Genomic DNA, 102376 nt, shown 5'->3' with positions numbered 1-102376 from the left:
AAACCCGCTAAAAATCTGACACGCACATCAGAATGGTTTCAAGCAGTTCTCAGAATAGCTTCCACCACCTTCAAAAAGCTGTGTACATTCATTATCAACGTACAGGAAACAACCTTTATATTTATTACTCAACCAAATCTACCGACACCCCTAAATTCATTTACATGCACGTCCTGAACTGGGGTTCTGCCAGCGAGATGTTTCCTGAGACGCCCGGGCAGAAAGGGGGCGCTTCACGCAAAAATTAGAGTTTCTGACATTGAGACAGTCTGTGAAGCCGATCTATTGACTTACATCCTGACCTTGGCAAAGTTGGATGCCAAAGTTCATCGTTGGTTCGTCGCGTTGTCTGCCTATGATTTCAGCCTGAAGTACCGGCCGGGCGGCCGGAACATTGATCCAGTTGTTTTCTCCCATGTGTGCATGAAGGTCTGGAAATGGACTGAGAGTGGATGGGCGTTCCCGTGCCTGGATTCATCACGGGGCTGGTTTGAGCGGTGGGTCATTTGGGAACTTCTGGTTGCGCCATTCCACAAGCCTGACCACTCTGGATGCAAAGCAGTTCTCTGAGCTGCTTCCAGAGGGAGTGACCTCCGCTCAGCGAGATGACCCTTGTGTAATCACTGTTTGCTCGGCTGCTGCGGAAGCGGAAATGGCCCAAGCTGAAATGAAGAAACACCCTGCCGTATCTCTACTGCGGAGAGACTGGCCGAAACGGCAGTTGAGGAACCAGATTCTGTGCCGGGTCACGTCTGCTCCAGAAAGTTCTCCGCGTTCCCAGTTGCTTCAGTCTGGGAAGTATCGAGGATTGTGTTGAAGTCATTTGATGATAATTCAGGTTAATTGGGGGTTGAAAAGATCTAGGGATTGGATCGTTTCTACTGACCCCGAATGAAAACTATGGTCGAAGAGTACTGTAAACCGAGACTGCGTAAAGACTGTGTAAACCGCGCATTCGATGTGTTCGGAGGAAGACGCTGCCTACAAGGCCCATTCCGTTATCTCATTTGCAGAGAGTGGGGCCACTTGTTCTGGTGTGTATGGATTTCCTATCAATAGAGTCTGGTTCCAGCAACACGGCGATCTTGGTTATTACTGAACACCACACCGGATGTGCTCAAACCTTCCATACAAAAGATCAGAGGGCATCGACCGTGGTCAGTGTTATGCTCATTCTGGCCGCCCCAGACGGATACATAGCGATCAGGCCCAATTAAGGAGGTAGTAGCAAGATGGGGAATTACCCGAAGGAACAATGACAGTACCCTTCCCCTCAACGGAAGCCTCCAGGCAAGTTCCTCCATGATTGTCCTGATGGTCCCGGTGGAAGTGTTGGATGAGGGAAGTGTCCAGGATAATGGAACTGGCAACCTAGGAACACTGGGCCCAGTCGACCCCTGTCCCGACGTTTCACATCTAGTAGCCGCCGGATGGTTGGCAATGATCCGGGATCGTGTAGGGGTTTCAGTCGGAATACAAAAGGGGCTGACGGAAAGTGGATTTAACTGGGAAACGTGCATAGATCTTGGTAGTTTAAGTAGGACCGCTGTGAGGTTGATGATACTTTAGACTCCTAAAGGTTCCAGGAAGCGAGGGGCGAGTTTCTTAGCCTCGTTTTTGAGAGGGATGTCTTTGGATGAAAGCCACACCATCTGCCCAGGTCGATACTCAGGCGCAGGAGTCCGGTATCGATCGACAATCCTCCTCTTGCGATCGGCTGATCTGAACAGGGTCGTGCGTGTGTCCTCCCAAAGTCGCGGCACCTACAGATATGGGCCGGAACAGACGGCACCACGATCTTGCTCGGGGAACAGCGGGGGTTGTTTCCCAAAGGAGCACGCGAAGGGAGATCTTCCGAAGGCAGCATTAACCAGAGAGTTGTGGGCGTACTCAACCCACGCGAGGTGGTCACTGCTGGTAGATGGGTTGTTGGTTTTTATACAACGTAGCGTCGCCTCCAAGTTTGACATGACCATGGTTCCTGCCTTGGCCCAGCTTGTCATTGCACTCTTTCCTCCCACTTTGCCCAGAAAAGACCCAAGGCTTGAGCTTCAACCCTCCGGCCTTTGGGATCTGCTCCACATTCGCCGTAATGGATTTTAGCTGGTCAAGGTTGTTGTGGGAGGTGAGAATGTCATTGACGATTCTGTCGTGTTGCAGCACCTGCCGCTCCTCCTTGAGGTGGGTGAAAGTAGGGAGGTTAGCAGTTTCGCGCATTGCTAGCTGCGCAATGCCCCCTGCTGGTTTGTCTCAGATGCTCACTCTTGTGATTGCATATTCTCCCAGCTCCTCGTCCTCGGAGTCTCGCCAGAGGAATCTATGCAGGTGCACTTCCCGGTCTTCCAACCAAACCGAATTGTACATCTTTTTAATGTCACCCAGAGCAGCGTATATTCCTACCCCTAAATCCGAGTAGGACAGATCGAATCTGGTTGAGGACATCTGGACCTTTCATTAGCAGGTCGTTCAAGCTCACGCCTCTGAACGTTTGGCTGCTGTTCCACACGAGTCTTACTGGGGTCGTGACAGAGGGCGGGTTCGGAGCAATAATGTGACTGGAACTGGCCCGTTCCAGTTGAACACCGTGTCCTCGGACAATTTCATTTCAACCCTTCGATCAACCATGTCGCGCACCTGAGCAGTGCACGCAGGTTTCCACTCGGTTCTTTGGCTAGTTGCTTTTCCGTCCTGAGAAACGTAGCCTCGACTGTTCTTTTATTGTTTGGCAAGGAAGCTGGATCTTCTAACCAAGGATACCTGGCGTGGCAATGTGGTTCCTTGCTGTGGCGGTCACCTGTGACATGGGTGAGGCCTCTTTTTACAACTTCAGGATCCCTCTCTTCAGCAAGAGTCATTCATTCTTTTGCCGCCCGGCTGGCGGTTTCCGCAGCGGCAACCCCGGCATTTTGGCTCGCATGCTGCGCCAATACGATCCCACTTCCTCCACTCCAGGAAGTCTCGTTTGGTGGTTGAAGTACCTGACTCCTGGAGCTTGATGCCATCCTGTCTGTTTTGTGGAAGTTGCTCCGGGACTCTCCTGGTGAGCTCCTCGTACTGGACAGCTGCCGCTCTCATTGACCTTGCAAACTGTGACTTGGACATGGGGACCGACACAGACAGCTCCTCAAAGAGGGCAGGATGTGCTCCTCTGGCCATCTTCCCCAGGGGTCCGTCCCACAGCACGAGGTCCCCAACAGCTCTGACTCTCTGAGACGCCAGCTGTCCTTCTCTATGGCTTATTAGTAAATCTATTTCTCTGGGTCGCACAAGTTCATCAGGCGGTATGTCTGGGAAGAATGTCTGCAGTTGCTTCGGAGTCACATGTTTGTGGATATTTGTGGAGTCTAGACAATAACAAACCGATTGCTGTGATTTGAGAGTGACCTTGGGAGTGACGTTTAGAAGGTACCGCTTTGTCTCGACCTGAAACTTCATCCCCGCAACCCCATGGACGACGAGAGTGATTTCCTCACTCCTGAGGTTCAGTCTACTTGCAGCCTTCTGGGTTGTATAATTGCTGTCTGAAGCCAAGTCAATTAAAGTCCCGATTTTTTTTCCAGCATTAGCTGTGACTTCGAGAAGCATCATATTCACTGGCATCTCTTACAATCCACTTTCCACCGGAAAGCCCGGCTTATCTTTCACAGTGCTGAAGGCTCAGGATGCAGTGTTTGAAAATACATCACAACACTGTTTGGCCAATTCCGGTGCAAGTTTGCTGAAGAACTCCTCTTGATCCTCTCTATATTTCTTCCTGCCTTTATCTTCCTCTGGACCGAATCTGCTCTTTTTATGACCTGCGCTGCTTTTCTTCATTTCAGCATTGGTAATGATGCTCGGGAGTACGCTCATCCTTGCAGTCTTGGTCTTTACACAGACAGGCGGGTTTGCAGTATGAACAGTCATCATGAACCTCGAGACACCTCTTGCATGCCGCCACCTTTCTTACTGCAGCCTTTTTCTCTCGTAGCTTTGGCGCTCGAAACCGTTTGCAAAAGTGGAGCTTCCTTTTGTGCTTTCCATCACCGCAGACGACACACCGTGCATGGTCGTCGCCCGACTTGGTAGACTTGGCTCTGGCATGTCTTGGCTCAGCCCTGGTTCCTCTTCTACACGGCTCTTCAACCCTCAGTTGCTCGAGCTGCTCATATACGCTCTCTTGCTCTTTGAGGAATCCCAAGAGACTGTTAAACCGATTATCTGGTGCCACAGCATTCCCCCTGTCAGCGACATAGACCAGCCATTCCTTTTTGAGAGTTTCTGTAAGTTTACTTTCAATTGAACTTGTCACCAGCGGATTTTTGATAGCACCCGTGTCTCCAAGGCCACTCAAGTCTTGACGTGCCTTCTCCACTGTTTGAATTAATTCCAATATTTTCCGTGGCTGACGATTTCTGGCATTTTCTGTATCTCCTCCACAATTTCAACAGCAATGCTCGTTCGATTCCCATAGCGGTTTTCGAGAACACGGAAGATGTCATCTGCAGTGTGAGAAGTAGAGAAGCGAAGGTCTCTTCTGATTTTGTGGTCAAGACTGTCCGGTGGTTGAATCTCTATCACCTCTCTTGGACAGGTCGGCTCTCCCTGCCTCTGGAGTGCTTCCCAGCCCTTTCTCCATCTGTGAAAATCATGTTTTCTCCCAGTAAACTTGGAAAGGGCCGTCGGTTTCAGTCTGATGGCTGGCGTGGGAAAATAGGAGGAAAGGCCCAACGCCGTTGGGGTTAGTCTTTCAGCATACTCCTTTCTTTCTTGGAAAACTCCTTGGGGATGTGGAGTTCGAGCCCCTTTAGGCGACTCAGAAGGTGCTTCCGATCACCTGGCGGGATCCATCATTTCCACCGACCATGCACCTCTTTCGCTGTCTGTACCAGTCCTTGCAGGTGGTTAAGCATGAAGTCATACGCCTCCTGGTGGACATCGGGTTGTACAACAGCGACGTTTTCAGATTCATCCTCTCCAGCTCAACATTTCCAAAGTTGTTCCAAAGAGTCTCCTGGATTAGGCTTCTGATCTCCTTCAGTTTCAACTCACACTCATTTGCCGTCTTTGCCAGGTCGGCTTTTTGCTGTTCAGTGAACACGGTTACTTTCTCTGCGTTCAGCTCCGCCTCCCGTTCCGCAATGAATCCGGCCTCCACATCATCATTGGGTTCCATGACTTTCTCGGCTTCTGTTGTGAGTTTATTGAAACTGACTCTGAGATCCTCTTCAGACATGTTTTGATCGACCCTGGTAATACTGTTGGCCAGACGAGAAAGTAATCATTTTGCTGTCGTTCGCTTTACCTCGAGTTGTTCAACTGATTTCCCAATAGCCTGATCAGCCATGTTTGATTCCGCCTACAGGCTGTTCACAGGTGAAAGGGCAAGTACAACTTTTTAATGGTGCTTTGATGTTGTTTTATCTTAATATATATTTCTTCCTTTTTAAGGATTCCAAGTTATTGCTCCTACTGCTCCAGCTCAAGGCTCCCAGATTTCTGTTTCCTGGTCCTCCAGTTTCCCGGTCAAAAAGGTTTTTTTCCGCCACTGTCAAGCAGCATTTTCACTGTAAAGCAGTGTTTTCACCGTCAACACACACAAAACGCTGGTGGAACGCAGCAGGCCTGGCAGCAACTATAAGGAGAAGCGTTGTGTGTGTTGCTTAAATTTCCAGCATCTGGGGATTTCCTCGAGTTTGCCTTTTCACTGTCAACCAGTTTTTCACTGTCAAGTCGGAGTTCTTGTTCTGTTGTTTGAACATGTGCAGCCTCCCCACTTGAAAGAGATTGAATGCGCCTACCTAAAGGTTTTTAACCGGATTCCACTCAATGACCAAACAACTTTTCCTTATATTTTTCGCAACTGCGGCAGTTTTATAGTTCCGTTTGTACTTAGTCATAAGTCATAAAAAATATCATAAGTAATCAGTCATAAGTTGTAATTAGGTTAAGGTTAAGGTGAAGGTGAAAAACTGGCTGCCTCTCGGATTTTGAAGACGAATTCGGACCTGCACCTCGGTTTCTCTACTGAACCGTTATGGATGGCCTCCGACCGGGCGAACTCTCTCGAAGGTTCGCGAGCTCTTAAGCCCCACGTCATCTCCAAGAAGCGCCTGCGCGCGGTGGGCCCCGTATCGGAGTTACCTCAAACGCAGTGACAGCGGTGCTCTTCTCCATGAAACGGGCTCAAGTTATTTAAAGTTCGGCATCTTACCGCAGATTCCAACGCTGCTCTCGGACTGCCGGCGTGATGATGCAGGGTCCGCCAAACTGTTTCAGGCAGTAGGTTATGTCTGGTCTATCAGTAAATTCTTGTTCTTGCTTTTAACCATATAAATATTATTTTCTTTTGCCTCTGGGTCCCAATGCTTTCTAGCAACTCAAGTTTGACTTGACACTCACCTTACTCCCCACCGCTTCGCCATCTCACCACAATACCACAAGTCATAGGAACTGAAATACTCATTCCGTCCATTGAGTCTTCTCCACCATTCGATCACGACTGTTGGATTATCCCTCTAAACCCCATTCTGCTGCCTTTGCCCCGTCACCTTTGACACTCTTATTAATCAACAACCCACCATTTATTTACTTAAAGCCCATTACTCCGCTGGGTTTAGGACAGCAATGAAGAGGTTCACCAGGATGTTGTCTGGATTAGAGACATGAGCTGCTGTGTAAGGAGAGTTCGGACAAACTTGGGCTGCTTCTCTGACGTGGAGGAGGCTCAGGGTGACCTGATACGGCTTGATAAGATTAAAAGAGATATAGATAGAGTAGATAGCTGCCATTTTAAATATTCGGGTCAAAATACCCGATACCAGACAGCATGCATTTAAGTAGATGAGGGGCCTGTGGAATTTTTTGCCAGTGACGGCACAGATGCCAAGTCATTATTTAAAGCAGAGGTTGATCGGTGCTTGATTAGTAAAGGCATCAAAGGTCATGGGGAGAGGGCAGGGAATGGGGTTGAGAAGGGAAATAAAAGACATTCGGACAGACTCATTTAGGGGCTCTTGTCTGGCACGGAGCAGTGGGGCTGAACACCGGTTCGTTTTCCACTCTCGGACCTTCACTGAGACCATTTCCCATCAGTACATGTTTTACCAACAGTACATTTCAATGTTCAAGTTCAATGTAAATTCGTTATCAAAACGTGTTAAGCAGAAGTTATCGAACAATTCCTTTTCTTGTTGGCAAGGTAACTCAATGCTCACCCCCAGCCTGGGGGAGGGAATGGGACCAATTCCAGAGGGGGAGGGTTGGGTGAGTGTGAGACTTTGTGAAGGAGTCCTAACTCCATCCTCCTCATTCCCCTTCCCCTTCTCACTCCCCTCCCTCCCACTCCACTGATGTGTTTGTGAGAGACAGAGAGACCTGTGTGCCCAGTCACATTCCGTTAGTGATGTGCTGTCCCTACTCACACTCCTCACTCCTCTGTACACAGCAATCCTCACAAGCTCAAATGATCCAAAAATCTTATCCCCTCCCTCCTGAACCAACTCTTTAGCAACGTGTTAAACTGTATAATCTTCTGATCCCTGCCACATCACACTGATGGCAGTCCTGAAATCACTGGCCTGGAGGAGCTGCCCTTTCAATTAGCAACTCACTCCCTCAACTCCCTTTACAGAACCTCGTTACTCTACCAGACCATATCATTGTTACCCACATGGACCACGACCTTCACTGTCCACCCTCCTGAGGAATGCTGAGCACTCAACCTGAGATGACCCAGATGTCAGCATGCAGGAGGGAACACACCATCCTGGAATTTCATTCTCACCTACAGTACATCCTGTCAGTTCCCTGAGCTAACAAGCCACGTATCAACACAGCTCGCCTCTTCTCCTCCCTTCCCTTCTCAGTCTCAGAGCCATGCTCAGTGCCAGAGACCCTATTGCTGTGACTTTTCTTTGCCAGGTCATCCCACCATCCCCGACTGTACCTAAAGTGATACCTGTGTTGTTCAGAGGGATGGGCACAGGGGGAAACAGAGAGTCCAGTTTCTTCCTCACTGTCACCCAGTTCCCTGTGCCGTGCACCTTGGGTGCAAATACCTCTCAAATGTCCTACCTATCACCCCTTCAGCCTCCTGAATGATCTGGAGTTCATCCAGTTCCAGCTGCAACTCCGTAATGTGGATTGTTCGGAGCTGAAGCTGGATGCCCTTCTCACAGGTGTAGTTATCAGGGACACAGGAGGGTCCCCGGCCTTCCCACATCCCACAAAGCAGCTTTCCAGCACCCTGCCTGTCATCTCCACTGTTTCAACTAAGAAAATGTAAAGGGGCAAAAATAATTCTACCTCCATCATGATTTTGCCTTCTCTGACTGACTGCTCTCCCCACTGAATTAAAGAATTAAAGCCTCAAAGTCTCCGCTCCAACTCTGTCCACTCCATCAGTGACCGCTCCACTTGCTCCTGCTAATAAAGGTTTCCTTGATAATCCATCCTGACTGTGGAGTGGCCACTGTTGAAAGCTCAAAAATAACCTGCCCTGAACCACTGCCTTTAATACACCATTGGTGAACCTGAGTGAATTGCGTCCTCTCAAGCTTCTGATCTCTCCAATTCACGTTGGGTCAAAGCTCGGTACGGGGACACAAGGATGAATGACTGATTGAAACCCATCCCAGTCAGAGCAGGTGACCACCCTCACCACAGTGTGAACCCACCACTGTCTCTGCAGTGTGGATCAGTGTGTGAATGCCTTCCCACAGTCTGAGCAGGTGACCACCCTCCCCACAGTGTGAACCCACCACTGTCTCTGCAGTGTGGATCAGTGTGTGAATGCCTTCCCACAGTCTGAGCAGGTGAATACCCTCACCACATTGTGAACCCACCACTGTCTCTGCAGTGTGGATCAGTGTGTGAATGCCTTCCCACAGTCTGAGCAGTTCATGTTCAGTCAGTTGAGATGTCTGAGCGAATTCATTCCCACAATCAGAACAGGTGACTGGCATCGCCCAGTGTGAACTCGCTGATGGACTTTGAAGCCTGATGACCGAGTGAATCCCTTTCCACAATCTGAGCAGGTGAACGGTTTCTCCCCAGTGTGAGTTCGGCAGTGCCTCACCAGGTTGGATGACGCAGTGAACCCCTTCCCACATTCACAGCACGTGAACGGCTTCTCCCCAGTGTGAATTCGGCAGTGCTTCACAAGGTGGGATGAGTCAGTGAATCCCTTCCCACATTCACAGCACGTGAATGGCTTCTCCCCAGTGTGAATTCAGCAGTGCTTCACAAGGGAGTATGAATCAGCGAATCCCTTCCTACATTCAGAGCAGCTGAACGGTTTCTCCCCAGTGTGAATTCGCTGATGTACATTCAGATGAGACGACTGAGTGAATCCCTTCCCACATTCAGAGCATGTGAATGGCTTCTCCCCAGTGTAAATTCGGCAGTGCTTCACAAGGTGGGATGAGTCAGTGAATCCCTTCCCACATTCAGAGCATGTGAATGGCTTCTCCCCAGTGTGAATTCGGCAGTGCTTCACAAGGTGGGATGAGTCAGTGAATCCCTTCCCACATTCACAGCACGTGAATGGCTTCTCCCCAGTGTGAATACGGCAGTGCTTCACAAGGGAGAATGAATCAGTGAATCCCTTCCCACATTCAGAGCATGTGAATGGCTTCTCCCCAGTGTGAATTCGGCAGTGCTTCACAAGGTGGGATGAATCAGTGAATCCCTTCCCACATTCAGAGCAGCTGAACGGTTTCTCCCCAGTGTGAATTCGCTGATGTACTTTCAGATGAGTTGATTGGGTGAACCCCTTGCCACATTGAAAGCAGCTGAACGGTTTCTCCCCAGTGTGAACTCGCTGATGTTCAGTCAGTTGAGATGACCGAGCAAATCCTTTCCCACATTCAGAGCAAGTGAACGGCCTCTCCCCAGTGTGAACTCGGTAGTGTCTCACAAGTTTGGATGAGTCACTGAATCCCTTCCCACATTCAGAGCAAGTGAATGGCCTCTCCCCGGTGTGAACTCGCTGGTGTCTCTGTAGTGTGGATGAACGAGTGAATCCCTTCCCACAGTCTAAGCAGGTGAACAACATCTTTTCAGTGTGAACTCACTGGTGTTCATTCAGTTGAGATGATTCAGTGAATCCTTTCGCACACAGAGCAGGTGATTGGCCTCTCCCCGTTATGAACTTGCTGGTGTCACTGTGGCATGGTTTAGTGTGTGAATACCTTCCCACCATGTAAACAGGTTACTGTCTTCTCACTGGGGAATTTTCAGATGTATATTTAGCACCGACGACAGAATGAATTGCTTCCTGCTGTCAGAACAGGTGGAGCATCTCACTGTGGTGTGAACTTGCTGATGTATCTTCAGGCTGGTTGACTGAGTAGTTCCCCTCCCTCACACAGAGCAGGTGAATGGCCTCTCCCCACTGTGAACTCACTGGCGTGTCTGTGGGTAGGCTGTGAGTGAATCCCCTCCCTCACACAGAGCAGGTGAATGGCCTCTCCCCACTGTGAACTCACTGGCGTGTCTGTGGGTAGGCTGTGAGTGAATCCCCTCCCTCACACAGAGCAGGTGAATGGCCTCTCCCCACTGTGAACTCACTGGCGTGTCTGTGGGTAGGCTGTGAGTGAATCCCCTCCCTCACACAGAGCAGGTGAATGGCCTCTCCCCACTGTGAACTCACTGGCGTGTCTGTGGGTAGGCTGTGAGTGAATCCCCTCCCACACTGAGAGAAGGAGAATGGCCTCTCCCCACTGTGAACTCACTGGTGTGTCTGTGGGTAGGCTGTGAGTGAATCCCCTCCCTCACACAGAGCAGGTGAATGGCCTCTCCTCACAGTGAACTCACTGGCGTGTGTGTGGGTAGGCTGTGAGTGAATCCCCTCCCTCACACAGAGCAGGTGAATGGCCTCTCCTCACTGTGAACTCACTGGCGTGTCTGTGGGTAGGCTGTGAGTGAATCCCCTCCCTCACACAGAGCAGGTGAATGGCCTCTCCCCACTGTGAACTCACTGGCGTGTCTGCGGGTAGGCTGTGAGTGAATCCCTTCCCACACTGAGAGAAGGAGAACGATATCTCACTGCGATCAATCATCTGGCAATTCAGACAGTCAGATGTTTGAATCCCTTCTACAATCAATGGGTTGAAGAACTGATCTCCAGTGAGCAAATGCTGGTGTGTTCTCAGCACCCCGGTTCCTGTGGATAACACTGAGTTACAACAGAAAACTTCATTTCAGACACAAAACACATTTCCAGCTGGGATGAGATAATTCTTCATCTCCAAGGATTGACAATAGATGTGTCCGTCTTGCAAAGAAAATATTTGGCCAATCCTTATATATCCGTAAATAGACAGCCCATGCACAAGTGTTCTGCCATTTCAAACCTGTAAAAATATTTGAAAGGACATCAATAGGTGAAGGACAGTTTTTCAGGTGAGATTTTGGTCTGTGGTGAGAACATAAGAAAAAGGAGCAGGAGAACATCATCTGGCCCGTCTCCACCAACCTGCCTTTTCCCCATCGCCCTTCATTCCCCTTCTTTGCAAACATCTATCCAACCTCGTCTCAAATGCATTTACTGAGGTAGCCTCCACTGCTTCATTGGGCGGAGAAATCTATAGATTCCCAACTCTTGGGGGAAATCTTCATCTCCATCCCAAATGCCCCGAAAGTTAAAGTGATGTCCTCTAGTTCTACTCTCAACTACCAGTGGAAACAACTTTTCTACCTCTACCTTAACTATCTGAATCATAATTTTGCATGTTTCTATAAGATCATCTCTCAATGTGAGCTCTGGCATCAGAATATCACCCAGTTCATCTCATGTTGAGATATACCACAGGTGACTGTGGGAAGCAAATGGAGTTCAACCTGGTGGTTCATTTCGGTAGGTCCAATTTGAAGACAGAATACAATATTAATGATAGGACTCTTGGCAGTTTCGAGGAGCAGCTAGATCGTGGGATCTGTGTCAATAGTTCATGCAAAGCTGCTACGCAGCTGGACAATGTTTTTAAGAAGGCCTTCATCAGCCATGGGACTGAATTCAAAAGTGGTGAGGTACTACTACAGATATAAAAGGCCTTCGTTAGGCCCTACTTTTAGCACTGTGTTCAATTCTGATTACCTCACTACAGGAAAAAACACTCTAAATAGGGTGCAGAGGAGTTTGACAAGGATGTTGCTTGAATTGGAGAGCATGCCTTACAGGAGTAGGCTGAGTAAACTTTGGAGCGATGGAAGATGAGAGGGGACCTGAGAGAGTTGTATAAGATGATGAGAGGCATTGATCGTGTGGATAGCCAGAGGTTTCTCCCCAGGGCTGAACGAGCCAACATGAGGGGGCATAGTTTTAAGGTGCTTGGAAGTAGGTACAAGGGGGATACCAGAGGTAAGCTTTTTTTTCACTCTCTTTTCACACAGAGAGTGTCAGGTACATGGAATGCACTGCCAGCGACGGTGGAAAAGGTGGATACAATAAGGGTCTTTTCAGAGACTGTTCAGTAGGTACGTGGAGCTGGGAATAATAGAGGGATATTTGGTAGTGAAACTCTAGGCAGATTCTAGATGTTGGTTATATCGTCGGCATGAGGTTGTCATCCGAAGGGCCTGTAATGAATTGCAGACTTATGTTTCTGTGTTTCTATGTGAACTCCCCATCTTCTAACAAGGCATGGATCAAGTATCTTGACTGACCAACAAAATCTCTGATTGTATTCCTGTCTGTATGAGAAAGGGCTCTACTTCTGCCTTCAATCAACCTATGACTTGGCTCAGTCTGTCTCTGTCCTTTGGTATTATTTCAAGTTCATGTTCCACAACACGACAAAGTGAACTTGTTACTACATTTCTGATCCTGGAGATTTTCTAATTACTGGGATCCCCTCCCCCCAGCTGAGTGACAGTGATGAACCCATCGATGGCAATGCCAATGACTATGAAGGGGTGGGCAGTAGTTACTCTCATTGGACTGTGGCACTTTTGTGATGTGAAAGCTACAAGTCACCTGTCATCGAGGACAAAGGTGTTTCATATCGTTATTTACCCAGAGAGAACTAAAGCTGACCGGTGGATTTTTTATGCTATACAATAGTAATTGACATTCTCACTGACTGGGAGGTAGACTCTTTATCTGAGAGTAACTGGACACTATATTTTTGTTCCGAGGTTCTGATCCTCGGATTTGCATGGCTGGAAGTCGCTGCGTTAGGGACAATCTCTATGGGGACAACGCTGGCCTGTCAACCATGGCTGCCTCCTTACCCAGAAGACACCACGGCGGAGAAACCTGTCCATCAGCCATCGAAGGACCCAGCGATGCGCATGCGCCGGAGAAATGGCGGCGCCGCCAGCTCTCAACCGCCGTAAACTCCCCGTGGCTCGGGTAAATCGTGGGGCTGAGAGAGACGGAAAGGACCGGGATTGTCCTGAGGTGCGGGACCAGTGTGGACGGAGCTCATGGTAATTTTTCTTCAATCGCGGTTCAGACGCCGGTGATTAAGTTCCCACCCGCGGCCCCGCTCCTACCTGCGTCCGATCCCCGAGAGCCTCGCGTCTGCTGAGCGCATGCGCAATGTTCACGACGGGCTGTGCCGCCCACGCATGCGCATTGGTTTAAACAGGATAAAAAATCTGCAGACGCGGAAATCCAAAGCAACACCTGGAGGAACTCAGGGGGGCAGAAAGCAACTATGGAGAGGAGAGAACAGTAGGCGTTTCAGACCCACACCCTTCTTCAGGACTGGAAAGGAAGGTAGGGAGTCAGTATGTGGGGGGAGATGAAGTGATAGGGTAAACCGGGAGACGGGAAGAGTAAAGAGCTGAGAAGTTAATGAGTGAGAGAGATAAAGGGCTGGAGAACAATAATATTTTATTGATCCTGAGTGGGAAATTCATTCCGTTACAGCAGCGACATTTAGAAACACACTTAACAGTGTGCAGAGTTTACTAATAAGAAAGTAGAAAATAATAATATACACAGTAATACTGTACCAATGTGCAATAATATTGCATAAAATAATAATGCAGGGATTATTGAACTAAGATGTGTGTTCACCTATCGCAGAAAGATGAACTCTTGCATTTGGTAAGAAACAATTTCTGTAACTATGCTTGAGAGGGCGGGGTTGAGTGAGTCTGTTAGAAAGAGGGATGGGGAATCTGCTGCCTGTCGGGTAGGTGATGGAGAGGATATGACAGATTGTCCATAATCGGTAAGTTTATCAAAGAATGGATCCATGTCTCCTGATGAGTTTATTTTGTCATTTTGCACCGATGCTGCTCCCCCAACAGAAAGCAGCAAAGAAGACTGCACTCGCTACAACAGACTGGTAAAAGATCTGCACCAACCTGCCTCACACATTAAAGCGTCTCGGCTTCATAGAAGACAAAGTCTACTCATCCCCTTCTTCAAAACAACCTTTCTGTTGGTTTTTCAGTCATGTCTTTACCCGAGGTGAACACCCAACTAATTGTCCTCCAACACAGTGACCTCTTCTCCCAGAATGTGTACAGGACTCGTCACTGTCCTCTTCCCCCTAAAATCAATCACCATTTCCCTGGTTTCGGCCACATTCAGGAGCAGGTGATTCCTCCCTCATTATTCCACAATCCTGTCCACCAGTCCTCTGTTCTCCGACTCCTGCCCATCTCTGATGCACCCAACTACCGCAGAGTCATCAGAGAACTTCTGCAACTGGCCAGACTCAGAGTTGGACTGAAAGTCTGAGGAGTGCAGTGTGTACAGAAAAGGAGACAGGACAGTCCCTTGTGGGGCTCCAGTGACACTCACCTCCACCTCAGGCACAGAACACCCAGCGGTACAAACTGGGGTCTGTCTGCCAGGAAGGCAGTGATCCAGGAGAGAGTGGATTTGTGTACACCCATTCTTTGCAATTTCTTGCTCAGAAGACTGGATGGATTACACTGAAGGCACTAGAGCGATTTAAAATTATGATTCTCACAATGCCACCAGCATCATTCCGGTGGGAGTAAGCTCACAGCAACAGGTGGATGACAGAACACAGAACCAAAGAGAATCTGCAGCACAACACAGGCCCTCCGGCCCACAAAGCTGAGCCCAACATGTCCTTATCGTAGAACTGCCTAGGCTTGCCCATAGCTCCATGTACCGGTCCAGGAGTCTCTGAAAAGACCCTACCGTTTCCACCTCCACCACGGTCGCCGGTAGCCCATTCCACGCACTCACCACTCTCTGCGTAAAAAAACACAGGTCCCTGACATCTCCTCTGTATCTACTTCCAAGCACCTTCAGAATACCTCCATTCGTGCTCGCCAGTTCAGCCCTGGGGAAAAGCCTCTGACTATCCACATGATCAATGCCTCTCATTATCTTGTACACCTCCATCAGGTCACCTCTCATCCTCCGTCGCTCCAAGGAGAAAAGCCAGGTTCACTCAACCGATTCTCATAAGGCATGCTCCCCAATCCAGGCAACATCCTTGTAAATCTCCTCTGCACCCTTTCTATGGTTTTCACATCCTTCCTGTAGTGAGGCGACCAGAAATGAGCAGAGTAATCAGAGTGAGGTCTGACCAGGGTCATATATAGGTGCAACATTACCTCTCAGCTCTTAAACTCATGCACCGCGTGCCTTCTTTACCACAAATTCAACTTGTGTAGCAGCTTTGAGTGTCCCGTGGACCCGGATCCCAAGATCCCTCTGATCCTCCACACTGCCTAGAGTCTTACCATTGATTCTACGTTCTGCCATCATATTTGACCTACCAGATGAACTACCTCACACTTCTCTGGGTTGAACTGCATCTGCCTCTTCTCAGCCCAGTTTTGCATCCGATCAATGTCCCATTGTAAGCTGTGACATTCCTGGGCGATCTCTACTCTCTTTCTTGGAAAAGGGAACAGCATCTGCATCCCTCCAATCGTCTGAAACGTCTCCCGTCCTCATTGATGATGTAAAGATCATCGCCAGAGGCTCAGCAATCTCCTCCCTCACTTCCCACAGTGTCCTGGGGTACATCCCATTGGGTGCCGGTGACTTATCCAACAGATGCTTTCCAAAAGCTCCAGCACATGGGATTGTCCACTCCTGACACACAGTAATCCAGAATGACTCACAGAACACAGAAAAAAACGGCGAAACGTAGGAGCTGCAGCAACGAGCTGTCACAAGCGCAGCACCATCTTAGAGTGTGAGTAGCCTGGAGTGTCCCGTCTGACAGTGACTGGTCAGGGTAGGAGACAGCCGGAGAGACTATATCTGCTGACCCGTCTGACAGTGACTGGTCAGGGTAGGAGACAGCCGGAGAGACTACACCTGCTGACCCGTCTGACAGTGACTGGTCAGGGTAGGGGACAGCCGGAGAGACTACATCTGCTGACCCGTCTGACAGTGACTGCAGGTCAGGGTAGGAGACATCCGGAGAGACTACATCTGCTGACCCGTCTGACAGTGACTGGTCAGGGTAGGAGATAGCCGGAGAGACTACATCTGCTGTCCCGTCTGACAGTGACCGCAGGTCAGGGTAGGAGACAGCCGGAGAGACTACATCTGCTGACCCGTCTGACAGTGACTGGTCAGGGTAGGGGACAGCCGGAGAGACTACATCTGCTGACCCGTCTGACAGTGACTGGTCAGGGTAGGAGACATCCGGAGAGGCTACATCTGCTGACCCGTCTGACAGTGACTGGTCAGGGTAGGAGACAGCCGGAGAGACTACATCTGCTGACCCGTCTGACAGTGACTGGTCAGGGTAGGAGACAGCCGGAGAGACTACATCTGCTGACCCGTCTGACAGTGACTGGTCAGGGTAGGAGACAGCCGGGGAGACTGCATCTGCTGACACGTCTGACAGTGACTGGTCAGGGTAGGAGACAGCCGGAGAGACTACATCTGCTGACCCGTCTGACAGTGACTGGTCAGGGTAGGAGACAGCCGGAGAGACCACATCTGCTGACCCGTCTGACAGTGACCGCAGGTCAGGGTAGGAGACAGCCGGAGAGACTACATCTACTGACCCATCTGACAGTGACCGCAGCTCAGGGTAGGAGATTTCGTGGTTTCTCCTGCCCCAGAAATGACCAAGAGACGCAGAAGATTCTTCAAGAAGAGTTAAACTTTAATTTGCAAATCAAAGCTGAGACAGTCATTGAGCTAGTCGCTGATTGCCCACCGATCCTTGTACATAACATTTTTATAGCAATCTCTTGGTTTAGTTGCATTAGCATATCCGATCGGTCTACAGTTGCGTATCACAAGTACGTCCACCACTATTGTTTCTACCCATTGATTTAATCATGTTCTAAGCTACATCTCTTAGCTCGCCTCTCATTAACACACCATTGTCTTCTACATTCTTAAGATTTCATTCTCCTACTAAATTGGGTACATGTACTCAGCTCCGATGTCACTATTGGAGTATAAAAGTATAAATTTTGCTGTGTAACCAAAACTATGAAGTCAGTTTTGAAACTTGCTATTTGCTATTCTCCTAGTAGAATGAAATCTTAAGTATGTAGAAGACAATGGTGTGTTAATGAGAAGTAGCTAAAGAGATGTAGATTCGAACATAATTAAGTCACATAATCCTAGGACGACTATTTGCTATGCATGTATCCTAAAAATGCAGAAGACAATGGTGTGTTAATGAGAGGTAGCTAAAGAGATGTAGATTAGAACATTGGTCCGTTCTGAGTTTGCTATTTGCTATACATGTACCCAATTTAGTAGGAGAATGAAATCTTAAGAATGTAGAAGACAATGGTGTGTTAACGAGAGGCAGCTAAGAGATGTAGATTAGAACACGATTGGGTCAATGGGACGTACGTTTAGTACGTGTGAAACTGGACCAGGGGATTGATATAAAAATGCTGTGTCCGGGTATCGGTGGGCAATCAGCGACTAGCTCAATGACTGTCTCAGTTTTGATTTGCAAATTAAAGTTTAACCCTTCTTGAAGAATCTTCTGCGTCTCCTGGTCACTTGTGAGGCACGAAAAACCACGACATCACAAGGATTGTTACAGAAACTCTTTCCCACCAAATGTAATCAGAATACAACCGTTCATTTACTGCAACAGGAGAACACACATCGTAGTTCAATAGTCTCTGCGTTATTATTTAATATATAATTATTGTGTATATTGTAAATCTTTATTTTTAGTAAAGTCTGCACAGTGCTAAGTATGTTTTTAAATGTTGCTGCTGTAACGAAAGAATTCCCCACTCTGGATTAATAGTATTTAATAATAATAATTCTCCACCCCTTTATCACTCTCACCAATCAACTTCTCAGCTCTTCACTCCTCCCCGTCTCCCTGTTTACCCTATCACCTCACCTTCCCCCAGATTCTTACTCCCTCCCTTCCTTTCCAGTCCTGAAGAAGGGTCTCGGTCTGAAACGCCGACTGTTCTCTCCTCTCCATAGTTGCTGCCGGCCCCTTTGAATTTCCTCCAGTATTTCCCCTCTTTTGCTTTGGATTTCCGCATCTGCAGATTTTCTCGTTTGCTCAAATGCGCATGCGCAGAGGTCTGAGGCGGTACGACCTATCGCGCATGCGCTCAGTCGGCGTGAGGCTCACAAGGACCGGCTGCAGGTAGGAGGGTCTCCGGGAGGGAATTAATCTCCGGTGTCTGAAACGCGATTGAAGGGCTATTACTGTGAGCTCTTGCCGCACTGGTCCTGCACCCCAGGACAGCCCCGGTCCGGTCCCTCTTCCTCAGCCCCACGATCCGTACCCGGGCCTCGGGGAGCTGACGAGCGCTGGAGCCGCCGCCATCTCTGCGGCGCATGCGCATCGCGAGAACGTTCGGTGGCTGACAGACCGGTTTCTCGTTCGTGCGGCCTTCTGGGTAAAGCGGCAGCCATGCGTGACTCTGCCAGCGTTGTCCCTACAGTCGGAGGAAATGAGAGCGAATGTCTCTCTCAAACTCTGCCGAGGTCCAGCTGTATACATGCAAGGATTAGTAATTCGGAACAAAAATATGTTTTCTAGTTAATCTTGGATGAAAAGCCTGCCTTCCAATCAATTAAATTGTCAATTAGTGCTGTATGGCAAAAAAAAATCCTTCCGTCAGATTTAGTTCCCTCTGGGTAAGTAACCCCTTTGTCCTCGAGGACAAGTGACTTGTGGCTTTCACATCACAAAAGTGCCACACTCCAATGAGAATAACTGCTGCCCTCCCATTCAGGATTGCTGGCATTGACATTAATGGATTCATCACTATCAATCAGCTGGGGTGGGGATCTGAGTAATTAGGTAATCTCTGGGATTCTATATGTTGTGACAAGTGATCTTGGTAGTGTTGTGGAGCATGGCCAGAACTTGAAATAATCCCAAAGGACAGAGACAAATTGAGCCAAGTCATAGGTTGATTGAACGCAGAAACATCCTCGTACAGACAGGAATACAGAGAATTTAATGGTCAGCCAGGATAACTGATCCGTGCCTTGTTAGAAGATGAGGAGTTCATATAGAGACAGAAATCCACAGTGTAATTACAATTTCCCTACCACATCGCCCATGTACCTATCTAAAAGTCTCTGAAAAGTTCCTATTGTACCCACCCTTTGTGTGAAAAACATACCTCTGACATCACCCTTGTACCTACTTCCAAGCACCATAAAACTATGCCCCCCACCCATGTCAGCCATTTCACTCTTGGGAAAAAGCTTCTTGCTATCCACACGATCAATGCCCCTCATCATCTTATTCACCTCTATCAGGTCACCTCTCATCTTCCTTCGCTCCGAAGTTCACTCAACCTATTCACATGAGGCATATTCTCCAATCCATGCAACATCCTTGTAAATCTCCTCTGCCCTCTGTCTATAGTATCCACGTCCTTCCTGTATTGAGGGACCAGAACTGAACACAGCAGCAAAAGTGAGGTCTAACTAAGTCCTTATATCTGTAAATCTCCTCTGTCTGTAGTATCCACATCCTTCCTGTATTGAGGGGACCAGAACTGAACACAGTACCAAAAGTGAGGTCTAACTAAGGCCTTATATCTGTAAATCTCCTCTGCCCTCTGTCTATAGTATCCACGTCCTTCCTGTATTGAGGGGACCAGAACTGAACACAGTATCAAAAGTGAGGTCTAACTAAGGCCTTATATCTGTAAATCTCCTCTGCCCTCTGTCTATAGTATCCACTTCCTTCCTGTATTGAGGGGACCAGAACTGAACACTGTACCAAAAGTGAGGTCCAACTATGTCCTTATATCTGTAAAGTTACCTCTGGCATTTGAACTCGGTCTCATTGTTGATGAAGGCCTTCTTAGCAACACTGTCAACCTACCCAGCAGCTTTGTGTGCACGATTGACACAGACCCCAAGATCTCACTGATCCTCCACCCTGTCAAGAGTCCTAACATTATTGTTGTATTCTGTCTTCAAATGTTACCTACTGAAAGGAGCCACTGGGTTGAACTCGATCTGTCACTTCTCAGCCCAGTTCTGCATCCTATTGATGTCCGGCGGTAACCTCCAGACTATCCACAACAACCTCAACATTTGTGTAATCGACAAACTTACAAACCCACCCTTCTAGAAACGTAGGAAACCTACAGCACGATACAGGCATTCGGCCCACTTAGCCCTCTATTTTACTAAGCTCCATGTACCTATCCAAAAGTCTCTTAAAAGACCCTATCATATCTGCCTCCACCACCGGCGCCAGCAGCCCATTCCACACACTCACTACTCTCTGAGTAAAAGACTTTACGACTGACAACTCCTCTGTACCTACTCCCCAGCACCTTAGACCTGTGTCCTCTTGTGGCAACCATTTCCGACCTGGGAAAAAGCCTCTGACTATCCACACTATCATGCCTCTCATCATCTTATACACTACTTCCTCATCAAGGTCATTTGTAAAAGTTACAAAGAGGAGGGGTCCCGGAAAAGATCCCTGCTGAACTGCACTGGTCACCGTCCTTCATACAGCATCTACATCCACCCTTTGCCTTCTGTGGGCAAGCCAATTCTGGATCCACAAAGCAAGGTCACCTTGGATCCTTGCCTCATTAATTTCTCAATGAGCTTTGCTTGAGGAACCTTATTGAAAGTCTTACTGAAAGCCACGTCCACTGCATCCAATGCTCTACCTTCATCACTCCCTCTCTCTCCCCTTTCCCCCTCTCTCTCCCCCTCACTCCCTCTCCCTCTACTTGCACTGTACTTCTCTCTCTCTCTCTTACAGGCGTGATTCTTAAAGGCACAGTCCATAATGAATAAAACTTAAGATTTCATCGCAATAACCATTTCATACCTGGGATCATTCTCGTGAATCTTCGTTGAGCATTCACCAATGTCAATATATCCTTCCCAAAGTGAGGAGCCCAATCCTGTACACAATACTCCAAGTGTGGTCTCCCGAGTGCCTTATAAAGCCACAACATCACATCACTGCTCTTATATCCTATACCTCTAGAATTTTCCCTTATTCACAACCGGCTCAACCTGGAGGTTCACCTTTAGTGCATCTAGCACAAGGATTCCCAAGTCTCTTTGCATTTCTGCATTTTGAATTCTCTCCCCATTGAAATCATAGTCTGTCCACTTATTTCTTCCACCAGATTGCATCACCACACACTTTCCAACATTGTATTACATTTACCACTTCTTTGCTATTCCCCTAAACTATCTATGTCTCTTTGCAGGCTCTCTGTTTCCTCAACACTACCCGCTCCTCCACCTATTTTTTTATCATCGGCAAATTTAGCCATAAATCCTTTCATATCATAGTCAAAATCATTGACATGTATCGTAAAAAGCAGTGGTCCCAACTCTGACCCCTGTGGAACTCCACTGGTAACAGGAAGCCAGCCAGAATAGGATCCCTTTATTCCCACTCTCTGTTTTCTGCCGACCAGCCAATGCTCCACCCACTTTAATAACTTCCCTGTCATACCATGGGCTTTTATCTTGCTAAGCAGCCTCATGTGCAGCACATTGTCAAAGGCCTTCTGAACATCCAAGTACACCACGTCTACTGCATCTCCTTTGTCTACCCTGCTTGTAATTTCCTCAAAGAATTGCAGTAGTTTTGTCAGGCAGGATTTTCCTTTCAAGAAACCATGCTGGCTTTGGCCTATCTTGTCATGCGCCTCCAGGTACTCCATAATCTCATCCCTAACAATCGATTCCATCAACCGCCAACCATTGATGTCATGCTAACAGGTCTATAGTTCCCTTTCTGTTGCCTCTGACCCTTCTTAAATAGCGGAGTAACATTTGCTATTTTCCAGTCATCTGGTACAATGCCAGAATTTATTGATTCTTCAAAGATCATTGTTAATGCCTCCACAATCTTTCCAGCTATTTTCTTCAGAACCGGAGGGTGCATTGCATCAGGTCCTGGAGATTTATCCACCCTCAGACCATTAAACTTCCAGAGCACCTTCTGAGTCGTAATTGTCAGTGCACAAACTTCACTTCCCTGAATGTCTGGTACGCATTCAGTTCCTCTTACTTCTCAGCAACTCTCATTACAATAAGTCCAGCGATATTTTGAATTGGTCCTAAATCTACCCTCGACTCTTTTTACCCTTTATATATATATATATTTAAAAAAGCTTTCAGTATCTTCTTTGATATTAGTCACCAGCTTCCTCTCATAATTCATCTTTTCCTTCCGAATGACCTTCTGAGTTTTCTTTTGCAAGTTTTAAAAAGCTGGTGAAGCTGTCTTCCCACTAGCTCCAACTTCCTTGTTTGCCCTCTCTTTTGCTTTTACTTTGGCTCTGACTTCACTTGTCAGCCACAGTAGTGTCCTTCTTCCCTTTGAACATCTCTTCTTATTTGGAATATATCTGTCTTGTATTTCCCTCATTATTTGCAGAAAATCCACCCATTCTGCTCTGCTGTCCTTCCTGCAAATGTCCCTTTTCAGTCGACTTCAGCCAGTTCCCCTCTCATCCATTGCAATTTCCTTTATTCCACTGAAATACTGACACATTGGTTTTATTTTTTCCCTCTCAAATTTCAATGTGAATTTGATCATATTGGGATCACCCAGTCCAGCATAGCCGATCCCCTCGTGGGCTCAACAACCAGCTGTTCTAAAAAGCAATCCCTTAGATATTCTACAAATTCTTTCTCTCGAGGTCCTCCCAATTCACTTTCATGTTAAAATTGCCAATGATTATCAATGTTATCATTGCCTTTCTGACAGGCCTTTTCTATCTCCTGCTGTAATTTGTAATCCACATCCCGACTGCTGTATGGAGATCTGTATACAACTGCCACTCCCCTCCCCATTTCGTAACTCAACCCGTAGAGACCCATGACCCCATCATGTGGATAGGGTGGTGAAGAAAGCTTTTGTTATGCTGGCCTTTATAAATCAGAGCATTGAGTATAGGAGTTGGGATGTAATGGTAAAACTGTACATGGCATTCGTAAGGCTGAATTTGGAGTATTGTGTACAGTTCCGGTCACTGATTTATAGGAACGATATCAACAAAATAGAGAGCGTACAGAGAAGATTTACTAGAATGTTACCTGGGTTTCAGCACCTAAGTCATAGGGAAAGGCTGAACAAGTTAGGTCTTTATTCTTTGGAGCATTGAAGGTTGAGGGGGGACTTGATAGAGGTATTTAAAATAATGAGGGGGATATATTGAGTTGACGTGGATAGGCTTTTTCCATTGTGAATAGGGGAGATTCAAACAAGTGGACATGATTTGAGAGTTGGGGGCAAAAGCTTAAGGAGGGAAATTCTTTACTCAGAGAGTGGTAGCTGTGTGGAATGAGCTTCCAGTAGAAGTGGTAGAGGTAGGTTCGGTATTGTCATTTAAAGTAAAATTGGATAGGTATATGGACAGGAAAGGAATGGAGGGTTATGGGCTGAGTGCGGGCCAGTGGGACTAGGTGAGTGTAAGCGTTCGCATGGACTAGAAGGGCCGAGATGGCCTGTTTCCATGCTGTAATTGTTATATGGTTAGACGGTCACACCTTACAATCCTATGTCATCTCTTTCCAATGATTTAATATTTTTTTATCCAGAGAGCCACACCACCCTCTCTGCCCAGTCACCTATCATTCTGATACACCGTGTATTCTTGGACATTCAACTCCCATCGGCAGCCACCTTTTATCCAAGTTTCAGAGATTGACCAATTTGCCAATTTGCAGCTGAATTTCAGGATCGTCCATTTTAATCCTCATGCTCTGTACATTCAAATAACTCTCTCAGCCCAGGATTTGTTGCTTTCTATTTTCACTGCCCCACATCTCTGTTGCCCTGTTGCACACTATCTTCGATTTATTTCTGTTTCCCGTTTCCTCAGCCCCATCACTCTGATTCCCATCCCCACGCCAAATCAGTTTAAACCCTCCCTAACAGCTCTATTAAATGTGCTGGCTAGGATATTGGACCCCTTTGGGTTCAGGTGTAACCCGTCCTTTTTGTACAGGTCATACCTCCCCCAGAGGAGATCCCAATGATCCAGGAATCTAAAGCCCTGCCCCCTACACCAGTCCCTCAGCCACACATTAATATACCTAATCATGCTAGTATTGCTCTCACCAGCACGTGGCACAGGCAGCAATCCTGAGGTTACTACCCTAGATGTCCTGCCTTTCAGCTTCCTACCGAACTCCCTGAATTCTCTCCTCACGCCCTCCTCTCTTTGTCTACCTGTGTCATATATACCAACGTGTACCAAGACTTCTGGCTGGTCACCCGCTCCCTTCAGAATACCTTGCACCCGATCTGAGAGATCCCGTACCCTGGCACCTGGGAGGCAACACACCACACACGTATCTCTATCAGGCGTGCAGAACCTCCTGTCCATTCCCCTCACTATTGAATCCTATGACTACTGCATTCCTCAACTTCCTCTTTCCCTTCTGCACCACGGAACCAGGGTCAGTGCCAGAGACCCGATCGTCGTGGTCGTCCTCTGTCAGGTCATCCCCCCTCAACCACATCCAAAGTGAGGTAACGATTACTGAGGGAGATGGCCACTGGGGCACTCTCCACTCACTGGTCTATAATTCCTGGGTTCCCTCAACTCCATTCCCTAACAAGGGGACAATGTCTTCCAATTCTCTGGTACATCTCCTGTCCTGAGTGGTAATACAAAGGTCATCGCCAGAGGCTCAGCAATCTCCTCCCTCGCTTCCCACTGTATATCTCAGGTTGTGTTGCTCCAGCTTGAGTTGAATTGGGTAAAATTGTGATTCCAGCGCTCACATTGAGAGGAGATCTTACAGAAACATGTAAAGTTATGAAAGGGGTAGATAAGCCAGAGGCGGGAAAGTTGCTTCCACTGGTAGGTGAGGCTTAGTACGAGAGGACATTGCCTCAAGATTGGGGGATGTGGGACGGAGATGAGGAGGAACTGCTTTTCCCTGAGGGTGGTGAATCTGTGGATTTCTCTGCCTAATGAAGCAGTGAAGGCGACCTCAGTAAATCTGTTTGAGATAAGGTCGGATGGATATTGTCCTTCTCCCATTGATGTATTTTGCATTGTTGTTGATCCAGTTGGAGTTGTATCTGTGTCTGAAGGGAAATTTTCTTTTGTAACTCCGTGTTATCCACAGGAACCGGGGTGCTGAGAACACACCAGCATTTGTTCACTGGAGATCAGTTCTTCAACTCATTGATTGTACAAGGGATTCAAACATCTGACTGTCTGAATTGCCAGATGATTGATCGCAGTGAGATATCATTCTCCTTCTCTCAGTATGGGAAGGGATTCACTCACAGCCTACCCGCAGACACGCCAGTGAGTTCACAGTGGGGAGAGGCCATTCACCTGCTCTGTGTGAGGGAGGGGAACTACTCAGTCAACCAGCCTGAAGATACATCAGCAAGTTCACACCACAGTGAGATGCTCCACCTGTTCTGACAGCGGGAAGCAATTCATTCTGTCATTGATGCTGAAGATATATCCAAAAATTCACCAGTGAGGAGACGTTTCTCAGAGTGCAGGAAGGCACTGACACAATCAACCACACTACAGAGACACCAGCAAATTCACATGGTGCCATGGCCTTTCCCCACCTCTGAATGTCGAAACAGATTCATTTAGTCATCTCAAATGAACGAACGTCACCAGTTCACACTGAGAAGATGCCGCTCACCTGCTCAGACTGTGGGAAGGAGTTCACTTCATTATCTCAATTGAAGGTACATCGGCGAGTTCACACTGGGGAGAGGCCGTTCACCTGCTCAGACTGTGGGAAGGAGTTCACTTCATTATCTCAATTGAAGGTACATCGGCGAGTTCACACTGGGGAGAGGCTGTTCACCTGCTCAGAATGTGGAGAGGCATTCACTCGGTCATCTCACCTACTGAGACACCAGCTGGTTCACACTGGGGAGAAACCGTTCACCTGCTCAGACTGTGGGAAGCGATTCACTTGGTCATCTCACCTACTGAGACACCAGCTGGTTCACACTGGGGAGAAACCGTTCAGCTGCTCAGAATGTGGGAAGCGATTCACTCGGTCATCTCACCTACTGAGACACCAGCTGGTTCACACTGGGGAGAAACCGTTCAGCTGCTCAGAATGTGGGAAGGCATTCACTCGGTCATCTCAACTACAGGAACATCAGCAAACTCACACTGGGGAGAAACCGTTCAGCTGCTCAGAATGTGGGAAGGGATTCACTCGGTCAACTGACCTGAAGGTACATCAGCAAGTTCATTCTGGGGTGAGTCCGTTCACCTGCTCTGAATGTGGGAAAGGTTTCATGCACTCATCCAAACTACGGAGACACTTGCTGGTTCACACTGAGGAGAGGCCATTCACCTGCTCTGAGTGTGGGAAGGGATTCACTCAGTCATCCAAACTACAGACACACTGGCTGGTTCACACTGGGGAGAAACCGTTTGCCTGCTCAGTATGTGAGAAGGGATTCACACGGTCATCTCAACTGAAGGAACATCAGCGAGTTCACACTGGGGAGAAACCGTTCACCTGCTCAGACTGTGGGAAGGAGTTCGCTCGTGCATCTCAGCTGAGCGTCCATCAACGATTTCACACTGGGGAGAAACCGTTCAGCTGCTCTGAATGTGGGAAGAGATTCACTCTGTCATCTGACTTGAAAGTACATCAGCGAGTTCACACTGGGGAGAGGCCATTCACGTGCTCGGACTGTGGGAAGCGATTCATTCGGTCATCTCAACTGAACACACATCAGTGCTTTCACACTGGGGAGAAACCGTTCATTTGCTCAGACTGTGGGAAAAGATTCACTCTGTCATTTCGCCTACTGAGGCACCAGTTAGTTCACACTGGGGAGAAACCGTTCATCTGCTCAGACTGTGGAAAGGAGTTCGCTCGATCATCTGGCTTGAAAATACATCAGCGAGTTCACACTGGGGAGAGGCCGTTCACCTGCTCAGACTGTGGAAAGGAGTTTGCTGGGTCATCGGATTTGAAAATACATCTGCGAGTTCACATTGGGGAGAGGCCGTTCACCTGCTCTGTGTGTGGGAAGGGATTCACTCACTCATCCACCCTACAGAGACACCAGCTGGTTCACACTGGGGAGAGGCCATTCACTTGTTCTGAATGTGGGAAGGGATTCACTCAGTCATCCAACCTTTTGTCACACCAGCGAATCCACACTGGGGAGAGGCCGTTCACCTGCTCAGATTGTGGGAAGGCATTCGCTCACTCATCCACCCTTTTGTCACACCAGCGAATCCACACTGGGGAGAGGCCATTCACCTGCCCTGAATGTGGTAAGGGATTCACTCGGTCATCCAAGCTACAGAGACACCAGTTAGTTCATACTTGGGAGAAACCATTCACTTTCTCAGATTGTGGGAAGGGATTCACTTAGTCATCTGACTTGAAGCTACATCAGCGAGTTCACACTGGGGACAGACCGTCAGACTATAAGACTTAAGACCAGAATGAGGCTGTTTACCCCATCGAGTCTGTTCTGTCATTTTATCATGGCTGATCCAAATTTGCTCTCCACTCCAATCTCCTGTCTTGTCCCTGTATCACTTCATGCCCGGATCAATCAAGATTCTATCCACCTCTGCCCTAAATGTACATAAAGAATTGGCCTCCACAGCTGCCTGTGGCACGGAATTCCCCAGATTCACCACTCTCAGTCCGTTCTCTGTCATCTCCGTTCTAAAAGGACACCCCTCTATTCTGAAGCTCTGTTCCCTGGTCGCAGACTCTTCCACCACAGGAAGCATCCTTTCCACATCCACTCTATCAAGCCCTTCCACAGTTTGATAAGTTTCCATGAGGTCAGCCCTAATTCCTCTGCTGATCCAGGCTCAGGCCCATTGAACGCTCTTCATATGACAATCCATTCAATCCTGGAATCTGTTTTTGTGAACATACTCTGAATCTTCTCCAGTTTCGGCACATCCTTTCCAAGATCAGGGGCCCAGACCTGCCCTCCAAGTGAGGCCTCACCAGTGACGACCAACTTCCCGAATTACATCCTCGCTGATAGATTGTAGATCTCTCGAAATGAATGCCGACGTTGCGTTTGCCTTCCACACCACAGACTCGACCTGCAAATTAACCTTCAGGGAATCCTGAACATGGACTCCCCGTGACCCTTTGCACCTCAGTTGTTCGGTATTTTCTGTCCATTTCGAAGAAGTTAACACTTTCATTTCTTCTACCAAAATGCATGAACATACACTTCCCGGCACTGTATCCCATCTGCTGTTTTTTTTTTCCCATTCTCTAAATCTATCTCAGTCCTTCTGCACCCTCTCTACCGAAAACTACCTGCCCCTCCTCATGTCTTCATATCATCTGCAAACCTTGTAACAAAGCCAGCAATTCTGTCTTCCAAACTATTGGAATATTACAAAAATCACCAGTCCGAACACAGAGCCCTGAGGAACACCACTAGTGACTGGCAGCCAACCAGAGATGGCTCCCTTTATTCCCAGTCTTTGCCTCCTACCATTCAGCTTGTCATGGTCCAGTCCATGACGTCTGCGTTCTGGTTCACGGTCCGGTCCGTGGACTCTGGACTCCGGGTCTTCTGGCTGTCCATTGTTTCATTGTTTAATCACAGGCACTGATTCTCAAATAGGGGCTGGAATATCAGTGGCCCTGGGTTCGAGTGTAGGTGCGGGTTGGTCTTGTCAGTATCCTGTCCTTGCCACTGTGGGATAGGTCAGGCCGTCTTTGCCATTGCCCTGCGGTTGATTCTGTCCCTCCCTGTCCTCGCCTCCGTTGGGTAAGACAGGCCGGCTTTGCCGTTACCCTTCCCTGGACTGTTCCCTTCCCTTCCCTTACATCCCTTCCCCATCTTTCAGCAACCCACGCCTGAAGCCTTGCCTGCAACCTCGCCTGCGTCATCGCCTGAATCACCATCAAGTTTAACCGCTAGAGTGAGACTGGAGCCTTGTCATGCCAACAGAAGGAACTGTCTATCGATGAGCTTGGAACTGTCTCTTTGTGTCCCCGTGTTTAGTGTCCGTGTATGAGTCCCAACCCTACGTCCTGTCCCCAAGGAGGGGTCCTGACTCTATGTAAAGCCCCGGACCTACGTCCTGTCCCTAAGGAGGGGTCCTGACTCTATGTAAAGCCCCGGCCCTACGTCCTGTCCCCAAGGAGGGGTCCTGACTCTATGTAAAGCCCCGGCCCTACGTCCTTTCCCCAAGGAGGGTTCCTGACTCTATGTAAAGCCCCGGCCCTACGTCCAGTCCCCAAGGAGGGGTCCTGACTCTATGTAAAGCCCCGGCCCTACGTCCTGTCCCCAAGGAGGGGTCCTGACTCTATGTAAAGCCCCGGCCCTACGTGCTGTCTCCAAGGAGGGGTCCTGACTTTATGTAAAGCCCCGGCCCTACGTCCTGTCCCCAAGGAGGGGTCCTGACTCTATGTAAAGCCCCGGCCCTACGTCCTTTCCCCAAGGAGGGTTCCTGACTCTATGTAAAGCCCCGGCCCTACGTCCTTTCCCCAAGGAGGGTTCCTGACTCTATGTAAAGCCCCGGCCCTACGTCCAGTCCCCAAGGAGGGGTCCTGACTCTATGTAAAGCCCCGGCCCTACGTCCTGTCCCCAAGGAGGGGTCCTGACTCTATGTAAAGCCCCGGCCCTACGTGCTGTCTCCAAGGAGGGGTCCTGACTTTATGTAAAGCCCCGGCCCTACGTCCTGTCCCCAAGGAGGGGTCCTGACTATGTAAAGCCCCGGCCCTACGTCCTGTCCCCATGGAGGGGTCCTGACTCTGTGTAAAGCCCCGGCCCTACGTCCTATCCCCAAGGAGGGGTCCTGACTCTGTGTTCTGTGTTCCTCTGCTTGAGTCCAAGGCTCAGTAGGAAGACTGTTTGCTGCTACTCGAGTGGACTGTTGTTGTTTGTCGTTCCGTGTCCCAAGTCCAGTCCAAGTCTCAGGCTTCGAGTCAAGTCCAGTCCGGGTCAAAGTCTCCAAGGAGGTTTCCACTCCATGTTCGAGGCTCCGAGGAGGTTCCCAGTCCTGTTACCTTGCCACGTCCAGTCCTCGTCTGGATCCGGAGTCCGAGCCCGAGTCAAGACCCAGGATCCGGGTCCCTGTCCAATCTCTGGCTCGGAATCCTTTAAAAAGGTTCCTCGTTCCCAGTTCTTAGTTCCTCGTCCAGGCCTCACCTTCCTACCCTTGTCCTAGCCAATGCCCTGTCACCTAGTCTTGTCCAGTGTCGTTTCTTCCCCACTTCTTGCTTGATACACCTAGTCCTCTCCCTAGCACTTCAGTGTCTGTGTCTTGCATTTGGGTCTGTTCCCAACGCCCACCTTATGGCACAGCCACTGTTTGACCCATGCTGGAGTCTCCACTGTAATACCGTGGGTTTATTCAACAGCCTAGTGTGGTGCACCTTGTCAAAGGCCTTCTGAAAATCCAAGTATACAACATCTATTTCTTCATTCGTGTTGCTTTTCCAGCACGAGTTTCACTTGAGGAAACAAATTCTCCTTTGTCGATCCTGCTTGTGGTTCTTCCAAGAATGCCAACAGATTTGTCAGGCAAGATATTCCCTTCAGGAAACTTTGCTGATTTTGAGACATAGGAGGCTCGAAGAAAAATAGAGGGCGATGGGTAACCCTAGGTAATTTCTGAGGTAAGGGCATGTTTGTCACTGCTTTGTGGGCTGAACGGCCTGTATTGTGCTGTAGGTTTTCTATGATTCAATGGCATATGGTCTTCAGTCAAGGATTAAAGGCAGAGCCTCGCAGCAGTTTTTTTTTTTTCCGTTGGACCTTTGAGCCGCGGCCAGTCAGCATTTGGGTTTGCTCAGCAAGAACTGAAAGTTGGGCAGGAGCGAGTGGAGCGGTCAGTGTCAGAGTGAATAGAGTCGGAGTGGAGATTTTGAGGCTTCAGCTGTCAGTGATAGGAGCCTTCAGTCAGAGAAGGTATAATTAAGCTGAAGGTAGAGATTTTTTTGCCCCCTTCTTTTCAGTTGCTTAGTGAGAACAGCAGAGATTACAGACGGGGTAGCAGATAGCTCCTCTGGTGGGGTGTGGGAAGCAGGGACACTTCCATCTTCTAACAAGGCACGGAACAGGCACTCTGACTGACCATCAAATTCTCGGACTGTATTCCTGTCTGTGTGAGATTGGGCTGTTTCTGACTTCAATCAATCTATGACTTGGCTCAATTTGTCCTTTGACATTATTTCAAGTTCTGGTCATGATGCACAAGACGACAAAGATAACATTTTACTACATGTACGATCCTGGAGATTTACTAATTACTTGGATCGCCCCCCCCCCATCTGCTGATTGACAGTGATGAACCCATCGATGGCAATGCCAATGAATATATAGTGGAGGGCAGTGGTTATTCTCATTGGAGTGCGGCACCTTTGTGATCTGAAAGCCAGAAGTCACTTGTCATCGAGGCAAAGGTGTTTCATATCGTTATCAACCCAGAGTGAACTGAATCTGACGGAAGGTTTTATTTCCATACAGCACGAATTGACATTTTCACTAGTTCAACGGACTCGGAGTCCGCAGCGGTTGGAGCATTTTCATTGTGTGCTGCATCTGCGAGGCTGAGTCGGGCGGCGCTGTGGAAGTATAGCGGAGGTATTCCCTTCTGCCGCCTGCGTGGGATGGCAAGGCTGTCGGGACCCTGAGGACTTGTGGAAACTGTGTGCTGGTTTCTTTTCGAATTTATAGTCTTTTAACATCTTTGGACTATTTTAACTGTGCCCATGGTCTGTTTTTTTTAATCAATTATGCTATTGTTTGCTCTGTTGTAAATATATGTTGTAATTATGTGGTTTTGTGCAGGTCTTGTATCTTTAGGTTTTTGGTCTTGTTTTGTCTGGTGATTTGGAGCTACTTTCCGGGGAAAGTGCTAAGATCTGAGCGCGATATTAATAAGCAGCATCCTCTCCGGACTCTGGATTGGGGATTGCCAAACGTTACGTGGATTTTCTGGTGTAGTTTGTTCTGTAATGTGCTTTTGTGATATCTCACAAAACGTTGTCTCATTTTTAACTGCATTGCATTTGTGGTTTCTAAATGACAATAAACTGAATCTGAATCTAAATGGAAGGTAAACTCTTTAACTGAGATAAACTGGTAACTATATTTTTGTTCAGAGTTCATAATCCTCGAATTTATATAGCTGGAGCTCGGTAGTGTTTGGGAGATACATTCGCTCACACTTCCTTCGACTGTACGAGGCAACACTGGTACCAACGGCCATGGCTGCCTCTTTACCCAGAAGCCCTCACGTAGAGAAACCTCCCTGTCCGCCATCGAAAGATCCAGGAATGCGCATGCGCCGCAAAACTGGCGGCGGCGTCGCCCACGAGTCGAAAGCTCCCCCCGGCCGGGTACGGATCATGGGGCTCAGAGAGAGGGAGAGGACCAGGACTGTCGTGGGGTGCAGCACTAGTGTGGCTGGAAATCACAGTAATTGTACTTTGGTCGCGTTTCAGACGCCGGTGAATAAGTTCACCCGGAGTTTGCTCTTACCTGCGTCCGTTAGTTCAGCGCCTCTCGTCTACTTAGCGCATGCGCGATATTCGGGAATCGGCCGCACCGACCACGCATGCGCATTGGTTTATGGTGTGACTGCAGATACGGAAACCCAAAGCAACACAGACAACATGCTGGAGGAACCCGGGGTCAGGCAGCGACTATGGAGAGGAGTGAACAGTCGGCGTTTCAGACAGAGAGCCTTCTTCAGGACTGGACAGGAAGAGAGGGATTCAGAATGTGGGGGGAGACGAGGTGATAGGTGAAAACGGGAGAGGGGGAGGAGTAAAGTCAAGAGTTGTGAAGCTGATTGGTGAAAGATATAGGGCTGGGGAATAATAATAATAATAATAATAATAATAACAATAGTAACCATTGATCCTGTGGGAAATTTTTCGTTACAGTAGCATTATTTTAAATCACACTTAGCAGTGTGCAGACTCTGCTAAAAATAAAGCAGAGAATAATATTATACACAATGATACTGTATCAATGAGCAATAATAATGTATAAAGCAATATTGCAGAATCTATTGAACTATGATCTGTCGCAGAAAGGTGCATTGAAATGACTTTATTCCTCACATCATTCACAAAATGTTTACGTTATGCCTCCGTCGAAATGTGCCATGTGCAATCATAGTAATTTATAATAAACAGAGCAGTCAGCGTAACGTAGAATTACACTCAAATCAGTGTGAGTTAAGCAGTCTGATGGCATAGTGGAAGAAGCTGTCCTGGAGCCTGTTGGTCCTGGCTTTTATACTGCGGTAGCGTTGCCCGGATGGTAGCAGCTGGAATAGATCTTGATTGTAGTGACTCGGGTGCCCCATGATCCTGCGGACCCTTTTTATCCGCCTGTCTTTGTAAATTTCCTGAATCATGAGAAGTTCACACCTACAGATGCGCTGGGCTGTCCACACCACTCTCTGCAGAATCCTTCGATTAAGGGAGGTAAAGTTAAACATAAAAAATTAAAGGGACTTCTGAATCCTCGTGTAGGATTCCCTGAAGGATAATTTGCAGGTTGAGTCGATGTTGAGGAAGTTCTCTGTGATGTTGACATTCACTTCGAGAGGAAAAGCAAGGACGCATTGGTGAGGCTTTACAAAGAGGCCTCACGTGGAGCATTGTGAGCAGTTTCCGGCCCCATGTCTAAGAAAAGATGTGCTGACATCGGAAGGGGCATAAAGAAGCCACAGGAATTTGAACAGGACCCCACTAAGTCTTTTGACGGGACATTAACCGTCTGGACTTCAACGTCCTCTCTCCAATTCCAGCCTCACTCCGTCTGAACGTTGGACTCTCCACCCCCACTTCACTGATCCTAAACTCACCATCAAACCTGCAGATAGCGGAGGTGCTGTAGTAGTCTGTCGGACTGACCCCTTCCTTGCAGAGGCCCATCGCCAACTCTCAGACACCTCCTCCTACTTACCCCTCGAACTGGACCCCAGTAAGGAACACCAGGACATCGTCTCCCACACCATCACCAACCATCTTGACTCTGGGGATCTCCCAGCACCACCACCAACCTCATACAGTAGCTGAGCCTGCTGTTCACTCTGCTGCCCCACGACTGTGCTGCAACACACAGATCGAACCACATCATCAAGTTCACCGATGACACAACCGTGGTGGGTCTCATCAGCAAGAACAACGAGTCAGCTTACAGAGAGGAGGTGCAGCGGCTAACGGACTGGTGCAGAGCCAACAACCTGCCTCTGAATGTGAGCAAAGCGAAAGAGATGGATGTTGTCTTCAGGAGGGCACGGAGCGACCACTCCCCGCTGAGCATCGACGGCTCCTCAGAGGAGATCGTTAAGAGCACCAAATTTCTTGACGGAGAATCTCACCTGGACCCTCAACAGCAGTTCCAAAGCAAAGAAAGCCCAGCAGCGTCTCTACTTTCTCCGGATGCTGAGGAAAGTCCATCACCCCCCCCCCCCCCCCCAATCCTCATCATATTCTACAGAAGTTGTATTGATAGCATCACGAGCAGCTGCATCACTGCCTGGTTCGGCAATTGCACCATCTTGGATCGCAAGACCCGGCAGCGGATAGTGAGGTCAGCTGAGAAGATCATCGGGGTCTCTCTTCCCGTCATTACAGACATTTATACTACACACTGCATCCGCAAAGCAAACAGCATTATGAAGGACCCCATGCACCCCTCATACAAACTCTTCTCCTTCCTGCCGTCTGGGAAAAGGCTCCGAAGCATTTGGGCTCTCACGACCAGACTATGTAACAGTTTCTTCCCTCAAGCTATCAGACTCCTCAATAGCCAGAGCCTGGACTGACCCCTTGCCCTACTGTCCTGTTTATTATTTATTGTAATGCCTGCACTGTAAACTGTCCTGGGTAGGTAATGGTAAGGAGTGAAAGTGAGCTTTGTAGGCAAGAGAGTGGGGAGGGCGGAGGGACAGAAATGGATGGGTATGTAGTGGGAGGTGCCTCATCTCATCTTGCCTTGATGACGGATGCTGCTTTTCCTTTTGCTAAGGCAGACGTTGATGGACTTTCGATCGGTCAGGGCATGAAAGGATAAGCGGCGAAGGCAGGAAAATGGGGCTGGGAGGAAAAATGGATTTACCATGACGAAGCGGCAGAGCAGTTTTGATGGGCCAAATGGCGTAATTCTGCTTCTTATGGTCCAAGAGCAGCCTCTCATTCAATGAGAGCAAGAGCAATGAGCTGGTTCTGGACTTTGGAGGAGGAAACAGGAACCCATGAGGCAATCCTCATCGGGGCTCAAAGGTGGAGACGTTCAGCAACTTTAAATTCCACAGTGTGAACATTTCAGAGGATCTGTTCCGAGCCCGGGACACAAGTGCAATTACAAGAAAGCAGGAACTCTCTGTCCTCAGTAGTACGGCCCAGCACATCATAGTGGATGTGGCCCAGCACATCACAGGTAAAACTCTGCTCACGACTGAGCACATCTCTGTGGAGTGCTGTCGCAGGAAATCAGCATCCATCATCAAGGACCCCCACCACCCAGGCCATGCTCTCTTCTCAATGCTGCCATCAGGAAGAAGGTGCATGAGTCTCAGGAGCATCAACCCCAGGTTCAGGAACAGTTATTACACTCAACCAACGGGTCCTGCTTTCTTTTTACAATATTTTTATTCAGAAGAAAAAAAAAGATTTACAGAGTGCAACACATAGATACATCTCATCATAACTTGTGTACATTCATATATTGTAATAATATTGATCAAGATGTTATAGCATAACACATAAAGGTATAGCACTCGGTAATCAAAAATTTAAAGAGATCAAATCATAAAATAAATATATATATATATATATATATATATATATATAAAAAGTCAACCCCCTACCAACTACCAAAGAGAAAAGCTGATGGATGACAATGGATTAGAAAAAAAAACATATTCACTTAAGAAGAGAAGATAAAAATATACATCAAAGTCTGTGCACTGTTAAACTTTATAAATTGGAAACGTTATTTAGGAAAGGTCCCAAAATATCATAAAAAGATTGTTTCGAATTTAAGACTGAGCAGCGGATCTTTTCTAAATTTAAATACTACATAATATCACATAGCCATTGAAGATGTGTAGGACGGGTTGACTCCTTCCATTTAAGCAAGATTGCTCTTCTTGCTAAAAGAGAGGTAAAAACTAAAACCTGTAGGTTAGGAGTATTTAAAGTTATGTCTTCATTTGCAATAATAGCAAACAAGGCAGTAAGGGGATTTGGGTCAAATTGGATCCTAAAAAGTTGGGAGAAGGTATGAAATACTTCCCTCCAAATCTTTTCAATTGTAGGGCAAAACCAAAACATATGAATTAAAGAGGCATCAGCAGAGTTGCATTTATTAGAAAGTGGGGAAACATTCGGGTAAAAACTGGACAGCTTCTGTTTAGAAATGTAAGCTCTGTGGACCACTTTAAATTGTAGAAGAGAATGACGAGCACAGAAAGATGATTTATTAACCTGTTTAAAAATTTTATTCCATCTATCATCAGAAATCTGACAATTTAGGTCATCCTCCCAAGCGTTTTTTTATTTTATCTAAAAAGTCTTGTCTAGAATCAATCAACAAGTTAGAACCATTAACAAAAGGTGTTAAATTTAAAAGATCTTCCAGTAAATTTTTATCAGGACCTATAGGAAAAGTAGCTAATTGGAAACGTAGAAAATCTCTAATTTGAAGGTATCTGGAAAAATGTGATTTTGGGAGTGTAAATTGATTTGACAATTGGTCAAATGATGCAAGAGATCCTGAGATAAACAAGTACCAAAGACACTTAATACCTAGTTCATCCCAATCCTTAAAGACTTTGTCAGTCACGGAAGGGATAAAAAAAATAATTAAGGAGATTGGGAGATGATAATGAAAAATTCGCTAAACCAAAAAAATTTCTAAATTGAGACCAGATCCCTAAACTTTGCTATTCCCACAACGAATGGACCCAATCAACAGCTCTTCTTCTCATGTTCTTGATGTTTATTTCTGGGTTATTTTTTGGTTTTATTTCTTTTGTATTTGAATTTTGTTGTCTTCTGCACATGGTTATTTTGTTTGTCCTGTTGGGGGCGATCTTTCATTCATTTTATAATGGTTCTTGAGTTTACTGAATTTACAACATAATCAAATCCCAGGATTATACATGGTGATGTGCCTATACTTTGATAATAAATTTACTTTGCACATTTTAAATTGTACATTTCAATTTGTAAATAACTCTGAAACACAAGAGCGGGTTGTGAGCTCAGTCTGCTGGGTAAATGATTTTGTTCTGATCTGAATAGTCGGCCCAACACTGTGACCCGTCTTTCAAGGCACACCAATTACTGGAAATATTCCTGCATCGAACTGGAAAGCCTCAAGTACTCTGTCTCTCTGCTCAAGCATGCAAACACACGTAGACATACACACACACGCGCGTTTCAGAACGTCAACAATTATACCAGTGCCCAAAAATACCAGGGTGACCTGCCTCAACAACCATCGCCCAGTGACGCTCACTACTGTAATGAAGTGCTTTGAGGGGTTGGTCATGGTCAATCAACTCCTGTCTGTGTGCAGGGATCCACTGCAATTTGTCAATCGCTACAATCGGTCAACAATTCTCACTGGCTCACAATCAGCATCAGATCACCCGGACAATAGCAATACACAAGATAGGCTGATGATTACAGCTCAGCGTTAAACACAGTCAGACCCTCAATTGTAATCAACAAGCTCCAAAACCTGGGCCTCTGTACCTCCTTCTGCCACTGGATCCTCACCAGGAGGACTTTGTGGAGTTTGTGGAGTGTCTAAGGGATGTATTTTTGGAACAGTTTGTGCTTGAGCCAACCAGGAACGAGGCTATTTTGGACTTGGTGACGTGTAATGAACAGGAATTGATAAGTGATCTTGAAGTAAAGGAGACATTAGGAAGTAGTGATCATAACATGATAAGTTTTTACCTACAATTTGAGAGGGATAAGGGCAGATCAGAGGTGTCAGTGTTGCAAATAAATAAAGGAGACTACGGAGCCATGAGGGAAGAGCTGGCCAAAGTTAAATGGGCGGATGCCCTGGCAGGAAAGACAGTGGATCAGCAGTGGCAGATATTCTTGGGGATAATACAAAAGATGCAAAAGCAGTTCATTCCAAAGAGAAGGAAGGATTCAAAGAGGTGGAAGGGGCCACGGTGGTTGAGAAAGGAAGTCAGAGATTGTATAGCATTAAAGAAAAAGAAGTATGACAGGGCTAAATGAGTGGGAATGCAGATGATTGGGAAAGTTTTAAGGAACAGCAGATCTTAACTAAAAAAGCAATACGGAGAGAAAAAATCAGGTATGAGCTCAGTCTAGCCAGGAATATAAAAGGGGATAGCAAAAGCTTTTTTAGCTATGTGAAGAGAAAGAAGATAGTTAAGAACAATGTTGGCCCCTTGAAGAATGATTTGGGAGAAATTGTTATGGGAAACAGGGAAATGGCAACAGAATTCAATGCGTACTTTAGATCTGTCTTCATCAGGGAGGACACAAACAATCTCCCAGATGTATGGATGGGCCAGGGTCATAAGTTATCAGAGGAATTGAGATAGATTGACATTAGGAAAGAAACTGTGATGAGTAGACTGGTAGGACTGAAGGCTAATAAATCCCCTGGTCCAGATGGTCTGCATCCGAGGGCTCTAAAAGAGGTGGCTCAGGAAATTGCGGATGCATTGGTAATCATTTTCCAATGTTCCTTAGATTCAGGATCAGTTCCTGAAGATTGGAGAGTGTTAATGTTATTCCACTTTTCAAGAAGGGAGGGAAGGAGAAAACGGAGAACTATCGCCCTGTTAGCCTAACGTCAGTCGTGGGGAAGATGCTTGAGTCCATTATTAAGGACAAAATAGTGGCACATCTTGATGGCAGTAATAGGATTAGGCCGAGCCAGCATGGATTTACCAAGGGCAAATCATGCTTGACTAATCTGTTGGAGTTTTTTGAGGGTGTAACAAGGATGTTAGATGAGGGTAAGCCAGTGGATGTTGTGTACCTAGATTTTCAGAAAGCATTCGATAAGGTGCCACATAGGAGATTGGTGAGTAAAATCAGAGCTCATGGCATTGGGGGCAGGGTTTCAACATGGATAGAAAACTGGTTGGCAGATAGAAAGCAAAGGGTAGCAGTGAATGGGTGTTTCTCGGACTGGCTAGAGGTGACTAGTGGGGTACCACAGGGCTCTGTATTGGGACCACAGCTCTTTACGATTTATGTCAACGATTTAGATGAGGGCATTGAAAACTATATCAGCAAGTTTGCTGACGATACTAAACTGCGTGGTAGTGTGACATGAGAAGAGGACGTTAGGAGAATACAGGGAGAATTGGATAGGCTGGGTGAGTGGGCAGATACTTGGCAGATGTCATTCAATGTGAGTAAATGTGAAGTTATCCACTTTGGAAGCAGGAACAAGAGGGCAGAGTATTGTCTGAACGGTGTCGAGTTAGGTAAGGGAGAAATGCAAAGAGACCTAGGAGTCCTAGTTCATCAGTCAATGAAGGTGAATGAGCAAGTGCAACAGGCAGTGAAGAGGGCAAATGGAATGTTGGCCTTTATTACAAGGGGAATTGAGTACAAGAGCAAGGATGTCCTTTTGCATTTGTACAGGGCCCTGGTGAGACCACACCTGGAATATTGTGTACAGTTTTGGTCTCCAGGTTTAAGGAAGGACATTCTGGCAATTGAGGAAGTGCAGCTTTGATTCACTAGGTTGATTCCTGGGATGGTAGGGCTGTCTGCCGCAGAGAGATTGGAGAAATCGGGCTTGTACACGCTGGAATTGAAGAGATTGAGAGGGGATCTGATTGAAACATTTAAGATAAGTAAAAGATTTGATAGGATTGAGGCAGGAAATATGTTCCAGATGTTGGGAGAATCCAGTACCAGAGGGCATGGATTGAGAATAAGAGGTCAGTTATTTAAAACAGAGTTGAGGAAGAGCTTCTTCTCCCAGAGAGTTGTGGAGGTGTGGAATGCACTGCCTTGGAAGACGGTGGAGGCCAATTCTCTGGATGCTTTCAAGAAGGAGCTAGATAGATATCTGATGGATAGGGGAATCAAGGGATATGGGGACAAGGCAGGGACTGGGTATTGATAGTGAATGATCAGCCATGATCTCAGGATGGCGGTGCAGACTCGAGGGGCCGAATGGTCTACTTCTGCACCTATTGTCTATTGTCTATTGAGACCCCAGACTGTGTGAATCAGAAATAACATCTCCTCCTTGCTGACAATCAACACTGGCACACCTCAACGATGCGCGCTCAGCCCACTGCTCTACTCTCTCTGCACTCACGTCTGTGTGTCTAGGCTCATCTATAAACTTGCTGATGACACAACTATTGTTGCTGGAATTTCAGACGGTGACGAGGAGGAGTACAGGAGTGAGATAGATCAGCAAGTTGAGTGGTGTCACAGCAACAACCTTGCACTCAGCATCATGAAGACAAAGGAATTGATTGTGGATTCAGGAAGGTGAAGTCGAGGGAACACACACCAGTCCTCATCGAGGGATCAGAAGTGAAAAGGGTGAGCAGTTTCCATTTCCTGCCTGTCAACATCTCTGAGGAACTATCCTGGGCCCAACATATTGATGTAGTTACAATGAAGGCACAACATCGGCTATATTTCATTCGGAGACTGAGGGGAATCGGTCTGTCACTAAAGACACTTGCACATTTCTACAGATGTACTGTGGAGAGCATTCTAACTGGTTGCATCACTGCCTGGTGTGGAGAGGCCACTGCACAGGATCGGAAAATGCTGCAGAAAGTTGTAAACTTAGCCAGCTCCTTCATGGGCACTGGATTCCACAGCATCCAGGACACATTCAAAAGATGATGCCACAAAAAGGTGACATCCATCATTAAGGACCCCAGGACATGACCTCTTCTCATTTCTACTATCAAGGAGTATGTACAGGACCCTGAAGACTCACTCCCCGGTTGAGGAACAGCTTCTTCCCCACTGTCAGATTTCTGAATGGACAATGAGCCGATAAACACTTCCTCAGGATTTTCCCTCGCTTTTTGCACTACACTTTAAATATAATTTTATACATGCTTATTGTAATCCGTAGGTTTTACTATTAAATAATGCAATCTGCTGCTGACAAATTTCACCACATACGCCACTGATATTAAAACTGATTCTGATACACAAACACACACGGCTGGGCTCAGACATACAACACTCCCACATTCCTCCATTTGTGACACCCTGTTTGCTCCGTGGCCCCCGGTATGAAGCTCAAACTGTTGCAACACCTGCCCTTTAAATTCATGGCTGAGGCTGTGTTGTGTCTGTTCACTGTTTGAGTTCGATATTAAATGAAGAGCATTGAATGGGAAGGAAGGTTTGAATAGAAGAATAAAGATCTCCTCTGAAGGTATTCGGGGTCCTGGTGAGAGCGTACATAGAACACTGTGCTCAGGTCTGGTCTCCCTCCCGGAGTCAGCCTGTGGGATGAAGGGAATGAAGAGATTTCCCAGATTGATTTAGGAGGTGAGGTAGTGTCCTCGGAGAGATTATACTGACCGGGTCTCTCTCAATATTGGAGAAATAAAAGGCCGTCTGACTGAGACAGACACAGTCTCGCAGTGTATTGACAGGGTAGAGGCAGGAATGATGTTTCCTTTGGCTGTGCTGAGGAACCGGTGTCACAGAATCCGAGCGCTGGTTCCACACCTTATGGGAAACTTCATTCCAGCTCTTCCGCTGTAAATATCCTGTGAGATTGTATTTCTCTAATTCTGAGACAGGAATGTGATCTGTCTCAGTCAAACCACCTCCAATTTCACTCATTTTGATACAGTCCCAGTACGATGATTTGTTGTGGGAGCCTCTCTATGGACCAGTGAGTGCAGTTATCCTGTGTTGTTCCACAGCCCGATGGTTGAGGTGTAGTAACCGTTCCTGACCCTGGTGGGGCGAGTCCTGAGTGTCTTGTACCTTCTACCTGATTGCAGCAGTAAGAAAAGAGCCTGTCTGTGTGGTGAGCCAGATCACAGCTGCCTGTATCACCGTCCCCTCTGGCCTGCCCTATCCGGGACCTAAGGGATTGTGGAGAGTAAATGTGGTACTCTGTCGAGTATCACTGTGATCTGTCCCCTCTGGCCTGTCCTATCCAGGACCAAAGCGATTGTGGAGAGTAAATGTGGTACTCTGTCGAGTATCACTGTCATCCAGGCTCTGTTCCTGCCGCTTATTATTCTTGTCTGTGAATGCAGTGCGACAATCTCTGGCCCAATGTCCCCTCTTTCTACAAACCCCGTTTCTGTCCTTAGCCAAGTGTCCTCTTCATCTGCACCGTCCGCACGATCCTGACACCCGTTCTGGGTTCTTCGCCAGTACCCGAACTCCATCTCCTCACTACCAGTTCCCTGTGCACACTCTCGCTTTTCCACAGTCCCTTTAAAGAGTCAACTGCGCTCCCTATTCATCAGAATTTATGTCACCCGGGGCCAGGTCTGACACAGCTTCGGCCTGAGACAGTTTAGAAAAGTCTGCACTGCCAGCTGGACATACTGATCTGTCCAGGGGTTTGCCGGCATTGGACTCTCACATATCCTTAAAACGAGCTATAAAGTACGCAAGGGATTCTCCTTTTTTCTGCATCTATCGGATAAATTCTCAAAATCCGCATGCAGTCGGGCTGTCATTCAAATGGGTTCCCTTACCTCAGCGACCCACCATGACATGGCTTGTATTACATCAGACCCTCTGGTGGCTCCCGGTCACCTTCAGGCATCTGCCTGGGAAAGGGGAACCCACTCCCTGTCTGTGTCAGAAAGGTTCCATATATACCCCTGAGGAGTGGCGGAAGTTCCTGGGCAGGGTCTGGAAAGGGCAACCCACTCCCTGTCTTTGCCCAAGTGGCACGAGTCCCTGGGTAGGGTCTAGAAAGGGGAACCCACTCCCTGTCCCTGCCTGAGAGGTTCCACATATAACCCTGAGGAGTGGCACAAGTCCCCGGGCAGGGTCTAGAAAGGGGAACCCAGTCCCTGTCCCTGTCCGAGAGGTTCAAAATATAACCCTGAGGAGAGGCACGTCCCCGGGCAGGGTCTGGAAAAGAGAACCCACTCCCTTTTTCAATGAATTCAGTTAAAGCCACTGGTCCAGACTGTTATACTGCTGAATTTTTAAAATCCTTTTCTTCTACATTCACTCCTTGGCTTTGTAAAATTTTTAAAGATGCGTTAACTGTAAGTAAATAACCACAATCTTTTTATGATGCCTCCATTTCACCAATTCTTAAAAAAAGTTGAAGACCCCACTGAATGTGCATCCTTTTTCTTTCTTTTTCAATCTTTTTATTGATTTTCACATATACACAAAAAAGCATAACATAATAATGAGTAAATTATGAATACAATAAACTTGAAATCACGTTGATAATAAGATAACAATATCCTATTAAACATCAACAGAAGAAAATACCTTAATCAATCAAGTCCATATGATTATATATGGAAAAAAAACCAAAAATAACGATTAAAAAAGAGAAAAAAAATTTGAAAATATGTGAAAAAAAGTATATATTAAGAAAAATAAAACTCTAAACTAAACTAACATGGGCAATAATAACAGTTTATAAGTATATGATAGTGTCAACAAACTCCGGAACTCCATACCAGAACGTGAATAAGCAGAAAGAAGGTCTGGAAAGGGCCAAATTAATTCATATGAAAATGTCGAATAAACGGTCTCCAAGTTTCTTCAAATTTAATTGATGAGTCAAAAATAGTGCTTCTAATTTTTTCCAGGCTCAGATAAGAAATAGTTTGAGAAAGCCATTGAAACGTGGTAGGAGGATTTACTTCTTTCCAATTTTGTAATATAGACCTTCTGGCCATTAATGTTACAAAAGCAATCATTTGTCTGATTGAAGGGGAAAACTGATTACCCTCTTCATTTGGTATGCCAAAAATTGCAGTAATAAAATGAGGTTGTAAATCTATATTCCAAATTGAGGAAATAGTAGTAAATATGTCCTTCCAGTAATTATGTAAAGTGGGAGAATGTGCATCCTATCGGCCAATATCCTTGCTGAATGCGGATTCTACGATTTTTTCCAAAATTGTGGCCACTACATGAGAAAATGTATTACCTCAAATTATCTCTGAAGATCAGACCGGATTTATTAAAACCTGTTATTCATCTTTTAACATTAGAAAATAAATTAATATAATTTATACTTCTTCATCTAAAATACCAGAATGTCATTTCCGTAGATGCTGAAAAAGCGTTCGATAGAATTGAATGATTATATTTATTTAATACGTTGCAGAATTTTAATTTCAGCTTGAAATTTATATCATTGATTATATTAATGTATTATAAACCTTTGGCTTCGGTTCTTACCAATAATCAAAGATCTTTTTATCAGTTGTCCCCTGGTACGAGGCAAGGCTGCCCTTTAAGTCCTCTATTATTTGGCATTGCTTTGGAAACTTTAGCCGTTGCCATTTATGAATCACCTAATATTTTTGGTATTACCCGTGGGTAAGATACATAAGTTATTATTATATGCTGATGATTTGCTACTATACATATCTGACCCTGAGAGATCTATTCCTGCTATTTCATCCTTGCTTGCTCAGTTTAGTAGCTTTTCTGGCTATAAACTGAATTTTAATAAGAGTGAATTATTTTCATTAAATATGCTAGTTCCAATTTATAAACACTTACCATTTAAAGTTGTCACGGATCATTTTACTTATTTGGGTATTAAAATTACCAAGAAACATAAGGGTTTATTTAAAGTTATTTTTTTACCTTTAATTGACCAAATCAAGCAACTTGTTACCAGGTGGTCCCCATTATCTCTGTCATTGGTTGGTCGAATTAATATTAACAAGATGATAGTATTACCCAATTTTTTATATTTAATCCATGCATTACCAATTTTTGTTCCTAAAACTTTTTTTGATATTATTGATTGCAAAATATCTTAATACATGTGGCAGAATAAAAATCCTACATTAAGTAAGAAATATTTACAGAAGACTAAGTAGGAAGGTGGTTTGGCTTTGCCAAACCTAAGCTTTTACTACTGGGCAGTTAACATCCGATAGTTAATATTTTGGACACGAGAATTGGTCGTAGTACCTTGACCACAATGGGTAAATTTGGAGTGTAAATCTGTACAAGGCTTCTCATTGTTTTCTATTTTAGGATTTTTGCCTCCTTTTGCTTTATCTAAACAAAATAAACAAATAACTAATCTACATACATTAAGAATATGGTTTCAATTTCGTAAATTCTTCGGCTTGAATAAGTTTATCTTATCAAGCCCTCTGATATCTAACTTTTTTTTCCAGCCCTCTTTTATGGACCCAGCCTTTGTGTTATGGAAAACAAAAGGTATAACATGTTTTCGTGATCTAGTTTTTGGATAACAGTTTTATGTCCTTTGAACAGCTATCCAGCCTAAAACTCTTTTTTTTAGATACTTGCAAGTTAGAAATTTCTTGAATGTTAGTCTTTTCTGAAATTATGTCCAATGGACATTACAGAAAAAAATCTGGCTCTGAATCCTTGCCAGAAGGGTTTAGTAGCCATCATTTATAATACGATCATGAAAATACAGCCAGGACTATGAGAAAAAATTAAGAAGGAATGGGAAAAAGAACTTCATTTTCTTATACCCACAGGGCAGTGGGAGAACATTTTACAATTAATCAATTTTTCTTCTATTTGTGCTAAACATGCCTGATACCATTTAAGGATGTTCATAGGGCTCACATGTCCAAGGATAAACTCGCTTGATTTTATTCTTATGTTAATCCAACCAGTGACAGATGTCATTCTGAAGTTGCTTCATTGACCCACATGTTCTAGTCTTGCCCGTTTGGAAAATTATTGGAAAGATGTTTTTGGTATTATTTCAACAGTTCTGAATATCAAATTGCAACCGCATCCTATTTCTGCAACTTTCAGTTTACCAATGGTGGATAATAGTCGTTTATTCCCCCCTCAGCCCGGCGGATGATTGCATTTGTTACATTAATGGCTAGATGATCTATCCTATTTAACTGGAAAGAAATTAATCCTCCAACTATATTTCAGTGGTTTTCTCAAACTATTTCTTGTTTGAGTTTAGAAAAAAATTCGAAGTGTTGTCTTTGACCCTTCAGTTAATTTTCAAGAAATTTGGAGACCATTTATTCAACATTTTCATATGAGCTAAATTTACTTTTCCAAAACTTTACTTTTAATATCCTTAATTATTTGGTTGGAGGTGCGGAGTTATTGACGTTACTGTGTATAATTGATATAATGCAATGGCCCATGTCGGTTAGGATTTGTTTCATTTATTTTCTCCATTTTTTGTAACACCTATGAGTTTGGGAGGTTATTATCATCTATTTGTATTTATACCTTAACCTATTAATTATGTACTCTCAAGCTCTTTGTATTCGTGTTTCATTTATGTTTGTTTAAACTCAATACAAAGATTTAAAAAGGACTACTCTGAGGAAAGGGTGGAATAGGCGCAACGGGCCGAATGGCCAGACATGCTCCTGTTCGTAATTTTCTAAAGCACGTGTTTACCTTTGCGCCTTGTTCTCCCTTGGTTTTCAGCCGTTCGGATTGCACAGGGGAGCGGTGAGAGCTCCGGAGATCCACCAGCAGCCGCTGCGGGGCAGCTCCCGTCTCCCAGCAGGAAGGGACGGGGCTGGGAGACAACTCCAGACAACGTGCCCCGATCCTCGACGGGGAAAGGCCGGGCGCCCTCCGTGCAGCTGAAACATCTCACGGAATCTCCGCCGGTCGCTTCAGCTCTGCCTTCGAAAGGATTCACGACCCGCCGGTGGTGCAGCCGAAACCCGAGGCGCAGCTCCCGGTCTCCGGCCCACTCGGTCCCGGTCCAAACAGCGTCCCGCCCACTGCCACCCCTCAGCCAATGAGAGCATCCCTCTCCCAGCGGAGATCGCTGATTGGCTGTGTGTGTGAGAGGACGGGTTGCTGATGGGAGCTGGAGATGTCAGTCACAGTTTGTTCACAGAATTAAAGGAAAATCCCCGAAACTCAAATTTCAAAGTAAATTTTATTATCAGAGTCCAGATAAATCACTACGTTCCACCCGGAGAAGCATTTTCCTGCGGACATACTTAGAAAAAGTATAGAATAGTAACCATAACAGAAGCAGGCAGTGAAAGATCAGCCAGAGTGCTTAAGGTAACAAACTGTGCAAAAACAGAGAAACAGCGATAAAATAACAACGGCATGAAATAACCGCAGCGGCTGTTGGTGGATCTCCGGAGCTCTCACCGCTCCCCTGTGCAATCCGACAGGCTGAAGGCCAAGGGAGAACAAGGCGCAAAGGTCAACTCGTGATTTAGGAAATAAGAAACAGGAGCAGGGGTGGCCTTTCGGCCCGTTGCGCCAGTTCGGCCTTTCACTCCGATAATGGCTGATCTTTGACCTCAGGGACACTTTCTTGCAATGTTCCCATCTTCGCTCCGCCCTTCAATATTCCTTGTGAATTTAGAAACCTTGTGGGGAAAAAATCCAAAGATTCGCTGCACTCCTCATCTGCGACCTGTCAGACGACATCGGATTCTGAGTCTGTGACCTTATTCAACACTCAGTGAAGAAAAACGCCATTCCTGCCCCACTCTGTCAATACCCTGTGAGACTGTGTCTGTCTCAGTCAGACCACCTCTTATTTCTCCAATTTTGAGACAGGCCCAGTCAATGTAATCTCTCTGAGGACACTACCGCACCCCCCAAATCAATCTCTGAAACCTTCTCTTCATCCCACAGGCTGACTCCGGGAGGGAGACCAGACCTGTGCACAGTGTTCCATGTACGCTCTCACCAGGACCCCATATACCTTCAGAGGAGATCTTTATTCTTCTATTCAAACCTTCCTTCCCATTCAATGCTCTTCATTTAATATCAAACTCAAACAGTGAACAGACACAACACAGCCTCAGCCATGAATTTAAAGGGCAGGTGTTGCAACAGTTTGAGCTTCATACAGGGGGCTACGGAGCAAGTAGGGTGTCACAAAGGGAGAAATGTGAGAGTGTTGTATGTCTGAGCCCAGCTGTATGTGTTTGTGTGTGACAGAAGGCCCACTGATCCTTGGGCTGTTCCCAGGATGCTCTGGAAAATAGACAGCGAATGCTGCTGGAAGATCATCAACTCGGGGAAAGACGCCCGAAACTTGTTGGCCTGCCATCACATCGAGATGTCTGGAGAGCAGCGGTTCCCAACCTGAGATCCACGGTTACTGGTATTGGTCCTTGGCATTAAAAAAAGTTTGCGAAGCCCAGTCGTACAGGAATGCTGCCTACTGACACATTCCAGACGTCAGGGACACCATTGGAACTACAGGGGTCCTCTACACTGGACAGGGAGAGGCCGGGTTGGCTGAGGAAGCCTCACAGTTATGGTAGTAGTGAACCACCCCAGGGGGCACATGGCTTCTCCTTTCATCTCAGGACTTCAACCGTCTTCCAGGGGAATGTCCTTCCGACCGCATGGATGAGGCCTATGGAGATTCAGCTGACGTTTTTGTCGCACTGGAATTTTACAAGATGGGGTTGCCAGCCATACGGCCAACCGTCCTCCGCTCGTAGCCGGGCTTAGACAGTCCATGGATGCGTTTTCGTATCTGTTGTCTGTTTAATGTGTTTTTGATCCCACACTCAACATAGAAAAGGCCAGAATTTCCACTGAACACATCCAGCAAAACCACGTTGATTCCCTGAGCAAACATGAGGAAGTCTGCAGATGCTGAAATTCAAGCAACACACACAAAATGCTAGTGGAACGCAGCAGGCCAGGCAGCATCTATAGGAAGAAGAACTGTCGACGTTTCGGGCCGAGACATTTCGTCAGGACTAACCGAAAGGAAAGATATTAAGAGATTTGAAAGTAGGAGGGGGAGGCGGAAATGCGAAATGATAGGAGAAGACCGGAGGGGGTGGGATGAAGCTAAGAGCTGGAAAGGTGATTGGCCACAGGGATACAGAGCTGGGGAAGGGAAAGGATCATGGGACGGGAGGCCTAGGCAGAACGAAAGGGGAAGGGAGCACTGGAAAGAGATGGAGAACAGGCAGTGATGGGGAGAGGGAGAGAGAAAAAAAAAAGACGAACAACTAAATATGTCAGGGATGGGGTAAGAAGGGAAGGAGGGGCATTAACGGAAGTGAGAGAAGTCAATGTTCATGCCATCAGGTTGGAGGCTACCCAGGCGTTGTTTCTCTTGGCTTCATCTTGACAGTAGAGGAGTCCATGGATAGACATATCAGAATGGGACTGGGACGTTGAATTAAAATGTGTGGCCACTGGGAAATCCAGCTTTCTCTGGCGGACAGAGCGTAGGTGTTCAGCGAAACGGTCTCCCAGTCTGCGTCGGGTCTCACCAATATACAAAAGGCCACACCGGGAGAACCGGACGCACTATACCACACCAGCTGTCCTGACGAAGGGTCTCGGCCCGAAACGTCGACAGTGCTTCTCACTACAGATGCTGCCTGGCCTGCTGTGTTCCACCAGCATTGTGTGTGTGTTGTGTGATTCCCCGAGTCTGTAGCGCGCGTAGTGGACAATCCCGGTACTGCAGGGGATCAGCAGCTCTCCGAAAGTGAAAGCATTCTGAATCAGGAAGTGCTGGAGTTAACATGGCTTCGAAAGGACCGGCCGAGAGTTGGACCGAGGAGGTAATTTGTCCCATCTGCCTGGATTTCTTCACCGATCCGGTTATACTGGAGTGTGGACACAACTTCTGTCGCTCTTGTATCACACAGTGTTGGGAAAGGGAGCAGAAAAACTCCTGCCCGGAATGTCGAGAGGAGTTTACTGACCGCACCCTCAGGGTGAATCGGGCCTTAGCAAATCTGGCTGAAAAAGCTCGAAATCTAAACCTGAATCCGAAAGGGAAGGAAAGTAAACGTCACTGCGAGGAACATGAGGAAGAACTGAAGCTGTTTTGTGAAACGGACAAGACACTGATCTGTGTGATCTGTGCAGCTGCGCAGGAACACAGAGAGCATCGATTTGTGCTGATTAAAGAGGCTGTTAAAAACTATAAGGTAAAAACTAACGTTAATTTAACACTTAACACATTTCCTTTGTCCTTTGCAACACCTGACTCCTAACCTCACCCCTCGTCGCCATTCAGGGCCGCAAACAGCCTAGTTCCTCCCGTTTCTTCCACGGTCGATTGTCCTCTCGTATTAGATTCCTTCTTCTCCAGCCCTTTACCTCTTCCACCTGTCCCCTCTCAGCTTCTCACTTCATCACCCTCCCCCACGTTCCCCCTCACGTTGTCTCACCCGTCACCTGTCAGCTGGTTCTCATCCCCAACCTTTTTATTCTGGCTTCTCTCCCATTCCTTCCCAGTCCCAAAGAAGGGTCTCATCCCGGAACACCGACTGTTTATTTCCCCTGAATAGATGCTGCCTGACTCACTGAGTTCCTCCGTCATTTTGTGTGATAATCGGGTTTGATCACCTGTTTCTTTTGATGCATCTTTGTTTCTATTTCCTTCACTCTCTGACTTCCAGGATCAGCTAAAATCTTCCTTAGACTCTCTCACAAAAAAGAAATCAGACTTCCAGGAAAAGGAGCAGCAACAGAAAGAGAAGATTTCCGGAGTTCGGGTGAGGCTTCCTGAGCGGAATTTCTGATATTACTGTCGAGTTTTGCTCCATTTAATGCAGAATAGCCGAGTATCGCAGCTCCAGTGACCTGGGTTCGATCCTAACCTCTGCTGCTGTCTGTGTGGAGTTTGCATGCTCTCCCTGTGACCACGAGAGACTCCGACACATCCCAGGGACATGCTGGATGAATGGCTAATTACCGTTAACCCTGAAAAGGTGGGGAAGGTGTGTGTGAATCAGATGGGAGTTTATGGTTCAATATGTGAGAGTAGGTTTCAGGAAAACGTGAGGGAATGGTGTTGACGGGAATGCTCTCAGAAGTAGCATGGACTCCAATAGACCGAACTGAACGACAAAAGGAAACAGAGCACAGCAATGCAGTATATTAATCTTCACCTTTCCTTCGACAGGAACAGTCACACAGTGTTCAGTCCCACATCACATCCCAGTTTGCTGAACTGCGCCAGATTATCACTGAGAAAGAGCAGAGCTTACTCAGGGATCTCAGGGAAGAAGAGAAGAGGATTCTCAACCCAATGGAGAAAAATCTTCTAGCACTTCAAGAGAATATAAGGAGTATTCAGGAGGAAATCACTAAGTTAAAGGAACAGATGGATCAGAAAGATGGTGTGATATTTCTGAAGGTGAGGGATTATATTTCAATTTGTTTCTGTCAAAGGGCACGAAATGAACAGTGGTATATTTGAAATAAACACAGCACCGAGGCCAATTCTAACAAATCAATTGCCGCTGCTGGCGACCTCACACAAGTTGTTATACTTGCATGACGCGCCCTGCCATCACTCCAATAATGACATTTCAAAATGTCGAAGATACGCTTTCAGTCCTTCATTAGTAAAATACAATCTTGAAGCGATGAAACTTCAGGGTAATTCATTGTAAAGTAAGATGCAACACAGCGGTCAAGAACAGAATGACATCCGCCCGTCCCCAGCTCAAAACTGCCCAGAACAATGTACAGATACGTAACCTTTTCCCTTCGCTTTTACCACGTCCCCACTCACGTGACGAGTTACCATAATAAACACGTAACACAGAATACAATGCAGACAGAAAACAGACGTGTTGCTCCTACACACAGCATTTACAAATGGCAGTAAACTGTTTCTCACCAGACAATTGATGCATCTATTCAGGGTTGTTGTTGTCCCATAATAATAAGATTATTAAGGGATTGGACACGCTGGAGGCAGGAAGCATGTTCCCGCTGATGGGTGAGTCCAGAACTATAGGCCACAGTTTAAGAATAAGGGGTAGCCCATTTAGAACAGTGATGCGGAAAAACTTTTTCACCCAGAGAGTGGTGGATATGTGGAATGCTCTGCCCCAGAAGGCAGTGGAGGCCAAGTTTCTGGATGCATTCAAGAGAGAGTTAGATAGAGCTCTTATAGATAGCGGGGTCAAGGGATTTGGGGAGAGGGCAGGAACGGGGTACTGATTGTGTATGATCAGCCATGATCACAGTGAATGGCTGTGCTGGCTAGAAGGGCCGAATGGCCTACTGCTGCACCTATTGTCTGTTGTCTATTGTCCTAAAACTGGGCTTCCACAACTTCTGTACACCCCAGGACAAAATGCAAATCTCTCTGAAATTATTTACTCCGATCATAACACAGAGCTGCTGACTGTTTCCTTATTTACCGCATTAAATATCCTCTGAAACTCCCATTAACACCCGGTTCCAGTCACAGGCTGTGAGTGTGTCTGTTGCAGTTGGTGTGAGGGTCTCTCTGTCAATCAGTGAGAACAAAGAATTTGACCCACAACTCAGACTTATCCTCCATATCCGGTTTCCATCAGATTATGGAAACTTTCAATGTCTCTTTATTTTTTGGATATATTTTGCATGGGATTATATCCCATTCTCTATCATAAACAGGCCATTAGGTCCATCTTCTATCAGTATCCCTGCTTCACAATCCTCCTGCCACCTACTCACCGCAGCCAGCAACAGTGCCCCGAACTCCCTGGTCCCTCACGTGTTTATCCAGCCTCCCCATTACAGTCACTCTGCTGTTCCATTTCATCCACTCCTGTGGCAGCAAGTTTCACATCCTCCTCACTAAATTTCTTGGAATTTGTTAAAATCCATCTGGAATTACATCTCCCCACGAGTCTCCCCATAAATAGAGATACTTCCTCCACCCGCACATAATCACATAGATCACTGATCTTAAATTCCTCCATCCTATCACACTGACGTCATATCCAGATGAAAATGCACAGCCTGTCCTGTCTTCCCTGTAAGTTTCTTCCTCTCAGTAATGGTTTCACATTCAGAAACTTTCCCTGTAATTTACCCCATGGTTCTGTATTGTCCGTGTGTGTGAGTGACTGTGGGAGTTGGAATTTTCAACTCCTTGTAATGATTTGGATGAAGTTCAGGATGTGGACAGTAAGTGCAAGTCTAATCAGATTTGTGTTTTATTTATTTCAGGAAGAAGCTCGTCGGAACAGAAGGTAGGACAGGCTCTTTACTGAAACCCTGAATGGATTTGAAAATAGTTCAGAATAGCAATTTATAACCAGCAGTTTAATATTTACAGGATTAATGACGATGTCCAGGAATTGTCAGTGACAGATGAGACCCTACCGGTTGAAAAATACGATCACCTCTATTTGTTGAACACAGTGCTGAGAGAAATGCTTGATGCTATTAATCGAGGTAAAACTTACAAAGATTCATTTCTCCTTGTTTATGAAGATCAATTTAGTTCCAATTTGAGGCAAAGATTGTCTGCAATACTGGGGTGCAGGGGAACTGAAGTTTATTCCACATCAACCCCACTGACTGAGAGGCATCACTGTCACATGGTCAGCTGGAGATATCAGACTCCTGGACACACCAGCACAGGGTCACAATACAACCAATACACGGGACTGGCGGATGAACCACTGTGTTCCAATCCCAGGCGAATGCACTAACACACCAGTGCATAAGTTTGGATCCAACCAGAGGAACTGATGTTGTGATGTTGTTGTGGCCATCGCGGAATCATGGTTGTAGTTGGGATCTGAATGTCCAAGGTTACACAATGTATTGGTGGTATAGGAAGGTCGGGTGAGGGGGTGGTGTGGCTCTGCTGGTAAATCAGTAGCAAGATGTGACATAGGATTGGAAGATGTTGAATCTTGTGGGTTGAGGTAAGGAACTGCAAAAGTAAAAATGACACTGACACCAGTCATATACAGGCCTCCCAACAGTCAGTGGGTTGAGGCCCACAGATTACAACTGGAAATAGGAAAGGCTGATGAAAAGGACAATGTTATGATAATCATGGGAGATTTCAACATGCAGGGCAATTGGGAAAATCAGGTTGGTAAAGGATTTCAAGAGAGTGAGTTTGTTGAATGCAATGTGATGGCTTTCTAGAGCAGTTTGCCATTGAGCCTACTCGGGGAACAGCTCTAATGGATTGGGTGTTATGTATTGAACCAGAGGGGAGCAGTTAAAAGAAACCTTAGGAGGCAGAGCTCACAACATGACCGAGTTCAACTTGAAATCTGGTAAGGAGACAGTAAAGCCTGACATTGTAGTATTTCAGAGAAATGAAAGAAATTACAGTGGTCTGAGAAAGGAGTTGGTCAAAGCAAATTGGAAAGAGATGCTGGCAGGGATGAGTGCAGAGCAGAAATGGTGTCAGTTTCTGGGAAAATGAGGATAGATGTACTCCAAAAATAAATAAATACTCAAATGGCGAAATAGTACAACCATGGCTGACAAGAGAAGAAAAGTTAATGTAAAGGCAAAGGAGAGGGCATACAACTAAACAAAAATTATTCGGAAGGGAGAGGATTGGGAAGCTTTTAAATATCTACAGAGGGGAACTAAAAGGATGATTGGGTGGGAAAAAATAAACAAGAAATTGATTTGAATTGAACTGGCCTGGTTGAAGAAGCTGTCCCGGAGCCTGTTGCTCCCGGCTTTTATGCTGTGGTACCGTATCCCGGATGGTAGCAACTGGTACAGTTTGTGGTTGGAGTGACTCTGGTATCCAATAATCCTTCTGGCCCTTTTTACACACCTATCTTTGGAAAACAAGATAGCAAACAATATCAAATTGTTTTTCAAGTATTGTGAAAAAATAAAACAGAGATGAGAGTGGATGTAGGACAGCTAGAAAATGAGGCTGGATGGATAATAACAGAGGATAAAGAGATGGCAGATAAGCCAAATATTTTGCACCAGTATTCACCGTGGAAGACACCAGCACTGTGCCCGGTGTTGAAGAGTGTGAGGGAAGAGTAGTGAGTGCAGTTACTGTTACAAGGGAGAAGCTGCTCAAAAAGCTGAAAGCCCTAAAGATACATAAGTCACCCAGACCAGATGAACTGCACCCGTGTTCTGAAAGAGGTCGCAGTAGAAATTATGGAGGCATTCCAAATGATCTTTCAAAATCATTGGACCCTGGCATGGTGCCAGAGGACTGGAAAATGGCAAATGTCACTTGACTCTTTAAGTAAGGAGGAAGGCAGCAGAAAGGAAATTATTGACCAGTTTGCCTCACATCTGTGGTTGGGAAGAAATTGGAGTCAGTTGTTAAGTATGAGGTTATGGAATACTTGGTGACACTGGACAAGATAGGACAAGTCAGCTTGGCTTCGTTAGGGAATATCCTGCCTGACAAACCTGTTGGGATTCTTTGAGGAGATTACAAGCAGGATCGATAAAGGGGATGCAGTGGATGTTGTATATTTGGAATCTCGGAAGGCCTTTGACAAAGTGCCACACATGAAGGTGGTAACCAGGTTAAGAGGCCATGGTATTACAGAACAGTTACAGGCATGGTTAGAACATTGGCTGATTGGTAGGAAACAGCGAATGGGAGTAAACGGAACCTTTCCTGGTTGGCTGCCAGTGAGTCCTGTTCCACAGGGACACAGGTGTTAGGACACCTTCATTTTATGCTGTATATCAAGAATTAGCTGATGGAATAGACAATAAGATATAGGAGCAGAAATAGGCCATTCGGCCCATTGAGTTTGCTCCAATATTCAGTCATGGGAAGACCCAATTCTTCCGGTCATCCCCACTCCCCTGCTTTCACCCCATACCATTTGATGCCCTGGCTAAATGAGAACCGGTACATCTCTGCCTTAAATATGCCTTGGCCTCCACAGCCACATGTCGCAACAAATTCCACAGATTCTCCACACACACTGACTAAAGTAATTTCTCTGCATCTGAGTTCTAAAAGGACGTCCTTCAATCCTGAAGTCATACCCTCTTGTCCTAGAGTAGATGGCTTTGTTTCCAGGCTTTGCAGATGATACGAAGATTGGCGGTGGGGCCGGTAGTGTTGAGGAAACAGTTAGTCCTGACAAGGACTTGGATGAGGAGAAAGGGAAAGAAATTGGCAAATTATATACAATGTTGGAAAATAAATGGTCCTGCACTTTGGTCGTAGAAATAATGTGCAGATTTTCAAATGGGGAGAAAAATCAAAAAAATCTGAGACGAAATTGGACTTAGCAGTCATTCTGCAGAACTTCCTAAATGGTAACTTGCAGGTAGAGTCAGTGGTGAGGAAGGCAAATCCAATGTTAGCATTGAATTCAATCGGTTTAAATAGCATTCATTTCAAGAGCAGGGATGTGATGCTGAGGATTTATAAGGCACTGGTGAAGACTCACCTTGAGTATTGTGAACAATTTTGGGCTCCTCGTCTAAGAAAAGATGTGCTGGCATTGCAGAAGGTTCATTTCATAAGGATGACTCCAGGAATGAAAGGGTTATCATACGAGGAACGTTTGATAGCTCTGTGTCTGTACTCGCTGGGATTTAGAAAGATGAGGGGGAATCTCATTGAAACCTTTCAAATGTTGAAAGTCCTAGACAGAGTAGATGTGGAAAGGATGTTTCCCATGGTGGTGGAGTTTAGGACAAGAGGGCACAGCTTCAAGACAGAGGGGGAATCTATTTAAAACATGTGGAGAAATTTGTGCCAGCAGCTGTTGAATTTGTGGAATCTGTTGGGTGTATTTAAGGCAGAGCATGATAGGTTCTAGATTGGACACAGCATCAAAGGTTACGGGAAGAAGACCAGGGAGTGGGGCTGAGGAGGGAAAATAAGGATCAGCCATGATTGAATGGCGGAGCAGACTCGATAGGCAAATGGCCTAATTCTGCTCCTATGTCTCATGGTGATCTGACCACTACATTGAAGCATTGTGAGAATGAGCTCGGACACACCAACAAGCATTGACATGGGTCAAGATTTCATCTCGGGAGAAGCACACACAGCATAACCGGCCTGGCAAAGCTCCCTCACACACATACACAGGAAGGACAGGCAGATTGTAGTCAGAGCCTCAGCAATGTACGTTGTTATTTCCCTCAGTAACCTGGAAACCAGTCTCTTCAAAGACAGTCATTTATTCATTTAAACAACTCAATCACGTGTGACACATTGTCAACACACACCAGACATGTGATGACACACTGAAACATACAAATTCTTCAATGTGCACACTCTCCTTCAATGTGTATACACAGCACACACACACACACACACACACACACACACACACAGACACACACGATATACTATCAGAGTGTGACACACAGCCACAGAAACAGGCACAAATTCCCATTTAGGATTGAAATCTGCCGTCCTTACCCAGTCTGTTTGTTCTGTGTCACTGAGCTGCCCTCTGACGTGACGTCACATCAACACTTCACAGACAGACTCCGGGGTGAGATTCCTCAGGAGGATGATCTGGGAGGGTTTGATGGATGTTGAACTCACGGCCCACTTCATCAATCTGCAAGACTAAGATGTCTTCTTGAGCATGGCCCATTTGTGTGTGTTTGCCCCCCCCATCCCTCTAACCATTTCCCATCTGTGTATTTATTTTAAAATATGTTATTTTTACCTGTTTCTACAGCGTCTGAGGGCAAATTCCGTTCACCAACCTCCCTCTCTCTGAGAATGTTACCCGATTTCCCATCTCACTTTCAATCTGAGGCCTTTGGTTCTGTACTCCCATTTCTTGGAAAAAGAAAGTTATTTAAGCTCCTTAGAATTATTTACCTTGATAAGGGGTCATACCTGAACATCCTACACTACAGCTGAATAGCCCAAGCTTACTCACTCTTTGCTTTTAACTCAAGCCCCCAGTCCTGGTAACATCCTCCTGAAGCCCCCCGTCCAGCGTAATGACATCCTCCCCATATTCGGGAACCGGAAATGCAGACAATACTCCAAGTGTGGTCTATCATCGACATCAAAGGCCTTGCTTAAGTTCATGTGGACAGTGTGGAATAGGCTGATGAATACAGGACTGAAGGTGTTTTTTTGAGATTGGTATAAGAAAGGCGGTGTGGGAGCTAAATTCTGAAGGAAGACCGTTTAAAAAAAAACTTTGTGTACAAGGACGGCGAGACTGCGCAGGACAGCGCGGAGAGTTTAAAAAGATGACCACCCTATACCGCGGGCAGCGGAGTGGGTGGCAGCAGAGTGTAGGGCTTTGGCTCAACGGGCTTAAGCGGTAACGGAAAGAGGCGAGAGCGAGGAACCGACTCTTTTTCTCCCCTTAGCAAATCGGCCTGGACGGACGGGGGAACAGCAGGGCACATTAGTTAACCGTTTAAAAAGTTTGTGTGCTTGGCGAAGTAAGTGGGTCAGTAGACCTATCTTTCTTTGTTTCATTCCTGTAGAATTAGGTAGCATGTCTGCAGGGTTAGTGCTTTGTTCAGGGTGTCAGATGTGGGAATCCTGGGAGACCTCCAGCCTCCCTGATAGCCACATCTGCACCAGGTGAACCGAGATTCAGCTTCTCGGAGACCGTGTTAGGGATCTGGAGCAGCAGCTTGATGACCTACTGCGTATTAGAGAAAATGAAGTGGTGATAGACGGGAGCTACAGAGAGGTAGTCATCCCTAGGCTACAGGGGTCAGAAAACTGGGTGACTGTCAGGAGAGGGAAGGGAAATGGCAGGGTAGTGGAGAGCACCCTGTGTCTGCCCCCCTCAGCAACAAGTATATCGTTTTGGATGCTGTTGAGGTGGATGACCTGACAGGGGACGGCCACAATGACCGGGTCTCTGACACTGAGCCTGGCGCTGTTGGCGCAGGAGGGAAGGAGGGAGAAGAGGAATGCGGTAGTCATAGGGGATTCCATAGTCAGGGGAACAGACAGGAGATTCTGTTTGCCTGGTAGAGATACCCGCATGGTGTGCTGCCTCCCAGGTGCCAGGGTACGGGATGTCTCGGATCGGGTCCAGAATATTCTGAAGGGAGAGGGCGAGCAGCCAGCTGTCTTGGTACATGTTGGTACCAATGACATAGAGAGGAAAAGGGAGGAGGTCCTGAAGAGAGATTTCCGGGAGTTAGGAATGAAGCTGAGAAGCAGGACCTCCAGGGTAGTAATCTCAGAATTGCTACCTGTGCCACGTGCTAGCGAGGGCAAGAATAGTAGGATCAGGCTGATGAATGTGTGGCTGAGAGACTGGTGCAGGGGGCAGGGCTTCAGATTCTTGGATCATTGGGATCTCTTCTGGGGGAAGTATTAACTGTTCAAAAAGGATGGGTTACACCTGAACCCGAAGGGGATCAATATCATAGCAGAAATGTTTAACAGAGTTGTTAGGGAGGGTTTAAACTAATTTGGCAGGGGGATGGGAAAAAGGTGACATAGGATCGGAAGGTGCAGAATCTTTATGGGTTGAGCTAAGAAATCGCAGGGGTAAAAGGACCCTGATGGCAGTTATCTACCAACCTCCTAACAGCTGCAGCGATGTGGATTACAAATTACAACAGGAAATAGAAAAGGCTTGCCAGAAGGGCAGTGTTATGATAATTGTGGGGGATTTTAACATGCGAGTGGATTGGGAAAATCAGATCGACACTGGATCTCAAGACAGAGAATTTGAAGAATGTCTGCGAGATGACTTTTCAGAACAGTTTGTTGTTGAGCCCACTAGGGGATCAGAGGTACTGGATTGGATATTGTGTAATGACCCAGAGGTGATTAGAGAGATTGAGGTGAAGGAACTGTTAGGAGGCAGTGATCGTAACATGATTGAGTGCACTGTGAAATTTGAGAAAGAGAAGCAGAAATCCGATGTGTCGGTATTGCAGTGGAGTAAAGGAAAATACAGTGGTATGAGAGAGGAACTGGCCAAATTTGACTGGAAAGGGACACTAGCGGAAGGACAGCAGAGCAGCAGTGGCTGCAGTTTATGCGAGAAGTGAGGAAGGTGCAAGACAGATATATTCCAAAAAAGAAGTAATTTTCGAATGGAAAAAGATGCAACCGTGGCTGACAAGAGAAGTGAAAGCCAAAGTAAAAGCAAAGGAGAGGGCATTCAAGGAAGCAAAAATTACTGGGAAGACAGAGTATTGGAAAGTTTTTAAAAGCTTACAAAAGGAAACTAAGAAGGCCATTAAGAGGGAAAAGATGAACTATGAAAGAAAGCTAGCAAATAATATCAAAGAAGATACCAAAAGCTTTTTCAAGTATATAAAGAGTAAAAAACCGGTGAGAGTGGATATAGGACTGATAGAAAATGATGCTGGAGAAATTGTAATGGGAGATAAGGAGACGGCTGAGGAACTGAACGAGTATTTTCATCAGTCCTCACTGAGGAAGATATCAGCAGTATACCGGACACTCAAGGGTGTCAGGGAAGAGAAGTGTGCGCAGTCACAATTACGACAGAGAAAGTACTCAGGAAGCTGGATAGTCTCAGGATAGATAAATCTCCAGGACCAGATGGAATTCACCCTTGTGTTTTGAAGGAAGTAGCTGTGGAGATCGCGGAGGCATTAGCAATGATCTTTCAAAAGTCAATAGATTCTGACATGGTTCCGGAGGAGTGGAAGATTGTAAATGCCACTCTGGTATTTAAGAAAGGGGCAAGGAAGCAAAAAGTAAATTATAGACCTGTGAGCTTGACATCGGTGGGAGTCAATTGTCAAGGATGAGGTTACGGAGTACCTGGACGCATATGGCAAGATAGGCCAAACTCAGCATGGTTGCCTTAAAGGAAAATCCTGCCTGACAAACCCATTGAAATCTTTTGAGGAGATTACAATTAGGCTGGACAAGGGAGATGCAGTGGATGTTGTGTATTTGGATTTTCAGAAGGCCTTTGACAAGGTGCCACACATGAGGTTACTAAACAAGATAAGAGCCCATGGAATTACGGGAAAGTTACATATGTCGATAGAGCGTTGGCTGATTGGGAGGAAACAGAGAGTGGGAATAATGGATCCCATTCTGGTTGTCTGCCAGTTAAAAGTGGTGTTCCAGAGGGGTCCGTGTTGGGGCCACTTCTTTTTACGTTGTATATCAACGATTTGGATTATGGAAAAGATGGCTTTGTGGCTAAGTTTGCTGATGATACAAAGGTAGGTGGAAACTCCCCCACCTGAGGAAACAGAGAGTTTGCAGAGAGACTTGGATAGATTTGGAGAATGGTCAAAGAAGTGGCAAATGAAATACAATGTTGAAAAGTGTATGGTCATGCACGTTGGCAGAAGAAATAAACGGGCAGATTATTATTTAAGTGGAGAGAGAATTCAAAGTTCTGAGATGCAACGGGACTTGAGGGTGCTCGTGCAGGATACCCTTAAGGTTAACCTCCAGGTTGAGTCGGTGGTGAAGAAGGTGAATACAATGTTGACATTCATTTCTAGAGGAATAAAATATAAGAGCAGGGATGTGATGTTGAGGCTCTATAAGGCAGTGGTAAGACCTCACTTGGAATACTGTGTGCAGATTTGGGCTCCTTATTTAAGAAGGGATGTTCTGACATTGGAGAGGGTTCAGAGCAGATTCACCAGAATGATTCCGGGAATGAGAGGGTTAACATGTGAGGAACATTTGATCACTCTTGGACTGAACTCCGTGCAGTTTAGAAGAATGAGGAGGAACCTCACGGAAACATGTCGAATTTTAAAAGGCATGGACAGAGTGGATGTGGCAAAGTTGTTTCCCATGGTGGGGGAGTCTAGTACGAGAGAGCATGACTTAAGGATTGAAGGGCGCCCACTCAGAACGGAGATGCAAAGAAATTTTTTTAGCCAGAGGGTAGTGAATCTGTGAATTTGTTGCGGCAGTGGAGTCCAGGTCATTGGGTGTATTTAAGGCAGAGATTGATCAGTATCTGTGTAGCCAGGGCATCAAAGGTCATGGTGAGTGGGTGGGGGAGTGGCACTAAATGAGAGAATGGATCAGCTTATGATAAAATGGCGGAGGAGATTCGAAGGGCCGAATGGCCGGCTTCTGCTGCTTTGTCTTATGGTCTTATTTGAATGCACCAGTATACGGAATAGGGATCTTGTAGTACAGGTAGAGTTTGACAGGTACAAACATAGGCAGGTACGACTTTGATCGAAGGAATAAAGGCATAGACAATTCTGTAAACAGGGCGAAATACAAAAATCAGAGGTGCAAACGGACTTGGGTGTCCTTGTGCAGGATTCCCTGAAGGTTAACTTGCTGTTTGTGTCAGAGGTAAGATTGGCAAACTCAATGTTTGCTTTCATTTCGAGAGGATTAGAGTACAAGAGCAAGGATGTAATTCTGAGGTTTTATAAGGCGTTGGTCAGACCACACTGGGAGTATTGTGAGCAGTTTTGGGTCCCTTCTATCGGAAATCATGTGCTGGCATTGGAGGGGGTGCAGATGATTCACAAGAATAATTCCAGGAATGAAAGAGTTAACATATGAGGGGTGTTTGATGGTTCTGGGCCTGTACTCACCGGAGTTCAGAAGAATGGCTGATTTATTATCCCCGGGGCCGCACTGCCCGAGTCTCCCCCCGATCCCCGGGGCCGCGCGGTCCGAGTCTCACCCCGATCCCAGGGGTCGCGCTGTCAGAATCTCCCCCCCGATCCCCGGTGCCGCGTTGCTCGAGTCTCCGCACGATCCCCGGGGCCGCGCTGTCCGAGTCTCCCCCCGATCCCCGGGGCCGCGCTGCCCGAGTCTCCCCCCCCGATCCCCGGGGCCGCGCTGCCCGAGTCTCCACCCCCCCGATCCCCGGGGCCGCGCTGTCCGAGTCTCCGCCCCCGATCCCCGGGGCCGAGCTGTCCGAGTCTCCCCCCGATCCCCGGGGTCGCGCTGTCCGAGTCTCCGCCCGAACCCTGGGGTCGCGCTGTCCGAGTCTCCTCCCGATCCCCGGGACCGCGCTGCCCGAGTCTCCCCCCGATCCCCGGGGCCGCGCTGTCCGAGTCTCCCCCCGATCCCCGGGGCCGCGATGTCCGAGTCTCCCCCCGATCCCCGGGGCCGCGATGTCCGAGTCTCCCCCCGATCCCCGGGGCCGCGCTGTCCGAGTCTCCCCCCGATCCCCGGGGCCGCACTGTCCGAGTCTCCTCCCGATCTCCGGGGCTGCGCTGTCCGAGTCTCCCCCCGATCCCCGGGGCCGGGCTTCCCGAATCTCCACCCCCCCCCCCCCGATCCCCGGGGCCGCGGTGTCCGAGTCTCCCCCCCGATCCCCGGGGCCGCGCTGTCCGAGTCTCTCCCCGATTCCCGGGGCCGCGCTGCCCGAGTCTCCCCCCCCCCGCGATCCCCGGGGTCGTGCTATCCGAGTCTCCTCCCGATCCCCGGGGCCGCGCTGTCCGAGTCTCCCCCCGATGCCCGGGGCCGCGCTGTCCGAGTCAGCCCCCACCCCCGATCCCCGGGGTCGCGCTGTCCGAGTCTCCTCCCGATCCCCGGGGCCGCGCTGCCCGAGTCTCCCCCCGATCCCCGGGGCCGCGCTGTCCGAGTCTCCCCACGATTCCCGGGGGCCGCGATGTCCGAGTCTCCCCCCGATCCCCGGGGCCGCGATGTCCGAGTCTCCCCCCGATCCCCGGGGCCGCGCTGTCCGAGTCTCCCCCCGATCCCCGGGGCCGCACTGTCCGAGTCTCCTCCCGATCTCCGGGGCTGCGCTGTCCGAGTCTCCCCCCGATCCCCGGGGCCGGGCTTCCCGAGTCTCCACCCCCCCCCCCCGATCCCCGGGGCCGCGGTGTCCGAGTCTCCCCCCGATCCCCGGGGGCCGCGCTGTCCGAGTCTCTCCCCGATTCCCGGGGCCGCGCTGCCCGAGTCTCCCCCCCCCGCGATCCCCGGGGTCGTGCTGTCCGAGTCTCCTCCCGATCCCCGGGGCCGCTCTGTCCGAGTCTCCCCCGATCCCCGGGGCCGCGCTGTCCGAGTCAGCCCCCACCCCCGATCCCCGGGGCCGCGCTGTCCGAGTCTCCCCCCGATCCCCGGGGCCGCGCTGTCCGAGTCTCCCCCCGATCCCCGGGGCCGCGCTGTCCGAGTCAGCCCCCACCCCCGATCCCCGGGGCCGCGCAGTCCGAGTCTCCCCCCGATCCCCGGGGTCGCGCTGTCCGAGTCTCCCCCCGATCCCCGGGGCCGCGCTGTCCGAGTCAGCCCCCACCCCCGATCCCCGGGGCCGCGCTGTCCGAGTCACCCCCCCGATCCCCGGGGCCGCGCTGTCCGAGTCTCCTCCCGATCTCCGGGGCTGCGCTGTCCGAGTCTCCCCCCGATCCCCGGGGCCGGGCTTCCCGAGTCTCCACCCCCCCCCCCCGATCCCCGGGGCCGCGGTGTCCGAGTCTCCCCCCGATCCCCGGGGCCGCGCTGTCCGAGTCTCTCCCCGATTCCCGGGGCCGCGCTGCCCGAGTCTCCCCCCCCGCGATCCCCGGGGTCGTGCTGTCCGAGTCTCCTCCCGATCCCCGGGGCCGCGCTGTCCGAGTCTCCCCCCCGATCCCCGGGGCCGCGCTGTCCGAGTCAGCCCCCACCCCCCGATCCCCGGGGCCGCGCAGTCCGAGTCTCCCCCCGATCCCCGGGGTCGCGCTGTCCGAGTCTCCCCCCCGATCCCCGGGGGCCGCGCTGTCCGAGTCAGCCCCCACCCCCCGATCCCCGGGGCCGCGCTGTCCGAGTCACCCCCCGATCCCCGGGGCCGCGCTGTCCGAGTCTCCCCCCGAACCCCGGGGCCGCGCTGTCCGAGTCTCTCCCCGATTCCCGGGGCCGGGCTTCCCGAGTCTCCACCCCCCCCCCGCGATCCCCGGGGCCGCGGTGTCCGAGTCTCCCCCCGATCCCCGGGGCCGCGCTGTCCGAGTCTCTCCCCGATTCCCGGGGCCGCGCTGCCCGAGTCTCCCCCCCCGCGATCCCCGGGGTCGTGCTGTCCGAGTCTCCTCCCGATCCCCGGGGCCGCGCTGTCCGAGTCTCCCCCCCGATCCCCGGGGCCGCGCTGTCCGAGTCAGCCCCCACCCCCGATCCCCGGGGCCGCGCAGTCCGAGTCTCCCCCCGATCCCCGGGGTCGCGCTGTCCGAGTCTCCCCCCGATCCCCGGGGCCGCGCTGTCCGAGTCAGCCCCCACCCCCGATCCCCGGGGCCGCGCTGTCCGAGTCACCCCCCGATTCCCGGGGCCGCGCTGCCCGAGTCTCCCCCCCCCGCGATCCCCGCGGTCGTGCTATCCGAGTCTCCTCCCGATCCCCGGGGTCGCGCTGTCCGAGTCTCCCCCCGATCCCCGGGGCCGCGCTGTCCGAGTCAGCCCCCACCCCCGATCCCCGGGGCCGCGCTGTCCGAGTCACCCCCCGATCCCCGGGGCCGCGCTGTCCGAGTCTCCCCCCGATCCCCGGGGCTGCGCTGCCCGAGTCTCCCCCCCCCCCCCGATCCCCGGGGTCGCGCTGTCCGAGTCTCCCCCCGAACCCGGGGGCCGCACTGTCCGAGTCTCCTCCCGATCCCCGGGGCTGCGCTGTCCGAGTCTCCCCCCGATCCCCGGGGCCGCGCTGCCCGAGTCTTCCCCCCCCCGATCTCCGGGGCCGCGCTTCCCGAGTCTCCACCCCCCCCCCGATCCCCGGGGCCGCGGTGTCCGAGCCTCCCCCCGATCCCCGGGGCCGCGCTGTCCGAGTCTCTCCCCGATTCCCGGGGCCGCACTGCCCGAGTCTCCCCCCCACCGATCCCCGGGGTCGCGCTGTCCGAGTCTCCCCCCGATCCCCGGGGCCGCGCTGTCCGAGTCTCCCCCCGATCCCCGGGGCCGCGCTGTCCGAGTCAGCCCCCACCCCCGATCCCCGGGGACGCGCTGTCCGAGTCTCCCCCCGATCCCCGGGGCCGCGCTGTCCGAGTCTCCCCCCGATCCCCGGGGCCGCGCTGTCCGAGTCTCCCCCCGATCCCCGGGGCCGCGCAGTCCGAGTCTCCCACAGATCCCCGGGGCCGCGCTGTCCGAGTCAGCCCCCACCCCCGATCCCCGGGGCCGCGCTGTCCGAGTCTCCCCCCGATCCCCGGGGCCGCGCTGTCCGTGTCTCCCCCCGATCCCCGGGGCCGCACTGCCCGAGTCTCGCCCCCCACCGATCCCCGGGGCCGCGCTGTCCGAGTCTCTCCCCGATTCCCGGGGCCGCACTGCCCGAGTCTCCCCCCCACCGATCCCCGGGGTCGCGCTGTCCGAGTCTCCCCCCGATCCCCGGGGCCGCGCTGTCCGAGTCTCCCCCCGATCCCCGGGGCCGCGCTGTCCGAGTCAGCCCCCACCCCCGATCCCCGGGGCCGCGCTGTCCGAGTCTCCCCCCGATCCCCGGGGCCGCGCTGTCCGAGTCTCCCCCCGATCCCCGGGGCCGCGCTGTCCGAGTCTCCCCCCGATCCCCGGGGCCGCGCAGACAGAGTCTCCCCCCGTTCCCCGGGGTCGCGCTGTCCGAGTCTCCCCCCGATCCCCGGGGCCGCGGTGTCCGAGTCTCCCCCCGATCCCCGGGGCCGCGCTGTCCGAGTCTCTCCCCGATTCCCGGGGCCGCGCTGTCCGAGTCAGCCCCCACCCCCGATCCCCGGGGCCGCGCTGTCCGAGTCTCCCCCGATCCCCGGGGCCGCGGCTGTCCGAGTCACCCCCCGATCCCAGGGGTCGCGCTGTCCGAGTCTCCCCCCGATCCCTGGGGCCGCGCTGTCCGAGTCAGCCCCCACCCCGATCCCCGGGGCCGCGCTGTCCGAGTCTCCCCCCGATCCCCGGGGACCCGCTGTCCGAGTCTCCCCCGATCCCCGGGGTCGCGCTGTCCGAGTCTCCCCCCGATCCCCGGGGCCGCGCTGTCCGAGTCAGCCCCCACCCCCGATCCCCGGGGCCGCGCTGTCCGTGTCTCCCCCCGAACCCCGGTTCCGCACTGTCCGAGTCTCCTCCCGATCCCCGGGGCTGCGCTGCCCGAGTCTCCCCCACCCCCGATCCCCGGGGCCGCGCTGTCCGAGTCTCCCCCCCGATCCCCGGGGCCGCGCGGTCCGAGTCTCACCCCGATCCCAGGGGTCGCGCTGTCAGAATCTCCCCCCCGATCCCCGGTGCCGCGTTGCTCGAGTCTCCGCACGATACCCGGGGCCGCGCTGTCCGAGTCTCCCCCCGATCCCCGGGGCCGCGCTGCCCGAGTCTCCCCCCAGATCCCCGGGGCCGCGCTGCCCGAGTCTCCCCCGATCCCTGAGGCCGCGTTGTCCGAGTCTCCCCCCGATCCCCGCGGTCGCGCTGTCCGAGTCTCCCCCCGATCACCGGGGTCGGGCTGTCCGAGTCTCCCCCCGATCCCCGGGGCCGCGCTGCCCGAGTCTCCACCCGCCCGATCCCCGGGGTCGCGCTGTCCGAGTCTCCCCCCGATCCCCGGGGCCGCGCTGCCCGAGTCTCCACCCCCCCCGATCCCCGGGGCCGGGATGTCCGAGTCTCCCTCCCGATCCCCGGGGCCGCGCTGCCCGAGTCTCCCCCCGATCCCCGAGGCCGCGATGTCCGAGTCTCCCCCCGATCCCGGGGCCGCGCTGTCCGAGTCTCCCCCCGATCCCCGGGGCCGCACTGTCCGAGTCTCCTCCCGATCTCCGGGGCTGCGCTGTCCGAGTCTCCCCCCGATCCCCGGGGCCGGGCTTCCCGAGTCTCCACCCCCCCCCCCCCGATCCCCGGGGCCGCGGTGTCCGAGTCTCCCCCCGATCCCCGGGGCCGCGCTGTCCGAGTCTCTCCCCGATTCCCGGGGCCGCGCTGCCCGAGTCTCCCCCCCCCCCCGATCCCCGGGGTCGCGCTGTCCGAGTCTCCTCCCGATCCCCGGGGCCGCGCTGTCCGAGTCTCCCACCGATCCCCGGGGCCGCGCTGTCCGAGTCAGCCCCACCCCCCGATCCCCGGGGCCGCGCTGTCCGAGTCTCCCCCCGATCCCCGGGGCCGCGCTGTCCGTGTCTCCCCCCGATCCCCGGGGCCGCGCAGTCCGAGTCCTCCCCCCGATCCCGGGGTCGCGCTGTCCGAGTCTCCCCCCGATCCCCGGGGCCGCGCTGTCCGAGTCAGCCCCCACCCCCGATCCCCGGGGCCGCGCTGTCCGAGTCTCTCCCCGATTCCCGGGCCGCGCTGCCCGAGTCTCCCCCCCCCCCGATCCCCGGGGTCGCGCTGTCCGAGTCTCCTCCCGATCCCCGGGGCCGCGCTGTCCGAGTCTCCCACCGATCCCCGGGGCCGCGCTGTCCGAGTCAGCCCCACCCCCGATCCCCGGGGCCGCGCTGTCCGAGTCTCCCCCCCGATCCCCGGGGCCGCGCTGTCCGTGTCTCCCCCCCGATCCCCGGGGCCGCGCAGTCCGAGTCTCCCCCCGATCCCCGGGGTCGCGCTGTCCGAGTCTCCCCCCGATCCCCGGGGCCGCGCTGTCCGAGTCAGCCCCCACCCCCGATCCCCGGGGCCGCGCTGTCCGAGTCTCCCCCCGATCCCCGGGGCCCCGCTGTCCGAGTCTCCCACGATCCCCCGGGGCCGCGCTGTCCGAGTCTCCCCCCGATCCCCGGGGCTGCGCTGCCCGAGTCTCCCCCCCCCCCCTATCCCCGGGGTCGCGCTGTCCGAGTCTCCCCCCGAACCAGGGGCCGCGCTGTCCGAGTCTCTCCCCGATTCCCGGGGCCGCGCTGCCCGAGTCTCCCCCCCCCCCCCCCCGATCCCCGGGGTCGCGCTGTCCGAGTCTCCTCCCGATCCCCGGGGCCGCGCTGTCCGAGTCTCCCACCGATCCCCGGGGCCGCGCTGTCCGAGTCAGCCCCCACCCCCGATCCCCGGGGCCGCGCTGTCCGAGTCTCCCCCGATCCCCGGGGCCGCGCTGTCCGTGTCTCCCACCGATCCCCGGGGCCGCACTGCCCGAGTCTCCCCCCCACCGATCCCCGGGGCCGCGCTGTCCGAGTCTCTCCCCGATTCCCGGGGCCGCACTGCCCGAGTCTCCCCCCCACCGATCCCCGGGGTCGCGCTGTCCGAGTCTCCCCCCGATCCCCGGGGCCGCGCTGTCCGAGTCTCCCCCCGATCCCCGGGGCCGCGCTGTCCGAGTCAGCCCCCACCCCCGATCCCCGGGGCCGCGCTGTCCGAGTCTCCCCCCGATCCCGGGGCCGCGCTGTCCGAGTCTCCCCCCGATCCCCGGGGCCGCGCTGTCCGAGTCTCCCCCCCGATCCCCGGGGCCGCGCAGTCCGAGTCTCCCCCCGATCCCCGGGTCGCGCTGTCCGAGTCTCCCCCCGATCCCCGGGGCCGCGGTGTCCGAGTCTCCCCCCGATCCCCGGGGCCGCGCTGTCCGAGTCTCTCCCCGATTCCCGGGGCCGCGCTGTCCGAGTCTCCCCCCCCGCCATCCCCGGGGTCGCGCTGTCCGAGTCTCCTCCCGATCCCCGGGGCCCGCGCTGTCCGAGTCTCCCCCCGATCCCCGGGGCCGCGCTGTCCGAGTCAGCCCCCACCCCCGATCCCCGGGGCCGCGCTGTCCGAGTCTCCCCCGATCCCCGGGGCCGCGCTGTCCGAGTCTCCCCCCGATCCCAGGGGTCGCGCTGTCCGAGTCTCCCCCCGATCCCTGGGGCCGCGCTGTCCGAGTCAGCCCCCACCCCCGATCCCCGGGGCCGCGCTGTCCGAGTCTCCCCCCCGATCCCCGGGGACCCGCTGTCCGAGTCTCCCCCGATCCCCGGGGTCGCGCTGTCCGAGTCTCCCCCCGATCCCCGGGGCCGCGCTGTCCGAGTCAGCCCCCCACCCCCGATCCCCGGGATCGCGCTGTCCGAGTCTCCCCCCGATCCCCGGGGCCGCGCTGTCCGAGTCTCCCCCCCGATCCCCGGGGCTGCGCTGCCCGAGTCTCCCCCACCCCCGATCCCCGGGGCCGCGCTGTCCGAGTCTCCCCCCGATCCCGGGGGCCGCACTGTCCGAGTCTCCTCCCGATCCCCGGGGCTGCGCTGTCCGAGTCTCCCCCCCGATCCCCGGTGCCGCGTTGCTCGAGTCTCCGCACGGTCCCCGGGGACGCGCTGTCCGAGTCTCCCCCCGATCCCCGGGGCCGCGCTGCCCGAGTCTCCCCCCCCGATCCCCGGGGCCGCGCTGCCCGAGTCTCCCCCCGATCCCTGAGGCCGCGCTGTCCGAGTCTCCCCCCGATCCCCGCGGTCGCGCTGTCCGAGTCTCCCCCCGATCCCCGGGGTCGGGCTGTCCGAGTCTCCCCCCGATCCCCGGGGCCGCGCTGCCCGAGTCTCCACCCGCCCGATCCCCGGGGTCGCGCTGTCCGAGTCTCCCCCGATCCCCGGGGCCGCGCTGCCCGAGTCTCCACCCCCCCGATCCCCGGGCCGCGATGTCCGAGTCTCCCCCCCGATCCCCGGGGCCGCGCTGCCCGAGTCTCCCCCCGATCCCCGAGGCCGAGCTGTCCGAGTCTCCCCCCGATCCCGCGGTCGCGCTGTCCGAGTTTCCCCCCGATCCCCGGGGCCGCGCTGTCCGAGTCTCCCCCCCCGATCCCCGGGGTCGCGCTGTCCGAGTCTCCGCCCGAACCCTGGGGTCGCGCTGTCCGAGTCTCCCCCCGATCCCCGGGGCCGCGCTGCCCGAGTCTCCCCCCGATCCCCGGGGCCGCGCTGTCCGAGTCTCCCCCCCGATTCCCGGGGCCGCGCTGCCCGAGTCTCCCCCCGATCCCCCGGGCCGCGCTGTCCTTGTCTCCCCCCGATCCCCGGGGCCGCGATGTCCGTGTCTCCCCCCCGATCCCCGGGGCCGCGATGTCCGAGTCTCCCCCCGATCCCCGGGGCCGCGCTGTCCGAGTCTCCCCCCGATTCCCGGGGCCGCACTGTCCGAGTCTCCTCCCGATCTCCGGGGCTGCGCTGTCCGAGTCTCCCCCCGATCCCCGGGGCCGGGCTTCCCGAGTCTCCACCCCCCCCCGATCCCCGGGGCCGCGGTGTCCGAGTCTCCCCCCGATCCCCGGGGCCGCGCTGTCCGAGTCTCTCCCCGATTCCCGGGGCCGCGCTGCCCGAGTCTCCCCCCCCCCCCCGATCCCCGGGGTCGCGCTGTCCGAGTCTCCTCCCGATCCCCGGGGCCGCGCTGTCCGAGTCTCCCACCGATCCCCGGGGCCGCGCTGTCCGAGTCAGCCCCACCCCCGATCCCCGGGGCCGCGCTGTCCGAGTCTCCCCCCGATCCCCGGGGCCGCGCTGACCGTGTCTCCCCCCGATCCCCGGGGCCGCGCTGTCCGAGTCTCCCCCCGATCCCCGGGGTCGCGCTGTCCGAGTCTCCCCCCGATCCCCGGGGCCGCGCTGTCCGAGTCAGCCCCCACCCCCGATCCCCGGGGCCGCGCTGTCCGAGTCTCTCCCCGATTCCCGGGGCCGCGCTGTCAGAATCTCCCCTCCGATCCCCGTGGCCCCGCTGTCCGAGTCTCCCCCGATCCCCGGGGCCGCGCTGTCCGAGTCTCCCCCCGATCCCCGGGGCCGCGCTGTCAGAATCTCCCCTCCGATCCCCGTGGCCCCGCTGTCCGAGTCTCCCCCGATCCCCGGGGCCGCGCTGTCCGAGTCTCCCCCCGATCCCCGGGGCCGCGCTGTCCGTGTCTCCCCCCGATCCCCGGGGCCCCGCTGTCCGAATCTCCCCCCTGAACCCGGGGCCCCGCTGTCCGAATCTCCCCCCGATCCCCGGGGCCGCGCTGTCCGAGTCTCCCCCCGATCCCCGGGACCGCGCTGTCCGAGTCTCCCCCGATCCCGGGACCGCGCTGTCCGAGTCTCCCCCGATCCCCGGGACCGCGCTGGCCGAGTCTCTCCCCCGATCCCCGGGGCCGCGCTGTCCGAGTCTCCCCCGATCCCCGGGGTCGCGCTGTCCCAGTCTCCCCCCGATCCCCGGGGCCGCGCTGTCCGAGTCTCCCCCCGATCCCCGGGGAATCTCTAATTCTTTGCTTCTCCCCCCGATCCCCGGGTCTCTCTAATTCTCTTCTTCTCCCCACCCCCCCAGTCTCTGTCACCCTGGATGTGGAAACGGCGAATCCTCGGCTCGAGGTGTCTGAGGATCGGAAGAGTGTGAGACGGACCCGGAACCGGAGGGATCTCCCTGACACCGGGAAGAGATTCACAGACTGGCCTTGTGTGCTGGGATCGGAGGGATTCACATCGGGGAGACATTACTGGGAGGTGGAGGTGACGGGGATTCGGCGCTGGTGTCTGGGAGTCGCCGCAGAGTCTGTGGAGAGGAAGGGACCGGTCAGACTGAGACCGGAGACCGGATTCTGGGTTATCGGGCGGGATTATGACGTGTTATATCGGGATTGTGACGTGTTCGGTGGTCCCCCCTCCCCCGAGTCCCGTCTCGCTGCCGGTCCCATCCCCGGGAGGGTGGGAGTTTATCTCAGTTACGAGTACGGGACAGTTTCATTTTACAACGCGGAGACCAAGTCCCATCTCCACACATTCACTGGGAATAAATTCACGGGGAAACTTTATCCTCTCTTCCGGACCTGGGATGGAAACCAGTGGCTGAGAATCTGATCCGGTTCCGCTCCGGATCTGTAAACGGGTCGGGTCCCGGGACCGGCGTCAGGAGTAAAGTCCCTGTAAGTATAAATGTGCGGAGAGTGCAGCTAAATACGTGGCTAAGGAGATGGTGCAGGAGGGAGGGCTTCATGTTTCTGGACAATTGGGCTTTGTTCCCGGGAAGGTGGGGCCTGTTCCGACGGGACGGTTTGCCCCTAAACTGGGCGGGGGGGGGGGGGGAATAACATTCTTGCGGGTAGATTTGCCAGTGCTGCTCCGGGGAATTTAATCTAGATTTGCAGAGGGAGGGGAACCAGAGTGTTAGAGCAGATAGTGAGGCGCAGGAGGATAAGGAACATGAGAGGACTGCATGTATAAACGGAAATGAAAAAAAAAGCGGATGATATACATATTCTCAGGTACATCTATTTCAATGCACGGAGTATTGTCGGTAAAACAGATGAGTTTAGGGCTTGGGTTGACACGTGGGATAACGTCATTACTGCTATTAGTGAGGGGCAGAACTGGCAGCTTAATGTTCTGGTAAAATTGGAGAACGGCCAATTTTGTGGAAATGAAAAAGGATCCAGGAAGAGTGGATTGGGATAAGTTTTTTTTCTGGCAAGGATGTGTTCAGTAAGTTCACAGGCATAAGAAATTAAATAGAGATTGGGTTGGAAATGTTATAGCAACTTCATTTAATTCAAAATCGAGAGGAGTTGCAATTTCGGTTAATAAATCTTTACCAATTAAAATACAAAATGTAATAATTGATTCTGTGGGGAGATATGTGATTATACATTGTGAATTTTTTTCAGAATTATGGACTTTTATGAATATTGATGCACCAAATGAAAATGATGCAAAATTCATACAAGAAGATTTTTTGAACTTGGCTGACGCAAATGATAAAATATTAATAGGCGGAGATTTTAATTTTTGTTAAGATCCAGTTTTGGAAAGGTCAACTACAGATGTTACAAAATTAAAAGTAATAAAACTAACTTTATCATTAATGAAAGATTTAAACCTGATTGATATATGGAGAAAAATTAATCCAAGAGAAAGAGATTATTCATTTTATTCAAATAGACATAAAACTTAGATGGAGATTTAATACAATTTTATTAAAACGTCAAGATTTTTGTGATTTTATGAAAAAACAGAATCAATTTTTTTTGGATACAAATTTACATTCAGTTGAGGATAAAATTGTATTATAGGAAGCGATGAAAGCATATTTAAGGGGTCAGATTATAAGTTATACATCTAAAATTAAGAAGGAAAATTGGGAAAAGATATCATAAAGTTAGAAAAAGAATCTCAAAGATATATGACAGAAGAAAAACAAAGACAACTTGTTAATAAAAAACTACAATATAATACCCTCCAGACGTATCGTACAAAAATGTAATTATGAGAACTAAACAGAAATATTACGAATTAGGTGAAAGATCACATAAAATTCTTGCTTGGCAGTTGAAAACAGAACAGGCTTTTAAAACAATAAATGCAATTAGAACAAGTGTAAATAAGGTTGCTGATAAACCTTTAGAAATTAATGAAACTTTAATTTTTTTTATACTGAACTATATCAATCAGAATCACAAAATAAGATTACTGAGATAGATAAATTTTTATCACAAATAACCCTTCCAAAATTTAATTTGGAAGAACAGAAAGGATTAGATATGCCCCTTACATTAAAAGAGGTTGAAGAAGCTTTAGGATCACTTCAGAGTAACAAATCCCCAGAAGAAGATGGTTTTCCTCCTGAATTTTATAAAAAAAATTTAAAGATATATTAATTCCTCGCTTTATGGAATTAATATACCAAGTGGAAAGAATGCATAAACTCCCACAATCTTTTTTAACAGCGATCATAACTGTATTGCCAAAAAAAGAGATCCTCTAAAACCAACATCATATAGGCCTATTTCTTTGTTGAATACAGATTATAAGATAATAGCAAAAATTTTATCTAATAGAATATCTAAATGTTTACCAAAATTAATACATATGGATCAAACAGATTTTATTAAAAACAGACAATCAATGGATAATCTAACCTGCTTACTTAGTATAATTCATCTGGCACAAAAAAGAGAGGAAATGAGTGTGGCATTTGCTTTGGATGCAGAAAAAGCATTTGATAAATTGGAATGGGATTTTTTGTTTAAGGTATTGGAAAAATATGAGCTGGGAAAATCTTTTATACAATGGATTAAAACCTTAAATACTAATCCTCAAGCTAAAGTAGTTACAAATGCTCAGATTTCAACACCATTTTGCTTAACGAGGTCAACTAGACAAGGCTGCCCGTTATCACCTGCTTTATTTGTATTGGCAAAAGAACCATTAGCTGAATTAATTAGAACAGATTCAGATATTGGCGGTTTTAGAGTTAATCAAGAAGTATATAAGATTAATTTATTTGCTGATGATGTTTTGATTTATTTAACAAACCCATTACAATCTTTGCAAAGATTATCTTTTAAATTGGAAGAATACGGGAAAGTATCAGGGTATAAATTAAATTGGGATAAAAGTGAAATTTTACCCCTTACCAAAGGAAATTATAATCAATGTCGATTAGTAACTCAATTTCGATGCTCAATAAATGGGATAAAATATTTAGGTATCAGAGTTGACAATGATGTAAAAAATTTATATAAATAACATTATTTGCCCTTATTAAAAAAAATAAAAGAGGATCTTGATAAATGGATGATGTTACCAATAACATTAATAGGTAGAGTTAATGCTTTAAAAATGAATATATTCCATAGATTGCAATATTTATTCCAAACCTAACCAATACAATTACCGCAGAAGTTTTTTCAAGAACTAAATAAATATGTAAGGAAATTTCTTTGGAAAGGAAAGATGTCAAGAATATCATTGGAAAAATTGAGATGTAAATTTGATTTAGGAGGGTTACAACTTCCAAATTTTAGGAATTATGATAAAGCAAATGAACTTAGATTTATTGCATCTTTTTTTGATGAAAAAAAAACTGGCATGGATTAGAATAAAATTAGATAAGATAGGAGAAAACATACCAGAAGATTTTACATATAAATGGGAATCCAAATTGATACGGGAAAAAAAAAGAATCTCCTATATTAAGACACGATTGATTTATGGAATAAGGTAAATATGGATGATAAGATAAAGAGATCTTTATTAGCAAAAACAAACTTTAATTTAAAATAGGCTTATTCCTTTTACAATGGATAATAAACTTTTACATAATTGGTTCCAAAAGGGGATTAAATATATACGTAATTGTTTTGAAGGAGGTATATTGATGTCGTTTGATCAATGAAAAAATAAATATAAAATATCAAACAACACTCTTTTCTCTTATTTTCAATTAAAGGTCAATTTACGAGAAAAGCTGGGTCAAACAATGTTGATGCCAAAACCAAGTGAAATAGAAATATTAATTCAAAAAGGAAAAATTTTAAAAATTACATCTTGTATGTACAATTTGATTCAAAAACAGACTGAATCTGGAATTCATAAATCAAGACAAAAATGGGAAACCGATTTGAATGTTAAAATTGTTGGAAAAAGTTGGTCAAGATTATGTTCTGATAGTATGATAAATACAATAAATGTTCTAATTAGATTAATACAATATAATTTTTACATCAATTATATATAACACCACAGAAAATAAATAGATTAAATTCAAATATGTCTGACCAATGCTTTCGATGTAATCAAGAAATTGGTACTTTTTTACATTCTACTTGGTCTTGTTTTAAAATTCAACCATTTTCGATATATCTGACTTTTATTGGAACAAAGTACTGGAGTTCAACTCCCAAATAGTCCAATATTATTTTTATTAGGAGATATTGAAGGGACAATACCGAAAATTAAATTGAATAAGTATCAGAAAAAGTTTATAAATATTGCATTGGCAGTAGCTAAAAAAGTTATCGCAATTGCTTGGAAATCTGAGTTATATTTAACTATGGATTATTGGAATAATGAAATATAGTTGTATTCCACTTGAAAAAATTACATATAATCTAAGAAATGAATATGATATATTTTTCAAAATTTGGCTCCCATACCTACAAAAGATGGGATTAAATATATAGGTCCTTTGAAGATAAAATTATAATGCAATTGGGGAAAGTAAGAATAAATATTAAAATTATTTTGAACTCCATGGATCATGAGGGTATCCTCCAATATCGAGACAATTTTCTTCTTTATTTCTTTCTTTAGATAAGGGTTAAGGTGGGGAGGGGGAGGATTAATATTATTTTTCTTTTACTTACTAATTTTTCATTACGTTTATTCTTTGTAATTTTCTAAAAAAATAATAAATAAATAAAAAGAGCATCTCAGTAATCCAACAGCCCACTCACCTTTGCTACCCTTTATGTTATTTCCTTACGTTTAACACAATTATTACGTGCCTTTTCCAGCTCAAACTGTGAATTGATTTAAAGTCAGTCCCATAATTTAATAGCTTTTATTTGAAAACTATCTACCCTCGCAAAGATTGTACTGAAGACTGCATTTGATTTTTCTTCAGCCTTGTACGCTTCACATTGAAATAGTATGTGTTTCGACGGTTTCATAATGACAAAATGTACACGACACAGAATGAAGTTTTCCAATTAGTTACAAGGCATAAGTAAGCATAGTGTGGATATTTCTGTCATGTGAATATCATTCCTTCACTTGTTTTAAGCCCTTCTTCTATAAACCCAACAGGTTTATGTATTCTGGAAAGGTGTCTGTCTTTACGTCCATTATCCTACGTCTTGCCATAAGCCCCTAATTCTTAACACTACCAACCTTTTAGCTTCTAATTTGCTATGTGGAAGGTCTATATCCACAGCTTAACATTTAACAGCTTTTGGAGCTAAACAGTCAACATCATCATTTCCCTCAACAGTGTGATATGAAGGGCCCATCATGTGCAGACATATAAATCAAACTTTATATATGAAATACCGTTTGACAAGTTTCCAACAGTCAATCTGACCTACTGCCAGAATGACCTGTTTAAGACTCATCAAAACCAAAATATATTCTGAGCAAATTATAAGGACCAATTTCTTCCATCCACTGTAAGCCTAAACTGTTGGCAAAGAATTCAGCCTTCTATGCTGATAAATGGCTATAAGTAATTTCTTTATCATTACCTGCAATTCAGGCACACAAAAACAGCCACACCAACATCCCCAATTAAATTATCTTTTGATTCATCTGTAAAAATGGTTACTGTATGATAATAACTTTCATTAATATACTGATGACCAACAGACTCTCAGGCAGAACCGAATCTGATCGTGTAAAAACTAAAATCAACTGAAGTCATTGGAAAAAGCAATGTGGGGTTACAGAGTACGCTACAGTGGGACATGTTGTATCATCAAATACACCCATATTCGCAGCGTGGTAAGAACCCAGCCACCCAAAACAAAAAACACTCTTCTAGTGATGTCCCCAACCGTCCTCCAGCGCACCTTTAACAGGATGATCATTTCCTTGACCCGCAAATTAATCCAGTATGTTGACAACAACTTGAACCTCTGTTACTTTGAGGGCAATTGTCCCATTGCAATCAGTAACGCCAAAACAGGAGACAACATTACCGCACCAGAAGACAATCTAAAAGTCTGTAATTGTATCACATACAAACACTTTTAATTTGAAGATGAAGGTGATCCACAAGCCACACAGACATAATCAAGAACAGATCAAATTAAACAAATATAATTTGTCAACAAAGATTTTCGTTCTGCACCCAAGAATACCCACATAGATATCTGAGGGGATTTAAAGCTCCTTTACATTTATCAATTATTTTACTGATGGGTGCTTCCCCGTCAGCTTATTATCCATCCACATACTGAGAAATCTTACCACTGACACTTCCTCGAGACATTAATCCTATAAGTTAAAATCAAGCGCAAGTCTATTAATGCTGTTTGTAAACCACGTAGGGTGTTTTAACGACTGAAAGCTTGCAATCCTCATCAATCTGCCCACTGTTTGATCTATTAATTGTAAATTGCAGTTAATACCTCTAATCCATAAAGCTAAGTCATCTGTATATTGTGATTTACCCAGGGAATCCCATTTTCCCATCTCAGAGAAAATATCATTAATCATAATATTAAATAATGAAGGGCTACAAATACTGCCTTGTGGGATTCCATTCTCTATCTCATAGACACAAACATGCCAACCGTTACTTGGACAGTCTATACAAAACAAAAACTCAGAAAAATTATACAATGTCCCCCTTACTCCTAATTTAATCAAAAGACCTTTCTTCCATATCATTTCCCTTTTCAGTCTCAAGAAATATTGCTATTACAACATCTTTATTTAATTGTGCTTTCCGAATATCATCTTCCAAACCTAAAATTGAATCTAATGTCATTTCACACTTCCAAAATCCACTCCAATAAAACACTTTATCACCACTCTTTCCAAAATATAACTCAAGCGCTTGATTACTATACATTCCATAAGGTTACATAAATGAGACTTTTACGATATAGGCCCTTAACTAGAAGGATCAAATGGGGATCTGCCAGGTTTTCAGGCACTACTATTTCCATTTTCCATGAGGAAAGTGGATGCACAATTCAAATATTTAATATTTTACAAATGCAAATTATATACAATTACAATTTCAAATATCACTCTTTCCTGGAGACAGCAGACCTGCATTATTAATACACTTCTTAAATTCATACAAAGAAATCTCGCCATCAGTGATACTATCATTGCTGCAGCTGACTTCCAGCACATCAGAGTATTCACTGAAAAACATATCCCTACATTGTTTAATTTCTTCACTTAAATTATCCTGATTATGAATCTCAGCAAATGACCCAGCCAGTAACACAACCTTCCCTGTTTCAGTAACAATCATTTTGCCCTCAATAATCAACACTGGAATATTATGATCCCCACAAATCCCCCCATTTTCTAAATCATATCCCAAACAATTCCAAGTTTGATATCCCTTCCAATATTATCTCCATATAACCTCCAGTAAATCACCTACTTCCTCACCACGGCCTTTGCCCTTTTATTGTTGATAATGTCGCTCGGAGACTGATGCACCATCACATAAAAACTCACATTTCTCCCAATTTGCTTCCTGTCCCGTTATAAATCCAAATCCAAACTCATAAAGACAGGAAGGCTGACTGACGTTCACATAAACTAATCACCCTCTGAGTTCCCACTTGAGCGACAGGCACTGCAGCCAATGACAGCAGGGGTTAGTATTAAGTTTGAGCTGCGATAGGCTGAAGGAAATCGGCCCATGACCAGCCCCTCCTCTTCCGCTCCATCGCCATGCCGGAAATCAGCGAGTCGCTTCTGTCGGTGTCGCCGGCCTCGGCGCCCACAAGGACGGGTGTGATTCTCCTTCGCGCCTCGGTGGGTCTGTTTCGGTGACGTCGGTGGTGGCTGACGAAACATGCTTTGACAGGGAGCGAGCGAGGACAATGACCACAACTCCCACTGATGACGTTGTGGTGGTGTTTTGGGGTAAGGTATCAAAGCAAAATGGAGGAAAATGTAATGCATTACGTTTTCTGTACTGTGTCGTGCCTTCAATAAACAATTAAACTAAAAGAGAGATTCCAGCGAGAAATAGATAGAAAACAGAATAATACAGCACAGTACAGGCCCTTCGGCCCACAATGTTGTGCCGACCCTTAAACTCTGCCTCCCTAATCTTAAATTCCTCCATATATCTGTCTAGTAGTCTCTTAAACTTCACCAGTGTATCTGCCTCCACCAGTGACTCGGGCAGTGCATTCCACGCACCAACCACTCTCTGAGTATAAAATCATGCTCTCATATCCTCCTTGAATTTCCTCCCCTTACCTGAAAGCCATGACCTCTTGTATTGAGCAGTGGTGCCCTGGGGAAGAGGCGCTGGCTGTCCACTCTATCTATTCCCCTTAATATCAACTATACCTCTATCATTTCTCCTCTCATCCTCCTTCTCTCCAGAGAGTAAAGCCCTAGCTCCCTTAATCTCTGATCATAATCCATACTCTCTAAACCAAGCAGCATTCTGGTAAGTCTCCTCTGTACCCTTTCCAGTGCTTCCACATCCTTCTTATAGTGAGGTGACCAGAACTGGACAGAGTACTCCCTGTGGCCCAACCAGAGTTTTATAGAGCTGCATCATTACATCGCGACTCTTAAACTCTATCCCTCGAGTTATGAAAGCTAACAACGCATAAGATTTCTTAACTACTCTGTCTACCTGTGAGGCAACTTTCAGGGATCTGTGTACATGTAGCCCCAGATCCCTCTGCTCCGCTGCACTGCGAAGTATCCTGCCATTTACTTTGTACTCTGCCTTGGAGTTTGTCCTTCCCAAGTGTACCACCTCACACTTCTCTGGGTCGAACTCCATCTGCCAATTCTCAGCCCACTCCTGCATCCTATCAATGTCTCTCAGCAATCTTTGACAATCCTCTTCATTATCCACAACACCACCAATCTTTGTGTCTTCTGCAAACTTGCCAATCCATTCTTCTACCCCCACAACCAGGTCGTTAATAAAAATCACAAAAAGTAGGGGTCCCAGAACTGACCCTTGTGGGATACCACTAGTCACAACCCTCCAATCCAAATGTACTCCCTCCACCAGAACTCTCTGCTTTCTGCAGGCAAGCCAATTCTGAATCCACCTGGTCAAACATCCCTGGTTCCCATTCCTCCTGACTTTATGAATAAGCCTACCGTGTGTAACTTAATCAAATGCATTACTAAAATCCATGTAGATCACATCCACTGCACTACCCTCATCTATATGCCTGGTCACCTCTTAAAAGAACTCCATCAGGCTTTTTAGACACGATCTGTCCTTCAGAAAGCCATGCTGACTGTCACTGATCAGACCATGATTCTTTAAATGCCAATAAATCCTATCTTTCTGAATCTTTTCCAACAGCTTTCCCACCACAGATGTAATGCTCAATGGTCTATAATTATCGGGACTATCCCTACTACCCTTTTTGAACAAGGGGACAACATTCGCCTCCCTCCAATACTCCGGTACAATTTCCGTGGACAATGAGGACATAATGATCTTCGCCAGAGGCTCAGCAATCTATTTCCTTGCCTTGGATGCAGAACTGGGAAGCGCAGATGGAGTTCAACACAGATGAAGAGGTTCATTTCTGCAGGTCAAATTTGAACAAAGAATATAATATTAATGGTAAGACTCTTGGCAGTGTGGACGGTCAGAGAGATCTTGGGGTCCATGTCCATACGACACTCAAAGCTGCTGTGGAGGTTGGCAGTGTTGTTAGGAAGGGGTCTGGTGTGATGCCCTTCATCAACCGTGGGATTGAGTTCAAGAGCTGTGAGGTGATGTTGAAGCTATATTTCTCCAAACCTGTACATAAGTAATTGTACCCCAACACGGCAGGGCTATGGGGTTAGTTGGACCCCACTTGGGAGTCCTGTGTTCAGTTCTGGTGGCCTCACTAAAGGAAGGATGTGGGTACTATAGAGAGTGTAGAGTAGATTTACAAGGATGTTGCTCTTGGATTGGAGAGCATGCCTTATGAGAATAGATTGAGTGAACTTAGCCTTTCCTCCTTGGAGCGACGGAGGATGAGAGGCTTTGACCATGTGGATAGCCAGAGGCATTTTCCAAGGCTTGAAGTGCCTAACACGTGGGGACGTAGTTTTAGCTGCTTAGAAGTCGGTACTGAGGGAATGTCAGGGGTAAGTTTCTTACACACAGAGTGGTGGGTGCGTGGAATGCACTGCCGGCAGCGATGGTGGAGGTGGATACAACAGGATATTTTAATAGACTCTTAGATAGCGTCATGGAGGTTAGAAACACAGAGGGCTATATGATCGGGAAATCCTAGGCAGCCTCTAGAGTAGGTTACATGGTCGGTACAACATTGTGGGCTGAAGAGCCTGTAATGTGCTGTAAATTTCTGTGTTCTGTGTCAAAGACAGGCAGAGGGATTAGTTTAAATGGACAGGAGGACAGCATGAAAAGGTTGGGCCGAAAGGCCTGTGTTAGTGCCGTAAGTGACGGGTTCTGTCCCAACCATCGACTCTAATCCCCTCAACAGATGCTGCCTGACATGATAACGTTCTTGAAAAGTTGCATTCAGTTCCGCTTAGCACTCCGTACAAAGGTTGTTTTGTGCTGGAAGAGTGCAGAGGAGATTCATCATGATTGAGGGGGCTTCTGTTCATAAGTCCATAAGGCATAGGAACAGAGTTAGGCCATTCAGCCCATTGAGTCAGCCACCTTTCCATCATGACTGATCCCAGATCGCACTCAATTCCAGATATTTGACCTCCCGCCATATCCTTTGATCCCCTGACTGATCAGGAAACGATCAACTTCCACCTTGAATATACCCACACACTCGGTCTCCACCGCAGTCTGTGGCAGAGCATTCCACAGATCCAATACTCTTGGCTAATTAAAAAAATAAGCTGCTTACCTCTGTTTGAAAAGGTGGCCCCTTAACTTTGTGGCTGTGCCCCACCACAGGAAATACCTCCTCCACATCCACCTTATCCAGTCCTTTCAACATTCGGTAGGTTTCATTGAGATGCCTCCGCATTTGTCTGAGTTCCAGTGAGCACAGGGTCAAAGCTGCTAAGTGCTCCTCATATTTTAACCCCTTCATTCCCTTAATCATCTTTCTGAACTTCCTCTGGACTCTCTCCAATGACAACACATCATGTCTGAGATGTGGGGCCCAACACTGTTGACAATACTCCAAGTGTGGCCTGACTAGAGTCTTATAAAGCCTCAGCATTATCTCTTTGCTGTTATATTCATGGGGCGAGATTGGACTGTGTTGATCTACAGGGGGATCTTGGAATCCGAGATCATAACTCCCAGATAGTGGTTCCATTGTCAGGCAGTTATGTTGCAGTTGTATAAATCTCTAGTTTATCTAGAATTGCATTTGAAGACAGGAATAATGCGGAGGTTTTGGATGGTGAGTGGGAGAGGCTTAACAGGATGCTGCCTGGATAAAGTGAGACCGGACAATCTCGGGGAATTTTCTCCGGAGTGGCAGAGGCTGAGGGAGGTCTGACAGACGTTTACAGGAATGTGAGAGACACAGACAGAGTGGAGAGACGGGATTTTCTCTCTAAGGAGGAAATGTCCAATGCCAGAGGGCATGCACTTCAGGAGAAAGGGGGAACACATCCTCATTGGAACTTTTTGCAGTATTGAGGTATTTTGCGATTTAGTGTAATTTTGTCTTTTCTCTGCATAGCTGCTGTTGGGAAAAAAAACAATTAGAAAAGACAATGATGTTAAAAACTTGACTCAGAATGTTTAAAAAAGATTTGCGGTTCAAGTTTTGTTTTTCATTCCCAGAGTGGTGGGTGTCTGGAGTGAATATCGGGTGGTGGTGGAGGCAGATGTGATAGAGGCTATTGGATCCCACGTGGATGTGAGGAGAATGGAGGGATGTGTTCCTTGTGTTGGCAGAAGGGATTGGTTTAGTAAGGCATGAAGTGACCAGTTCAATTGGTTCAGAACAACACAGTGAGCAGAAGGGCCTGTTCAAGGACAAGTACAGCAAGCAGAGCAGGTAAACTGGATAAAGTGATCCCACTCAGAGAACAGACTGTGACGTCAGTGGATATATGCCGGCATCACAGTTCTCTCACCAAAGATACTTCACTGCTGGATAAAATGAAGTTTGTGAAGTTTATAACCAATCGGGTGAATTGTACTGATCAGGCATCTCATCCTACTGAGGAAATTAAAATTATTGTGAAAGCTGCAGAAAGGTATCTTGGTGTAACTGGTGTTCTGTGGGAAGCTGTAAATGAAGCTCTGATTTGTGGGGGTTTCTGCATCCCAGTCTACTTGTGAAGATATGTAATGGGATTGAAATATTGAAGTGAAATGCAAGAAGCCTGATTTTACATGGCCAACACTTTCAGCAGTTTATTTCTGATTGGTCAGATTCTTCCGATGTTATATCCGTTCAGGAAACCTGCACATTTTAAGTTTTATTCCTGTGCAGGATTATATTGTCATTTGGCTTGACAGGTCAGTTGGTAGAGGGGTGGTGTTGTCAGTTTTATAAGGAAAAGGGGCAGAGTATAGTGTTGTGAATGGGAATAAAATGCATCATGAACTTGTCGAAAATCTTGATTCAACAGGTATGTGTGTAATTTTCTTTTGAAAAATATTAGCTTTCTGAATCGTATTTGGAGGTTTGGCCATCCACTTTTCTCATGGAAAATGGTTGTAGTAGTTCCCATTCTAAAACCTGGATCTCCCCGTCTGATCCTCCTTGTAGGCCAATATCATTAAAGTCTCATTAATGTAAACTTGTAGAATGTATGGTAATCGAATGTTTGAATTATATTTTCGATAGAAGAGGTAACTTCTTGTTTTATCAATGGGGAATTTGGAACGGTAGAATAAGACCGTAAGAAAAAGGAGCAGAAGTCAGTCATTCAGCCCATCGAGTCTGCTCTGCCATTTTATCATGAGCTGATCCATTCTCCCATTTAGTCCCACTCCCCCACCTTCTCACCATAACCGTTGATACCCTGGCTACTCAGATACCTAGCAATCTCTGCCTTAAATAACATTGGAATCAGTTTGGGTTTGGAAGATCATAATAGGAAAGTACAGTTAAATAAAGATGTTGTAATAGCAATATTTTTGATATTGAAAAGGCAAATGATATTTATTGAAGGATGGACTTTTGATTAATTTTTGGAAATGCAAATGAGAGGGCTATTGTACAATTTTTTCTGATTGTTTCTATTTGTACGTCTTGTAAAGGTCTGGATGGGCAAGTATGACATTGAATTCATGTTTATATTTAAAAGATGGTATTAGTAAAGCCAGTTAAATATAGATGTTGTAACAGCAGTATTTTTACTATTCAAAAGGCAGATGGTATTTCTGTAAGGAAAGAATTTTTATGAAATTGTGGAAATGGGGATGGAGGGGCTATTATCTAACTTTGAGTTGTTTTAATTGAACGTTTTGTGTCAGGTATGGGTGGGAAAGTTATATTCAGGTTGTTATGAGATAGAGACTGGGATCCCACAGGCAGTATTTATTATTTTATATTGTTATGAATCCCGTAACTGGAGAACTTACCAGCAAAGATAGAGAGGTCCGTTGAAGTCTGATGTCACTATTTTCAAACGTTTTACTCGTAAAGGGACACAAAAGTAGGGTTAATACATACATTTAGATAGTGCACATTGTCAACATTCAATCTAAAGCGCGGGTATAGTAATCATCATCATTAAGAAGTGAGCTCTGCTGGTGTCTAGGGGTTAATAGATTGTCCGTTGGAAATATAAAAGTCAGTCTGAAAGTCTGCAGGCCGCAGCCCTTTGAAAATCGCTGGGTTTTGCGTGGGGCGACCGAGAGAGAGATTGGGTGGGGGAGAAGAGAAAGAACTTGCCGAGTCTTGATGAATCTTCGGTGAAATCGGGGAAGCGTTGGTTCCCTCTCCCCGATGTTAGTTAAAAGCGGTTTCCTGTGATTCCAGCCACAAATTCCAATCCCGGAATCTAACGCACGTGGCTTCCTTCAGAATGGCATCCCGCTACTGCGGGATCGCTCTCTCGTGTCTTCTGGGTGCGTCTAAGGGGCTGTCCCCCTGAGACTCTCCTTTATACTTCCTCACGGGGACGCAGGTGTCAATCAGGTTGAGATGATGCAATCTCTCTCTCAACCAGCCCACCTTGCCCAAGGGCTTTTCACGTGGTCTCCATGAGACAATAGTTGCTGGCATCTTATTCTGTATCCCTGGTGGGACGTGCAATTTTTCACGTTCCTCTCTCTCTGACTTCCTGGGTCTACTGACCCCCCCCCCCCTCCTCAAAGGGTGCTCTTGCGATTCTCACAAAGGAGGGGGCTGGGATCATAACAATATTATAATTAATAATATTTTTCTCTGAGACAGGTTTTTCATTGTGTAAATCTCTATGTGCAGATGATGGAGGTTTATGGATTAGAGGTAGAAATTTCACTTTTACTGTATATAGGATGCTTTAGCAATTAGTAAGGTCGAACAGTCGGCGACTAGATGGGATTTAAGCTTTCAGTAGCAAAAACACAAGTTATGTGCTTTACAAACAGGATTAATGGACCTGCACTTGATTGGAAATGATATGGTCAAACTCCTTAAAAGGTGTCAATTGTGAGATTTCCAGGCATGTGGACAGATAATAAGCTGACATTGAAGCACCGGATCAGAAAATAATTGATAAATGTAAAGAAACATTAAATACTCTTCGTTATCCCTGTGAGTATTCTTGGGTGTGACATGAAAATATTTGATGATCAATCTCGTTTGTTTAATTGGATCTGTTCTTGATTATGTTTGTGGTTTATAGATCACCTTCCTCTTCAACTTTATGATGTTTGGGTGTGATTCATTTCGTGCTTTAAGATTGTGTTGTGGTTAAGTCAGGTCGTCCCCTGATTCGGCTTTACTGGTTGAAATGGGACAATTGCCCTTCCAGGGACAGAGGTGGAAGTTGACGTAAACAAATTGGATTGAACATCCTGTGCTAAAGGGTGGTGGGGAACATCACAAGAAGAATGCTTTTAGTTCTGGGTGGCTGGGTTCTTATCACGCTGGGAATATGAGTGTATTGGATGATACAATATGTTCCACTGTAGCTTTCTCAGTAACCCCACTTTGTTGTTTTTTCCAACGACTGTAGTTAATTTTAGGTTACACAATTGGATTCCGTTCTGCCTGAGAGTCTGTTGGTTCACGAGTATATTAATGAAAGTTATTATCATACGGTCAGCATTTTTACAGATGGGTTAAAACGTAATTTAACTGGGAATGTTAGTGTGTCTGTTCTCATTTTTTGTGTGTGCCTGAGTTGCAGGCAATGATAAAGAAATCACTTACCAGCCATTTGTGGGTATATGAAGCAGAATTCTTTGCTTTGATTTTAGGGTTACAGTGTGTGGAGGAAATTGGTCCTTGCAAACTTGTAATTTGTTCAGATTCTCTTTCGGTTTTGATGAGCCTTAAAACAGGACATTCTAGCAGTAGGTCAGATTGACTGTTGGAAACTCATCAAGCATTATTTCATATACAAAGTTCGGTTCATATGTCTGCACCTTATGGGCCCTGCACATCGCACTGTTGAGGGAAATGATGGAGTTGACTGTTTAGCAACAAAACCTGTTAGAAGTTCAACTGTGGATATAGACATTCCACTTCGCAAATCAGAAGCTAAGGGGATGGTAGGGTTAAGAATTCAGGACTTATGGCAAGATCTGAAGGAAAATTGCCATAAGGACTGATGCCTTTACAGAATACATAAATAAGTTGAGTTTATGGAAGAAGGGCTTAAAACAGGAAGGGAAGGAATGATATTGACACGACTTAGAATTGCCAACACTGTGCTTAATTATGCCTTGTATTTAATTAGAAAACTTCATTCTGTGTCACAGGACCATAGAACCATAGAACACTACAGCGCAGAACAGGCCCTTCAGCCCTTCATGTTGTGCCGACCCATATAATCCTTTAAAAAAGTACTAAACCCACACTACCCCATAACCCTCTAATTTTCTTTCAGCCATGTGCCTCTCCAAGAGGTTCTTAAATACCCCTAATGTTTTAGCCTCCACCACCAACCCTGGCAAGTCATTCTAGGCACTCACAACCCTCTGTGTAAAATAAAACTTACCCCTAATGTCTCCCCTAAACTTCCATCCCTTAATTTTGTACCTATGTCCTCTGGTGTTTGTTATTGGTGCCCTGGGGAACAGGTACTGACTATCCACCCTATCTATGCCTCTCATAATCTTCTAGACCTCTATCAAGTCCCCTCTCATTCTTCTACGCTCCAAAGAAAAAGGTCCCAGCTCTGCTAACCTTGCTTCATATGACTGTTGTGTACATTTTGTCATTATGAAACTTTTAAACACATACTATTTCAGTGTGAAGCAGATATGGGTGAAAAAAATCAAATGCAGTCTTCAGTACAATCTTTGAGGGGTTGATAGTTTTCAGATAAAAACTTTATTAAGTTATAGGACTGACGTTAAATTAATTCACAGTATTGAACATGCAGAGGAATATAATACTGGAATCGTCCCAATTGTATTGGGACGTTACTCTGGGGATGACGACTTAACAGAGTTGGCTGACGGATGTGGGAACAGCAGGAGAGACATGTCCCACCGAAGAAGTTCTCCAATGGCGGGGGTAGGAATCCGTCGCTGACAAGTGAAGTTAACGACTGTGTTAAGCCTAAGGAAATGGCATATAAGGTAGCAAAGGTGAGTGGGATGTTGGGTTATTGGGATGCTCTTAAAATCCAACAAAAGGCAACAAAAAAAGCCATAAGAATGGTCAAGACGAAATATGAGGGCAAACTGGCCAACAATATAAATCAGGATACTAAAAGTTTAGTTTTCATTTACATGAAGAGTGAAAGGGAGATGAGAGTTGATACTGGACCACTGGAAAATGATGCTGGTGATGTAGTAATGGGGGACAAAGAAATGGCAGATGAACTTAATGAACAATCTTCACTGTCTTTTCCAGTCAGCACCACCCCCACTTGTCCCATTTAACCTGTCTCATTACGGATGGACTGTAGGACCCGGGGGAGCTCAGGACCCTATTCTATTCTGTTGTTGGACGCGGTGAACGAGTTAAAATTAATGGATCGATAATTCTCATCTCATGATTATTTCACTCTCTGCATATTTACATTTACAGTAATCTTACTCCTGACGCCAGTCCCAGGACCCAACCCATTTACAGACCTGGAGCATAACGGGAGCTGATTCTCAGCCACTGGTTTTCATCCCCTGTCGCAAAGTAAGGATAAAGTTTCCCCGTGAATTTATTCCCAGTGAAGGTGTGGAGATGGGACTTGGATGAGTATTCCTTTTTCCCCTTTCCCACAACCCAATCGCCCACAACCCCTCATTAGGACACGGGATGGAAATGCACAGATCCTTAAGCAATACAGGTCCTGATGAAGGGTTTCAGCCCAAGCCATCGACTGTCTACTCTTTTCCAGAGATGCTTCCTGGCCTGCTGAGTTCCTCCAGCATTTTGTGTGTGTTAATCTACTTTAAATATACTCAATTATCTGTCCTCCGCAGCTACCTGCTGCAGATTCACTATTCCCTGGTGAAAGAAATTCCTCCTCGTCTCTGTTCGAAATGAGCATCCTCCAGTCTGAGACTGTGCCATCTGCTCCTCGACCCACCCACATCCTCCAGACATCAACTCTCTCCAGACAGGAGACCAGGCCTCTATCTATTCCCCTTAATATCTTGTATACCTCTATCATGTGTCCTCTCATCCTCCTTCTTTCCCGAGAGTAAAGCCCGAGCTCCCTTCATATCTGATCATAATGCATACTGTCAAAACCAGACAGAATTCTGGTAAATCTCCTCTGTACCCTTTCCAATGCTTCCACATCCTTCTTATAGTGAGGTGACCAGAACTGGACAGAGTACTCCGAGTATGGCCTAACCAAAGTTTTATAGAGCTACATCATTACATCACGACTCTTAAACTCTATCCCTCGACTTAGGAAAGCTAACACCCGATAAGCTTTCTTAACTACTCTGTCTACCTGTGAGGCATCTTTCAGGGATCTGTGGACATGTAGCCCCAGATCCCTCTGCTCCTCCACACTTCAAAGTATCCTACTATTTACTTTGTACTCTGCCTTGAAACTTGTCCTTCCAAAGTGTACCACCTCACACTTCTCCAGGTTGAACTCTATCTGCCACTTCTCAGCCCTCTCCTGCATCCTATCAATGTCTCGCTGCAATCGTTGACATTCCTTAGCACTATCCACAACACCACCAATCTTTGTGTCTTCTGCAAACTTGCCAACCCATCCTTCTACCCCCACATCCAGGTCATTAATAAAAATCACGAAAAATAGGGATCCCAGAATTGATCTGGTGGGACACCACTAGTCACAATCCGAATGTACACCGTCCAGCACAACTCTCTGCTTTCTGCAGGCAAGCCAATTCTGAATCCACCTGGTCAAACATCCCTGGATCCCATGCCTTCTGACTTCGGTATAAGCCTGCCGTGTGGAACCTTATCAAATGCATTACTAAAATCCATGTAGATTACATCCACTGCACGACCCTCATCTATATGGCTGGTCACCTCCTAAAAGAACTCCATCAGGCTTGTTAGACACAATCTGCCCTTCAGAAAGCCATGCTGACTGTCACTGATCAGACCATGATTCTTTAAATGCCAATAGATCCTATCTTTGTGAATCTTTTCCAACAGCTTTCCCACCACAGATGTAAGGCTCAATGGTCTATAATTATCCGGACTATCCCTAATACCCTTTTTGTACAAGGGGACAACATTTGCCTCCCTCCGGTACCATTCTCGTGGACACTGAGGACATAATGATCCTAGCCAGAGGCTCAGCAATCTATTTCCTCGCTTCGGATGCAGAACTGGGAAGTGGCAGATGGAGTTCAACACAGCTGAAGAAGTTCATTTCTGCAGGTCAAATTCGAACACAGAATATAATATTAATGATAAGACTCTTGGCAGTGTGGAGGGTCAGAGAGATCTTGGGGTCCGTATCCATACGACACTCAAAGCTGCTGTGGAGGTTGGCAGTGTTGTTAGGAAGGCGTCTGGTGTGATGGCCTTCATCAACCGTGGGATTGAGTTCAAGAGCTGTGAGGTGATGTTGAAGCGATATTTCTCCTAACCTGTGCATAAGTAATTGTACCCCAACACGGCAGGGCTGTGGGCTTAGTTGGACCCCACTTGGGAGTCCTGTGTTCAGTTCTGGTGGCCTCACTACAGGAAGGATGTGGATACTATAGAGAGTGTAGAGTAGATTTACAAGGATGTTGCTCTTGGATTGGAGAGCAGCCTTATGAGAATAGATTGAGTGAACTTGGCCTTTCCTTCTTGTAGTGACGGAGGATGAGAGGTGACCTGATTTAGGTGTATAAGATGATGAGAGGCTTTGACCATGTGGATAACCAGAGGCATTTTCCCAGAGACTCTTACATAGGTTCATGGAGCTTAGAAACATAGAGGGTTATACGATCAGGAAATCCGAGGCAGTCTCTAGAGTAGGTTACAACATTGTGGGCTGAAGAGCCTGTAATGTGCTGTAGATTTCTGTGTTCTGTGTCAAAGACAGGCAGAGGGATTAGTTTAAATGGACATGAGGACAGCATGGAAAGGTTGGGCCGAATGGCCTGTGTTAGTGCCGTAAGGGATCGGTTCTGTCCCAGCCATCGACTCTATTCCCCTCAACAGATGCTGCCTGGCTTGACAACGTACTTGAAAAGTTACATTCAGTTCCGCTTAGCATTCTGCACAAAGGATGTTTTGTGCTGGAAGAGTGCAGAGGAGATTCATCATGATTGAGGGGGCTTCTGTTCATAAGTCCATAAGGCATAGGAACAGAATTAGGCCATTCAGCCCATTGAGTCAGCCACCTTTCCATCATGGCTGATCCCAGATCGCACTCAATTCCAGATATCTGACCTCCCGCCGTATCCTTTGATGCCCTGCCCGATCAGGAAACGATCAACTTCCACCTTGAATATACCCACACACTCGGCCTCCGCCGCAGTCTGTGGCAGAGAATTCCACAGATCCAATACACCTTGGCTAATAAAAAAAAAATAAGCTGCTTACCTCTGTTTGAAAAGGTGGCTCCTCAACTTTGTGGCTGTGCCCCACCACAGGAAATACATTCTCCACATCCACCTTACCCAGTCCTTTCAACATTCGGTAGGTTTCAATGAGATTGGACTGTGTTGATCTACTGGGGGATCTTGGAATCCGAGTTCATAACTCCCAGATAGTGGTTCCATTGTCAGGCAGTTATGTTGCAGTTGTATAAATCTCTAGTTTAATTCCATCTGGAGAATTGCATTCGAAGAGAGGAATAATGCGGAGGTTTTGGATGGTGAGTGGAAGAGGCTTAACAGGATGCTGCCTGAATAAAGAGACACCGGACAATCTCGGGGAATTTTCTCCGGAGTGGCAGAGGCTGAGGGAGGTCCGACAGACGTTTACAGGAATGTGAGAGACACAGACAGAGTGGAGAGCCGGGATTTTTTCTCTAAGGAGGAAATGTACAATGCCAGAGGGCATGCACTTCAGGAGAAAGGGGGAACACATCCTCATTGGACCTTTTTGCACTACTGAAGTATTTTGTGATTTAGTGCATTTTGTATCTTTTCTCTGCATAGCTGCTGTTGAAAAAAAGAACACAATTAGAAAAGACAATGATTTTAAAAACCTGACTCAGGATGTTTGAAGGAGATTTGTGTTTCAAGTTTCATTTTTCATTCCCAACGTGGTGGGTGTCTGGAGTGAATGTCAGGGGTGGTGGAGACAGATGTGAAAGAGGCTATTAGATACCACGTGAATGTGAGGAGAATGGAGGGATGTGTTCCTTGTTTAGGCAGAACGGATTGGTTTAGTAAGGCATTAAGTGACCAGGTCAATTGGTTCAGAACAACACAGTGAGCAGAAGGGCCTGTTCAAGGGCAAGTACAGCAAGCAGAGCAGGTAAACTGGATAAAGTGATCCCACTCAGAGAACAGACTGTGACGTCAGTGGATATATGTCGTCATCACAGTTCTCTCATGAAAGACACCTCACTGCTTGATAAAATGAAGTTTGTGATGTTTATGACTAATGTGGTGAATTGTACTGCTAAGGCATCTCACCCTACTGAGGAAATTAAAATTGTTGTGAAAGCTGCAGAAAGGTATCTTGGTGTAACTGGTGCTTTGTGGGAAGCTGTAAATGAAGCTCTGATTTGTGGGGGTTTCTGCATCCCAGTCTACTTGTGAAGATATGTAATGGGATTGAAATATTGAAGTGAAATGCAAGAAGCCTGATTTTACATGGCCAACACTTTCAGCAGTTTATTTCTGATTGGTCAGATTCTTCCGATGTTATATCTGTTCAGGAAACCTGCACATTTTAATTTTTATTCCTGTGCAGGATTATTTTGTCGTTTGGCTTGACAGGTTAGTTTGTTTTTAGTTTTCGTTGCCTGGGTTCTTATCATGCTTGAAATATGTGCTTGTTGGGTTATGCAAAACATCCCACTGTCGTGTTCTTGGTAACCCCACCTTGTTTCTGTCAATGCCTTTATTTGATTATAGAATACACGATTTAATGAAGTCTGAGAATTTGTTGGTTCAGTGTACATTAAGGAAATTATTGCCAAAGTTTAACCATTTTCCAGAGGATCAAAATATAATTTCACTGGGATTGTAGATGTTGCTGTCTTATGCGTGAATTATTGGTAACGATAAAGAAACGACCTACAAGCTATTTATCAGGATTTACAACAGAATCGCTTGTCATCAATTCGTGCTTACAGTGGGTGAGGAATTTTTTCCATGCAAAGTTGTAATTTGTTCAGATTCCCTTTCGGTTTTCAAGAGTCTTAAAACAGGTCATTCTCGCAGTAGGTCAGATTTACTGCTGGAAACTCATCAAACATTGTTTCATATTCAAAGGACTGGATTTGCGGTGTGCATTGATTTCGGGTGCATGAAGACACGGTGAGCAGTCGGGTCCTGAGGAGTCGGTAGAAGAGAGGGATCTGGGAACACAGATACATAATGACTTGAAAGTGGCGTCACAGGTACATAGAGTCGAAATGAGAGCTTTTGGCACATTGGACTTCATAAATCAAAGTACTGACTACAGGAGATGAGATGTTATGTTGAAGTTGTATAAGACGTTGGTCAGGCCTAATCTGGAGTATTGTGTGTAGTTTTTGTTACCGGCCTGAAGGAAAATTATCAACAAAATACAAAGAGTGCAGAGAAATTTACAATACGTTTGCTGGGACTTGAGGACTTGAGCTTTAGTAAAAGGTAAGGACTTTATTGCCTTTAGTTTTGGAAAATGAAGGGGGATTTTGCAGATTTATATAACGTTATGAGTGTTGTTCACAGGGTAAATGGAGGCAGGATTTTTCCTCTGAGGTTGGGTGAGATGGGAACTGGAAGTTGCAGTTTAAGGGTGAAAGGTGAAATATTTAAGAGGAACCTGAGTGGGATCTCCTTAACTCAGAGGGTGGTGAGGATGAGGAACAGCTGCCAGTAGAAGTTATGGATTTCATTGTAGAAAAGTTTGGATCAGGGGTATTGAGTGCGATGGTCCAGCTGCGGTTATGGGACTCGGCAAAATAATAATTCGGTACGGACTAAGTGGGAAAAAGTGTTTGTTTGTTTGTAAAAGTGCTCTCTGACTCCATTTAAAGTGTCGATGAAAGGGAATTGGTGGGGGCTGTTGTCGGGAAGCAAACGATGTGCTTTCAGGATTTCCTGCTGGGGACAGAAGTAAATTGATACTGGACATCCATGGTCAAAGTGTGGCAATCAGAGCCAGGGATTGTAAAGTTGTAAAATATCTTTTTCCTCCTCTTTGGCTCAAACTCTCCCCACATTCCTGCCCCCATTTTCACCCCTTCCCACTTTTGCCACCTCTGCTTCCCCATTTCCTCACTGTCTCTTTCTCTCCATCTCTTGTCTCCCACTCCCTCATTCTCTCTTCCTCCTCCCACCTCACCTATTTCCTTCTCTTCCACACACACTCTCTCTCTCCTCTCTTCATCTGTTCCCTTCCCCACTGACACACCCTTGTTCTCAGCACATTCCTCCCTACCCTACCCACTCAGTCACTCACTCCCCTTCTTCTCCCCTTATAATCTCTTTCACCCTTTCTACCGAACGCTTCCCCTACCTCTCACCCTCACCCCAATTCCTCCTTTACTGCAGCTCGTTTTCCCGAGCACCCACCCGTCCCCACGTCCCCCACCCCGCACTGTGATGACGATTGACTCGCACAGTGAATTGTCTGATGTTGTGCAATTCTTCGTTGTTTGGACAGTGACAATGTTTTCTCAGAAGACGAAGGGGTGTGGTTTCCGGGAGAGGCCAGTTTGTTCCCTTTTTGTGTGCTACAGAAGAGGCGGGGGAGGGGAGTGTGGAGGAGAGAGGGAGAGACTAAATATATATAGCCTCAATCTCTTTCTCCCTGTCCTCCTCTCTTCATCCATTCTCAGCCACACTGCCCCACTGTTTCCTCCACACATTCCTCCGTAATCTTCCCCCTTTTCTGTCACCCGTTTCCCCGCCACACACCCATCCGCACATCCACCAACCCGCACTGTGATGACGGTTGACTCGCACAGTGAATTATAAATGTTGTGTAATTCTTCGTTGTTTGGAAAGCAGCAATGTTCTCTCAGAAGACGAAGGGGTGTGGTTTCCGGGAGAGGCCAGTTTGTTCCCTTTTCGTGTGCTACAGAAGAGGCGGGGGAGGGGAGTGTGGAGGAGAGAGGGAGAGACTAAATATATATAGCCTCAATCTCTTTCTCCCTGTCCTCCTCTCTTCATCCATTCTCATCCACACTGCCCCACTCTTTCCTCCACACATTCCTCCGTAATCTTCCCCCTTTTCTGTCGCCTGTTTCCTCACCACCCCCCCCCCCCCGTCCCCACATCCCCCACCCCGCACTGTGATGACGGTTGACTTACACAGTGAATTATAGATGTTGTGTAATTCTTCATTGTTTGGAAAGCAGCAATGTTCTCTCAGAAGACGAAGGGGTGTGGTTTCCGGGAGAGGCCAGTTTGTTCCCTTTTTGTGTGCTACAGAAGAGGCGGGGGAGGGGAGTGTGGAGGAGAGAGAGAGAGACTAAATATATATAGCCTCAATCTCTTTCCTCCACACTCCCCTCCCCCTTTTCTGTCGCCTGTTTCCTCACCACCCCCCCCCCCCGTCCCCACATCCCCCACCCCGCACTGTGATGACGGTTGACTTACACAGTGAATTATAGATGTTGTGTAATTCTTCATTGTTTGGAAAGCAGCAATGTTCTCTCAGAAGACGAAGGGGTGTGGTTTCCGGGAGAGGCCAGTTTGTTCCCTTTTTGTGTGCTACAAAATAGGCGGGGGGGGGGTGGGAGGGAAAGTGGAGTAGATGGGATAGCCGTGTGTTCTCAGTAGCTACGCCGTCACGACAAAGACCGAGCGCCGTCTGCGAACTGGTCTCTGACACAAACACACACAGACGCACAAAGAGACGGACAGACACATAGACGGACACATATGAACACACAGAGATTCAGACATACAGAAATACTTTAAAAATGAATGCAGTTTGCATTTTCAACGTTTTAAGATGGAGGCAGCTATTTTGTGAACTGTTTGAAATGATTCTTGCTCTGGGATAATCTGGTGTGCTTGTGGGGATGTCAGCGGGTTTGGGGGTTCACATGGACATGGGTCTGCACTTTGATTTGCAAATGTACGAAGGTTTCAGGGCATGTTGGTGAATATGGATTTTGGAGTGTCGGTGAATTTGGGGGTGCACACTGCTCTGGGCATTTGAGGGTGTACGGGGATTTGGGAGTATTTAGGGCTGTGCACAGATTTGGGTGTCTCAGCGGATTTGGGGTTGCACACGGATTTGGGGAATCCTTCGATTTAGGGGTGTAATGAATCTTAAGGCCTTATCAGTTATAGAAACTTCAAGAACAAATGCACTTTGAAATTTCAACTTTGTTCTTGCCATTAGGTTTGAGGTGGAGGCAGCTGTTTTGAGAAGTGTTTGAAATCATTCTTGCTCTATGATCATCTAATGTGCATGTGGGAAGTCAGCGATTTTCGGGTGCGCACAGATATGTGTATGTGCGTGGATTTCGGGGTGCCGGCAGGTTTGGGATCAGCATGGATTTGTCGATGCACACTGATTGGGGGGGGGGGGGGGGGACGGACCCTGAGTTGGGGTTTGCGGAAGTGCACAGATGTGGCAGTGCACACAGATTTGCAGATATGGGAATCCCGTTGGATTTTGATGTGTTTTGAATCTCGAGGTTGTTTCATTGGCATATTGTTTAATAATAAATGCAACCTTAACTTCGACCTCTGTTCTTGCCATTTTTTTTCAAGTTGGAGGCAGATATTTTGAGAACCGGTTGAAATGAATGATTCTTGCTCTGGGTGCATCTAATGTGCATGTGGGAGAGTCTGTTAATTTGGTGCTGTGAAGAGTCTCAAAGCAGATTTACAGTGGCAGCATATTCAATTGATCAGTCACCTTTGTTCGGACAGACCACATATGGTCTAAATATTAACTCATTAATGTAATCACAATCTCTCACCGTGGGCATTGCGCCGGTCAGACGTTATCAGGTGATGAGCCGGTGAAATATCCGGTCACCTCGGGGCTTCAGTTCATTAATAAAGCCGCGTCCTGAGCACACGGCAGAGGCGGCCGCAGTGTCTCCGGTCCGGGCTCCAGCTCCTCACATTCACCGCCTCATCTCCCAGGTGTTTCCAAGGTGAGGACATGTTCGGCACAGCAACCTCCTGTTTTGTGCCGGAGGTTTCTATGTTTATTCCCGGGCGGATTGTCCCACCGACCGGCAGTTGCGGGAGGATACGAGTGTGTGTGTGTGGGACGCGGCAGAACACCAGCCTGGAAACTCGGTATCTCATTGGATCTGTCAAATGGCAGTCACAGAATTACTCGTGAATACCGCTCGACCATTGGTCTGCAGATATGCCCATCAATTCCCGTTCCCGCCCACCGAACTCGCAGCCCGACGTTGCCAGAAAGTGGCGGAGATCTAGTCGACACGTACAAACAAGATGGAGGAACTCAGCAAGTCGGGAAGCAACATTTCAGTGCGAGACCCTTCGTCAGGACCACTTTGATGACGACGGTCTAGCCGGATGCTGGTTGGCTAATCCATTGTCAATCACCAGTCTCCGCCTTCTCTTTGAATAATTGGCTGACGTGGAGAACGAGGGCGGGGTTTGTATAAACAACGGCGGACACTCCAATTTAAAGCTGCATTCCGGACACGAACTGGACTGGAGTGTGGTGTAGAGAATTGGGACAGAAAATCCTCACTGCTTCCTTTTTCAAATGAAACCTAAGTTACCCCCCGAAAAGTCCTATAGATTGTACGTAACAAAACACGATAGAGTGAGTTAAATTAAAATTATTGACATTTTTAAAATGAGATCTACATACCCAGAATGATGCTTCCCAACACGAACAAAGGCATACAGTAATTAAGCATAGTGTGTCAAATTCTAAGGCGTGTCAATGTAATTCCTTACCTTCTTGTGTCATCCACAAACTTCCATAAACAAGTATGTATTCTGTAAAGGTGTCTCCATTGATGCCCTTTATCCCACCAATCTTGATTTAATTATTAATCCAACAACCCCTCAATTTCTGATGTGCTATTTGGAATTTTAACAGCTTTTGTTACTGATCCGCAGTGTGCAGGGACCCATAAGAAGTGGAAATATAAACCAATACTCTGCGTATGAAATAATGTTTGAGTAGATTTCAACAGTAAATCTGTCCTACTGCAAGAACTACCTGTTTTAAGACTCATCAAAACCGAACAGGCATCTGAACAAATGGCAACTTTACATGAACAAAAGCCTAAAATGATGGAAACAAATTCTACTATGTATACTGATAAATGGTTGGTAAATTGTTTCTTTATCGTTACTTGTAATTCATGAACAAAAAACGGCCACACCATCATCCCGGTTAAGTTATCTTTTGATTCTTCTGCAGCAATGTTTAACATATGATAATAATTTTCCACAATATACTGACGAACTAAGATTGTCAAGCAGAACCTTATCCTGAGCCCTCATTAAGTTGTGTATCCTAAAATAAACTAAAAGCTTGAGAAAAAGTATGTGGGGTTACCAAGAACGCGACAGTGGGACACATTGCATAATCCAACAAATCCATATTCCCAGCGTGATTAGAACACAGTCCCTGGACAACAAGCTGTGTGAACTGATAGCCAGAATCTCTCACCTGCGGGAAACAAAATAAAGTAACGTTTTGTGCTTTGTGGATCCCTGGTTGACGGAGGAGACACTGGACCACGCCATCGAACCCTCTGGGTTCTCCCTGTTCCCTGCGGACATCGAGAATGTTGTTCTCCAGAAATCGGTCAATCTTGTTTCTTTATCGTTACCTGTAATCTGGGCACAAAAACAGCCACACCAACAGTCCAGTTAAATTATATTTTGATCCTTCTGTAAAATGGTTAACATATCACAATAAATTTCCTTAATATACCAATGAACTAACAGATTCTCAGGCATAACAAAATCCTGAGACTTTATTAAATCGTGTGCCCCAAAATCAATAAAGGCATTAAAAAAAACAAGTTGGGGTTACCGGGAATGCCACAGTGGAACATATTGCATAATTCAACGAACCCACATTCCCAGTGTAAGAAGAACCCAAGCACCCAAAACTATAACACTCTTCTTGTGATGTTCCCAACAGCCCTCCGACACACCTCTAACAGGATGATCATTTCTTTGCTCCTTCAAATTAATCCAGTACATTAACATTAAAGTCAATCTCCGCAAAATCAATCAGTAAACCGGAAACAGGAGACGGCCTTACTGCACCACAACAGAATCTTAAAGCCTGTGCTTGTATCACAGCCAAACATTTGAAAGTTGGAGATGAAGCTGATCCATGAGCCACAGAATCAAGACATGATATAATGAAACAGATGTAAATGGTCAGCAGAGATTTTCATGTCGCTCCCGAAGAATATCCACAGAGACACCGAGAATATTTATTGCTCCTTCATATTTATCAATTAGTTTATGATACGGTGCTTCCATGTCAGCTCATTGTGCATCCACCTGCCACTTCTCACCACTGACACGTCTTCTATTAATCCTGTTTATAAATCACTCGACTTTATTTTTTTGCCACTGAGAGCTTGTCCATCGATTAGCCAACTAATTAATTGCTAATGGCATCCTATATACAGTTAAATTGACATTTCTAACTCCAATCCTTAAAACTCCATCATCTAAGTAGTGATTTCCCCACCCCTGTACCTATCTTAGAGAAAATAGTATTAATTATAATAAGAAATAATAAATACTGTCTTGTGGGATCCCAATCTCTATCTCAGAAACCCGTGTATAACTTGCCCACCGGCACCTGCACAAGGCGTCTAAATAAAAAAAAAAAGCTCATAAAACTTCACAGTCTTTAACTATGATCAAAAGGCCTGTGTAACAGCTAAGAAACCGGCGTATAAGTAATGAAACAGGGATTTCAGCTCATCATTATATCCCAGTTATTTGCCTTCTCCAATTCAGCGTTTGGTCTATTGCCTTCTCTGCCTTGGTGATTCAAATGCTCAAAGAGATGGTCTTTAAATACCTGCCTGCAACATGTCCTCCGTCATTATGTTCCTGATGGTAACCTTCTGAGGCAATTATTCCTCAGATCCCCTCTAAACCTCACACTCTTCTTCTTAAAACTCTCCTTGTTATTCAGGCCTCTGTCTGGAATCACAGAATACCAATGAACAGCAAGTGTGGTTCCTTCCAGATGGTCCATGCCCACTTGAGTTCACGCCATTTGCCTGCGTTTAGCCCATAACCCTGTGATCAGGTACTATCCATTAGCCTGTAAAGATATCCTTTAAACCCTCTAGCTGCACTCAACCATACCACTTTCTATAGTCGCTCCTTCCACATCCCCATCATTGTCTGTGGATAAAATGTCCCCTTTTAGTCTTTCTTCTCTTACGTAAAATCTATCCCCTTGAGTTTTACAACCGTCCCCTGGTGCTTGAAAAGGCGGTCTCCATTTATATTATCGATGCACCTCATGATCCTTGTCTTCTTTAAGATCACCTCTCAACGTTGGATGCTCCAGGAGAACATTGTTCCCACCAATGCGGTCTCTCCTTGTACCTCAGCCCATCCCATACATTCTGATGAATCTCCAGAGCAATTAAACATCTTCGGTAGTGTGACACCAGAAGTATACACTTTTCAAGCTTTTCAAACAATTAATGTTTCAGTAAGTCCTTCCAAGAGTTCTGTTCAGTACTTTCCAGAAACGACAGGTATCCCACTGAATACCTTCATTCTATTTACCTGTCTCGACACCTTTAGGTACCGTTGTACCTCTGCGTCAATGCTACGCCTTTTGCAAGAAATTCAGAAGGCGCAGGATAGATACATCCCGAAGAAGAAGTATTTTAAAGGGAGGATGAGGCAAAACAAAAGAAGGGGCACAGAATATAGCAACTATTCGTAGAAAGCTCGAGGAATGGAAAGCTTTTATAACTCGACAGCATCGACGTTCAGAAGTTTAAAGTACATTTATTATCAATGTATATATACTGCATTCAACCTTGAGACTCGTCTCCATACAGGCAGCCACTAAACAAAGAAATTTCATAGAACTTCTTAAAGAAAGAAGACCGTCAAACACCCGATGTGCAGAAAAAAGAAACAGATCTTGCAGACAACAAAAGTCAGCACATAACATATTGAACTGAAGTGCTCGATAGTGAGTCTAAAGCCACAGAACCAGGCATCACTGTAGCCGATTCAGGAGCCCGTTTATTGAAGACCAGCGCAGAGACAAGTAAACCCCGCAGTGCTGTGATCTGAACTTACCTGTCCTGTCCTCCAGCCCCCACACCCTGACATTTTCAGTCTGCCCTCGTACTTCAACCTCCTGAATCCCAGGTCATTCCACGCCTCTGGTTCTGGCCCTGCCGCGTCATGACGCTCTCAGCCATCTCAATGCGGAATGCAAAGAAAACAGAGCAGTGAGGACAGAGACGATGATATAATATCAGGGTAATCTAGGCAGTAACATGAAAGAGGAAACCAGAAATCCCTTTTTTCAGATATTCCTC

The 102376-nt window shown here is 47.8% G+C and overlaps 3 protein-coding genes and 1 pseudogene across 5 annotated transcripts; 2 read left to right on the top strand and 2 right to left on the bottom strand.

The window, feature by feature from the left end:
• Positions 1-8890: 8890 nt before the first annotated feature.
• LOC132385934 (gastrula zinc finger protein XlCGF8.2DB-like) lies at positions 8891-10487 on the bottom strand (annotated as a pseudogene).
• Positions 10488-18389: 7902 nt separating this feature from the next.
• On the top strand, positions 18390-32409 carry LOC132385932 (gastrula zinc finger protein XlCGF26.1-like). Of its 2 annotated transcripts, none has more exons than XM_059958166.1 (2): positions 18390-18527; positions 25484-28958. In XM_059958166.1, exon 2 carries the CDS (start codon positions 25953-25955, stop codon positions 27735-27737), a length of 1785 nt encoding a protein of 594 aa, XP_059814149.1. In that variant the 5' UTR covers positions 18390-18527; positions 25484-25952; the 3' UTR covers positions 27738-28958. The 2 variants fall into 2 exon arrangements, 1 of the variants encoding a protein (XP_059814149.1); XR_009509348.1 differs by lacking the exon at positions 25484-28958 and adding an exon at positions 31824-32409 and having other exon boundaries at positions 18506-18527.
• Positions 32410-49198: 16789 nt separating this feature from the next.
• On the top strand, positions 49199-77396 carry LOC132385944 (nuclear factor 7, brain-like). 2 transcript variants are annotated; one of them, XR_009509351.1, is made up of 7 exons: positions 49199-50415; positions 50890-50985; positions 51396-51629; positions 53444-53466; positions 53553-53671; positions 72090-72684; positions 73423-77396. XR_009509351.1 is itself a non-coding variant. In XM_059958175.1 (6 exons), the coding sequence occupies exons 1-6, from the start codon at positions 50005-50007 to the stop codon at positions 72617-72619; spliced, it is 1413 nt and encodes a 470-aa protein (XP_059814158.1). In that variant the 5' UTR covers positions 49199-50004; the 3' UTR covers positions 72620-77394. The 2 variants fall into 2 exon arrangements, 1 of the variants encoding a protein (XP_059814158.1); XM_059958175.1 differs by having other exon boundaries at positions 72090-77394.
• Positions 77397-79341: 1945 nt separating this feature from the next.
• On the bottom strand, positions 79342-83550 carry LOC132385945 (uncharacterized). Its single transcript, XM_059958177.1, has 2 exons — positions 83098-83550; positions 79342-80122 (listed from the first exon to the last, which is right to left on the bottom strand). The coding sequence occupies exons 1-2, from the start codon at positions 83515-83517 to the stop codon at positions 79820-79822; spliced, it is 723 nt and encodes a 240-aa protein (XP_059814160.1). The 5' UTR covers positions 83518-83550; the 3' UTR covers positions 79342-79819.
• Between the last annotated feature and the right edge of the window lie 18826 nt (positions 83551-102376).

Source organism: Hypanus sabinus, assembly GCF_030144855.1.
Source record: "Hypanus sabinus isolate sHypSab1 chromosome X2 unlocalized genomic scaffold, sHypSab1.hap1 SUPER_X2_unloc_6, whole genome shotgun sequence".
Classification (NCBI taxonomy): Eukaryota; Metazoa; Chordata; class Chondrichthyes; order Myliobatiformes; family Dasyatidae; genus Hypanus; species Hypanus sabinus.
Note: the sequence above shows the minus strand (reverse complement) of the source record. Positions and strands in the feature narration are given on the sequence as shown.

Coding starts and splice junctions, on each gene's coding strand:
- LOC132385945 (XM_059958177.1), bottom strand. CDS start 83,517: ATGGAACCACTATCTGGGAGTTATGATCTCGGATTCCAAGATCCCCCT. Junction 80,123..83,097: donor GGCCACCTTTTCAAACAGAG/GTAAGCAGCTTA, acceptor CAACGTCATCAG/TGGGAGTTGTGGTCATTGTC.
- LOC132385932 (XM_059958166.1), top strand. CDS start 25,953: ATGTCGAAACAGATTCATTTAGTCATCTCAAATGAACGAACGTCACCA.
- LOC132385944 (XM_059958175.1), top strand. CDS start 50,005: ATGGCTTCGAAAGGACCGGCCGAGAGTTGGACCGAGGAGGTAATTTGT. Junction 50,986..51,395: donor AGAAGATTTCCGGAGTTCGG/GTGAGGCTTCCT, acceptor TTCCTTCGACAG/GAACAGTCACACAGTGTTCA. Junction 53,672..72,089: donor GCTTGATGCTATTAATCGAG/GTAAAACTTACA, acceptor CCACCCCCCCAG/TCTCTGTCACCCTGGATGTG.